The 121896-nt window shown below is 44.8% G+C and overlaps 3 protein-coding genes and 1 pseudogene across 11 annotated transcripts; 2 read left to right on the top strand and 2 right to left on the bottom strand.

Annotated features, from left to right (window-relative positions):
- Positions 1-16122: 16122 nt before the first annotated feature.
- On the top strand, positions 16123-56038 carry NAXD (NAD(P)HX dehydratase). Of its 3 annotated transcripts, XM_081084480.1 has the most exons (11): positions 16130-16323; positions 20281-20431; positions 24080-24125; positions 24761-24849; positions 28299-28407; positions 43307-43357; positions 43441-43545; positions 44316-44436; positions 45713-45833; positions 46824-46995; positions 55118-56038. In XM_081084480.1, the coding sequence occupies exons 1-10, from the start codon at positions 16224-16226 to the stop codon at positions 46972-46974; spliced, it is 1044 nt and encodes a 347-aa protein (XP_080940606.1). In that variant the 5' UTR covers positions 16130-16223; the 3' UTR covers positions 46975-46995; positions 55118-56038. The 3 variants fall into 3 exon arrangements, with proteins under 3 accessions (XP_080940607.1, XP_080940606.1, XP_080940605.1); XM_081084481.1 differs by lacking the exon at positions 55118-56038 and having other exon boundaries at positions 16123-16196; positions 46824-48384; XM_081084479.1 differs by lacking the exon at positions 55118-56038 and having other exon boundaries at positions 46824-48384.
- CARS2 (cysteinyl-tRNA synthetase 2, mitochondrial) lies at positions 49534-84214 on the bottom strand (the record flags this gene model as incomplete). Of its 4 annotated transcripts, none has more annotated exons than XM_081084476.1 (15): positions 49536-49733; positions 50021-50227; positions 51505-51603; positions 52337-52460; positions 53567-53705; positions 55096-55162; positions 59907-59974; positions 62073-62206; positions 65719-65848; positions 67276-67359; positions 70212-70317; positions 70441-70512; positions 75220-75337; positions 83377-83427; positions 83991-84062. In XM_081084476.1, 13 exons carry the CDS (start codon positions 75271-75273, stop codon positions 49665-49667), a joined length of 1353 nt encoding a protein of 450 aa, XP_080940602.1. In that variant the 3' UTR covers positions 49536-49664. The 4 variants fall into 4 exon arrangements, with proteins under 4 accessions (XP_080940603.1, XP_080940604.1, XP_080940602.1 ...); XM_081084475.1 differs by having other exon boundaries at positions 49546-49728; positions 83991-84214; XM_081084477.1 differs by lacking the exon at positions 83991-84062 and having other exon boundaries at positions 49534-49733; positions 67276-67336.
- A 5685-nt stretch (positions 84215-89899) lies between these two features.
- On the top strand, positions 89900-95676 carry ING1 (inhibitor of growth family member 1). Of its 3 annotated transcripts, XM_081084472.1 has the most exons (3): positions 91654-91815; positions 92552-92766; positions 94725-95676. In XM_081084472.1, exons 2-3 carry the CDS (start codon positions 92625-92627, stop codon positions 95426-95428), a joined length of 846 nt encoding a protein of 281 aa, XP_080940598.1. In that variant the 5' UTR covers positions 91654-91815; positions 92552-92624; the 3' UTR covers positions 95429-95676. The 3 variants fall into 3 exon arrangements, with proteins under 3 accessions (XP_080940599.1, XP_080940600.1, XP_080940598.1); XM_081084473.1 differs by lacking the exons at positions 91654-91815; positions 92552-92766 and adding an exon at positions 89900-90195; XM_081084474.1 differs by lacking the exon at positions 92552-92766 and having other exon boundaries at positions 91653-91815.
- A 17919-nt stretch (positions 95677-113595) lies between these two features.
- On the bottom strand, positions 113596-114123 carry LOC308513682 (ferritin light chain-like; annotated as a pseudogene). Its single transcript has one exon. The product of its transcript is annotated as a ferritin light chain-like (transcript).
- Between the last annotated feature and the right edge of the window lie 7773 nt (positions 114124-121896).

The following is a 121896-nucleotide window of genomic DNA, read 5'->3' as shown; positions in this document are numbered from 1 at the left end:
TAAAAATATTCTTCTTCTCATCCTGTACATTTCTCATTTTCTTATTCCTCACTAATTCTTAGCTCACATTTTCAGGGATGATATGTAGGTTAGGAAAAGAGGCAACATTCCTCCTCTGGGCAACTGTCATTTCTCCATCTCTCTCCCCACAATGCTCATTAACACCCACTGCACCACTTCCTCCAAGAACCTGCTCCCCCACACACCCACCCGGAAACTGCTCTCACCCACGTCACCCGTGACCAATCCAAGTCATTCCAGGTTTTCAACCCATTTGTGGCCTTTGATCCGGTTTCCAACTTCCTTCTTGAAAATCTGTAACCCTGGCCTCTCCCACCTCCTATCACATGTCCCTTTGCTTCCCTAGGTATCTACCCTCCATCACATGTGTTTGCTTTTTATTTATTTTTTAAATATATTTATTGATTTCAGAGAGGAAGGGAGGAGAGAGAGAGAGAAACATCAATGATGAGAGAGAATCATTGATTGGCCGCCTCCTGCACACCCCCTACTGGGGATTGAGCCCACAACTCAGGCATATGCCCTTGGCCGGGATCAAACCTGGGACCCTTCAGTCCACAGGGTGACGCTCTATCCACTGAGCCGAATGGGCTAGGGCTGTGTTTGCTTTTTAAATAAACTCACCACCCATGTGCAAAGTATTCTATAAATCTTTATATGTGCATTGAAACTTCTATTACATATCATGTTGGCTAGATGTCCTTGGACTAGAACTTTGGCCCCACTGGAATCAAACCTAAATCTTGCCAAGAGCGGACTTGTAAAACCAGACCTTCTTATAGACCCAGAATTCCTGAAAAATAAACAAGACACAATGAATGTTTTCCTGCTCCAAGAGATCGTGACACTCATCTCAGGATGTTAAGCCAGTGCTATAACTCAGGAGCTTAAGCAACCGTTCAATCTCAAGATTTCATAGTTCTGGTAAATTTCTCCAAATTGCATCATTATGAATTGGGGACCTTAAAGGGAAGAGACAATCAGAACACCCCACATGTGGGCAGAAATGGGGAAGCAGACAACTGTTGCCCACCCCACAACGGCCTCCTCCCCATTTGAAGTTTGGACTGTTGGGAAGAAAAACGTCCTCTACCAACTTAGATCTCAGGTTGGGGGCCTGAAAGTTAACAATAGACAGATTAACGGATTAATGGGAGAAACTAAAACATGTTTTATTCACAGGGATATGAGTGCACTCGGGTAAACAGCTGGATATATAGGGGTTTTTATATCAACTTAAGGGGGGTGGGGGGCAGCAAGGGATCCTATGGGGAGACAGATGAACTTTTAGGGGAGCAAATGGGAGGTGTGACGGTTGTGAAAATGTTCGCTTACACAATGTCTCAGCCTGTGTGAGCGGGAGAGGGGATTTGTGGCTGCGTCACTCTTGGAAGGCCCTGCTTTCAGTCAGATAAAGGCAGCTCCTTTTGCAAAAGCTGCTTCTCAGATGTCTTCAGTTTAAACTAATCTTTTTAAAAAATATATTTTTATTGATTTCAGAGATGAAGGGGGAGAGAGAGAAACCTCAGTGATGAGAGAGAATCATTGATCAGCTGCCTCCTGCAAGCCCCACATTGGGGATTGAGCCCACAACCATGACCTCCTGTTCATAGGTTGACGCTCAACCACTGAGCCACACTGATTGGGCTAAAATAATCTCATACCAGGTGCGTGAGTCTGAGTGGGTTTCTATGGACCCACCTTGTTTAGTGTTTGACCAGAAGGATCATTCTTCAGGGCTGAATGGTGCACAGAGCTAAGCTCATTATAGGTGTTTGCTCAAGGCTCATTGGGTTGTGCTAAGGCCAGCACTTAGTCTCACGGTTTCCCTAGTAGGAGATATGCAAAGATTCCTGCACTTTATTGTGTAATCTAGTTTTCATTTCCAAGATGTAAAGATACAAACTTGTTATGGTCTGAATATTTGTGTCATCCCAAAATTCATAATGTTGAAATCCTAACCTCAAGGGGATGGTATTAGGAGGTGGGGAGGAGATTGGGTCATACAGGCAGAGCCCTCATGGATGGGATGAGTGCCCTTATAACAGAGACCCAGGAGGTCCTTGCCCCTTTCCTCCTGTGAGGGCAGGGAGAGGAAGGCCACCTATGAACTAGGAAGCGGGCTCTCAACAGACACTGATGATTCTGCCAGTACCTTGAGCTTGGACTTCCAGCCTCCAGAACCGTGAGAAAGAGATTTATGTTGTTTAATAAGCTAGCCAGTCTGTGGTATTCTGTTATAGTCACCTGAGCAGACTAATATAATTCTTTTTTTGGACTACCCAAAGGGAATAAATGTGTTCCCAGATGCTTCCTATAGTTTTTAACCACATGAAGACAGTACTGCATTCCCTGTGTAAGAGCCAGGAGGCGTGCCTAAGGCATGTTCCTTGTCGCCTATCACCCAGGATTGGCCCATCTTTAAAGAAAGGCAATGTGCCACTAAAACTCCATTTTGAAATTTTCAACATTTATGTTCAGTAATTCATCTACAGTGTGGCTCTGCAATATTTTCAGAAATTAGCTTATCAGATTTTTAGTCACCCACTGTCTTATCTTTCTTATTTCATTCAATTCTCCATTTCTCTAGCTCTCATGAACCACTGGTAACTGTTCTGTATGTTAGAGAACAAAACCAGAAAACCTCCATTTTCTATCTGAGAGCCAGTGAATAGAGATGCTCAGATCTGCATTCAAATTGCTTTTTTTTCTCTTTTTTTCTCATATTTTTATTGATTTCAGAGAGGAAGGGAGAGGGAGAGAGATAGAAACATCAATGATGAGGGAGAATCATTCATTGGCTGTCTTCCGCACGCCCCTGACTGGGTATCGAGCCCATAACCTGGCCATGTGCCCTGACCAGGAATTGAACCATGACCTCCTGGTTCATACGTTGACACTTAACTACCGAGCCACACAGGCTGGGCTAAATTGCTTTTTCTTCTTTACACTAGCCAGCTAGCTTTATTGTACCACTGGATTAACCCTTCTATAAGAGATCCAGTTCTGATGATTAAGGAACTAATTCATACTTCAACCTACTTGAATAAATATTAACAAGGGCCTCAAGTAATTTAGAGGAACTACAAAGAACTGTTTATAACCTGAAGTTTATTTTTAAAAATGACTAACCCTCGAGCTAGTCCTAGCTTTTTTGAAGTGGGCAAGCTATATAGTGGAGTTATGCTTAATTTTTAAAGTCTTATTTGTGTTTTTCTGTATTTTTTTCATTTTCTACAATGAATACACATTACTTTTGAAAAAAGAACATGCAGATCTAAAGTTAAACTTAAATTTGAACCTGGAAAAATGGGACAAAAGTCTATGGGGAGGGCTGAATAAATTCATTGTGTTTATTTTCAATTGAAATGATATATTTTCTTGTGCCATTCAGAGTATTTACTGGCTGGAGTGGGTGGGGGGAGATGGAGAGGAGTATGGTTAGTGAAATACGTTTAAGTTGCTATATTACAGTTCTAATATTCTGAAGCGACATAGTATGACTTAGTGCAGCACTTATATGATAATTCTTAACAACTATTGTTTGATAAGGGTGAAAATATTAAAAATATAGGTTGAACCTTATGGAATTGCCAGCACTTGAGCTTTTATGACCTACCACAGTGATTTTATATGGTCTGACCTACAACTTAGTAAACTCAACTATTTTCCTTGGTGATGTCCATTGGGTTAGTTTAAATACATTATTTTCCCTCAGCTACCAAAATTAAAAACCAACACTTAGACTTAGCCTATATTCAAACATCTTACCCAAAATTACAAGGGTTGCACTTTAGGGGCAGATTCTTAAAAATATCAACCCTATTGTTCTTCTCAGCCCAAAAATGTCAGAATCTCTGGGGACTGGAACTTAGGTAGCAGTTTTTTTTGTTTTTCTTGCAATCCTCACCCAAGGATATGTTTTCACTCATTTTAGAGAGAGAGGAAGGAAGAGGGAGAGGGAGAGAGAGGGGGAGAGGGACAGGGACAGGGACAGGGACAGGGACAGGGACAGGGAGAGAAACATGGATGTGAGAAAGAAACATCAGTCGGTTGCCACCTGTACACCCTGACAGGGGATTGAACCCGAAACCTGGGTATGTGACCTGAATGGAAATTGAACCCTCAACCCTTTGTACTCTACTGAGCCATACTGGCCAGGGCAGCAGTTTTTTTTAAAACAACTTTATTGAGGTCTAATTGATAAACAACAAACTATACATATTTAAGTGACCAATTGGAGAAGTTTGACAAATGTGTTTACTTGTGTAATCTTCACCACAGTTAAGAGAATGAACATGTCCATCACCCAAAACGTCTCCCTGTGCCCCTTTGCTATCTGTGCTCTGCTCCTCCCACCCTCTCTATACCCAAGGAACCACTGAACTTGTATCCCTGTAGATTAGTCTGCATTTTCCAAAATTTTATCTGCATGGAATAATACAGTATCATACATTTTTGTCTGGCTTCTTTGTCTGGGTAACTACCTAGAAATTGAATGGCTGGGTCATATAGTAGGAATATGTTTAACTTTTTAAGAAACAGTCAAAAAATGAAAGAAACTGTCAGGCTGCCTCTCCAAAGTGCTTGTTCCTTGTGACTTCCTTCTTAATAAAATAGTAATAAAATGTAAAAAGACACACCCAGCTAAACAAACAAAACACCAAAGTGCTTGTTCTATTTTACGTTCCCACCAGCCGCGTGTAAGAGTTCTGATGTTTCCACATCCTTGCCAATATTTGGTATTTCAGTCTTTTTAATTTTAGTCATTCCAGTAGGTATACAGGGGTATCTCACTCTGGTTTTTATTTGCATTTCCCTAAAGACTCATGATATTGAACATCTTTTCATGTGCTCCTTTGCATCTATAAATATTTTTTTAAGAAATGATGTCAGCCCTAACCAGTTTGGCTCAAGGGATAGAGCGTCGGCCTGCAGACTGAAGGGTCCCAGGTTTGATTCCGGTCAAGGGCATGTACCTTGGTTGCGGGCACATCCCCAGTAGGGGGTGTACAGGAGGCAGCTGATCCATGTTTCTCTCTCATGGATATTTCTAACTCTCTATCCCTCTCCCTTCCACTCTGTAAAATATCAATAAAATATATTTTTTTAAAAATGACTTCATATCTTTGCACAAGTAGTATTTTTAAGAAGCCCCCTCCCATGATTCTAATATGTAGAGATAGTTGAGAGCCACAAGACTAGCCAAAACTCCAGGAAAGCTGTACCTCTCACGTCAGCTTCTTGTGCCCCCTACTGGTAGGAGACAGTAGCCTCCCCCATCCAGATTTACGGAAAGGGTGAAGCATCATTCCAGAGTCCTGAGGGCCTGCCCTTCTGGGGCCAACCTCAGCAAGAATCCTTTGAGGGATTTAAGTTAAGAGAAGAAATGACCATCTCCTCTTCTTCCTGCAAGCCCTCCTGTAACAACGATTCTGAAGTTCACAGAGGTGATTCCATCAAATTCCATTTAGGCAACTCTGAAACTCAGATGGGTGTTGGGGGTGGGGGGGCAGGGCAGTGTACTCAGGGTCACCTCTGGGCTTGAATTAGGGAGGGCCACAGCCTGCTGTCAGAGACTTGCCACAATAACAGACACTGATGTCTGCAGCACATTGAAGCAGGGCCCGTGGGTAGAAGGAAGGGACTGTGGGTCAGCTTCTCATCCCTGTCTCCCTGGAAACAAGGAACTGGACATGGAGCTAAGCTGCCAGTTGTGGTTTGAACTGTTCCCCCGAAAAGATATATTGAAGTCCTAGCCCCTAGTACCTCAGAATGTGACCGTATTTGGAAATAAGATCATTGCAGATGTAATTATTTAAGATGAGGTCTTCCTGGAGTAGCGTGGGCCCCTGATCCAATACTGAGGTCTTTATAAAAGGGGGGAATTTGGACATCAAGACAAAAATTGAGAGAAGATCAGGTGACCGTGGAGGCAGAGATTAGAGTGATACAACCACAAGCCAGGAGTGCCAAGGAGTGCTGGCAACACCAGAAGCCGGAAGAGGCAAGGAGTGATTCTCCTTTGCAGGTTCCAGAGGGAGCACAGCCCTGTCCACACCTTGGTTTTAGACTTCCTCCAGATCTGGGAGAAAATGAATTTCTGTTGTTTCAAATCACTAGTTTGTGGTGCTTGGTTATAGCAGCCGGAGGCAACCAGCTCACTGCCCAAGGACACGCGGCCGGCATCCCTGGTGACTGCTCTCGGGGACTCACCTCCTCCAGTCCTGGGTGCGGGTTTCCAGTCAGTGAGACTCCCGAGTCCATGCAGGCAAGGCTTAGACCCAGGAGAGTTTGGGTAAAGTGATTCCCTTCAGGTGCAGCTCCTTCATTTCCCTTCTATTTATAATAGCCTCCTTGTTTTTAAAACTGGTTTAAATACATGGTTATGGTCACTTTGGACAGCTAATTTTGAATAAAAATCTGATCAAAGAGGCAAAAATACATATATGCATACATGATTGTAGTTGAAAAGATCAACTGTTATTTAAAACACTACAAAGCAAAACACCAATGGGTGTGGGTCTGCATTTGGTTAAATGACAAGTGCTGTCTTCTTACTCAAAAATAGATTGTTGCTTCTAAATATTAGTAAAAGTGAGGTTTACAGAAAAATGAGCTCAATAGGGGGGTGGGAGGGGGTGGGGAATGACATTTTTTAAAAGAGTTCCAATTTGCCCGGCCGCGTGGCTCAGTGGTTGAGCGTCGACCTATAAACCAGGAAGTCACGGTTCGATTCCTGGTCGGGGCACATGCCAGGGTTTCGGGCTGGATGCCCAGTGTGGGTCGTGCAGGAGGCAGCCCATCAGTGATTCTCTCTCATCATTGATGTTTCTATCTCTCTCCCCCTCTGCCTTCCTCTCTGAAATCAATAAAAAAAATATGTTTTTTAAAGGGAGTTCCAATTTAGCCCAGGGTTAATAGAGCTTTTAACTGCAGAAGATGCATCACACACTGCAGAAAGCAATGTTTTGTAGAAAATCCAGAGAGAAGTAGGCCAGGGCGGGAAAGACAGATTAGGCTGCAGTAAGAACACAAGCAGTCAACAACATGTTTCTGGGCCTGAGCAGAGTCTTCTCGGAGATTCAGACAATAATGGAAAGACCAGAAAAGGAAAACTTCAATACGTAGTCAATTAAGTTCTGGAAGCCTAAAGGTGAGCCCTGAGCTAAAATTAGAGGAGTGTGAGCCTGAGCAAGAGCCTGATGTCTGGGGGGGAAGTGTCAGATCCAAGCTGTCTTTTTGTGGACACATCAGACCTGTTCCTCTCTTCATTACCTAGGAAAAGAAGCCTCTGTTCACAAATATCTAAGTCCCTGGTGTGTTTTTCCAATTACACGAGTATTAGTAATAGGGCGGTATTCATCACACTTTCCATAAGACCAGCCAGCCCTGTACCACATCTCTGTCTGACTGATTTCTAAGCCTGTTCTCAGACTCCCTCGAATACTGTAGAAAGCAGCTAATTAGTAAGTGAAACACTTACCCTAGTCCAGTGGTTCTCAACCTTCTGGCCCTTTAAATACAGTTCCTCATGTTGTGACCCAACCATAAAATTATTTTCGTTGCTACTTCATAACTGTAATGTTGCTACTGTTATGAATCGTAATGTAAATATCTGATATGCAGGATGGTCTTAGGCGACCCCTGTGAAAGGGTCATTCGACCACCAAAGGGGTCGCGACCCACAGGTTGAGAACCGCTGCCCTAGTCAATCCCGTGGACTAACTCTTTGAAAGCAGGCGCAGAGCAAGTTCGGACTCTGAGTACAAAAGTGAAGTCAGGTTCCCAGAGGGAAGGGGTGGAGAGGGGGAGGTAGAGGATGGTAAAGGAAGTCAAATATATGATGACAGAAGGAGACAACTTCGGGCGGTGAACACACAATGCAATATACAGATGATGTATCACAGAATTGTATACTTGCACCTATATAATCTTATTAAGCGTTGTTACCCCAATAAATTTAATTTAAAAATTTTAGCCCTACCTGCTTTTGCTCAGTGGCTAGAGCATCACCCTGCAGAAGGAAGTGTCCCAGGTTTGATTCCAGTCAAGGGCACATGCCCAGGCTATGGGCTCGATCCCCAGTAGGGGACATGCAGAAGGCAGCTGATCAATGATTCTCTCTCATCATTGATGTTTCTATCGCTCTCTCCCTCGCCCTTCCTCTCTGAAATCAATAAAAACATTTTTTAAAAAAATTTTTAAACTTTTTAAAGAGAATGTAAATGTCACTTATTAGATCCTCTGGCCTCCCTCTTCCTCTTTCTCTGGGATCATTGTTGGAAAGTTTAGGACATGAATTGTTTCCTCACAAAACACATACGTGGATTTCCTAACCCCAGAATTTCAGAATGTGGCCTTACTTGGAAATAAGGTGGTTGCAGACATAATTAGTTAAGATGAGGTCACACTGGAGTAGGGTGGGCCCCTAACTGAATATGACTAGTGTTCTTACAAGAAGAGGAAATTTGGACACGCAGGCACATACAGGAAATACCATATGAAGATAAGGACCGAGATCGGGGTGATCCAATAAGTTAAGGAAATGCCAAAGACTGCCAGCAAACCACCAGAACCGGGGGAGGGGGGGGGGCACGGGGGGGGGGGGCACGGGACAGATTCTCCCTCACAGCCTTCAGAAGGAACCAGCTCTGCTGACACCTTTAGCTCAGGTTTCTGGTCTTCAGAACTGTGAAACAATACATTTCTGTTTTTAAACAACAAAAAAGGGAAGTCAACCAAGGAAAGACAATTCGACCTGTAATATTTATCCATTGGCATAGCTTCTAAGACTTCCTTTTCTTATGAATGAATATTCTTTTAAAATTTGTCTGAAATAGGTAAGCCCCATAGAGGTTAAGGGGTATAAAGTAACCAGAGTGAGACAAGGTAGATCATACTCAGATCTCAGCTCTGCCACTCTTTACTGTCTGGGTCTGGTTTTCTTCAGCAGTAACATGGTGTTATATTCTCCTCTGCTCCCCCCCCCCCCCCAAAAAATGATAGGTTAAAGTCCTAACCCCTAGCACCTCATGTGAACTTATTTGGAAATAGGGTCATTGCGACATAATTCGAGAGGTTAAGATGAGGCCATAATGGAGTAGGACGTGCTCCTAACTGAGTAAGCTGTTGCCCTTATAAGAATAGGCCGTCTGAAGACACAGACACACAGGGAGAATGCCACGTGACTATGAAGGCAGAGATGGGAGTGATGCTGACGCAAGCTGAGGAACGCCAAAGACTGCCAGCAACCATGAGAAGCTAGGGAGATGCAAGGAAGGATCTCTATCTCTAAGGTTCCAGAGAGGGGGGGGGGGGGGCCTGCTGACACCTTGATTTCAGACTTCCAGCCTCCAGAGGTAAGAACTGGGAGACAATGATCTCTGTTGCTTTAAGCCACACACTGTGGTACTTTGTTACGGCAGCCCTGGGAAATGGAGGTACATGGGGATACTGTCTCTCAAAAAATAACCGTGGCAGAAGATGGAGGGCTACTTCTAGGTACAGCTAAACCACTTAGGTATTCCATTCAAAAAAAAAACACCAAAAAACAACACAAAACAAAAAACCATAAGAAAACTGAAAGATAAGAGTAAGCAAACTGGGTAGCATAGACACTTTGGAAAAGGTTGGCAGTTTCATTAAAACAAACAAACAAGCCTGACTGGCGTGGCTCAGTGGTTGAGCGTCAAACTAGGAACCAGGATGTCCTGGTTGGATTCCTGGTCAGGGCACATGCCCAGGCTGTGGGCTCCATCCCCATGTGGGGCGTGTAGGAGGCAGCCAATCAATGATTCTCTCTCATCATTGATGCTTCTATCTCTCTCTCCCTCTCCCTTCCTCTCTGAAATCAATAAAAGAATATTAAAAATAAACAAACAGAAAATCCACCTAAATATGCAACTGTCATATGACCCAGCAACTGCACTCTTGGTCATTTATCCCAGAGAAGTGAAAACTAATGTTCACATGATAACCTGCATATGAATGTTCATATCAGCTTTAGTCCTAATAGCCAAAAAGTAGAAACGACCCAGGTGTCCCTCAATGACTGAATGGTTAAACAAATTCTGGTGTGCCCACACCATGGAATACTACTCAGCCATAAAAAAGAAACAAACTACTGATACAGGCGACAACTTGGAAGAATCTCCAGAGAATTATACTGAGTGGAACAAAGTTATCCCAAAGGTTACATACTGCAGGTTCCATTTGTATAAGGTTCTTGAAGTGACAATATCATAGCAATGGAGAACAGCTCACTGGTTGCCAAGGGTTAAGAATGAGGTGTGGGTGAAAGAGAGACGGGTATATCCATAAAAGGGCAACACGGGGATCCTTGTGGTGATGGAATGTTCTATATTTGACTGTGTTGCTGTCAATATACAGGTTGTGATATTGTACTGTAGTCTTGCAAGATGTTACCATTGGGAGAAACTGAGTAAAGAGTTTATGGAATCTCTCTGTATTTATTCTCACAACTACATGTGAATCTACAATTATCTTAAAATAAACAGTTTAAGAAAAAAAACCATTGTGAGGAGGAAAGAAAAGAATACATATAAAATCCTCAGCACAATGCCCCATGTACAGTAGGGAATTTTAGTGCTATAACTGAGAAAAGTCCTGGGCAAACCAGGCAGTTGATCATCTCACAAGGCGGGTCCAGCATTGGCTAACTCTGCCTCATCGAAAACTCGGATGCCTTCAGGGTCCCAAGATAGTTTCCCCAGCCCTAGGTATCATGGACAGGCTGGACTGCATCTGCTTATGTCTAAGAGCTGAGAACCCATTCCCGGAAACCTCCCTCACAATTTAGTGATGAGAATTGCATCACTCATGCATAAACATCACCAAGGGAGTGCCCTAACCAGTTTGGCTCAGTGGATAGAGCTTTGGCCTGCGGACTCAAGGGTCCCAGGTTCAATTCCAGTCAAGGGCATGTACCTTGGTTGAGGGCCCATACCCAGTAGGGAGTGTACAGGAGGCAGCTGATTGATGTTTCTCTCTCATTGATGTTTCTAACTCTCTATCCCTCTCCCTTCCTCTCTGTAAAATATCAATAAAATATATTTTTAAAAAATCACCAAGAGAAATGTGAGCACAGTGCTTAGGCTGGATCAGCCTGCATTCACCTCCAGACCTGGGGAGAGAGCCTGTCTTCCTGAGTCAAGTGTGTAATCACGTATGTGCCAATCAGAAAGGAGGAAGAGGTTGTTCTGGGGCAGTTTGCTAACCGTCTGTTCTCCCTCCTTTGCCAGCACTCTCACAGACTACCACCCACAGCCCTGGGCATCCTGCAGTGTTTTGTGGGCCCACAGCTCTACCACAGTCAAGGCCAGGAACTTTGTCAGTACCTCACCCATATAAAGAATTAATATAGCCTGGCCGGCATGGCTCAGTGGTTGAGCGTCAACCTAGGAAACAGGAGGTCACAGTTCGATTCTCGGTCAGGGCATATGCAAAGATTGTGGGCTCGATCCCCAGTGGTGTATGCAGGAGGCAGCCAATCAATAATTCTCTCTCATCACTGATTTTCTCTCTCTCTCTCTCTCCCTCTTCCTTCCTCTCTGAAATCAATAAAAATATATTTTAAAAAAGAATTAATACATATTTGTTAAAGTGAATGAAGCAGTCTCTAACATAGTTATTCTGCCAACAAAACATCTAATGAAATCTGCACCCATAACCATATCGTAATGGCCCAGGTCAGAAACTTAATCAGGCACCAAGCCTACAACCTAGATGGTCTCAGTGTCCACAGAAGCAAAGCTACAAATGTTTCTTGCTCTTCTGAATACTCCTTCTCTAGACTCATTCCTTCAGCCTTTGAGTTGAAGGCAAACCATGTTTCTGAAGTGTTCATTCATGACCTAAGCCCACATGCCATATCCTCATTACTCATGCTTTCTAAGTGTTCTTCTCCATATCTCATGGGCGGGGGGGGGGGGGGGGGGGTGTCACAAAACTGTGACGCTCAGATCTTTACCCAGTGATTCATGTTGCCTGCCCAGTAAGCAAATGACTTTCCTCCACAATCTCTGCTGCATCATTTTTCTCCCCAAGTAAGTTTGTTAGCTATGCCAAATTCTGTTTTGAATGTAATTGTATCATATCCACTAAACAAAATTAGCCTAGCTCCTCTCTCTCTCTCTCTCTCTCTCTCTCTCTCTCTCTCTCTCTCTCTCTCTCTCTCTTCCTCCCTCCCTCCCTCCCTCCCCTCTCCACCCCCTCCTCCTCCTCCTCAATGATAAGAAAGAATTCAGACCCATAAAATTGTTATGTTCACAAACCAAACAGAGGTTCTAATCCTCTCCTTAAGATTCTTTGTTAGGTTTCCTCATTTCCTGGGGTGGACTTAAGTTCCTTGCTCTCATTTTGCCACAGACCTGCCACAAGTCTAGTCCTGGCTCACCTGACTATTTTCACTGTAACACAGAATATAAATGTGAATGTTAGACATCAGCTCTCAGCAATGCCTAAAGATAGTACCTCTGCAAGGAAGAAGAGATTTAGCAGAAACAATGGTGAATCAAGAATCCAGAGCGGTTTCTGTTCTTCTTATTACCAAGCTATAATTCCATAATTGTCTTCTAGGTTACTTTCTAACTTAGCTTCAGCAGAAGTTTTGCTTAAATAAAATTTTAAGGAACTCTTGCCTTTTGCAACAGCATGGATGGAACTGGAGAGCATTATGCTAAGTGAAATAAGCCAGTCAGAGAAAGATAAATACCACATGATCTCACTCATTTGTGGATTATAGAGAACAACATAGACTGATGAAAAGGGACAGACCCAAAGACTGAGAAACAGCGATCAGGCTATCAATCCCCAGAAGGAAAGTAGGGGAGGGCGGGGGTAAGGGGAAGAGATCAACCGAAGGACTGATCTCTGGGATCAGCGTGACAGGGGGCAGCGCCCAAACCCCCTGATCGCCCTGCGGCTCTGTGTGTGACAGGGGGCGGGGCCACAACCTCCCTATCGGCCCTGCTCTGTTCCTGACAGGGGAAAGCGCCCCAACCCCCTGATGGGCCCTGCTCTGTGCGTGACAGGGGGTGGTGCCACAACCTCCCCATTGACCCTGCCTTGAGTGTGACAGGGGGCAGTGCCCCAACCCCACAATCGGCCCTACCCTGAGCGTGACTGAGGGTGCCATCGCAACCTCCCAATCCGCCCTGCTCTGTGCATGACAGGGGGCGGCGCCCCAACTCCCCAATCGGCCCTGCTCTGAGCCCGACCAGGGGCTGCACCTAGGGATTAGGCCTGCCCTCTGCCACCCGGGAGCAGGACTAAGCCAGCAGGTCGTTATCTCCCGAGGGGTCCCAGACTGCGAGAGGGCACAGGCTGAGCTGAGGGACCCCCCTCTCCCTCCCAGTGCACAAATTTTTGTGCACCGGGCCTCTAGTCCTATCTAATAAAAGAGAAACATGGTAATTGGCGTACGACCGCTACCCTTCCCATTGGCTAATCAGGGCGATATGCAAATTAACTGCCAGTCAAGATGGCAGCCGGCAGCCAGGCAGCTTAAACTGAACATGAGGCTTGCTTGCTTCAGTGACGGAGGAAACCAACGTTTCCCGCCTGCCTTGCCAGCCTCTGAGCCTGCAGTTTGAAACACTGTTACAAATATAGAAGCTAAACAAAACCCCAGAAACCAGCTTTCAGTGAGCTGGGAACTCAGAGCTGGAGTTGATACAGAGTTTCAATTATAGAACCTAAACAAACCAGATACCTGCTTTCAGCAGCTGAGGCCTCAGAGCTGGAGCCAGGCTAAAGCTGGCCCAGAATAAAAAAAATAAATAAATAAAAGAAAAAAAGGAGCAGTTGGGAGCTTCAGTCCCAGCCTGAAAACAGCCCTCAGCTCCTCACCCAGACTGGCCAGGCACCCCAGTGGGGACCCCCACCCTGAAGGGTGTGTGACCAGCTGCAAACAGCCATCATCCCCTCATCCAGGCTGGCCAGGCACACCAGTGGGGACCCCCACCCTGAAGGGTGTGTGACCAGCTGCAAACAGCCATCATCGCCTCATCCAGGCTGGCCAGGCACCCCAGTGGGGACCCCCACCCTGATCCGGGACACCCTTCAGGGCAAATCAGCCAGCCCCCACCCATGTGCCAGGCCTCTATTCTATATAGTAAAAGGGTAATATGCTTCCCAGCACCGGGATCAGCGGAGCCGCAAGGCCTCCCGGCACTGGGATCAGCGTGATGGGGGCAGCGCCCAAACCCCCTGATGGCCCTGCGGCTCTGTGTGTGACAGGGGGCAGGGCCACAACCTCCCTATCGGCCCTGCTCTGTTCCTGACAGGGGAAGGCGCCCCAACCCCCTGATCGGCCCTGCTCTGTGCCTGATAGGGGGGAGCTCCCCAACCCCCTGATCACCCTGCGGCTCTGTGTGTGACAGGGTGTGGTGCCCCAACCCCACACCCCCACCCCACAGGCCCTGCTCTGTGTGTGACGGTGTAGAGCCATAACCTCCCCATCGGCCCTGCCCTGAGTGTGAGAGTGGCGGCACCCCAACCCCCTGATCCGCCCTGCTCTGTGTGTGACAGGGGGCAGTGCCCCAACTCCCCTATCGGCCCTACTCTGTGAGTGACAGGGGGAGCTCCCCAACCCCCTGATGGGCCCTGCTCTGTGCATGACAGGGGGGAGCTCCCCAACCCCCTGATGGGCCCTGCTCTGTGCGTGACAGGGGGTGGCGCCGCAACCTCCCCATCGACCCTGCCTTGAGTGTGACAGGGGGTGGTGTCCCAACCCCCCAATTGGCTCTACCCTGAGCGTGACTAGGGGTGGCATCGCAACCTCCAGATCCACCCTGCTCTGTGCATGACAGGGGGCGGCGCCCCAACTCCCCAATCGGCCCTGCTCTGAACCCGACCAGGGGCTGCACCTAGGGATTGGGCCTACCCTCTGCCACCCGGGAGCAGGCCTAAGCCAGCAGGTCGTTATGCCCCGAGGGGTCCCAGACTGCGAGAGGGCACAGGCCAGGCTGAGGGACGCCCCCCTCCCCCGACCCCCCAGTGCACAAATTTTTGTGCACCGGGCCTCTATTCAATAATAAAAAGTATGTTAAAAAAGAAATGTAAATATTTCAACATGTTTCATTTAAAATATTAAAAAGGGTAATGTAATATATAAATTAAGATAAATCCATACAACAAAATTAAAATGAATTTATTCTAGCAATAAATAACCTAGTGGATAATAAATAAATAATTCTGAATAAATAAAAATTCATGAATTTGTACTGAATAAAATAAAAATTCAGTTCATAATGGTAATAAACAACCTGGTGGATACCACCTTGCCAAGTGATTGAAGTTGAAGTTATTGCTGCAAAAAAAATGGGGCAAACTGACATTGCTTACATAGAAAATCCCAAGTAATTTCAAAACTATCTTCTAGAACTGATCAATGAATTTAGCAAGGTCAAAGGATATAAACTAATATCTTCAAAAATATCTTCTAGAACTAATAAAGGAATTTAGCAAGGTCAATATATAAAAATCAATTGCGTTTCCATGTATGAGCAATCAACAATTAAAAATTTAAAAATAACATAATAGTGTCAAAAGCATGATTAGGGTGTATTGATAGAAAAGTTCTAAATCAAGATTGTGGTGGTGATTACATGATTATGCACATTTGCTAAAACTCATAGACTTGTACGGCTAAAATCTGTGAATTTTATCGTTATGTTAATCACACCTCAAGAAAGAGAGAGTGAACACCTACCCTGTGTCATGTTCAGGATGCTGAGCATACAACAGAGAAAAAGATAACGCTTTTCCATCGGAGCTAACTTTCTACACACCTGTAAGTATGTAGCTGAAGTGGCCAAATGGGCAGCTTTCTGCCTCAATTACTTTCTATAATGCCCCTTGCCCATAAAAGAAACGATAAAAACAACTTAAGCCCTAACCATTAAGGCGCGTCTGGACACCGCAATCTACCCTCCAGCAAACCTGCAGCGTACCCAGCGGGAGGGAGGGGAAGTCGAACCCCGGCTACAGCGAGCTGGAACCGACTTCCGGCGGCGGCGCAGTGGCCGCCCGGATCCCGGAAGTTCTCCCGGCGACTTTGGTTCCGGCGGCGGCGCGGGGCGGGCGGAAGGCCGGAAGTTCGCCCATGGCTGTGGGTCCTGGCTGGCTTGCAGCCCAGGCCTGCCGGCGAGGTAAGATCGATACGGACCTTCGTAGGCATGGCCTCGCCGGCGGGGGTCGGGGCTGCGGTCGCCGGCGCAGCCGTTGTCACGCTGCTCTCGGCCGCGCTCGCGTTCTACGGGCCGCCGCTGGACGCAGGTACCCGGCCGCTGGCCGCTCGTCCGGACGGGGGCGCCGGTGGGGCCGGGGCCGCGGAAGCAGGGTGGTGCGCGCGGCCTGTGCGCGGCGCGGGCGTCGAGGGGCCGGGGCCGCGCCGCGCGGGTCCGAGCTTTCAGGCCGGACGTGGCGAGAGTAACTGTCAAGGAGTTTGGCCCTTTGTTAGGCCTGGCGGGTCCGAGTGCTCTGAGAATTGAGGGGTTCCTCAGCTAACGCGCCTCAGTCCTGCCAGCAGCAGAGGGGCTGCTGGGCCCAACTTATGGAGACTTTTTATTGGTAGCTGTTTGTCTCAAATTCACACACTGTGACTAGTTAGATTTCCTTTGAGTTTGAGGTTTCATTGTTAGACTGACTTGCTGAACTTGACTAAAAACAGGTGGTTTTGCGCCCTGACTTTTATCCTCACTTTATTTTTTTTAAATATATTTTATTGATTTTTTACAGAGAGGAAGGGAGAGGGAGAGAGAGAGTTAGAAACATGGATGAGAGAGAAACATGGATCAGCTGCCTCCTGCACACCCTTTACTGGGGGTGTGCCCGCATCCAAGGTACATGCCCTTGGCCGGAATCGAACCCGGGACCCTTCAGTCCGCTTCAGCCGCAGGCCGACGCTCCATCCACTGAGCCAAACGGGTCAGGCTTATCCTCGCGTTAAGGCCCATCTCCGTTGACTTGAGCGCGGCTGTCGTGCGCTGCGACTTGGTTATGGTCCATGTTAGTTTAAAGCGCGCTTCGCACAGAAAAACAGCGGTCGCACGGAAAGCTGTGAGTGCAGAGTTGTGTTTGTGAGGAATTCCTTGTTCACTTTTGAGTGGGCCTGAGTTACCTCACTGTGTAAATAAAATTAGGTGGTTTATTTTCTTCCCTGCCCTACCGCCTGTGTTTGAAGACTGTCTGTACCACATAGTGCCTCCTCCCACCTCTCCAGGTGCAATTCTAGAGAACAGCCCAGGCTTAAGAAATCTGTGTGATTCCGCAGACTGCCTTAGCCACACGTCTCCCAAGCAGATAAAAACCAGGCCGGTTTTTCCTGTTCTCCCAGACTCAGAATTGTTAGCAAAACAAAGTTGCATAATAGGATAAATTTTAAGTCGCCTCTTGTCCAGGCCTTTTTGTCCTTCAAGACTATGATATTTATATTTAAACTAGAGGCCCAGTGCACGGATGCGTGCACCAGGTGGGTCCCTCGGCCTGTCCTGTGGGGATCTCTCCTGCAGGGATGGGCCGAAACTGGCTGACATCCTCCCAGGGGTCCCGGATTGCGGGAGAGTGGTTCTCGGGTGATGCGCCCCAGATTCGGGCTCCCTCCTCTCTGGTTTCGGGTGCATCACCTGAGAACCGTGGTGGCAACTCCTGCTTTGAGCATATGCCCCCTGGTGGTCAGTGCGTGTCATAGCTACCAGTTGGATGGTCGCTTAGGCTTTTATATATACAGTGGGGCTTTGACTTACGAGTGTCCCGACTAACGAGTTTTTTGAGATACCAGCTGCCTCTCGGCCAATTTTTTGCATTGAGTTGATAGAGTAATTTGAGTTAACGAGCTCCTTAACGAGCTCGGTCTCGGAACGAATTAAACTCGTAAGTCAAGGCCCCACTGTATAGATATTTCTGTGGATAATTCCTAATGGGGAATATCAGTAAGCCAGCTGAAACAGATCCACTATGAAGTTTAGGGGAAATTTAACTGGCCTTTTCTTTGCCCCTTCCACTAACAGGAGCTCATCTCAGGTGAGTGGGACAGAACGCTAGCAAACAGTGTGGATTTTACTTTACATTCATACAGTTTCAGTTAAAAATTGAAAATACTACACTTCTCAACAGTGATTTTTTCCTCCTCTCCCAAATGGTTTCAGAAGGCATTTGAGGAGGAATTGACTCGACTTTTGGTTGGTGGAGTGAATATTTGGTTAAAGAAAAATTATTTCTTTTGCCTCAAAATGGCAACATTTTGGTGAAATGGTGTCTTCTGCCCTAGCTTATCCATTACTAGCAGGCATCTTCAAAGGTTTGTCTCTCTGGGCCTCAGTTTCCTCATTTGTAAAAGAAGGATAAACCTAATGAGGAGAGGAAATCAAGATGCCTTTAATTCCTTAAGCATTTATTGAATTTCTTATTCTGTGCCAGACTCTGTTTGAGGCAATGGAGGGTTGGGGTCCAACATGGAAACATGTAGACCCTCCCTTTAAGCCACAGGAGGGAGGGATGCTGTACCACAGTCTGTGCAGGCAGAAGGTGCTGGGTGGTCTTAGGGATATTTTGTGGGAGTTAAAGTGATGGTCTCTAATAAACCCAAAACATAGGGAACTCAGAACAACCCTTGAGTGACTGGTAAGTTTAGATTCTATCTTTAACATTTCTAGCCTTTTTTTTTTTTTTTTTTTTTTTTACGCAGTTGTGTTTATTGTTCTGGGGAATTGGAGGGAGTGGCATTCTCTAGTGTTCTTGTATTAACCAGTCATATTTATTATTAAGCTACATATGTTCAAGTTTGAAACATGCATGGCAAACATTTTCCTGACTGCATAAACTGCTCATCGGCAGTCAGAGATGCCGTCATTAAATCTGATTATAACAGCTCTGGATTCTTTCATGCAGCTCGTCAGGGAGCACCAGGAAAGAGCATTTCACAGTAACTGCATGGCAAAGGCTGCAGGCTGGGAATTCCGAGTGTGGATGGGTGTTCAGAAAGCTGGACATTTTGGTGGTGGGGGTGGAGTGAGAGTGGGCTCACTCCCTTAGCTCAGTGTCTCTGCCAAGCACTACGGACACCCCATCGGAGCAGAATGTGGCACGTGAGGAAAGACACTGGGAGTAGAGGATCAGCCAGTTGTGCTGATCCTTGCCTGAGCCTCGTTTACAGTGATTCTGTTTTGAGTTTTAATCCTGTGTTGGTTTAAAGGTGTTTGGGTTGAAGGTAATTAATATCCTCTTTGCATCTTGGGGTCTGAACATCTGATATATCAGCTAAAGAGGCATTTACATCTACTCATTAAAGAAAGTTACTTGAATAATTTTGTTGAATAAAAAGTAAAACTCTGAGAGTGTTATTAACCCCTAGAGTGCTGGGGAGCGCGATGGCACTCCTCCTGCAGTGTCCAGTTCTAAGTCTGCTTTTATTAGTGATGATGATATTGCTAAATATGTAAATGTAGTAAAGGTTTCCTTAAGTTTTTGGATATGTAACTTCATTTACTTGTGATTCATAATTTTTTTTCCTAAACTGCTGTAAAATCAGCAAAAATGCCTTGGCAATTTTAGCATAGTTCCTAGAATATTGGTAAAGCTGTTTGACCACGTGGAACTGAGCCTGCTTCTGATCTTCATTTGAACTTGTGATCTGTGTCTAGTTTTTCTCAGCTGCTGAAATAATTGGAAGGATAAAAATATTGAGTGCCTTGTTTTCAAGAAAGGCCAATTAAAATTAGCTATTTAGAGGCAATTAAATTGCCTATGAACCCAGTGTAAGATTTGTTCTATATTTAGAATACCATTTCTAGGTTATGTAATTAGTATCTAATTCAGTGTTGGAAAGATGACTGGGAAACTAAATAGGGAAATAATATGGGTCTGGAAGGTAACAAATGGGAGATTGCTTTTCCAGTTTGGGAGAAGAGATGTAATAATCTTAAGCTATGGTTGAAATGAAATATATGTAGTTTACTAATTAATATATTTTTTAAAAACTTTGAGATTAAGTAGACTTCCTGAATGTCTGATACATTTAAAAAATAAACTTGACATATACAACATGTGTTAGTGTTGTAATTTCTGAACATCATTTGCTTACAGAAATAAAATAATGGAACCAGTGGGTAAAAATCTGTTGAGTCGACTTGGGGAAGTATTTTGGTTAATGGACTATTTTGTTTAACTCTCTGTTCTTTATATATACCAATAGATATTTACCATTCTAAGGAATTTTATTTTCCTGTTTTTCAGTTTTAAAAAGAGCATTCTCGCTGCATAAAGCACATTCAATAAAGGATATGGAAAATACTTTTCAGTTGGTGAAAAATATTATACCTCCTCTAACTACCAAGAAGCACAAAGGGCAAGATGGAAGGATAGGCATAGTTGGAGGCTCTCAAGAGTAAGTGACTTGGAAAATGTTAGTTTTTAAACAATTAATCTTTATTATCTGTCTGTCTACCTGCCTATCAGCCACCCAGTCAACTGCCCATTTGTCTAGTTGAACCCTCAGTAATTATTTCCAAATGTAGTCTGATGTTATGACATTTGGTATTTTTCAGTAATGAACTTTAAGGTTGAATAGGAGAAAACTCTAAGGGGCCCTGATTGAGCTGTTCATTGGTGTGTGTTAGTGTAAAGATTTTTTGCCTGTGGTTGGGAGATGGGACTTTTTTTTCTTATCTTATACTTTTCTCTATTGATCAGACTTATACCATGTATAAGCATGTATTACATTTGTAATGAGGATAAAAACACTCAGCATCTGCCTGGTTTACCTTGTTAATTTAAAAATATTCCTGGAAGTCATTTATTAAATTGGACAGATCCTAGCTTTTTTTAAGGCCTGTTCGCCTGGTTTTATATATTCTGCTGCTATGTTGTTTGACACATAAAGATTTATAATTTGTCCATGCTCGCAAATGATACCTACTGCCTTTGACTTAAATTCGACCTTGGTTAGTATTTCTGTTTCTGCTTACATTCTGTGTGCTCTTTACCTAGCCCTGTATTTTTAATGGTTTAGGTAGTTTGCTATACTTATTTTAAATAATATATAGCTAGATTTTGTTTTCTTACCCGATATGACTGACTGACAGTGACTACTCTTTTGTTTTTTAATCCTCACCTGAGGAAATTTTTCCATTGATTTTTATTTGTTTGTTTGTTTGTTTTTTGTTTATTAGTTTCAGAGAGGAAGGTAGAAGGAAAAGAAGTCTGCTTAATCTTCTGCACGCCCCCTGTTGGGGATTGAGCCCGCAACTTGGGCATGTGCCCTTGACTGGGATCGAACCTGGGACCTTTCAGTCCTCAGGCCTACACTCTGTCCACTGAGCCAAACCAGCTAGGGCTCCATTGATTTTTAGAGAGAGTGGAATGGAGTGGGGGAGACAGAGAGAAACATTGATGTGGGAGAGACACATTGATTGGTTGCCTCCTTTATACGCCACAACCCGGTTGGGGATTGAGCCTGCAACCCATGTACGTGCCCTTGACCGGTGCCCTAGTCAGGAACCAGTCTGAGGACTGGCTCTCTATCCATTGAACCAAACCGGCTAGGGCTAGACTGATTCTTTATGAGTGGGTAAGTGAATATATGGTATTCATTGTACAGATGGGCCATAATTTATTTAACCAAGTCCCTGTTGATAGGCAGTTGGTTAACTCTATCCTTTTTTTCAATTAATCTGTCTGTAGACATCCCTTTACATATCTCCTTGTATGCCCATCTGGTTATAATCAAGGGAACAATTCCTAGAAGAATTTTTACTGGAGCAGAGTACATAGACATTTTAATGTCGATAAATATTGAAAATTTTTCTCCCAAAATTGCACTAGTGTGTGCTTCCATCAACAAGCACCTGTTCTCCCTAGCCAGTTTGGCTCAGTGGGATAGACATTGGCCTACAGACCGAAGGGTCCCGGGTTTGATTCTGGTCAAGGGCACATGCCCAGGTTGCATGCTTGATTCCCAGTAGGATTCTCTCTCATCATTGATGCTTTCTCTCTCTCTCTTTCTCTCTTTCTCTCTCTCTCTCTCTCTCTCTCTCTCTCTCTCTCTCTCTCTCTCTCCCCCCTCTCTCTCTCCCTCTCTCCCTCCTCCTCTCCCTCTCTCCCTCCCTCCCTCCTTCCCTCCTTCCCTCCTTCTTTCTCTCTGAAATCAATAAAAATATATTTAAAAAACAAAAAAACAAGCACCTGTTCCCCTCACTCCCTATGGGTATTGGCAGCCTTTGCTCTCAAGTAGAAAAGCTATATTTTGTTGGTTCAACAAAATATTTTTTTTTGGTATTGAGGCTTGCATTCGTGTTTTGTTGTGAACGAGTGTGAGCGAGTGTGTGTGTGTGGCGTGCCCTGTCCTTTGGTGTTTCTGGCACATTGGCCCTGCTCTGCAGGATAGTGCCATGGGTATAGAGTGCACCCTGCATTTCCCCAGTGTGTTTTTCCTGGGATAGCAAAACTTTTCACTGCTTGGAATTGACATAAAAGTTACAGTCACCATCTAATGCTAAGTTCAAGGGTTTTCTTTCTGTGCTTGAAGTGACCTTAAAAGTGGAGTTACAAGCATTCCAAAGCAGTAAGGATGGAAGCCAGAGGGAGGTGTGAGAGTCTCTTCTTGTTTGGCCTGGGTGCCCCGTGTGGCCCTCCATCAAGATGGCCATTGCCTGTGCTTACTGTTGATCTCGAAGACTGGTCCTGCTCCCTGGGTACTGTCCAGTGTGGGGTGCTCTGGCCTGTGATCACCTCAGGCACACTCTCTTCTGGCAGATGCCTTCAGTAAGCACTCACTGTCTTAAGTCTTCAGTGCTGGAAGCTAATTCCAGCATGTCATAAATGCAAAAAGTTTCATCAAAAGGTTGATGGAACTTGGGGATTCAGCAGGGCTGAATACATATTACCTGCCGTTGGAATATCTAAGGGCATTTCCCCACACCTAAAGATTCACATATATTATTACCTGCTACCAGACAGCTGAGGGCATTTTAATCTACATGTTATTGCCTCCTGCTGGCCAAACACCTGAACAGCCAGTAGGCAGTTCCCCCAAACTGAAAATGCCTACTGTGTACCAAACTAACCTTTGATATGTATATCTACTTTGCTGTAGGGCAAGATGTGGGAATAAAAAGAGCCCTGGGTCCGGAGATAGGGAGAAAATGGTTACTGAAGCTAGATCTCCTCTGGTTCCCCCGTGGATTACAAATTTAGATTATATTTCTAGTCTCTTTATTAATTTACATGCAGCGCCTTCTCCAGATTCCTGAACCTTTCTAGATGCTTGGAAAGACCCCCAGCATTATTGGGGGTGTTTTTCCCCCCTAATGTAATATTCCTACCCATCTTCCTTGCTAACAAAGCTTGTTTTGTTCAGATGCTGTTATAATTTCTTTGACTTGCAGCTCTGTGCATTTCTGATAAATCAAGTACTTTTATATCTATGTTTATATTAATCCAGAAAGAAGGGTCATCATTATAATATTAAGTCACCTTAGCCAGTGTACATCTAATGTATTCTTTAACAGATTTTAAAAATTTCCCCACGGTTATTACTTGTTTATATAAAGTTAATTCCTAGATGCTTTATGGTTTTTGCTGATATTGTAGATGCTATCATATTTTCTAATTTATTATTCCTAGTATAGAAAAATGCTATCTTTATCCTTTTTTTGGTTGATAGAAATCGGGCAACTTTGCTGAACTATTTTATATTAGGAGATTTATTCTTTAACAACTTTATTGAGTTCTAGTTGATATACGATTGCATAAGTTTGACATATGTATAAACCCCTAAAACCATCAGTTTGCACATAGCCATTACAGGGAGACCGTAGTCACAGGAAGCCGGAATTTGCCCCTCCTGACATAGTATAAAGGTCTCAGGTGAAAGACTGACTTCTCTGGTTCTGATCCATGTTTATTGAACATTTACTGAGCACCTGCTAGGGGTTCGGCCCTGTGCTAGGTGCTTGACTGCTGTATGGTTTTTGTTGATAAACCTGGTGTGCTTGCCTCATTCTCAAGTTTTAGACTGTAAATATCTTCTTTTTAGGTACACCGGAGCCCCTTACTTTGCGGCAATCTCAGCTCTCAAAGTGGTATGTTTATTTATATCTTCTTTATTAGGAAGAGTTGGATTATTTAAATATGATTAAAGCAATGTTTTCCAATAAAAATCTACATAACATCTCCAGGTAATTATGGGTAAGAGAAACATCTTTAAATGTACTCTGACCTCTTGTGTAGTGATAAAATAACTTCAAACTCATTTTTTTTTTTTAAATAAAGTTTTATTAGAATTGTACTTCACCAAAATAATCTTGGGACGCCTTTCAGTCCTAGGATAAGACATCTTTGGATTTTGGCAGTTACTCATGCCTTTTGACCAAGTCCTAACCACCCAGTCAGCACAGTTACTGTGAATTGTGCTCAGCTCCATGACTGCATTGCTTCCCGTGAGCCTCAAGCTCAGTGAGGCAGCTTGAGCTGGTCCGGGTTGACCTGTCTCTTAGGCAGCAGTAAAAGTCTGCCTTTATTTCCGGCCTTTTCTTACGTTATACCTTCTCAGCCTCCTCCCTGTAGTTTAACTGCTACAGTTGGTATGTTATTGTTGTTTACGGATAGTGCAATGTTATTTTCGATGATGAAAACGTTGAATAGCTGTTGTAGAAACCACTTTGGGTATCTTTTGAGTGATTCTCACATTAAGTCAGCCTCTGTGCTCCTTTCTCAGGGTGCAGATTTATCCCACGTGTTCTGTACCCGGGAGGCCGCACCTGTGATCAAGTCATACAGCCCGGAGCTGATTGTTCACCCGGTTCTGTGAGTGGGGCTGCACATGGGGGCTTCATTTGCAACAACTCTCCTTGGTCATTTGGTGTCTTTACAGACTCTAAGAGTTTCAGTTAAATAGCTTCCATACTGAGAGTTGGTAGGTAGACTGTTTCAGAAGAAAGGAGGAAACTATAATGAGCCCATTGTCTATGGTCAGAAGAAGACAGTCATGTGGGACAACATGGGATAAGGTCTGAAGGGTGATGTGCCCAGAGCTGGCCCCTGTGTCCTGTCAAAAATGAGAGTCTGTGGGCCTGCCTGTGGACAGTGCACGTATGGCAGGAATGAGGGGCCTATCGGGCAGTAACAAAACTGTTCATCATTCAGCAGATCTTTCATGTAGACCCTGTCCTGGGTTCTACAGGGACAGCATTGCACCGAGCAGACAAAAACACCTGCTCCCATGCCCTAGAACTTCCTTCAATGATGAACATGTTCTCCCTTGGTGCTGTCCAGCACTGTGGCTGCTGACCACATGGCTACTTAGCACTTAAAATGTGGCCAGTAGGACTTAGGCACTGAGTTTTTACTTTAATTTTAATTAAATTTAAAAGCCATGTGTGGTTAGTATCTACTATATTGGACAACACAGCTCTGGAGATGGACAAACAAGAGAAGAGTGTCAGAGGGTGATAAGCACCATGGGGAGATGGGAGCAGGGAAGGGGACACTGTGACTGCGTGTGGCGCATGTGCTATGTGTGCAGTTTTTAATAGGGTGGTCATGGGTACAGCAAGGGGCAGTCAAGTAAAGGCTTGAAGATGGTGAGGGAGCAAGTTCTACAGACATGGGGAATGGGGGGAGGCCCTTACATACACAGGAAGAGCTGCTGCAAGAGCTCAAGCTGCAGCTGTGTTGGGGAGCGCTCGGGTACTTGGTGACCAGAGGTTCAGAGCCAAGCTTAGCAGGTTATGGGGGTCATTGTAAGGTTTTTGGTTTTTGTATAAATGAGAAGGAGGCTGCTGGAGCATTTGAGCAGGGGAGGGACAGGACGGTTTACGTTTTAAAAGGCTTATCTGGCTGCTGTATTGAGTATAAGCTTTGGAGCCCAGGGTGGAAGCAAGAGTCCCACTAGGAAGCTGTTGTGAGGATCCTGGTGATGGTTACATGATGAGGTAGAAACTGGACAATGCGTCAGGTTCTGGGTACATTTGAAAAGTACAGCACCAGGATCTGCTGGGGGTGGGACATGGGATACAAGGAAAAGGAGACAGTCATGAATGCCACCCAGGGTTTGGGCTAAGCGAGTTCTCATTTAATGCGGTTGGGAAACTGGGGGAGCAGGTTTGGGCGGGGGTGATGGTCAGGAGTTGGGGGTTTTGGACATGTTTTTAGTTGCCTGTTAGATAGCCAAACAAGTATGGCTGGTAAGCATGGGATAGGAGTGGGGCAGTCAGGGAAGGTGTACATCTGGGAGTTGTTAATGTGTGGATGGTGTTTAAAGCCCAGAGACAAAAATGAGCCACAAAAGAGTGCATGTAGGCAGGGAGGACCCGTTTGGGAACACCTGTGTGGGAGCAGATCTGTGGGGAGCTGCAAGAGGCCAGGGAGGGGTGTCCTCAAGTCGAGTGAAGAACTGTTTGCAAACTATTCTAGAAGGGCCTTCTAGTCACTGATAAGGACTAAGAATGGGGGGTTGGATCTCACAGTATAGGGGTCATTGGTGACTTTGACAAGGGCAGCTTATGAGGAGCAAAGCCTTATACAGTGGGTTCTAAGAGTCTAAGAAACAAGATGATGAACAGGAAGGTGTTGTGAAAAAAAACCAACAACAAAATTCTGTGCAGCTGTCAGGTCTTGTTCTAAAGGAGGGCCCTTTTAATGTTGTAAAGGAATCAGTCATACAACCCTTTTAGATTGACTTCCCCAGTGCCTGATGTAGGGGATAGTCTCTAAGTGTAAAGTCTACACTGTTATCTGAACTCCTTTGTGATGGAAACAGACTGGCCAAGATAATTTTGAAATTAGCCATAATGTCTTATTCTGATGTGTTTAAATTTTTATTTCATGAGCCTTTTTTTTTTTAAACAAGGAGAAAAAAGGTGTTATGTTTATAGCTATATACCCTGTACTACTGACTCTGTTTCTTATGGGAAGGAAGTTCTGTTTTGGCTCAGCTTTGATGAGACCTATATCCTCTGCTAACCTTTGCAGATTTTATAAAACCATATGGACCACTTGAATAAATTGCTAAGGACCCTCCCAGGGCCTTGCAAGGGGCCCAGCAAATGAGAGGCTCTGATGCTTGAGTTTCATTACAGTGAAATGCCTCTACTTTTCTCATGTCATTCACTTACTGTGTTCAGCCAGACTGGTCTTTGCCATTTCCCATAAGTGAGCACTTTCTCACCGTATTTCCTGCTAATGCCATTCCCTCCTTTACCTTGTCTGCTTACTCCCAGAGCGTATGGCTTCCTCTTCAAGCCTTTCAAGTGGAGGTGGCTTTTCCTTTGACCCCTCATGTACCACTGGGACTAGAGGTGGGATGTGCTTCGTCCTTGTTCCTCATTGCTCCTCCCAGACCATTGCCCTGCTCTCATTCCTGAAACCTTCAGCTCCTTTGAACTCACACCGTCAGACTCTGCTACCCACTACTCATGGCAGCTATGTCAAATCCCTGGATCATTCCTTGAATATTTAATGTCTGGCCCAGTGTCTCTCTTCACTATTGCTCTTACAAATTAGCTATTTTTAATGTGTGTAACTACTTTATTGTGCCATAGCTTACTATAAAATTCACTCATTTTAGTTGTATAATGATCTTTGATGTATTTACCGAAGTGTTGCTGTCACCACAATCTAATTTTAGAACACTTCCATCACTCCAACAAGAAAACCTCTGCCCATTACCACCCCTAGCTTGAGGTAACTTTATCTTTCTGTCCCTATAGATTTGCCTTTTCTGAACATTTCATATGAATGAAATCATGCAATATGTGGTCTTTTGTGTCTGCCTTTTTTCACTTAGCATGTTTTTGAGTTTCATTGTAGCATATATCCATACTCCATTCCTTTTTTTGTTTGTTTGTTTTTTAAATAAATTTATATCTCCTATACCCATTGCGCCCATCCTCACCCTCCACTTTCCCCTCTTCTGGTAACCACAAATATGTTCTTTGTATTTATGAGCTTGTTTTTTTAAATTTTAAATCTTACATATAAATATATTTGTCTTTCTCTGTCTGACTTATTCACTTATTTTCCCTGGAAGGCATTTAAATATTGAAAGCTAGACGTCTATGTTGGGGTGTTAAAAGATGAACCAGTTTCTATGGAGACGACTAGGAGATTTGCTGGCTAAGTGCAGGGTAGGGTCCTAGAACAGGAAAAGGACATTGGGGTGGGGACTGGGAAAATCTGGAAAAATCTGTAGTTTCATACTAAACAAATAGATGAAATCTTAAGTAAAACGTTCTGCCCTTCTTTTCCTTATTTAGTGACAGTCCCGATGCCGTTCATGAAGTGGAAAAGTGGTTGCCCCGACTGCATGCCTTGGTTGTAGGACCTGGCTTAGGCAGAGAAGATGCTCTTCTCAAAAACGTCAAGGTAAGTATAGAATTACGAAACAAACTTCCGCTGATAGAGTGGATGCTTAGAGCCCAGGAAGTCAGGACAGAAACATTTTTCTTCAATTTCTGTTGTTTAGTGGTCTGTGTGCCTTGTCATAGATTAAGAAGGATAAAATTTGGTTTGAAAGATAGAGGAGGAACTAGGCATAAAGATGGTAATGAACTTAAAAATAAAAACCAGACTGAAAGAAACTTTTTATTCTTGGGGCACTGGCTTTTTCATACTGTAGCAGGTGGAAATCACTGTGGAATCATTCAGATGTTTTGCTTCATGGGTGTTTATGTGGTTTACACTTGAGGTGTTGGGAAAGCCCAGCATCCAGACTGAGCCGTGTTAGCAGTGGGCAGGGTTTGGGGTCAGGCTCGGGTTCATCTTCCAGCACGATTCCTGTCCGACTGGGGACCCTGGCAGCTTGATCAGTCAGCCTCCTAGGCCTTGTGCTTTCCCTCTCAAGGGGTGATGTGCCCCAGGAGTTACTGAGAGCCACATTTTATGAAGTGCTTCAGGCTCTTGGTGTTGCAGAGTGGGCACAAGACCCTAGTTACACACACATACATATATGTTCATTTACTTTTTCATTTATGCTGTTACTTATTACAGAAAATTTTACTTTGTGTCTGCCTTACTCTAAAAAGATGAAAATTTTTTATCCTAAAAAAAGTTAAAATAGCCCTAACCGGTTTGGCTCAGTGAATAGAGCATCGGCCTGCGGACTAAACGGTCCCAGGTTCGATTCTGGTCAAGGGCATGTACCTTGGTTGCGGGCACATCCCCAGTAAGGGGGTGTGCAGGAGGCAGCTGATCGATGTTTCTGTCTCATCGATGTTTCTAACTCTACATCCCTCTCTCTACCTTCCTCTCTGTAAAAAAAAATCAATAAAATATATATTAAAAATAAAAGTTAAAATATATACCAGCCAGAACCGGGGAATGGGTAATGAGCATGCCAGTCCCATGTTCTGTGTGTTCTTGCTGCTCGGCAGCCTTTGACACTTCCAGGGCTTTGCTCTCGGGTGGACACATGTTGGGGACTGCCCAGCACCAGCCCCAGAGAAGGCAGTGCAGTGCACCCTATGTGAGGTGGTACTGTAGCCTCAGGAGGTTGGGAGTGAGCTCCAAATCAGAGAATGTGCCTGGTGCCCTCAGATTGTGCTTGTCCTTGTGCCCATTAAAGGATTCGAAGTCATACGAAACATGATTTAGCATCCTCATCGTCATTAACTAAGAGGGCTCTTTTCAGCTCAGCTTTTGCCTATTGAATTAAATTCAACAACGGAGTTAAAGGAAGGTGTAGGTAGCTGTGTGTTGGTTGTACACTCTTAGCAGTCTGATTAGTAAAGAACATTTTTAAAAGGACGTGTGTTTGCTTTGTTTTTTTTTTTGTTTTTTTTTTTTTTTATTGCTTAAAGTATTACAAAGGGTATTACATATGTGTCCATTTTATCACCCCGCCCTAGACAGTCCCCTAGCCTCCCCTATCCCCCAGTGTCTTATGTCCATTGGTTATGCTTATATGCATGCATACAAGTCCTTTAGTTGATCTCTTACCCCCCTACCTCCTGCCCCCCAACCCTCCCCTGCCTTCCTGCTGCAGTTTGACAATCTGTTTGAGGCTGCTCTGCCTCTGTATCTATTATTGTTCAAAAGTTTATAATGGTCTCTATTATCCATGAATGAGTGAGATCATGTGGTATTTTTCCTTCATTGACTGGCTTATTTCACTTAGCATAATGCTCTCCAGTTCCATCCATGACGTTGCAAATGGTAAGAGTTCCTTCCTTTTTACAGCAGCATAGTATTCCATCGTGTAGATGTACCACAGTTTTCTAATCCATTCATCTACTGATGGGCACGTAGGCTGTTTCCAGATCTTAGCTATGGTGAATTGTGCTGCTATGAACATAGGGGTGCATATATCCTTTCTGATTGGTGTTTCTGGTTTCTTGGGATATATTCCTAGAAGTGGGATCACAGGGTCAAATGGGAGTTCCATTTTCAGTTTTTTAAGGAAACTCCATACTGTCTTCCATAGTGGCTGCACCAGTCTGCATTCCCACCAGCAGTGCACAAGTGATCCTTTTTCTCCACATCCTCTCCAGCACTTGTCGTTTGTTGATTTGTTGATGATAGCCAGTCTGACAGGTGTGAGATGATACCTCATTGTTGTTTTGATTTGCATCTCTCGGATGATTAGTGACTTTGAGCATGTTTTCATATGTCTCTTGGCTTTCTGAATGTCCTCTTTTGAAAGGTGTCTATTTAGGTCCTTTGCCCACTTTTTGATTGGATTGTTTATCTTCCTTTTGTTGAGTTGTATGAGTTCCCTATAAATTTTGGAGATTAGGCCCTTATCAGATATGACATTGGCAAATATGTTTTCCCACACAGTGGGTTTTCTTGTTGTTTTGTTGATGGTTTCTTTTGCTGTGCAGAAGCTTTTTATTTTGATGAAGTCCCATTTGTTTATTTTCTCTTTAGTTTCAAGTGCCCTAGGAGCTGTGTCAGTGAAGAAATTGCTTCGGCATATGTCTGAGATTTTGTTGCCTTTGGATTCTTCTAGAATTTTTATGGTTTCCTGTCGTACATTTAAGTCCTTTATCCATTTTGAGTTTATTTTTGTGTATGGTGTAAGTTGGTGGTCTAGTTTCATTTTCTTGCATATATCTGTCCAATTTTCCCAACACCATTTATTGAAGAGACTATCTTGGCTCCATTGTATGTTCTTGCCTCCTTTGTCAAATATTAATTGAGCATACTGGTTCGGGCCGATTTCTGGGCTCTCTATTCTATTCCATTGATCTATATGCCTATTCTTGTGCCAGTACCAGGCAGTTTTGAGAACAGTGGCTTTGTAATACAACTTGATATCTGGTATTGAGATCCCACCTACTTTGTTCTTTTTCAGGATTGCTGCAGCTATTCGGGGTCTTTTTTTATTCCAGATGAATTTTTGGAGAGTTCGTTCTAGATCTCTGAAGTATGCCGTTGGTATTTTAATGGGAAGTGCGTTGAATTTATAGATTGCTTTGGGTAGTATGGACATTTTAATGATGTTGATTCTACCAATCCAGGAACACGGTATGTTCTTCCATCTGTTTATGTCTTCCTCTATATCTTTTTTCAACGTCCTGTAGTTTTCTGAGTAGAGGTCTTTTACCTCTTTAGTTAAGTTGATTCCTAGGTAGCTTAATTTTTTTGGTGCAATGGTAAACGGGATTGCTTTTATAATCTCTCTTTCTGAAAGTTCACTACTGGTGTATAGAAATGCCTCAGATTTCTTGGGGTTAATTTTGTATCCTGCTACATTGCCAAATTCATGTATTAAGTCTAGTAGCTTTTGGATGGAGTCTCTGGGGTTTTGTATGTATAATATCATGTCGTCTGCAAATAAGGACAGTTTTACTTCCTCTTTTCCAATTTGGATGCCTTTTATTTCTTCTTCTTGCCGAATTGCAATGGCTAACACTTCCAGTACTATGTTGAACAGGAGTGGTGAGAGGGGGCATCCCTGTCTTGTTCCTGTTCTTAGGGGAAATGGTGTTAGTTTTTGCCCATTGAGTATGATGTTGGCTGTGGGCCTGTCATATATGGCTTTTATTATGTTGAGGTATGATCCTTCTACTCCCACCTTGCTGAGAGTTTTTATCAAAAATGGGTGTTGAATTTTGTCAAATGCTTTTTCTGCATCAATTGATATGACCATGTGGTTTTTTTCTTTCAGTTTGTTTATGTGATGTATCACGTTTATTGATTTGCGGATATTGTACCATCCTTGCATCCCTGGGATAAATCCTACTTGGTCATGGTGTATGATCTTTCTGATGTACTGCTGGATCCGATTTGCTAAGATTTTGTTGAGGATTTTGGCATCTATGTTCATGAGGGATATTGGCCTGTAGTTCTCTTTCATTGTGTTGTCTTTACCTGGTTTTGGTATTAGGGTGATGCTGGCTTCATAGAATGAGCTTGGAAGTGTTCCTTCCTCTTGAATTTTTTGTAGTAGTCTGAGGAGGATAGGTTTTAGTTCTTCCTTGAATGTTTGGTAAAACTCCCCTGTGAAGCCGTCTGGTCCTGGGCTTTTGTTTGATGGAAGCTTTTTGATGACTGCTTCAATTTCTTCCATAGTTATTGGCCTGTTGAGATTTTTAGATTCTTCCTGATTGAGTTTTGGAATGTTGTATTTTTCTAGGAATTTGTCCATTTCCTCCAGGTTGTCTAGTTTGTTGGAGTAGAGCAGTCCATAGTATTTTTTAATGATCATTTGTATTTCTGTGGGGTCTGTTGTTATTTCGCCTCTATCGTTTCTGATTTTGTTTATTTGGGTCCTCTCTCTTTGCTTCTTGGTGAGTCTGGCTAGAGGTTTGTCAATCTTGTTTATCCTTTCAAAGAACCAGCTCTTGGTTTCATTGATTTTCTGTATTGTTTTTTTGGTCTCTATGTCATTTATTTCTGCTCTAATCTTTATTATTTCCTTCCTTCTGCTCACTCTGGGGTTTTCTTGTTGCTCTCTTTCTAATTCTTTGAGTTGTAGAGTTAGATGATTTACTACCATGTTTTCTTGTTTTTTGAGATAGGCCTGTAGAGCTATAAACTTCCCTCTCAAGACTGCTTTCATTGTGTCCCATAGGTTTTGGATTGTTGTGTTTTCATTGTCATTAGTTTCCAGAATGTTTTTAATTTCTTCTTTGATCTCATTGGTAACCCAATCAATATTTAATAGCATGCTATTCAGCTTCCAGGTGTTTGAGTATTTTTGGTTGTTTTTATTGTAGTTTATTTCTAATATTATGCCATCGTGGTCTGTGAAGATGCTTTTTATGATTTCAATCTTCTTGAATTTGGGGATACTTTGCTTGTGACCCAATATATGGTCTATTTTTGAATATGTCTTATGAGCATTTGAGTAGAATGTATATTCCCTGGCTTTGGGGTGGAGTGTTCTGAAGATGTCTATTAAGTCCATCTGATCTAGTGAGTCATTTAGGATTGCTGTATCTTTGCTGATTGTTTGTCTAGAGGGCTTATCCAGTGCTGTCAGTGGTGTATTAAAGTCCCCTACTATGATTGTATTGTTGTCGATCTCTCCTTTGATATCTTCCAGGAGTTTTTTTATGAATTTGGGTGCTCCTGCATTGGGTGCATATATGTTTACCAGAGTTATATCTTCTTGTTGTATTGATCCCTTTAGTATTATGAAGTGGCCTTCCTTATCTCTTGTTATGGCCTTCACTTTGAGGTCTATTTTGTCCGATATAAGTATTGCTACCCCAGCTTTCTTTTCCTTTCCATTTGCCTGAAAGATATTTTTCCATCCTTTCACTTTCAGTCTGTGTGAGTCCCTTCTAATGAGGTGGGTTTCTTGTAGACAGCAGATGTATGGGTCATGTTTTTATATCCATTCAGCCACTCGATGTCTTTTGTTTGGAGCATTTAGTCCGTTTACGTTTAAAGTTATTATTGAAAGGTACTTGTTTGTAGCCATTTCTGTTTTTGTGTGGCTGTTTTCTTTCTGAGCTTTTTATTTCTTATTTTTATACCAGTCCCTTTAGCATTCCTTGCATTGCTGGCTTGGTGGTGATAAACTCCCTTAGCCTTTTTTTGTCTGTGAAGCTTCTTATTTCCCCTTCAAGTTTGAATGATAGCCTTGCTGGATAGAGTATTCTTGGATTCAGTCCTTTGCTTTGCATCACTTTGTAAATTTCAGTCCATTCTTTTCTGGCCTGATGTGTTTCTGTTGAGAAATCATTTGACAATCTAATGGGAGAGCCCTTGTATGTAACTTTCCGTCTCTCTCTTGCAGCCTGTAAGATTCTCTCTTTGTCCTGAACATTTGCCATGGTAATTATGATGTGTCTTGGTGTGGGTCTTTTCGGGTTCACCTTGTTTGGGACTCTCTGGGCATGTGTGACTTTTTTCTTCCCCACCTCAGGGAAGTTTTCTGATATTATTTCTTCTAATAGGTTTTCTAATCCTTGTTCATCCTTTTGTTGTTCTGGTACTCCTATTATTCGTATGTTGTTTCGTTTCATGTTGTCCCAAAGCTCCCTTAGGCTCTCCTCCTGTCTTTTAATTTTTTTCTCCAATTGCAGTACATTTTGGGTGTGTTTTGCTTCCTTGTCTTCTAATTCACTAATTCGGTCCTCCGCTTCTCCTAGTCTACTGTTGATACTTTCAATGGAGTTTTTCATTGCAGCTATATCACTCTTCATTTCTTCTTGGGTCTTACTTAAGTTGTTGATTTTTTCATCTGTTTCTTCTAGCTTCTTCCATATGTTATCGATTTTTTCATCTGTTTCGTCTTGCTTCTTGCAGAGGTTGTCGATTTTTTCCTCCATCCGGTTTATGCACTCTAGGACCCTTATTCTGAATTCTTTTTCTGTCATGTTGCATGCCTCTGTATTACTTAGCTGCTTTTCTGGAGAGTCCTCCTTCTCTTTCCTTTGGGGGTTTCTTTGTCTACCCATGTTTGATCTCACTGACATATCTAGACGTTGAGTCGTTCAGTGGTTGCTCCCTTGGTGGCAGTGACTCCTTGATCTGTGGTTGCTCTTCGGGCGGTTGCGGTAGCAGCTGCTCTTCAGTTGGCAGCAGCTCCTCTGGTGGGTTCTGTTCACAGCTGTGGTGGCTCTTCTGGCTGGTGGGCGAGGTTTCACGTACAGCTGCTGTTCCTCGGCAGAGGGTGTGTTGCTCAGGAGGTTGCTGTTGCTTGGACCTGCTGCGTTGATTTAAAGGCACAAAATACAACACAACAAGGCACCACGTACCAGGCACTATACACAAATATATTCACGATATTAATAACCCCAAATAAAGGTGATCACCCGAATTAAGAGAATTAGGGAACAAGGAAGAAGAAAGAGAAAAAGATAAAAGAGAAAAAGAAAAGAAAAGTAGGGACCAAAAAAAAAAGGAGTGCAAAAATGAAATTTGGAAAAAGAAGGGGGGAAAATAAAAGCGAGAAAAGAAAAGAAAAAAAAAAAAAAGAGCGAAAAGAGAGAATGAAGTGGAAGAGGGGAAGAGACTTTTTATATGAGGAGAATACTCCTATAGAACAGCCATTAATCCCAACAAATTCCAGCAACAGCTCCCTGGAGATGAATGCAAACTAGAAACAACCAATAATATAACGATGAAAATAGAATGGAGAACACTAATCCCAAAATAAAATAAAGAGAAAATAAAATGGCACTTTAAAAAATGGTAAAATGGTAGCAGTAGTAATACTGGTTAAAAATAAGAAGGTAGTAATTAAAAGGGTAAAATCAGGTGATGGAAAAAGAAGAAAAAAAAAAAGAAAAGAAAAAAAAAAAGAAGAAAAAAAAAAAAAGAAAAAAAATTGGTTTCTTAGTTAAAAGGTGGAAAAAAAAAATTGCAGTAGTGAAGGTCCCTTGGTTCTTCTATTCTTCAGTGTGGCTCGCCTTAGACCTGCCAGGTATCCAGGAGAGTGTTGAATTTCCCTGCGATACACTGTTCCTCTGTGTTGTAAACCACAGTCCTTATTTTAAAGCAGACCGCTTTTGTTTCCCAGACTGCCTTATTTTGTGTTTAGCAAAGAGTCAGTTTTTGGGTCAGCCTCTGGGCGGCAGTGTTTTGGGGTTGGCCTCTGAGGCTGTAGGGCCTTTCTGTCCAGTGGAAGTTCACTGCCCAGAGCTGGCTGCGTAATAGTTAGTTACCAGCGCTGTGTTGTTGCTGGGATTGAAAATCCCTCTATAGGCCAGACCCTGTTAACTGGCAGGGACTGATCAGGTTATTTTAATCCTTGATCTCCTACAAGGTGGAATCTGGGTGTGGCTGTGCTCCTTGCCTGGGGGCTGGGGGGAGGAGTCTCACTCTCCGGAGAGAATGGCTGCCCCAGTCCTGTGCTCGGGGGTGTCTCAGCACTCAATTCGCTGCCACCTCTCCCGGCTCCCCCTCTCTCCTCAGTCTCTCCCCAGATTCCACTCCTCCGCACACTCTCCCTCTCTTCAGCACAGGTGAGTGTCTGTATCCGAAATGTCCCATGAACAGGATTCAGTGAAAACAATCAAACAAACGCCGGCCGCGGAAACGGGGAAGGCTTGGTTTCTGTAAGCTTCTTCTCTTACCGGGACTGCATGGTCTGGTCAGCTCTTCAGGCTGCCCCCTTTAGGCTCAGTCCTCTGTGATCACAGCACTGAGCTCTCAATTCCCCCGGCGGCGCCAGGAATCCCGCGGTTCTCCTTTCCCCCGTCAGGGGCTGTGCCTGTCCCAAGGGACGCGGCTGCCGCGCGGTCTCCCTCCGACTCTCTGGGTTCAGAGGTCTGGCAAACTTTCCTGCCCAAATCCCTGGTTTTTTTTTTACCTTTCCTGGGGAGTTCTGCTCTTCTCGGCTGCAAACCGTCTCACCAGCTGAGCAATTTCGCCAATTCGGTGTGGGTGTTACTAGTTTCAGCTGCTGACTCCATTTGCTCCGGGACACGACCTGGGACGCGTCTGCCTATATCGCCGCCATCTTCCGTCTCCCCTGCTTTGCTAGAATTTAGTGAGAACCTGATATCTTCCATGACAGATCTTCCAGTTCCAGCCTTTGAGGTAAAAGTTGGGGTTTGAAATTGTACTTTCCTCAAACCTGAGAAAATCACTTAGAAGAAATGGAGCTATGACAAGTGACAGGTGACTGGATTTGAGCAATAAATTTGTTTTTGACTTATAATTGAAAGTAGATACATTTATTATTGCCTCTGTCAAAGGGGTTGATTAAAACGTGTGTATCCTCTAGAGTACATTATGCTGAGTGAAATAAGCCAGCTGCAGAAAGACATACTGCATGATCTCATTTCTGTGTGGAGTCACAATAGTTGAACTCATAGAGGCAGAGAGTAGAAGGGTGACAGCCAGGGACTGAGAGGTGTTGGTCAGGGTGTCCAAATTTTCAGTTAGGCAAGATGAGTAAGTTCTGATGTAGAATGTGGTGACTAGAGTCAACAGTGCTATATTGTATATTGAAATTTGCCAAGAGACAGGGAGATCTTAAGTGTTAGCTTAATTAGCTTGATTGTGGTGATTATGTCATAATGTATCAAAACATCAGGTGTACACCTTGAATTTATACAAATTTTTGTCAACTACACTTAAGTAAAGCTGGAAAAAACCTACGTATTCTGAGTTATGCCTGAGAATGGGTTTTGGGGTGCCTGCTTATATTTCTCTTCTATGTCTCATACTACTTTGCATTTAAAAGTTGTTCATTTGCCAAAACCGGTTTGGCTCAGTGGATAGAGCGTCGGCCTGCGGACTGAAGGGTCCCGGGTTCGATTCCGGTCAAGGGCATGTACCTGGGTTGCGGGCATATCCCCAGTGGGAGATATGCAGGAGGCAGCTGATCGATGTTTCTCGCTCATCGATGTTTCTAACTCTCTATCTCTCTCACTTCCTCTCTGTAAAAAATCAATAAAATATATTTAAAAAAAAAAAAAAAAGTTGTTCATTTAATGAAAATGCTCCAAACAAAGAAAAGAATCCAGCTGCCTAGAACTGGAAGTCTGTGGGGTGCTGGGCTATTGAGGAGTTCTGAACAGAATGCCCTGTGCTTCACTGGGCTCTGAAATGAGAAGCTGTGATAATAGACGCCTGGGGGAGGGCTGGGCAGCTACTCACTCCTGTCATAAAGAGCTTGCCTAGAGAGAGAGATGCACGAGACAGCAGTTGTACATTCAGGGTAAATAATCTGAGAGGCTGTCAAATACAATTTAAAAGTAGCTCTAGATGACACATTGTGCAAAGTAGAGGATTTAATTTAGGATTCTCCTGGCCTTAAGCCACCTGCAAGTTTGTCAGGCCGCACCATTCAGATATTTGAAAGTCTTAAACTCTTACTGAGAAGTAGAAGTTAATCATGGTTGAGAAGTGCTAGGGCCTTCGGTTTCTCCAAGGTGAGACCCTCCTGGGGAATTCCCCTGCGTAAACCTCTGAGATGCACTTGGTGTCCTGAGTCAGTGTGCTCTGCACAGGTCACAGGAGGTCTGGCAGTGCCTCTTCGCTGGGTGATTGTCTTTGCAAAGAGGCAAATGAGGGTTCCTGTAGGTCCTATCAGCGATGGAATTTATAGATATTTTCTCTCATTCTGTGGGTTGTGTTTTCATTTCCTTGATGGCATTGTTTGCAGCACAAATTTTTAATTTTGATAAAGTCCACTTTATCTGTCTTTTCTTTTGTTACTTATGCTTTTGGTGTCTTACCTAAGAAGTTTTTTACCTGACCCAAGATTTACTTTCATATTTTCTTATAGAGCTTTATTGCTTTAGCTCTTATAGTTAGGCCTGTGGTCCATTCTGAGTTAATTTTTGTTTATGGTCTAAGGAAGGGGACCAGCTTTTTTTCTTTTGCAAGGGGATATCCAGTTGTTGCAGCACCATTTGTTGAAAAGGCTCCTCTTTCCTCCAGTGACTTATCTGGGCATCCTTGTTGAAAATCAGTTGACATAAATGTAAGGGTTTATTTCTGGGCTCTTGTTTCTGTTTCATCGGCCTATATGGCTGCACTGGGGCCAGCACCACACTCTTCATTACTACAGCTGTGCTGTGAGTTTTGAAGTGGCAAAGTATGGAGCACTCAAACGTTTTTCTTTTTAAGCCTTTCTTTTTCTTCTTAACCCAGAATAGCCAATTTGGCTATTCTGGGTCCTGTGCATTTCCATGTGAGTTGTTTTTTATATTATGTATTTTATATTTATGTTATATTTTTTATATTTATTATGTCATACCATATATTATGTTAATCGTAATATTTTTTAAATAATTTAGTAGCTACATCTTAATATACAATATGTATTTAGCTAGTCCATTTAGGCTGTTTACAACTTTTCCTATTCATAATGTCTTGAATACACACACACACACACACACACACACACACAGTGGCCAGATTATTATGACCACCTGACATTTGTAGGCAAATTAGCTATAATTTCGCGCTGAAGTTGCTAGAGGGCCAGACCATTATAAATAGGGAAGCAGGTTGTTTACCACGACAGTAGAAGTGATTTTTTTCTGAAGATATGGGTAAACAATGCGATTTAACAGCCTTTGAACGTGGGATATATATTATTATGAGTGGCCAGATTATTATGACAACCTGTCGATTGTAGGCAAATTAGCTGTACACTGCATCGTATGGGATATGGAAGCCGAAGGCCTGTTGGAACACCTTTTCTTTCTGCAGTTACCAAGATAAAATGTCTCCAATTCGCACAGGAACACAAGGATTGGACAGCCGAGCATTGGAAAAAAGGCATGTGGTCCAATGAATCACGTTTCCAGTTGCATCATGCAGATGGCAGAGTGAGAATTTGGCAGAAACAGCATGAAAGCATGCACCCCACATGCATGAGTACAACCCTTCAAGCTGGTGGGGGCAGTGTTATGGTTTGGGGCATGTTTTCCTGGCATGATTTGGGTCCTTTAATTCGTGTGGAACAACGTCTGAATAGCACAACATACCTAAGTATCGTTGCTGATCAAGTTCATCCTATCATGTTGATGGTGTACCCCAATGGAGATGGCTTCTTCCAACAAGACAATGCGCCATGCCACGGTGCTCGTATTGTGCAAGAGTGGTTTCAAGAACATGAGGGAGACTTTACCTTGCTTAGGTGGCCCCCACAATCACCAGATCTCAATCCAATTGGGCATTTGTGGGACGAAGTTAAAAGAGCCATCTGGCAGCTGGTTCCACAACCATCAAATCTCACAGAACTGGACAGTGCTATTCATCAGGCATGGTGTCAGATTCCTCGCATACCTTTCAACATCTCATGGAGTCAATGCCAAGAAGAATCGCCACAGTATTGAAGGCAAAAGGTGCCCAACGGAGTACTGATGGGGTGGTCATAATAATTTGGCCACTCCCATTCAAATATATCCCATGTTCAAAGGCTGTTAAATTGCGTTGTTTACCCATATCTTCAGAAAAAAATCACTTCTGTCGTGGTAAACCTGCTTCCCTATTTATAATGGTCTGGTCCTCTAGCAACTTCAGTGCAAAATTACAGCTAATTTGCCTACAAACATCAGGTGGTCATAATAATCTGGCCACTCAGTGTATGTGTGTGTGTGTGTGTGTGTGTGTGTGTGTGTGTGTGTACACACACACGTCTATTTCTGTTAGGTATTTTTTCTTTAGGGTAAATTCTGCAAGTTCTGTTGCTGAATAAAGTGCTGTTAGCAATCTTCTGTTCTACCAACAGGCTGTCCTTGCCAGGACTCTGCTCTGGGGTGCTGTTGTCATTCTTTCCCACTTCCACCTGGTCTTTTCCATGAGAATGCTTGTTGTTGTTTTTTTGTTGTTGTTTAAAGGTAGTTGAGGTTGAGACCTTTGAATTTTCTTGACTGCTTTATTTTATTATTATTTTTGTTATTAATCCTCACCCAAGGATATTTTTTTCCATTGCTTTTTAGAAAGAGTGGGAGGGAGAGGGGGGAGGGGAGAGGGAGAGAAAGACAGACATTGATGTGAGAGAGACATAGATTGGTTGCCTCCCTCACCCCTCACCCCTCCGCCTCCAGAGCCAGGATTGAACCTGCAACCCAGGTATGTGCCCTTTACCAGGAATCGAACCCGTGATCCCTTGGTGCACTCTAATCACTGAGAAACACCGGCCAGGGTGCTCCTTGTCTTATTTTAACTGTGTCCTATTGGAGATGTCACACTGCTTCTCAACCTTCCTCCAGTCTTTTTTGATCTGGGTGTGGCTTGTTCATTCCTGTGCCATTCTTCTTTTAAATTATTAACTAGATGGTGGGTGAAGCTGCGGTTTTGGAGAGTGATAGTAATGTCATCAGCCAGCCTCACTTGGAACTGTGGCCTTGTTATAAGTGTGTACTCGTGGCTTTGACTGATGCTAACTATTATCAGCCATTGTTGCAAATGCAGTAAATGCTGACAGGTTTAAATGCACAGTGCCTTCATACAAATCTGAGTGTTGGAAGCAAGTCAGTCCTTAAATGGGTGACTTTGATGCCTGATTCTGTGTGGTGCTCTTAAACTGTGCCAGGAGACCTGGGTGGTTCGTGATGTTACATTTTCCCTGTACATTTCCCAACGTTTGAATATTCACTTTAGTCTACTGTGGCTTTTGGATTTGTTTTTGTTTTTGTTTTTTGAGAACTTTAATAGGAAAAATACAAAGAGGCGAACATTTTAGTGTTGTGGTCAAACACTGAACAGAGATTCAAACATGACACCAGAGATTCAGAAATCGGAATCAGCAAAAGCCAAATCAGTTGTAACAGTCAAGCCAAACTAAAGGCAAGCAGAGTATTTTCATTGTTAAAGAAGGAAATAGGCTTCTGTGAGGCTCCCATACCCTGATACCTCTTTGAAGGGGCTTTTGAAAACGCTCCCAACTCTAACCAGTGTTAGCAAAGTCCGATGAGACTGTTGGGCAGAGCAGCTCATGCTTTGTGGGCTTTCACATTTCATTTTCAGGACTATCACTTTTAATTAAACATATATGGATTTATCTTTCAATGTTTTAAGTTATTTCTGCTTACTATATATTTTGTTTTATTCTCTCATGTTTTCTATCAGATGTATAAGGTAGAGATTTTTACATGCTAATGCAGTAGGTAATCCTCTACTGGTTAATAATAATAAGCAACCATATGCTGATCATATATACAGGATGGAGCAAATGTAGGTTTACAGTTGTTCATATAGAAGATAATACAATCCTATGTAATAAAGAACTAACATGCAAATGGTCATCACGCCTTCACACCATCACGCCATAACGGCTCAGACATTCAACACTGGGGAGAGAGGGATGGGGACCAGCCAGTTTGCGGCCCAGGAGAGGGACAAGCTGCCTACCCCACAGTCCCGGGCGCCAGTGGCCGCACCTGTGCCTGCAGCCTGGGAGAGGGACAAGCCACCCACCCCACGGTCCCAGATGCCTGTGGCTGCAGCCTGGGCGAAGCCGCCCGCCCATAGTCCCCTGCAGCTGTGGCCGGCCCGGGTCCTGGGTGCCTACAACCGGTCAGAGGAGGGAATCTTGGGTCCCGGGTGCGGGGCGAGGCAGAGGTGGTTAGAGGCGATCAGGCCAGCAGGGGAGCAGTTAGGGGCAATCAGGCCGGTAGGGGAGTAGTTAGGGGCGATCAGGCAGGCAGGCAGAGGTGGTTAGGGGTGATCAGGCAGGCAGGCAGGTGAGCAGTTAGGAGCCAGCGGTCCCAGATTGTGAGAGGCAGTTGGACATCCCCTGAGAGGTCCCAGATTGGAGAGTGCAGGCTGGGCTGAGGGACCTCCCCCCCCCACCCCCCCACCCCCCGCACGAATTTCGTGCACCAGGCCTCTAGTTAATAATAATACAAGAATAAATTGCTTTGCGTACTCACAACTGTAAATCTGCTTTTGCCACACTCTATATATTTTTTAAATGTTCTTTTTTTAGCAAAAAACCTCTGGAACTTTGAGTATAACCTTTTCAGAGAGAAATTATTTTCTTTTTATTATTATGATTACTCATTATTGTAAAACACATGACGTGAAAAATACATAAAGCACATGAATATGAAAAGCTGGTAATTTGGGGAATTCCCAAGACTTCAGATTTCTCATTTCTGAATCCTGAGGATTAATATCTATTAGAAATCTGGAGACACTAGCTTGGAGTTGGCCTTCATGGGCTAGCCTGGGACCCAGCACTGTGTATAATGTTGCCCGTGGGCTTATGTTTTGAGAGTTGCCTATGCTCTATCAGTTCATTTGAGTCTTTTCTGTTTATTTAGGCAATTACCTTATTATTTCCTTTCTATTTGTTGATAAGTTAATGTTGAAATTCATCAAGGAACTGCTTGGTTTTCTTTTAATTCCTCGGAGAGATAATGGCCTTGTTGCTCAGCATAGCTCTCTTTTCTCACAGGGCATTTTAGAAGCATCAAAGGCCAGAGCCATCCCTGTCGTCATTGATGCAGTGAGTGTGGCCTCTCCTCTCCTGTCCCCTCATAGCCGGGTGCCCAAGGCCATGCAGTAAATGGGAGTCCTTGTTCTGTGTAGGACGGGCTGTGGCTGATAGCTCAGCAGCCGACCCTCATCCAAGGCTACCAGAAGGCTGTTCTCACTCCCAACCATGTGGAGTTCATCAGGCTGTCTGAAGCTGTGGTGAGTTTGTTGACCACTGGAAAGACAGAGTGCAAGCCCTCCTCATCCTGAGGAGGGGCAAGGGACACGCTCTGTGGTTCTGCACCCATTGGGCCCCTCAGGTGCGTCTGCAGGGACAGACTTGCAGATGTGGGGTGGATGCGTGCATATTCTACAATGCATTTCTCATGTGCTAACAGTGTTGTGGTTTTTTCCTGGTGGTGGGTGTAATGATGGGACATCTTCCAATCAATGCATCTTTGATGAGATGAAAGGCAGGGTGGTGTGCTCTGGGCAGTCAGTTGCCCCTCCTGCTTTGTACTCTGGGCAGATAACTCCATCCCTATCCTGTATTACCTCACCTGTGGAATGTGGATAATGAGAGCCTCTGCCTCATACTGTATGTGAGGATGAAATGAAATAATACATTAAATTCACGAGTCCTTACATATCAAGTGCTTCATAAATATTAGTGCATTATCATTCGATGTTGAATCCCTTCTGCAGACCTTTAAAATCCCAGCCAGGAGCAGTGTTCTTTACCTTTGATCTGACGAGATACGGGGCAGCCACCAGGGCAATATTTCTATCTCGAGCCTCTGTGCTGGCATCCACCGAGGCCTCTCCAGCTGGTGGATGGAACGTGTGGCTTTGTATGGAGGGCCGTCTTGTGCTGGGGGATTCCTTAGATGTGAGAGTCTGAGGATCAGGATGCTGTTCACTGTATCCACATTTGTGGGCTCCTGTCAAATGTCTGATGACAGCTCTGCCTGTGGTGTCCTGCATTGTAGCTGAGAGACCCCGTGGATAGCAGTGATCGCCGTGGAGCTGTGCTGAGACTCAGCCAGGCCCTGGGGAATGTGACTGTGGTCCAGAAAGGGGAGCAGGACGTGATCTCCGACGGCGAACAGGGTGAGTGGCCTCGCGCTTCCCCGAGTGTGGCCGTGCGGGTACAGCCCTAGGAAAGCCTCGTTCACACGTTCGCACGTCACATGCGGTCCCTCCCGTCTTACGTGCTCACACATCACATGCATCACATGTTCCACAGACAGAGGGACTTCCTGATGAGCTTGTTAACCACAACTTCCTCAAAGTCCATTTTCATTTTTCACTATTTTGCAAAGGGAAGTAATACCAGGATCAGTGGCTAAAGTTCTGTTAATGATTGATAAGCAGCAGCCCAGTGGGAAGGTGGCTGTAACAGCAGGTGGCTCCAGAGTTCACACCCTGCCACCTCTGTTTTGCCTGCAACATACATGAAGTTACTTGAATATTTTACTGCATTTGTCCTATTTTATAAAAATGACAGGAAAGTGAAGAAACCCCAGGAGCTGACACTAGTGGAAATCTCCAGGTGATGAATGTGACAAATCTTCCGGTCACATTCTTTCCATAGGAGTTTGTGGACCGTTTAGTGAGAGCAAGATGGGCTGTCACACTTGCTCATATCTACACAGTGATGTTCATAACCAGAGACTGTATAACATCTCTAGCTCCCTGAAAACATAAAAATCTGATCCACAGGCAAAAAATTCACCAGTTATTTTAACAGAATTTAATACAAAGAACAGTCGCCTAAGTATAGAGTTGCTGACTAGATCACAGAAATCAGGGCCAACAGAGAACAGAAGGCATCCTTACTCACCTGTGTCTCACTTTGTCTCTCTCACATGCTGGGCAGGAGACAGAGTGAGTGTTCTCTGAGGGATCCTGAAACCTTTGTGTTCTTTTATGCTGGATGGTGCTCTCACACATTCAGAACATATAATAACCTGTTTCCAAGATATTTTCCAAAGAAATAGAAATTTCTTATTACACAACAGAAATGAAGTCATGAGGATTAGCCCATTCAGGAGGCACCAGCTTTGTGTGCATGTTATTTAAAGTGGATTCTCTGGAGTGTGAGGTGTCCTGCAGGACTGAGGGCCCACACGTGCTGTGCATGTTCTTCTCTGATCTCTATCAGCAGATCCCTCAGTGGTTGAGTCATGTGGCCACTCACCACGATACTAAACAGGTGGTTCTGGGGCAGCCAGACCCCTGCTTGCCTCAGTTTCCTCTCCTGTAAAATACAGGCTTTCTTGTTAAGAGCAATCAGGGTTAGGGTTAGGGTAGATGACCTGGAACACACCGTGAGCAGAGACAAGCCACTCACTCTAACACCCAGCTTCTCACTTTTGCTCTGCAGTTCTCGAGTGCAATCTACAGGGCAGTAACCGCAGGTGTGGTGGGCAAGGTGACCTCCTGTCGGGATTCCTGGGTGTTCTAGTGCAGTGGGCACTCCATGCCGGACCTGAGAAAACAAATGGGTATGCCACATCTTCATCTCTCCCACTTTGAAATTTTTGAACTATGTAAGCTATTTTAGTAGCTCATACGTTTCATAAATAGCTACCTGGAATGTTCCAAATGAAATACTGGTGTTACTGTCAAGGCAGGGTTTGATCCCCGAATTTTCACCTGGGGAGTTTTTACTTAAATCTGGGCCCCTTTCCTGATAATTCTAATGTGCAGCCAAGTTTGAGGACACTGTTCTAGAAGGTTCGTTGCATACCTACTATAAAACAAAATAAAAAATACGCAGGTGAACGTAGAGCTTACCTTGATGCTGTCTTAAGAGACGAGTTTTCTTTAAGAGGCAGCAGAATTCTAGGATCTGGGCTTTGACCCACTTCTGCTCTTAACTTATGAGTGAACTCTGGCAGTTCCTACCCCTCTGTGAGCCTCAGTTTCTCTTCTCTGCACCCTTCATGATGATAGATGGCCACACATGCCAGGATGGGACGTCCTGGGTCTGGAGGGCCCTGCCTGACACCTGGAAAAGCAGTGTCGGGCCTGTGAGGTTTCAGCACACCTGGCAGGCAGGGAGCAGTCCCCAAACAGGTCCATGTGTGCACATGGGAAGGAGCGACAGCGGAAGTCTAACAATGTTAGGAAGAACCTGCATTCTCAGATTTGGAATATTCCCTACTTCTGAACGCTAATCAACAAGTCCTGGTCTGGTTTTCACCAGGGAAAATGCTTCGTTCTAACCTTCCTCCAGTTGGATAGGTATTTTTGATATGGCTTTTGTCAGGGAATATCAGTATCAGAGGATTAATGGTTATTTTAACTGTAGTATAGCTGCCTTATGCCTCAGTGGCATATCAGACGAGAAATTGCCAATTTAGGGTCTCAGAGTGGAAATGGGAAGGAAATCAGTGCCTTGGTGGGTGGATTCAGGTCCCTAATGTCTGACAAAGCCGTGGAGGGAGGACTTCCACCTCCCACAGCGCCTTGCTAATGTGTCTGCCCTGCAGTTTCAGCCCCCTCCTCGTGGCTGCCTTTGGTGCGTGCTCCCTCACAAGGCAGTGCAACCACCAAGCCTTCCAGAAGTATGGCCGCTCCACCACTACCTCGGACATGATCGCAGAAATCAGACCTGCATTCAGCAGACTCTTTGAAACCTGAGCCGATGCAAACGAGAAGAAAGTGAGCACCATGGTGGGAGAAATAGCATTTGTAATGGGAAAGGCCACGTCCAGTGTGTCTGAATCTTCTGGGTACCAGAGCAGCACAGGCTGCTTAGGAGGCTTGGAGTCTAGGCTACATGGGTGGATGTAGAGAATGTAAGAATTGGGAATGAGTAATTTTTGGCTAAATTAATATGCAATTTGAGACATTATGACACTAAACAAAGTACTCCCAGCAATAACAAAAACATGGAGAATCATTTGAAAATGAGAAAGTCTTTAACCAATTCAACTGAATTTATAGGCATTTGTGCAAGAAGTTCCCCTTATTAGATAGTTCTCTCAAAGGGATCCAGCCATTCGTTTCCAAATAGCTTTGAGAATAATGAGATTTTCTTTTTTTAAATTGAGATCCACCAAAGGATGTGGCATTTACTTTAGCTAATTTTTATTTTTCAAACTGTGATTATGTTGAAAAGGCCTGGGCAGAAATACTAAGTACTGGCTGTTTGGGTTAATTGGTTAAAGTATTCAGAATAATCAGTAATCAGTTTGACCTTGGAAATTTTTTTGGAGGCACCATGGGAAAATCCAAGAAGGAAACTTAATGGGACACTGATACTTGAATGCCCTGGTGGGAGCTCTGGAATACCTTGTATCTTACACTTGCCCTTTTTCATGCCTGTGCATACAAGTATGTGTGGTGGCTGGCGGGGCCCAGCAGAGTGTGCATGAGTGGGTGGGATGCCATGTTCCTGATGTGGCCACTGGTGTGTTCTCTTTGGAGGACGGCTTCAGGATGATGGGGCTCTGGGGGGGACTGAACAGAGCATAACAGTAGGCTTTCTGGGTTGAAAATGGGGGAAATGGGTGGGTATGTCCTCAGGAAGATTTAGATTCCATTAAATAAGTTGATATATCTGAAATCATTGTAAATGAGATGTTTTGTTGTCTTGTTAGCCTCTGGTTCACTTTTGTTTGGTTGTGTGGGTTGTTTTCTTAGTGGCCTGAGAGACTTGTTTCTGTCGCCATTTCTCCGTGGGGGTTTTGGTTCCTAACACATGCATTTGAGTGTTCTCTTACTGTTTAGTGATGCTGGTTCCTTTAAAAGTCTGTCTGCCCTGATGATTACACATGGGTGAAGCTCTGTGGTTCAGATATGTCACCCCAAACAGATCTTACTTTCTTTAAACCAGCCATGAACTTTTATTTATTAAAAGTGAGACCTGGTTTATTTCAATGTAGAGTTTTACTTATTTTTTTCTTAAGTAGCCAAAACCCATCTTTCAGCTTCCTAAGTTGAGGACATTGTTAGGTATTAGGGACATAAACATATATAAGCTTATCTATCTAATGTGTTTTTCACCAGTGCTTTACCAATATTACTAAAGTAAATAATTTGAAGCATAAGCCTGAAATGTCACCATTTCTTTACATATAAATGAAATTTAGCAGTCATAGGAACTATTCCTGTGTATTTGTTACTTAAGTTTTTGCTCTAAGTACAAAATATCTGCTTAAAAGGGAGATAGGATGTACCCAAGTAGCCAGGGACTGATACTTTTAAATGAAGTTACTAATTGCTTTCTTGTTCTTCTGTCAACCCGAGCATCCTCACAAGCCCAGCTGAGGACACTTACTGGCAGCTTCCCTGAGACCAGGAAAGCAGCACCGAACTGCTGGTGGGCAAGTTAGGCATCTGGCCAACGGGACAGTCTGCTTCCCCAGTACTGATTCGACCTGTTCGGATGTCTCTCTGTAAAGGGCCTGCCTGCCACCTGGGTCTGCACTCTGTCATGCACTAAGCACTACTTGAGTCACTTTAAGCGTGTCAGCTTCCAAACAGGTTTCCTTATCTATAGAAGAGAAATGCCTTTGAGGGTCATGAATGTCAATGACAAAGTAAACATGGCTGCAGAGCCACACCAAGCTATCCACAGCTCTGCCTAGCGTGTGCTTACCTGCTGCCTGAGGCTGCACCCCACTCAGGACCTGAAAGTTGGGGGAATTGGCAAGAGGATCACCCTCTTTCCTATGGTTAACCAAACAGCTATAGCTCCCCACCTGTGCAGAAAGGTGAGGGGACTGAGATCAGGCCAGTAAGCTCAGTCCCAGGTAGTCTGCCGTGTGCTTGAATTCTTGGCGTTGGTCTCCTCTGTCACACCTCTATGTCCTGCTCGCACCCCTGCTGTCCCACTCCTCCAGAGTGACCATCCCCTGGTTCATCACTGCCCAGCACTTGAAGTACAGGCTGTTTCCTCCTGCTTCGGAGCAGGCAGCATGGCCAAATCCCCACAAGATCCTCTTGGGATAAGGGCTGTCCTGGAAGCTGTTGCCCTGTTGGCCCCACTCACAGGACCCACCTACCTTCCTATGGCGTCTTCTGGGACCCCCATTTACGACTTACATTCCTGGGCTCTGGCTCAGGGACACAGGCTGGTTGGGTTATATCACAGATGATAATGTTGGCTGATTTAACTAAATTGCACTTGAGTCTGTGGCTGTTGGTACTATAAAGAAATTCATTTTTAAGCATAGTTACTAACACACCAATGGAATGATATCAGTTTGACTTATTTTAATGTTGACTAAATAGTCACAATGGAAAACTTTAATGTAAAGCTTCTATAGGGACTTAAGCAAGCACAGAGCCGCACTGTGAGCCTGTGGTTCCCGCTTCACGCATCCTCAGCTCCCAGGTTTGTGTTCTTCTGACCTCTGACCCAGCAGTTCCCATGTGGATGTGCTGCTTCTGTCCTGGGGGTGGGGGAGGAAAAAGGTCCTGGGTGCTTGAGTACACATGTCCCGGGGCCGCAGTCTCCCTCCAGTTTCTGACTCTGACCCTCTCCCAGGTCCCTCCACCTCAGTGTCCTCTTGGCTCTGGCCCCATCCCCTTCCTTTTCGTCACAGGATGGGTATCTGTGCTCACAAGCAGCATCAGCACAGGGGATGTCTGAGCTTGGACCCTCCCCCATGTTTGCGTGATGCCAGCATCTCAGGGTGGTCATCCCCATTGTCACTGGGCCTCGGTGGCAGTGGCTCACCTTAATACTGATGCCGTGGGCGGCAAGGTCCTGGCGTAGGGTGTCACATGCCTCCAGCAGGGGCTGCCTCTCTAGGAGCTGCTGCCGCCGGGCTTCCTTGGTAGCCTCTCCCGTAGCCAGGGCGAACTGCCGGACCTTGAGCCGGAATCGGACCAACTCCTCTACCACGCTGTGCAGCGTGGCTGAGCTGCTGTCCCCCGAAACAAACTGCACCAGGCAGAGTAGTATAACCAGTGAGATTCTGCTAGCAGTGAGCAGCTGTCCCATGCCCCCGCCCAGCGGCAGCAGCAGAACCTGGCGGAGCTGTAAAGGAACCTGGGAGGAGGGGTGATTCCAGTGCCGGTGATGGTCACTCCCACCTGCAGTCCGACCATTCCCCGTTAACCACCTGTTCACATGCAGTGTTGTCTAAAATGGCTCTTTTAGCCTTTAACTTTCCCCATCCTCAACAGTCCTAAAGCCATTATGCGAAGCAGAGCAAGATGGGCTCTGTGGAGAGGTGGAGGGCCGCAGAGCCCTGTGGAGTGTCCATGCAGAGGGCAGCCTTCTGAGGGGACAGCCTCGGGTGCAAAGGGTGTCCAGGCAGGGATGGGAGTCAGCTCCAGTGAGTGAGGGGGGCATCCCACAGTGGGAGGCTGACTCTGTACTGGGAGAATACCTAAGGAAATACGATTAGGGTACTGGAAAGCAGGCTTCTCACTGTCACTTTTGTATGGAAAGTGAGGAAAGTAGAATGAACCCTTTGCTGGGAACCAGAATTGAAGTGTTGGTGGTAACCCCTGGGTTTTAGTCAAGGTAGAGCGATACAGAAATGAACTTAGATATCGTGCACACAGTATGCCCACACTCATCTCCCTCTCTGCCCACCAAGGGCCCGGAGCAGCTGAGGCCCGAGCACAATGAGCACGCCTGGCACTTAGGCCCGCCTTCTGACCACCTTTCTCTAAGAGCAACCAGGCCCCTCGGAGACACGGCCGATGCCTGGCTTGGTGCAGAGAAAGTACCAGACAAGACCAACAGCTGAAAGCACCCCAAGTCCTGAATAGACTCTGCCTCCAAAGGGCAAATGGGGAGAATGGGGAGCCCAAGGGGCTGGGGCTGGACAGCTCCTGTTTGTAGGAGACACACTGAGGGCAGCTTGGCTGGCAGCTTACTCTCAGGTGGCTCAGGAAAAATGTTCTTACGGTACAGCTGTCTGTACATTTTGAGATTCTTTCTAAACAAAAAACATAATAAAAATAAATAAATACGAGTGTGTACAGAACTGATGACACACCACTCTAGCTAAAATGTGCTGTTGCTTCTCAGAATTGTTGCAGTTTCAGTTAAGATATTAGCTCTGAGTGTTGACTTTTTAAGGAATGTAATGTGCTTTTGAGCACATAAATTGGCATTTACAAGTATCCATTAAAGGGGAAAAATGGTTCTTATTGGATTGGCTTGTAAATATCCCACCACTGAGGACTGAAAAGAGAAGGGTGTACCTGTTGTTCTGCCAGAGAAATTCCAACCGTCTCAAAAAATTGCTCAACGTAGGAGATGATGGAGCCGAACACAGCAGGGCTCCTGGGACCGCCAGGCTCCTGTGACAGATGACCCAGAGAAGGTTCTTTAAAGGCAACGGTGTAACAGGTCACTTCTGCCTGCTGTGCCTCCATGCGGACAAGCTGGCAGGGGGCCCTGGACTAACTGCTGGAGCTGCCACTCTGCAAGCCAGACGACCCGGGTAACTTAATCCTGCACCTGAGCCCGCCCACCTAGAATATGGGGATGTTGTGGTCTGAACGCTTGCGTTCCGCCCGAATGCATACATGGAAACCTAGCCCCCAGCATGATGGTGGTCTCAAGAGATGGGGTCTTCGGGAGGTCACTGGGTCATGAGGGTAGAGCCTCTGGAGTGACACCAAGGCCCAGAAAAGGGACAGGTCGGGTGGGCACAGAGTGAGTCAAAGTCCCAACATAGGGCTTCCTCCCTCATTTCACGTTTTAGCAGTGAACTCAGCTTCTCCGAGCAAACAGGAGGGCTGTGTGCTCCTGCATTAGCCAGCATGCAATGCCGGCTCAGTGTGCTGGGACCTCCGTGCCCACATAAGCCGCACCTACTGCTTGGGGCTCTGGGGGGCGGTGCCTCCTGCAGGGCCAGCAGGGCAGGCCCCATTCGGCTGAAGCAGCCTCAGGAACTTAGGGAAGGTCAGGAGAGGCCTGGAAGCCACCGGCGGTGGGAGATGGTTACCTGAGAGAGTTGGGAAGTGGCATCTTTTCTTTATGAGGGAAAACCAACCAAACAGGAACCCTACTTGTGGCCACTGGAGTTACCTTAGTGACCACCTTCAGCTGTCTGTTCGCCTGGCGAATGAGATCGCAGACGGCATCCACCGCCCCGGGCGTGTCAAAGTCGTCTGCCAAGGCGGCCTTCACAGCAGCCTGGGTGTGGCTGAGCCTTAGATGAGAAGCACGTGTCACTCACAGCCGACAGCAGGCGGCCTCCCTCAGGCGGAGCAGGCTTGTGTCCCACTCCCACCCAGCAGCCCTCTCTTCTTTCCTCCCGTCAGCCCCTCCAGCGCAGTCTCCATGGTGGTCATCCTCCCCCTTTCCTCCCCAGCCCACAAGGACACTCAGGCCCCCTGCCTTCCTCTCTCATCTGTGTGGTCTCACCTACACACCCACTACCTGTCACAAGGCTTTACCTCGTCTAACTCGCCGCTGCCCCTCTTTACTGGAGGTAAAGGCCCCACTTGCTTTGGATCCCCCCATCTCCGGGCCTGGGGCAGGCCTGGGTCTGGGCCACCCTGCAGCTGGGCAGGCCCTGGGACCAGTTCTGGCCATTGTGAGAAGCAGCGTCCACATCTGGGCCAGAGCATTGAATTGTGGAGGCAAAGCCCTGGGGCCCCTCTTCCCTCCTACCTGGCACCTGCCCCCACCCAAAGCCCTGGGGCCCCTCTTCCCTCCTGCCTGGCACCTGCCCTCACCCAAAGCCCTGGGGCCCTCTTCCCTCCTGCCTGGCACCTGCCCTCACCCAAAGCCCTGGGGCCCTCTTCCCTCCTGCCTGGCACCTGCCCTCACCCAAAGCCCTGGGGCCCTCTTCCCTCCTGCCTGGCACCTGCCCTCACCCAAAGCCCTGGGGCCCTCTTCCCTCCTGCCTGGCACCTGCCCTCACCCAAAGCCCTGGGGCCCTCTTCCCTCCTGCCTGGCACCTGCCCTCACCCAAAGCCCTGGGGCCCTCTTCCCTCCTGCCTGGCACCTGCCCTCACCCAAAGCCCTGGGGCCCTCTTCCCTCCTGCCTGGCACCTGCCCTCACCCTCGTAGTGACAAGGGCCTCTGTTCAGTTCACACTAATAAACACCAGCGGGAAAACCCATCCTGGCAAGTTATTTACAACCTTCGCAGCCACCCACAGGCGGACCACAGACATGCCCGAGGCCACAGAGCCTCAGGGACCTTCCCACCAGCACTCAAGCAGCCTTAGTCTCCAAAAGCCTCGCTTCCCTCCAGGCAGCCCCGCGCTGGCACCCAGGGCCCTCTGGGCAGATCTGGGAGAGCACCCACCTCTCCCACAGCACGTCTTCCCTGATGGGGCCGCACGCCAGCTGCCCCTTCATGTAGGCCCGAGCATCCTGGGCGAACGCGGCCACGGCCCGGAGGAGGTGCTGAGCTTCCTGCATGGTGTTGTTGCTGTAGTCCACGGCTGAGGAAGGGGGAAGGATTAGCTGGGGGTGCCCATCGAGCGTGCCCACACCTGCAGATTCAGTTTCTTAGCCAGGCCATCCTCACGCTACTCCAGAAACCCAGCAGTGGAGTGGGGACAGCTGCCCCTATCCTGCACCTCCCTGAGGCCTGAGCCACGCAGACCAGTCTGTCCTCACTCGGGTATCTCATCACCTCAGAAGAAACATGAAAAACCTCTCCCTCTACATTTTGGCTGAGGAGGCCCATTCTCGCTGACAGATGGACAGACAGCTGACTCTGGAAACTGAGAGACATCCACTTGGGTACCTGACGCAGATCAAAGACCACCTGGTGCCATGAGGGCTTTGGGCTCAGTATTTCGGGAGAGGGAGAGGATTAGACCTCGAACTCAGCGTGGTAGAGTATGTGAAGACAGATTTAAGAGCTCCCACCTGGGCCAGCCCACCCGAGCCACTGGACACCACGTCCAGGCCCCCACAAATGGCACAGCCAGAGGGATAGACGTGTCAGCTGCTCCCCAAGTGGTGGGGGCCAGTGTCCTGGGTATCGTGCCTCAGTACCACAGATCTGGGGGCAAAAAACAGCAATTTCTTCTCTTGCAGCTCTGGGGGTAAAAACAACTGAAGTCAAGGGGTCAGCCGGGCTACCCTTTCCAAAGGTCCTAGGGGAGGGTCCTGCCTTGTCTCTTGCAGCTTCTGGTGGCCCAGACGTTCTTGGATTGTGGCTGCATCACCCCAATCTCTGCTTCCCTGGTCACATGGTTGTGCCCAGTGCACAGGATGAGGAGCCCACCTACCCCCAAAGGGCACCTGTTGCTGCAGGGCCATAGACACCTGTCTTACTGTCACAGTGGTCAAGTCAGGCAGGGCAGTGCCGGGTGTCCCCAGACCTGGCCTTCCAGGGAGAAGAGACCTCTGGCCCTAGGGACATAGTGCTAGACATCCCCATCCCCCTCACCCCACCCCCACCCCCGAGCAGCACAGCAGGGCCTGCCTGTCCTGAGTGGGACGCATTTGAGGGCTCCTGGTTCCGTCCCTGTGTGAGCGCGGCCAGTCCAATTGTTGTGTTCATGGAGCAGGAAGTGGAGGGCACTCCGGGGCCCAGACCCCACAGAGGGGGAGAGGAGGGGAGTGGATGGGGAGGGCTGACTGGAAACCCATGGCCTCCATAAGCTTCTGGAACCTTCTGGCCCAGTGCTGGTATTATGCAATAGTGCATCCTCGGGCTTACTTTCTGAGCCCAAGCCTTAGGGGATGAACAACCACACTAACAAGACGGTGCTTATTACTCAGCCAGTACTTCGGTATTCCCCACACTGTCAGAGTGGTCCCTCCCCAGCTGCACACAGCAGACGCTGTGACCATCCCCCAAAGGCCCTGTCGGCTCACCTGACCGGTACCTGCTCCGCAGGCAGAAGAGCCGGAAGACGTCGGGGGAAAATGTCTTCAGAAAGTCCTGAGAGAGAGAGAGATGCGGGAGAGATGTACAGTGCTTGTCCTTCCCATTTGCATCACTCGGAGGTGAGCTCTCCACGTCCAGCAATCAGGAATGAAAAGCTTTGTTTTGCCTTCAAACTCTTAGCACTTTCCCTGCAATTTCCCTGCTGACTGTCCACATTCAGTCCCAGCGTCTGTGGGAAAGGCCGAGAGGAGAGGCCTGTCTGCCAGGAGAACCGCTCCACCAGGCGCTTCGGGAGTCTGCTCTGCTGATGGCCTGGGAGCCTTCACCACGGCATGAGAGGACGGCCACCACCAGAGGCCACCCAGCAGCCTGGGAACCACAGAGAGACTGTGCTCAGGAAGGGACACGGAGGAGGAGGCACGCACAGCTCCTGGCTGAGTGAGAGGGACAGGCTCCCAGGAGCAGGAAGGAGACAGTCCAGAAAGCTTGGCTGTGGTAACGTCAGAACAAGCAACATCCATGCCCAGGCTGGACTGAGGGGAGAGGCCCAGGTCATTCTCTCCGGTGACACTGAACTTGAAGCAGGTATGTTTCTCAAAGAATAAACCATCCTGCCTCGATAAAAGTGAACGTAAAATAGCTCTAGCTGGTTTGGCTCAATGGCTAGAGCATTGGCCTGCAGACCAAAGGGTCCGGGTTTCGATTCTGGTCAAGGGCACATACCTCGGTTGCAGGCTCCTCCCCGGCCCAGGGCCTGGTCAGGGTGCATGCAGGAGGCAACCAATCAATGTTTCTTTCACATTGATGTTTTTCTTTCTCTCTGTCTTTCCCTCTCTCTTCCACTCTCTCTAAAAATCAATGGAAAAATATCATTGGGTGAGGATTAAAAGAAAAAAGTAAACATAAAATAAAAGCCCAATTGGTATCATCCTCTCGGTTATTTCCACAATGTCTGCATAAAGAAGTGAAAAGTTCCATATCAGGAAGGATAACATGGGGAAACGTATCAGAAATCATTAAGACAGCACCATGTTCAACAAAACCTCTCTCTCTGGTGGTCAGTGGAAAGTTCTGCATGATTTTAAAGGGACAGACAGGGTGAGGGAGGAAGCAGGGAAAGGGCTCAACCTCACGACGGGTTCCAGTGTGGCCCCAGGAAAGACACTAGGGCTCTGCTTGCCCAGCTAGGCCACCCACAGTGGCCGTGCCACCGACTGACCAATGCTGGGCACCGAGGGAGACGGGCTCCGAGAGGAGTGTTTGTTTGAATCCTCAGAGAGTTAAAGGAGACGTTCTCAGCCCTTCTGTACACCTGTCCACCCCTTTCTGTCCAATGGTATCTCTGGCCTCCCCTCGGCAACAGCAACCAGCATGCAACAGCTGGGAGGAAACACCTGGCCTGGACGCCGTGCCAGGCTTGTGGGGGCGGGGGGCTCTCGGGGGTTTAAGACGCTGTTTAGAAAGTAGCCCAGGATGGAGCATCTGCTCTGGCGACGTGCTGGCTTTGGTGCAGGGACTTACACTAAGGGGCCACCTGGGCACACGAGTAGACAAGGTCTCACCTGCTAGAAACACTGTCAAGAATAAAAAAATAAAGATTTAGTTCAGTAGTTGCATACACAAAAACATAATTCTCAAAAAAACCCACTAAAACTTGATCTACCATATAATCCAGCAATTCCGCTTCTGGATATAAATCCAAAGGAAGCAAAAGCAGTATCTCAAAGAGATATTTGCACTCCAGCAACAATGAACACACTAGGTGCTCAGATCTCGGTTCAAAGTTCCGTTTCCCCACAAAGGCAGCGAGGCCCCTCGGAGAAATGGCCGGTCTGGGAGGATGCAAAGGTGAACAGGGCCGAAAGGAAGGACGCAGGCGAGACACGAGCCCAGGACACAGGAGCCCTCCCTGTCCAAATGAGGGGTAATTTCAGCACAGAAAGGATACAAACTGAGTTGATAATACACAAAGTAAATCCTTAGGTCTGTAGTGACACTGAAAAGAAACAGAGAAAGACGGACAAAAACCCTTTCTTTAAAGGGGAATGCTAACTAGTAAATGTAAAGAAGCAACAGAATGAGACCAGCACCACTGCAAGAATCAATGAAAGGAGCACCAAGGTGGAGGCACCAAGGATGCCAAACCTGCAGGGCAGAAGGCTGTCGGGAACAAGAAACTGACATGACATTATCTCGCAGGTTCTCGATATTCACACAAAGGAAACAAACATCTCCACAGCAGACACTGTGGCCATCCCCTAGCCAAGCAGTCAAATGTATCATCACTGGGTCCCACAGTCTGACGCTGTGGCCCCAGAGGAAGTCCACAGCACCCCTGATGGAGTGTTTCCGCCAAGCAGGTCTGACCTAAATGGAATCAGCCTTGAGACCTCACTTCCAGTTACAGGAAATACGGGAGCTAGAAGAACAAGTTAAATGACACCACAAAGCAATAGGCAAATTCCAGATGTGGGGTGTTCAGAAAAAATGGCCTGGTTTCTTCAAAAAGTCGATGCCATGGGGAAAATAAAAGTAGAGAGGCAGTTGTAGAGTAGAAGCCTAAACGGAACAGTGGACTATTATTCAGCCTTAAAAAATAAGCAAGTCCTGTCACACTCTACAACACAGATGAACCTTGAGGACACTATGCTAAGTGAAATCAGCCAGTCACAAATGACAAACACTGTATGAGCCCACTTACATGAGGTGCCCAGAGTGGTCAGTCATGGAAACAAAGTAGAATGGTGGTTGCAGGGGAGGGGGGAAGGGGTATATGTTCAATGGGTGCAGAATTTCAGTTTCGCAAGATGGAAAAGTTGTGGAGATCTGTCACACAACCATGTGAGCATAATACACTCCTGAACTGTACACATAAACACGGTTAACATGTAGATTTTACGTAATGTGTTTTTTACCACTATTAAAAACAATTTTTTTAAAGCCTAAGATAACAACATTCAAATGCAGCGCATAAACCTTGATTGGATCCTGGTTAAAAAATAAAGCTGTAAAAGGCATATTGGGATAAATGCAGAAATCAAAATATGGGTTACAATTGGTATTGTTATGAAACTATTGCTTAGGAAGAAGGGGGATGGGTAGAGGTGGAAGAGTATATGGGGGGATAAATGGTGAAATAAAAAAAACCCAGATAATAAATTATTGCTAACTTTTTAGGTGTTTAGGTTACATAGGAAAGCATCCTTATTTTTAAGAGTTGCATGCAGAAAAGAATTCTCATGATGTCTAAATGTATTTTCTAATGGTTCAGCAACAATAACACACACACAAATACTAAATTATTGAATCTACATGGTGAGTATATAAGTATTTCTTTTAACTTTTCTGTATGTTTGAAAATTTGTATAAGATAATATTAGACATTTCTATTTATGTAAAGTACATAAAGACTATTTTTGAGGAGCACACCCCTTTTGGTTTATTATAAATCTGCTGTGAATAGCTTCAGTGGTTGGTATTTCGGTGATGAAGGGCTGTTTACTATCCTTGTCAACTAAATTGGGCATTATGGACCCCAAGGCAAGGGAGGATCAAGCTGTGTTTAAGTATTCTATTGGTGCCCTCGATCGCCATTCATACAGAAATTCACATTTCAGTCTGCATTTACACAACACAATGAGATTCTCCAGGTAGGGTAAGAAGCCAGCAAAAAGCAAAAATCAGTCAATCAAACAAACAAACCCAAAGCTACACTAGATAGGAGGGGGCTGGTGATGGAACAAAGGGACAAAAACGGGGGAAGGAATCCAGCAAATGTAATTCAAAAGATAAAATCATTAAAAACAAAAAAAGGAGGAAGAAGTCCACCACTAAAGCCGACAGAGCCCTGGCCCGTGCGACGCGGTTGGGCATCCACCCGTGCACTGAAGGGTTGCTGGTATGATTCCTGGTTAGGGCACATGCCCAGGTTGCAGGCTCAATCCCCTCCCCCCACCCCCACCCCCGTAGAGGGCGTGCAAGAGGCTGCTGATTGATGTTTCTCTCTCTCCCTCTCCCTTTCTCCCTAAAAATCGATAAAAGTAGTATTTTTTTTTAAGTCAACAGAAGCCCTGGCTGGTATGGTTCAGTGGATAGAGCGTTGGCCTGCGGACTGAAGGGTCCCAGGTTCGATTCCCAGTCAGGGCACATGCCCGGGTTGCAGGCTCGATCCCCAGTGTGGGACGTGCAGGAGGCGGCTGATCCATGATTCTCTCTCATCATGGATGTTTCTCTCTCTCCCTCTCCTTTCCTCTCTCTGAAATCAATAAAAATATTAAAAAAAAAAATAAAAAATAAAAAGCCAACAGAAAACAGTGGAGAGCCGCACAAGGAGAGACAACAGAAAATAGAGAAATACCACTGTGCACTTTTCAGACAAAAAAAAAAAGAGTATTTAGCCCCAGCTGGTTTGGCTTAGTGGATAGAGCATCAGACTGTGGAACAAAGGGTCCCAGGTTCGATTCTGGTCAGGGGCACATGCCCAGGTTGCGGGCTCGGTCCCCAGTTGAGGGCGTGCAGGAGGCAGCTGGTCAGTGATTCTCATCATTGATGTTTCTCTCTCTCTCTCCCTCCCTCCCACATTCCCTCCCTCCCTCCCACTTTCCCTCCCTCCCTCTCTGAAATCAATAAAAAGAAAAGAAGAAAAAAAGAGTATTTAGACCCGGAAATAGGAGAAGCCCCTGAGGCCATGGGGAAAGGGCAGCCAGAGAAACTGGGACTCAGAGATGTGGGGTCTCATATACGCATCAGCCTTTAACAAGGTTCAGCAAGCAGGCAGCAACGCAGGAGAGCACATTACCTTAACAGTGATGTAGTTTTTCAGTGATTTGGACATTTTTTCTTCTTTGCCTTTTACATGCAAGTGTCCTGAGGAGAAAAAACACAGTCATTCACTCTGCACTGGGGGGAAGAGAGGGACTGCTCCGTCCCATCTGTACAGGGGAAGGAGGTAAAGTGGGCGCTTCTCCAGCAGGTGCCTGAGCACAGGGCTCCGACTGCAGCTGCCTGGGGAACTGGAAGGAAACCGTAAGTGCTGCTCTCTCCAATATGCAAACACCTGTGTACATGTGGGTGGAAGATTTCCCCAAATCACCCACCGTCAACCCTCCAGGAAGATGGAGCCCACAGCTGTGCCGGTTCAGGGCATCAGGTACACCCAGCCCACAGTGGGCAATGGACAGGAACCTCTGCTGAGTCAGAACTCAGACAGGAACAGATGGACTGTGACGCTCAGAAACAGTGCACACTCTACACCTTTCCTGTAACTTAGAAAGGATGCTTTAACCGACTCAACACCTGAAGAAATGACAAATCTCTGGTTTGGCAAACCAGGCACCCACCCGGCAATAAAAGCTGCTTACAGATGTTCAGAATTGCAACGTGGGGCTTGCAGGTCTCTGAGAGCATTTAGATTTTCTGTTGCAACTGAATTTCACAGACTTATTAAGACTTTGGTATTACTTCACCCCCAGTATGTGAAAGGCCAGATTCATTCTCCCATGTGTCAGGAGGCACTGCTGTTTCCTTCTCCAGGACAGGTGTGAATGTGATGGAGAAGCGTAGAGTGCCTTAACAGATGGTAAAAGTCACAACAAAACACAGCAACAAAACCCCTTTCTTTCCCATTCCCACACTTACTAGTAAAGGTAAACAAGACCTGCTGTTTTATGGCCACCAAACACCTGTCATTAGCTGAGAGGCTGAAGAAGTGTTAGTACTGACCCCCGGATCCATGGTTCACCGAAGGGCACCTGCACTTCACAGTGTCCAGAGCAAACCGTAACTCCTCAGGAGCATTAACTGGCGCAGTGTCCGTGGCGGGATCACGCTCTGACTCCTCAGACAGTTAACACAGTGGAAGGAAAACATGGAACCAGGATCATCAGGCCTTTGCCCTTCTATTTAGGGAATCTGCCCAGCAAGGCCCATTGCTGGCAGAAATAAAGTAGATTTGGCTACTGCTGAGTTCTATGCAGGGACATGAAGTGGGAGACTAGAGGGCAAACAGCTCGTATGCCGTCCACAGCTGTTCGGCCAGTTCTGTTTCTTTTCGGACGACTGTGAGGCAGTCAGAAACGAGCTGGTCACTGCAGAGAATAGAGATGCTGGTTCCCGGGCACCTGGACACAGCGAGGGTGGGAGTGCCACCCAGGACAGCTCGAGAACAAAGGAGACACTGCGGTGCGTGCAGCCTCATCAGTTCACTGCCATGAAGAAAACCCAAGTGAACCCTTACTCCAGACTTTACGCAGCCGACGGCACATTATAACATGAGCACCTCTAAATATTTCACTGGAATAACCTAGTTTCCTTCATTCAAGGACTTAAAGAAATGGTATTTGTTAATGCACTGTGTTTCAGAGGCTGATTATCTGCAGCTCCCAACCCTATCACTACCAAACACCAAATACGTAAGCTGTCCATTCCAAAAAGCAATGGACCAATTTGACATTGCCCCACAACCTTTGTCAAAATTTGGACATAGGAATCTTCCCAGGCATCAAAGGGAATTCCAACGCTGCTATGCTCAAGGATGCAGCTTGTTTCACACTCTGAGAACAGATGGCTGGTGTTAGCCAACCGTGGTTTTGAACAGTGAAATGAGAGGCAGTGGTATTAGAGAATGGCGACAATATTATAGCTCAAAGTTGGCATAATCCTAATAATGATTACATCATACTATTTAAAACCCTCAATAGTTTTATTAGAAGGAAACTTATATAGAACAGCACTGTAAAGCCTTTTCCATATTCTTGTCATTCATATTTTAGTTCCCAAAAGGCAGACTCATTCCCATCCGAGGAAGTTCATGTCCAACTGACTGAAATTCAAAAACAACTTAGGACACAGCTCCACTTCTTGACCTATTTTAGCTGATCTATGTATTTCCAAATGTAACTTTTGTCAATAAAAGATAAAACTGGCAGGACAGAAATAGAACAATTCCTCTGAGGTCATTACTTACCAGAATGCAGGAAGTAATTTCCCCACTGCTGGCACTGATGGAAGACCTCACACTGTGCGATTTCATTCTCATGATGTGGGAAAGCTAGGTCTATGCCACCCGAGTGGATGTCCAGTTGACTTCCAAACACCAAACTGCAAGACACAGCACAGAGCCGTGAATTAATTCAATCAAACAGCATATTTCTCCAACCCTCATCTTATATCTAACCCTTCCAGCCTTTGTGCAGTGCAAGGAATAAAATAAATGGATCTCAATTTTAAATCAATACCTGTGAAAGCTTAACTGATGCAAATGGAAACCATAATTTTGTTTTTACTTCATAAAATCCCTCATCCACAGCTTTTCCTCGTACTAAAGACAATTCATAAAAATCCCTAATAGCTTTTCCTCCTAGGGAAAAAATGTAATTCTCTTTGCTCCAGAGGTATGGTTTTTTGAAAAAACTTACAAAATTACCTTTTCTTACTTTCAATAGGTAAAATTTAATGGTTTTCCACCTTTAACAAGAGATAGAACTATAAAATCAAGAGAATTTTTAATTTGGTTTTTGAAAATTTAACTACTTAGCGGTTATATTTGATAAACAAGGTTATAGAATTCAAATCAGTGCACGTCAGCTATTGGCACTTCCGCTTTAGCGCTGTGCCGTACATCCTGGAAAGCCTCCTGTCCTACAAACTGCACACCAAAGCTGTGCGGCTGATGGGACAGTGCAGCAGCTGGCCCGGCCACTCGGCCTGGCAACTCTCACCAGACCCCCTGCGAAACCTGTACCAGTGTGAACAATCCAGGTTCACTAGCGCTGCTTCAGAAGACACTGAAAATGCAAAAATCGATGAAAAACTCAACAGTCAGCACAGTGGAAATGCTGGTTTGTGGGGTCTGAGTGGCGAGGCCACCTGCCCCAGCACACAGCGAGGCTGGAATGCAGACCATCGTGAATTTTCCTAAAAATGGTTCAAAATAGACATTTTCAAAGATGCCACAGCCTCGCTGAGTCCTTTCCTGCTGAAGGTTGACCTTCTCCCACTGGCTCCTGGGCTCCAGAAGAACCCGCAATGTACCGTCACATTTAGCTAAGTGGTGCTGGCTGAGTGGGTTATCTGTTACTGTACATTCTCAGTGATGGATTTTAGAGAATCTATTACAGTCCTTGAAATTTCAAATGCTCTGAAGAAGAGTGTGCGGTGGGAGGGCGAAGATTGGGTAGGAGAACATAAGGGGCCTCATTTGTAATGAGTGATTCAGTTTAAGATCTGAAGCAAATATGACGATGTTAAGATTTAATAAAGCTAAACTGTGGATCCGAGGTATTCATTATATTAGTCTCTATTCATGTCTGTACTTTAGGCCTATTTTAAAATAAGAGACAGCTAAAAAGGAATACAATGTCTATTTTCATTATTTAGATTTCAACAAAATGAAATATTTAATGGTAACATTAGATTTGAAATTTATTAAATGCTTTCTACCTGCTTTACAGCAACTAATTAAATCTAAAACTAAATACTTCTTTACAATCCAATGTATACTCCACATTGCTATTAAACCAACAAGTATTTATAAATACATAAGTGGTTCTGTACTAATGTATGACTGTGAGATGGACATAATTGTTTTTAATGAAAAGTTGGGCCCATGCTTCATAATAACATGAGAGTTTGATGTCTCAGGAATGCCTGGATGTGTTTCTAGATGGGCCATGTAGAAGTCATCAAAGGTCAGGGCTACAGGGGGATGTGGTGGAAAGGGAGATTGCCTGCTGAGTCTTAACTAGAATGAACAAAATGTGGATGTACGGGTCTTGGAGGACAAGGCTTTTCCATTTGGTAGGATGGGGTAAACCTACGTGGGGCTCAAAAGGAAACTAGCGTGGGGTCAGTGCATGGGGCACAGCGCTCTATTACAGGAGACTAGAGGCCCAGTGCACAGATTCATGCACTGGGTGGGGGGGGTCCCTCAGCCTGGCCTGCAGGGATCGGGCCGAAACCAGCTCTCTGACATCCCCCAAGGGGTTCCGGATTGCAAGAGGGTGGTTCTCGGGTGACACACCCCAGAATCGAGCTCCCTCCTCTCTGGTTCCGGGTGTGTCACCCGAGAACCGCAGCTGCCAAGTCACCGCAGTTCGGCAGCTCCTGCGTTGAGTGTCTGCCCCTGTTGGTCAGTGTGCATCACAGCTTCCGGTCAGGCAGTCAAACGGTCAGATGGTCACTTAGGCTTTTATATATATAGATAAGGTAGTTACCACTGCTATACCCAGCCAGAAAACAGTACCATATACAACAACCAAGTGAGGGTGACTGGGTTGGCTGATCTGAAAATTTTTGGTGTAGCTAGTAGTTTGAAATGCTCACCTTAAGCATACTTTATGTTTCTAATTTTAAAAACTTATAACTCCACTGCAAAAAAATTATTATAATAAATATCTGCAATGAACTGAAACACATCAAATATAAAATCTGAGTTAATATGATACTTGAAAACCCCTCACCTCCACAAACAGGAAATACATACACCAGGTTATTCACTGCAGGTATTTGTAAGAGCAAAGTATTGGAACACCTAAATGCTCCTCCATAGGGTACTAGCTAAATGAATAATGGATAAGCCACACAATACAGCAGCACTTAGGAGCCGAGAGACAAATGACGAAGAGCTCAGCAAACTGACACAAGGGAATTCCCAGGACAGACTGCTAAGTGAAAAGAGACAGAAGAGGACAGCACATGTGGTATGCCACCTTCTCTCTCTCTCTCTCTCTCTCACACACACACACACACACACACACACACACACATGAAAAGGGGCATGTGGCCATGGGCAGAAGCGTGGGGAGTGCCGAAGGAACAGTCTGCAGAGGTGATCAAGCAGAAGGAGGAGGAGGCCCCAGCAGAGATGCCAAAACCAGCAGAGAGTTGTTTCCCAGGGGCCAAGGGAAAAGGAGGGCATCAGGCTGCCTGTCAATGACCTGGTCACTGGTGCCCTCAGGAGACCAGAGTCAGTGGGACGCTGGGATGAAAGCCAGGCAGGAGCAGGTCACATGTAGATGGTGATAGAAGCAAACAAAAAGGAGGCTGCTGGGGGGGTCAGGGTCACGGAGGACCTGTGTTTATGGAGATCCCAGGACAGAAGCGTCCTGAGAAAGGGCTGATGGAAGACTGAGGAGACAGACACACAGAACCTGGGGATAACGCTCGATGGGTTCTGATCCAGCTTTGGGGTGAGGGCCTGTGGACTGAGAGAGCGGCAGGAGAAAGGTGGTTCGGTCCCCCGTCCCTGAGGGGCTCTGACCTCCTCCAGGCCCTCAGTGGAGGGTTGGTGTTCCCTAGACCCACCTCGGCAGAGAGATGAAGGCAACCTGGAGCGGGCTTGTAGGAGATGGGAAATCAAAACCTGAACCGTAAAGCAGGCTTTCCTACTGAAAAGAAAAGTGCTGATGCAAAGATGAGTAAGCCATGTTTTTGTTTTGTTTCCCTTCTTACAGCCAGTCCCCTCTGAGTGTTAAGCTTTCCTCAAAACTCCTTGCTTTGTCTGCATTGGGGCCGAGACCAAACCTGCCCTGTCTGCGCCCTCTACTGGCCAACTCAGGCATTGCTAGAGCTTTCACATCAACACCGACGGGAAGAGGCCAGGGAAACCTTACCTTGAGATGGTAGAACATTCAATATGCCAGCCAGGTCTTCCGTTTCCCCAAGGAGAGGGCCAGAATATCTCCTGGGGCTTGGCTGCCTTCCACAGGGCAAAGTCGCTGGCATGCCGCTTGTCCGAATCACCTGCCAATTAAAAGTGTTTGATCAACAGGATTGAGAACTTAGAATGAACAAACCAACCCAAAGTGACAAAACTAAAGCACTTTCCAAAGAGTCTGTTCCTTCTTATAAGTAACCTCACATTCCTCATTCATGTTTTTCTCTTCCCCCCACCTGACGGCTGGAAAGAATACTAAACACTTTCACCTAAAATATGCCAGTAGCATGAGGTCTGTCAGCATGAGGCCAGTTTCAGTAAGTTGAATAATGAATGAGTTGAGATTTCAAACACGCACGGTGATGCTGCTTTCTGAGGGGCGTCCTGAACTGAGTATGCTCATTCTTCTGCAGTCTGTCTCCTAAGACAGCTGTGCTATCAGTAACTGAGTTTGAGTAACTTTCCCCCAAAAAAATCATATAGAGCGAAAAGGAGAATTACCAGAATGCCAATCACATTCAAAGAGTAAAGAGACTCAAAAGAGAAAGGTTACGTTATTGTTGAAGTCTGTACAATGAGCCAGGTTTGGGCTCTCTTTACATTCCAAAACTTGGAAGCAACCAAGATCTCCTTGAGGAGGTGAGTGGATAAGTAAACTGTGGTACATCAGATAACGGGATATTATTCACTGCTAAAAAGAAATGAGCTATTGAGCCATGAAAAGACATGAAGAAAGCTTACATGCATGTTTCACATGCGGGGACCATCTCTGAAAGGAGCCGTGAGAATGGGCGAAGGTGCCTTCTCCAGGGAGAGCTGGAGGCCCAGGCAGGAGAGGGGAGGGACGTGTCATATGCTGTGTGACCTTTATACTCTACAAGTTCTCTCTATTTAAAAAAACAATCAAGTTTATTTATTTTTAATATATATTTTTATTGATTTCAGAGAGGAAGGGAGAGGGAGAGATAGAAACATCAATGATGAGAGAATCATTGATTGGCTGCCTCCTGCATGATCCCCACTGGGGATCAAGCCCACAACCCGAGCATGTGCCCTTGACCGGAATCAAACCCAGGACCTTTCAGTCCGCAGGCCGACGCTCTATCCACTGAGCCAAACCAGCTAGAACCAGAATCAAATTTAAAACACAGCCGTGATGCCTGGCCAGCATGGCTCAATGGTTAAGCATTGACCTATGAACAAGGAGGTCATGGTTTGATTCCTGGTCAGGGCACATGCCCGGTTTGCGGGCTCAATCCCCAGTGTGGGGCATGCAGGAGGCAGCCGATTGATGACTCTCTCTCATCATTGGCATTTCTATCTCTCTCTTCCTTTCTCTTCCTCTCTGAAATCAATAAAAATATATTTTAAAAAATAAAATAAAACACAGCTGTGATCAGCTGTCTGGCACCACCTCTAAGAGAGTGGGGGTCTCAACCGAGCACTGGGAAAGAGAAGCTGAGTCTGTGCTTCAGCCCCCGGAACCCGGGACAGGACGCCGGGGTCCACCCACCTGGCTCTGCAACAGGACCAGGAGCCACACCGACGAGCTTGCCGTACTTGTCGCCTCTCGACTGCAGATCAAAGTAGACATTGCCTGTTTTATAAAGGTAATGATTTCATTTCTCAGTCTTAAATGTCAGCATCTACATGAGCTTAACAGCTAACAAGTGATTAGAACTTAAACATAGAATATGGCATCTGGCCCTCATTTGGCCTCCTGTTGTATATTTTAAAATCAAAATTAACACCACCAGCACTGTATTTTAAAAACATGCATTTGGACACATCATGAATGTCTGGATGTAAAAGTGAAAACAAAGGAGTAAGTTCTGTGTCAAATGCTGACACGATTCTTTTTAACAAGAAAAAGGAAAAGTGAATGTTACCATTGGCCTGCGTTCAGCTCTGGGCTTCATGTTACACAGCCATCAGCAAAGAAACCCTTTCCTAACCAGATACCCTCCCCGGCTGTCTTTTTACTTAGGTTACAAACATCGCTGCACTCAAGCCTCCCCGTAGCTGTCCTTCCACCGAAGTGCATCCGGTCCACGTTTTTAGACTGAGGGGGCAAGGTGACCTTCGCCACAAAGTCACTGCAGAGCCAGGGCCACCCTTTCATGTCCAGCCGCGCAGGGAAGCGGTTATCGGAGCTGGAGCTCTCGCCAGGAGTCAGTCCTGACCTGAGCACGCGGGGGCCGCCAGGAAACAGAGACCCCAGACGACGCAGAGTCCCTGACCTTCACTCCGAGCTTGTTCCCGAGCCCCAACTACGAGCTGGGATAAACTGGTGGAAATGGGAGAAGTACTGTGGGGTAAGTTAGACTGTAAACGGCACTTGAAAATGCTTTAAAACAGAAAGAAAGTGTTCCCTTTAATGGATGAAACATTTTCCTCGGACCTCTATTTATGGCATCCATTTGCTGAACAAATTCTTTCTTCACAAATAGTGCAAAGATCAAATTACAGCCAAGCTTTGTGAAACTGTCACAAAGTCCAAATGAATGGAGTTTCAGTAAGTGAAATTTATTTTAAATTAATTATGTTTATCATAATTAAAATTTACAATAAAGCATAGTAATAAAACAAATAGCATTTACTCCTAAAGCATGCTTGGATGGGAATCTCTGAGCAGCGCATGAACATTAATCAGTTTAGCTGGCTTATGTGTCTTATTTCACGTTAAATGACAGCAGGAAAACAATTTCTGTATTTCTGGGAACAATTCCAGTTCAGTCACCTAAGCCCTTTAAAACAAGTTTTTCTTGGAAATAAAATCTAAACATAGCAAACAAGATAAAGTAGAAGACTGCAAGCCTGTATGCACAGGCTATTGAGAAAGGCAACAACATTTCCAGGGACCAGGGGCCCCTGCCATGTAGCTTATGCCCTCAGGTAGGACCACGAAAGAAAGGTGCTCACAGGCCAATAATTCCTATGAATCATGCCCATGATCATGCTTTCCACTTTCTTACTGACTTGCAACAAGTATTGCAGTACCTGAATGCTGCCAACCCCCGGCTAGGTTCTCTAATGGGTTATTTGCGAAAAGCAAAAGGTTTTCCTGGTCCAAGAACTGACAAAATGTGAATACGTGAACAGCAAGCGGAGGCAGCATATGATTGGCTACCAAATGGTACAGTGCAGATATCACAGCTGAGAAGGTGCGTTTCGGCTACGGGCAGTAAAGAAAGCTTCCTGGGAGAGAGAAAGGAGGATTCAGATCTGGGAAGAATGACTGGAAAGGAAGAGATATGGCTGAAAACAATGCTGAATCGTAGAAGCAGCAAAACGCCAGGCTGCCAGTCTTTCCCTGAAACCACCAACCGAAAAGCAGCAGCTCCTAAACCAATGAAACGCTACCACAGGAAGTGGTCACACACACCCAGAAGACGGGTGTTCCGAAGACAGCTGGCCTGGTCAGTCTCTTCAACGAGCCCGTAATGAGGGGGACAAAGTGGGGACTGTCTTAAAGGGACCGGACACAACCATGTGCATAGGCTACTGAGAAAGGCAACACACGTTTCCAGGGGCCAGGGGCCCCTGCCACGTAGCTTATGTCCTCAGGGAGGACCACGAAAGAACCTGAGTTAGATGAGGCTGTGCGAGGTGGGAGACAGCAGGGTAAGTGTGAATATGCAGAGGACAGGGCATGCCACTAGGGAACTGTCCAGCAGCTCAGCTCTGAGCATGACACTGGGGTTCCATAGGGTGACGTCTTTTATTCAGAGGCGTGTGTTGAAGTGTGCGGGGCCTAAAGTGTCAGGATGTTCACTGGTCCATCAAAAAGACAATGCCCATCCAAGGAGATGAGTCTGAGGGCCAGTCTTCCACAAGGGGGTGGACCTTTTGAGGTGCTGCCATTGTGCTCAACTGTTTGCTATGAAAAATGTGAACAAAGTTGAAAGAAGACTCAAAGGACACCTGCACACCTACATCTAGTACAACACTGTTAGCATCATGCCATACTTGCCTTGTCTAGACTAGCTCTCCAGATGGTCATCTCTTCCTGTAACCGTGGAAACACTTTTTAAAAGAATTGATGCGTCCTAGCTGGTTTGGCTCAGTGAATAGAGTGACTGAAGGGTCCCGGGTTCGATTCTGGTCAAGGGCACGTACCTCGGTTGCAGACTCAGTTGCATGTGGAAGGCAACCAATCTGTGTGTGTGTGTGTGTGTATGTGTGTGTGTGTCTCCCCCTCCTTTCCACTCTGTCTAAAAATCAATGGAAAAAATATCCTCGGGTGAGGATTAGCAACAACAAAAAGAATTGATGCAGCCATTTATGCAAAGACAATAACCATAAGAAAACCTCACATTTTCACTGTAGGAATCATATTGAGAGAGACAGTAAAACATCCGGCACGCTCCAACAACTCACAAGAATGTATCCAGTTTCTCAAAGTCCCATCAATGTTACCAACAATTAGTGTTTATAAAATAGCCCCACCTCTTGCTGTTGAGTAAGCATGCCCATTAGCAATTATTCCTTCAATGAAAGAAATGATCTGAGGAATATTTTCAGTTACTCTCAAGTATACTGTGGGTGGGAGAACCTGAAAGAAAGCAAAGGAGAGATAACTGTTTCCATAGTTCAAAAGCAAGTCAGCCAAAACCGGCTTTCACTGTTCAAGCTTCTTATCTTTATGGCAGAAAGAATAAGCAACACCCTACTTTACCTTCAAGGCTGCCATATCTTGTTTAAAATCTTCTTCATAAAGGTTGGCAAGAGAAGCAGGTGATATCTTCATCTGCAAGAAGATTAGGTGAGCCTATTAGGCAATCTGGAGTATTCACAACAGAGCCACACAGGGGCTCTACCGGCTCCCACAGCTGGGGGGGCTGGGCCGCATGGCCCGTCGTGGCTTGGCCTCAGTTTGACATGCCTGCTCACAAAAAGGGCATTTAATTTTAGGTATCAAACTTATTCTAGTATCTTAGCTAATCAAAAAGGTGTGTTGACCCTGTATTCAGGTTAGAGAGAAAAAAGAAATAAACAATGTGATGATTTTCGTTATATAATTTTCAAAACAAAAACTAAGCCTGTTTTTTAAAACATATTTTTATTTTTATTGATTTTTAGAGAGAGAGGGAGGAAGGGTGAGAGAAAGAGAAACATCAATCAGCCGCCTCCCGCATGCCCGCGACGGGGATCCCCACAACCCAGGTATGTGCCCTGACTGGGAACTGAATCAGCAACCTGTTGGTGCACAGGACAACGCCCAACCAACTAAGCCACACCAGCCAGGGTGCCTCTGTTTTTCTAGAACAAGGACAAGCCAGATCAATCTACTGTACATAATAGCCAGAAACTTGAGTTCCTATCTTATACCTTACCCCTCAGGAGGCAAAAGTAAACAGGCTAAAAATATATCGCAGAGGAATTCTCTAAGAAATATTTGAAAGCAATACAGCATATGAAAATAGGGATTGTGTTGGGTGTTCAATCCCACAGGGCCATAGCTGGGCTCCTGCGGATGGGCAATCCCCCACCACAAATGGGCATCGAATTCTGAATGTAGGGCATATGGGGGCAGGTACCTGCAGCCCCAGATCTAGGGGGGGGCTGGTACACAAAACTAGGTTTACAAAAGTATTCCTTACTTTCCAGCAGAAAAACACTCCCAGGACAGAAGCACAACACACTGTGAAGTTATGAAACTAAACGCAGCTTCATAACTGTTGAGCCTATGAAGTGACCCGGGAGCCACTGGAACTCACCCAGCATCTGTGGCATCTGTTCCAGGCCGGGTCCTCCTCTCCCCTGCTCCTCCCCATCCCTGAGAACTAGAGCTCCCATTTTATGGGGGAGAGATTTCAGCTCTGGAGTATTAAGAAACTTTCTCAAGTGAAACAACACCCTGAACCCACGTTCTTACCAGCCCAGGACCCTAAAGTAGCAATCACCCTGGAAACTGCAACCAATGAACATTTACTGAAGAAAGGAATCTGGTGGACAAAGTGTTGCTGCCCAAGTGTCTTCTGTGTTGAAGACAATAAACCTCGGTGCCTTCGGCGATCTTTGCAACACGAAGAAAATCCCAGCTAATAGTCTTTAGATTGCTATGAGGATGCAATGAGAAAGTCACCACTGTGAATGGAAAAAACTACATTAATATCACGATTAAAGAGACAAAACACCTAGCACCCAGACACAGCTAGTGATCAGTACATATTAGTCCTTTTCCTATGCTACAGCTTTGTGGCAAAGCTGACCTCCTAAAAAAAAAAGTTAATTTATTTATATCCAGAAGACAAAAGGCCAAACAAATAAAAAAGCTAAAACTTCAGTGTTAGCTTTCACTTTAGAAGCTTTTAATACTATGCAATTTTGGACCTAATGGTCAGCAAATTGCTTGTATTTATTCATCTGTAATTTTTTAAATATATATATTTTTAAATTGATTTTTGGAGACAGAGGAATGGAGAGGGAGAGAAAGAAACGACGACGTGAGAGTGCAACATCAATTGGCTGCCTCCTGCACGCCCCCTACCAGGGATTGAGCCCGCAACCCAGGCATGTGCCCTGCCCTGGAATTGAGCTAGCAACCTTTTCGTGTACAGGATGACACACAACCAAGGGGCCACACCGGCCAGGGCTATTCATCTGTAATTTCTGTTTTCTGCACAGGAAACCCACTCCCAGGGAACTCGGATGACATAAGGGTGCCCAGGACGAGCCTCCCTCCAGACGGCCAACACCATCACCAGTTATCTCAGGAGCAGGGCCATGGTCACACATGTATTTGCATCCTCTTCTTGAAATGTAGCACCTTCCACACTTGGCCTACACCTGGCTTCCTTCTCTAACAACAAAGTTCCAGAACTGTCCGCGCAGAGCACGATGAGCCACTACCTTCCTTTCTAAGGCCCATTCCAGACTTTTCATGAACTATTCAGCAGTCCTCTCCAACTACTTTCCCATCTTTTTACTGACACACACGACAGCACATGTCATTCCTAAGCTACAGACCTAGATGTAAAGCCACTGGTCAGAAATGTTTGCTAGCTCCTGCCAGGTGCTTCCAAGGAAGGTGTACTGATTTGAACCCGACCTGCAATGCACGCAGGTGCCTACGCTGCAAAGTGCTAGCAAACTCCCCGATTGTCGACATGACAGCTAAAAAAATGTTTTTTCACTGTAATTTTAATTTATGCTTCTCTTATTTTGAGTGAGCTTGAACATCTCACATGTTTACAAACGATTTGTATTAAATGATTTATAATTATCCATACCCCCCATGTTTCTATTGAGTTGTAGGTCTTTTCTTACTGATTTGTAGAAAGTACTTTTATATAATAGAAATTAACATTTTATCTCTGATATGAATTTCAAATTTTTTTTTTTCCAGTTTTTAAACTTTATGGTAGGCTTGGCTGGATAGCTCAGTTGGTTACAGCATTATCCTGATACATCAAAGTTGTGGGTTTGATCCCCAGTTAGAGCACATAATTTATAAGAGTCAACCGATGAATGCATAAAAAAGTGGAACAACAAATTGATGTCTCTGTCTCTCTTCTCTCTTCTCTCTTCCCTTTCCTCTCCCTCTCTAAAACCAATCAATCAATCAATCAATCAAATAAATAAATAAACATTATGGCCATGTAGAAAATTTTATTTTAATATTTAGCAATCTTTTATATTTCTCAATCTTTTCCTACAAATAGCTTCTGGGTTTGAAAACAAACAGAAAAGCCTTCTCCAACATGAGGCTATAAAAAGTGCCCCAAGGTTCTGTCAGTAATTTGTGGTTTCATTTCTTTTATATTAAATCTCTGATCTGCCTTGAATTTGGTTGTGAAGCATATATCCAACTTTGGTTTATTTTTTTCCTCCAGATGGTTACTCAACTGTCAACACTTTTTACTGAATAATTCATCTGTTCCCTATTGATCCCCTCACTATATCAAAGGCCACTAATTTCGTTCTGTCATTTCCATCCCAAATGCAGCCAGTGAGGTCAACTTCAATCTCAAACCCTGCCTCCTCCTGTGTGGAGGGTGATAATGTGCCACACCTGGCAGGATGCTGCAGGGTTGGCCGTTGCAGACACAGAGCAGCCTCTCTTGCTTCCCACCGCCATCTCCTCTCCCCGATCTGCCCTTCGCTCATCCCCTGGCCACTTTGGTATGTCACAGCCTCCAAGGACTAAGTGGCTGGACCTAAGTGGACACATGACCCCAGGGACACATAACATAGGCGGGAATTTGGACATGGGGCAGAGGCACAACTGAATGTTGACGGAGGCTTAAACCAAACTGTCATAGGGATGGGGTGCTGACCCCTAAATGCTAGCACTGCCCAATCTTCACTTCTGGCCCAGCAACATTTTCTTTCCAAACACCAACCACTTCTCTAATTCTCCAACTCTACAGGGTACCCTCCAACTTCTGGAGTTAGCACAGACCCCACAAGTTAGGGGATCAGTCACATAAGACCACTCCCACTTCAGACACCAGCTGCAAATGGTGGTTCCCAGGCCACTTGTATTTCTACCCACAGACTACAATTTGGGGGCTTGACAGAATGAGTCACATAACTCAGAAAGGCAGTCTACTTACTACCAGTTTATTTAAAAGGACACAACTCAGGATACCAGATGGATGAGATACATAGGGCAAGGTATGGGAAAGGGGCGGAGCTCCCATACCTTCTGAGTTCTCACCTCCCGCCCACCAGCACCTCCCTGGGTTCACCAGCCCTGCAGTTGCGGAGCCCTGTCCTTTGGGGTTATATGGGGACTTCATTACTTAGGAGGGTTGATTAAATCATTGGCTCCTGATGATCAGCTCCACCTCAGGCCACCCTTCCCTCCCAGGAGGTGGGGGTAGAGGAATGAGTGTGGAGTAATTTTGTAAAATCACAGGAATGTAAAGTACTCAATGTAGTTTTTTCTGAAAATTAGATAATTTAACAATTGTTTATAGCCCTTTAGAGATAATTAAGCTGCTAATTATAAAAAGCAGAAGAGGTGAAAGTAGACTTGACTATTCCTATAACTATTAATTTAATTCTTCATTAGAATGCTCACACCCAAAAATTCCTTTAACTGTCATGTGAGATATAAGAGAAATAACCTGTTCACTCTTAACACATGATAACATTAAACCTCACACGAGCTTAATTTCACTAGCCTAAAAGTAGCCTTTTAATTTCCCTCTGTAAAGAGGGAGTAAGGTATTTACCATGGAGGCTGAGGGGCCAGGAAAGAGATTACAGATTCAAGTCAGGAGGCCCCTTTAATAAGGCAATTCATTAAAGACTTCAGGGACCAGAATCAAATGGACCTGAACTTCCTTCACCAGGACAAAAAGATCCCTCTGATTACCTGTCAGAGTACACATACCTGGATAGTCAGATGGGAAAAGTACTTGTGAAACACAAATAAGAAAAACTGCTACATAGAGGTAAAAACACTCATCAATCAAGTTATCAATCCATAGTCTTCAACACTTACTTCATTGGCCCTTTTAATTATCTTATCATCCACATCTGTAATTCCCATCACCATGATGATGTTGCATCCAAAAACCCTGGTTAGGATCCTTCGAATTATATCAAATCTAACATATGAGCTGAAAAAAAAGAAATGTTAGGGTGTCTTTAATACATTGAGTCATCATTGTGGTCTTTAAAAAAGAGTGCATTACATGTTAACACACTGCTACCTAACTCCAAGTGTGGGATATAATCATCTCTATATATAAAAGCCTAATATGCAAGTAGACCAAACAGCGGAACAACCGAACAACCGGTTGCTATGATGTGTGCTGACCACCAGGGGGCATGCGTGGAATATGGAAGGCGTCGGCAGCAGGTGACAGAGCATGGAAGATGGAGGCCGTCGGCCGTGGCGGGATGGTGGAGCAGGTGAGTGGAGGCGCCAGACCAAGGCGGGGTGCCTGTCGCTGTCATCGGAGTGAGCCTCCGGTGGTTACTGAAAATTCTTTGCTCCGTGCGCCACAGTCCCGCCCGGCACTGGCACCTGCTGCCGGCACCAAAGCCACTGCTCGCACCCACTGCCGGCACCCGGTGCCGGCCCTGATCGCTCGGCACCATCAGCAGGTGCAAGCGGCAGTTGCTAGCCCTGATGACCCCTCAGGGCTTCTCCACCTCCCCCTGCTCCTGAGGGGCCATCACTGGGGCGGGTCTCAGCCCATCCTCCGCCACTCGCACCTGCTGCCAACAATGGCCCTGCTTGCTCCCGCTGCCAGCACCTGGCCTCAGCCCCGATTGCTTCTGAGGGCTTCTCCACCTTCCCCTGTTCCTGAGGGGCAATCAGGGCAGCAGCCATGGCTAGCACCCCCTGATGGTGCTGGCCCCGCTCATGCCTGCTGCTGGCGCCAACCCCAATCTCTCAATGCCGTCAGCAGGTACAAGTAGGGCCGGTGCCATCAGCATGTGGGAGCTGCGGCGGCAGGAGCAGGGCTGCCAGCAGACAGGGGACCAGAGGGCCATGGCAGGAGGGGCTGGGCGGGGACGCAGAGGATGGGCCGAGACCCGCCCCAATGCCCACCACAGCCTCGTAGCCCACAGTTCCTTTCAAGGTACACAAATTCGTGCACTGGGCTCCTAGTATAATCAATAGTTCAAGTACAGCTAGAAAAAGATTTTTACTGACTGGGTCACATTGGTCCTCATAAGAAATCAACACAGGTACTGCCTCAATTTCAGGATACATGTTAGCATTTTTAATTTTAGAGCTATCGTTCAAGTGAATTTACATCTATTTAATTGTACAAAACTTTACCCGTAATACAATCTCACTGAAAGCATTTACCATTCTTCATTTTCTTCAATAACTATAATGCTTGATTATGACAAACTAGAAGCAAATAACTACAAATAAAAACAAACACAATCCTATTAAAGCTGTAAAAGATTACTCCTAAATGTGCACACCATTACAGATCACCAGCTTATTGGTAGACTACATTGGGGAAACTGACTTGTAAAATTGAACTGTTCTAAATTCCATTAAGATAATTCAAAAATATCAAGAATCTGGTTTCCCATAAAAGCAACATTATAATCTAAGGCCAGCTAATCTCATGCTCATTTCTGTTGTCCATGTGGCCTCTCTAAAATTGAGTTCACAAAATCATTTTCCCTTGAAAATGAGCCTCATAATTGCATCCCTTGAACCTACCTCCCTCACTCACCCCAAATACAGCTGAGGCCAAAGCCCTCCTTTCTAGCACCAAAACTATCTCCGAAACCCTTGCCAAGATATTTAACCTTTTGAAGCCTCAGGCTGCTTATTTATAAATTGGGCAAAATTCCACTACCCCATCGGATGTTACACATAATTTTAGTGCATGGATTCCAACAAGCATGAGCTGTTATTACCACTGTCATCACTATGCCTTTCATTCATTTATATATGTAAAAGGCTAAGTGACCAACCGAACAACCGTCCACCGGTACATATGACACACACTAGCAATTTAAAAATAAACATTGACTTGTGCATGAGCAATATTTGTCCCCATCTGACACTGGCATCCCATTTAAATTAATTCAAAGACAGTTTCCCGTGATATCAGCATTTGCGATGACTATTAATAAGTCACAAAACAAATTCTAGACAGAGTAGAAATATTCCTACCTGAACCTGTTTTTGGACATGTCAGTTATATGTTGCTGTCTCTTGAGTTCAAAGAGCATGTGAATTTAAAGTTAAAGTTGTAAATACTTCATCACAAGGGAAATCAGTCAAGCACTCTGAAAATGTTTTTATTATTAATGTGGTATACAGGGAAATATTAGAATAAGTTTAATCAATTTATCCGTCATTGTTTGTATCAATGTTGTTTTTATATCATGTTTTTGTTGTTTTTATATGTCTTTGTTGTTGTTATATCATGTTGTTATTGTTTATTTATTAATCAATTTATACACTATTTTCATATACATTTTACTAATTTTCTTTCATCTCTGACACTTCTATTATAGAGAAGGGACAAATAGCGATATTAAAATAGTTCTTCTGCCGAAACCGGTTTGGCTCAGTGGATAGAGCGTCGGCTTGCGGACTGAAAGGTCCCAGATTCGATTCTGGTCAAGGGCATGTACCTAGGTTGCGGGCACATCCCCAGTAGGAGATGTGCAGGAGGCAGCTGATCGATGTTTCTCTCTCATCAATGTTTCCAACTCTCTATCTCTCTCCCTTCCTCTCTGTAAAATATCAATAAAATATATTTTTTAAAAAAATAAAATAGTTCTTCTAATTAATTTCCTTTCAATGTGCACGAATCCGTGCACCAGACCACTAGTCTTGAATAAGAAAAGACTTTATAGGACATGAGATTTAAGAGAAAAAGTTAACATGCACCTAAGACAGTGAAAACAAAAAGTTAAGTCACACGCTGGTGCCAGAGGAGCTCAAGGGCTGTAATGTCCTGAGATACTGCAGGTGGGCTGCTCCCCCAGGGGCCACCTCCACATGAATCACAGGAGGCTGCATGGTGGAGGGGGCGGAGAATGTGAGCTCAGCCATCTGCCTGGCTCCCCACTTTCCTGCTGTGGGACCTGATAACCCTCTGCACTGCAGTATCCCCGTTTGTAATTCGGGGACAATAACAGCACTGCCATGAAGAACAGACACACAGACCAACAGAACAGAACTGAAAGCCCAGAAATAAACCCACATTTATATGAGGAAATAAGTTTTCACAAAGAAACCAAAAACATACAATGGAGGAAAGAAAGCCTCTTCAATAAATGGTGCTGGGAAAATTGGAAAGCCACATGCAAAGAATGAAACTTGACTGCTATTTGTCACCATACACAAAAATTAACTCGAAATGAATTACAGACCAAAATATAAGACCTGAAACAATAAAATACATAGAAGAAAACATTGGTACCAAACTTATGGACCTTGGACTGAAGAGATGTTTTTATGAATTTAATCTTCAAGGCAAGGGAAAAGCAAAATTAAATGAATGGAACTATATCAAACTAAAAAGCTTCTGCACAGCAAAGGAAACCACCATCAAAACAAAAAAGGCAACTAACTGAATGGGAGAAGATATTTGCAAACACCTCTGATAAGGGGTTAATATCCAAAATATATGAAGAACTCGTACAACAACAAAAGAAAACAAACAACCCAATTAAAGAATGGACAGAGGACCTGAACAGACACTTCTCCCAAGAAGACATAGACAGGGCCAGCAGATATATGAAAAGATGCTCAACTTCACTTGCTATTAGGGAAATGCACATCAAACCCACAGTGAGATACTACCTCACGTCTATTAAAATAGCTATTATCAACAAGGCAAGTAATAATAAGTGTTGTAGAGGTTGTGGAGAAAAAGGAACCCTCATATACTCTGCTAGTAGGAATGTAAATTGGTACAACCTCCTTGGAAAACAGTATGGAAGTTCTTCAAAAAACTAAGAATAGAGTCACCATATGACCCAGGAATCCCTCTTCTGGGTATCTAACTGAAAAATTTGAAAGCATTTATTCATAAAGATATATGTTCATTGTAGCATTATTCACGGTGACAAAGACATGGAAACAACCTAAAACTGAAGTGTCCGTCGATAAATAATTGGATAAAGATGTGGTACGTATGTATATACAATGAAATGCTACGCAGCCATCAGAAAGATAAAATACTGCCATTTGCAACAACGTGGACGGATCCTGAAAATATGCTAAGCAAAATAAGTCAGATAGAAAGTCAAAAACCTGATTTCACCTCTATGTGGGATATAAAACTGAAAGCAACAAATGAACAAATAAGACAAACAAAAACTCATAGACACAGACAAGAGTAGGGTGTTGCCAGAGGGAAGTGGGGTGGGGGAAGGTGGAAAAGGACAAAGGGGATGACAGAAGAAGACTTGATCTTGAGTGACCGAGCACACAATGCAGTATACAGATGATGGATTGTAGAACTGTACACCTGAAACTTATATCATTTTATTAACCAATGTCACCCCAATAAATGTAATAAAATTAAAAATAACAGCACTGCCACCTGGTGTCATTAGGAGAATTACATCGGCTAGTGTTTCTAAAGCATTAGAACAGTGGTGGCACATAAAGAGTGCTATCTGTGCCTGTTAAGTATACGTTTTGTTTTTTAATCTTTTTTTAAAATATATTTTTATTGATTTCAGAGAGGAAGGGAGAGGGAGAGAGAGATAGAAACATCAATGATGAGAGAGAATCATTGATTGGCTGCCTCCTGCTCGCCCCCTGCTGGGGATCGAGCCCGCGACCCCGGGCATGTGCCCTTGACCAGAATCGAATCCAGGACCTTTGGGTTGGCAGGCCAACACTCTATCCACTGAGCCAAACCAGCTAGGGTCGATTGCTTTTTTTTAAAATAGAGGTTGGTGTAGCTACCTGGGGAGTTAAGTAGGGACAAACCTGTAGAACCACAAGAGATGTCTTTAGGATTCTGAACTTTACCCTAAGAGCAGTGGAGCCATGCCTACCATCTCTGACCCCCAAATCTCCCAACTTTTTCAGAAATCTTATAGTACTAACACATTCTGTACCGCATAGAAATCTCTAAGACATACGCCAGGGACCGCACGTTTTTGGGCAAACTGCACATTATTTAAATCATCATAATGCACTTTAGGTGTTGTTTTTCAATAATTATAACATTTTTATTTACAAAAACAAACTTCCCAGTACTTTTTTAACATATGGTACCGCATAAAACATTTTCCTCTATGAAGAGGGACCAAACAAAATTTACATAAGTATCTAGATTCGCTCCTTTTTCCATGGGCGTGAAAAACGAGAACACTCGTGAGCGGTCCTTGACAGATGGCACGCGAAACACGAGAAAACTCCTGAGCGGTACGAAATGTGTTAAGATCTTCTGCCTCGAAGGGGCATCTTGAATGGAATAACTCTTCTTGAGGAATGGGTTTTATTTTATTAGCAAAACTTCCACAGTGGGTATCCTTGAGTGGGGGTGGGGAAAAGGAGAGACGAAGGAGGACATAGAGGAGGCTTGTATGTTGGTAATGTGTTTCTCCATCTAACAGCCATGAACATTCATTCAGCTGTACACTTAAGATTTGTACTCTTTTGCCGAAACCGGTTTGGCTCAGTGGATAGAGCGTCGGCCTGAGGACTGAAAGGTCCCAGGTTCGATTCCGGTCAAGGGCATGTACCTGGGTTGCGGGCACATCCCCAGTGGGGGGTGTGTAGGAGGCAGCTGGTCGATGTTTCTCTCTCATCGATGTTTCTAGCTCTCTATCTCTCTCCCTTCCTCTCTGTAAAAAATCAATAAAAATATATTAAAAAAAAAAAGATTTGTACTCTTTTCTCTTTTTTTCTTAAATATGTTTTATTGATTTTTTACAGAGAGGAAGAGAGAGGGATGAGAGTTAGAAACATCGATCAGCTGCCTCCTGCACACCTCCTACTGGGGATGTGCCCTTAAACAAGGTACATGCCCTTGACCAGAATCGAACCTGGGACCCTTCAGTCCGCAGGCCGATGCTCTATCCACTGAGCCAAACCGGTTAGGGCAAGATTTGTATTCTTTTCTGCATTTGTAAGGGCAAATACAAATTATAAGTTCGAGGCTTGATTCTCTAGTTGAAAATAAGAGACTCTCCCCCTCCTTCTTCCTTTCAGAATTCCCTGTCCTTTTAAAATGTATGTAAATTTTTCTAATCCTATATAATAAAAGCCTAATATGCAAATTGTCCCCTTGGGCGGTTGTTTGACTGGGAGTTTGACCACTCGCTATGACGTGCACTGACCACCACAGGGCAGCGTGGAACATGGCAGGCATCTGCGACGTGGCCCTGGCAGCAGGCAGCAGGGAAGGCACTGCCAGCCCGATGGGCCCTGGTGAGAGAACGGGACTGCAGCAGGATGGTGGAGCAGGTGAGCGGGCGGCACCAGGCCAAGGCAGGCGCGAGTGGGGGCCTGATCGCCCTGCTGATTGCCCTGCAGACGGCGACCAGTGGTGGCTCCCAGGTGCTGAGGGAGCCAGGAAGGGGGCCCACCTTGATCGATCACCCCGCAGGTGGGATGGTGGAGCAGGTGAGGTGCCAGGTGGGGCTGTGGGGCTGTGAGATTGGGAGCACGAGCTGGGGCCCAATTCCTGCAGGCCACCCCAAGGTACCTCACCTGTGCACGAATTTGTGCACTGGGCCTCTAGTAACTAAATAAGCCTCTGTCAGTGTGGACAACTCAGGAAAGTTTCAAGGACCTGAAAGCCATCCCTTAAAAATGAAGTCAATGAAAATAATGTTCTATCACCCAAGTCAACACAGCAAGCCCTGCCTAACTAGTGAATGGTATCCACTTAGCTCTACAGAGAGTACAATTTCTTTCTATCTTTGCAATCATTTTAGTGGGCTGCCTATCATGTTGGTTTAATGCTTATTCAATAATAAAACTGTTTTCTTTCTCTTCTGCCTTTATGGAGAGGTTTTTCAAGTTGGGAGATTATTCATTTTCATATTTCCCCAATATGTTTCATGCTTCAATGAAGAGGTCAAAATATGCTTTTTTTATAATTAAGTTAGCCCCAAGTGAAGGGGAAAAAGAATGATTTCTAGACCATTTATTTTGTTATAAAAAAAAACACAAAAAAGTTCAAGATTTTGCTGGCAGATATATAATTTTGTATATGTATACTAAAGAAAGGTAACTTTTTACTTTTAGTCTCTAGCTGAAGAATAACAAGTTTAAGTGATGTATAAGAGAACATACAAAATATTAGGGAACGTGGCAATTTTAACAAATGAGAGAGCAAATGGGAGAACACAGGGGTCAGATATATACCAGGCTCCACCCCAGCTCCAACACATCCCATGTGCGTGACCACTGGTAGGTTACTTGTCCTCAATAATTGTTGAACCCTCACCACACATCACACTTCAGGTACTGTGTTAAGCAACAATCTCATAAAATTGTGAAGATTCAAAAAGATGAATACTATTGCCCTGGCAGGGGGCTCATTTGGTTGGAGCGTTGTCTCAACACCAAAAGGTTGCAGGTTCGATTCCAAGTCAGGGCACATACCTAGGTTGTGGGTTTGATCCCCAGTTGGGGCAGGAAGGTAGGCAGCCAATGATGTTCTCACATCAATGTCTGTCTGTCTGTCTGTCTGTCTGTCTCTCTCTCCCTCCCTCCTTTCTCTCTCTAAAGAGCAATGAATATAGCTTCGAGTGAGGATTTAAAAAAACAAAACAATGGATACTGTTATCACCCTCCCATCTCAAGATGAAAAAAAACAGAACTGAAAGTATTAAAGTGGCTTGTCCAAAGTTGGAAAGTAAATAAATATGGTAGTGGGAGCAAGACATAAGAACTGACCAGCCGATTCCAGGGCCACTGGAAGGCCTCACCTCACTAAGCCCATCAGGAAACATCTAATTCCAAAATGGGTCCTTTCACTGCTCTCATCGCCTCCGGGGTTGCCTCGCCTGTGAAATCCATGTAAGTGTTTAGAACTGTGACAAGAGCCAAATGAGACTGTAACACCTGTGCTGCCCACACTGCCTGGAATATAGCAATTATTCAGTATTCTTACGCAGACACTTGAGAGATGAAAAAACCGGCAAAAGGCTTTTCTTTCCCAAATACATGAAAATTCCCATTGAGGACACTCACCAAGCATGGCCAAGGTGTGCGTGATCATAAACAGTTGGTCCACAGCTATACCTAGGAACAAAGTTAAAATACGTCATGTGAAACATATTTGCAAGAGAAGATATCACTTTCTCAACTAGGATCATCATATAACTATGTCTTTTAAAAAATATATATTTTATTGATTTTTTACAAGGGAGAGGGATAGAGAGTTAGAAACATCAATGAGAAACATGGATCAGCTGTCTCCTGCACACCCGCTACTGGGGACGTGCCTGCAACCAAGGCACATGCCCTTGACCGGAATCGAACCCGGGACCAATCAGTCCCCAGGCCGACGCTCTATCCACTGAGCCAAACCGGTTCGGGCAACCATGTCTTTTTTTATTTTCTTTTTTCAAGTAACCACTTTTGTGGAATGTACAGCTGGGAATATAGTATTACTTGACTTGCTAGCTTCATACCAACATCCTGTCATTTCACTGTGACTATACCATGGTGCCATGTATTTTATTATTTACTAAATGGTTTCCACCTGAGAGCCCGACCCCGCTCTCCACACAAAACGCTCAGCCCACAGTCCTCCCCGCCCCGCCTCCCCGCGAACCTCGCTCCCCACAGTCCCCGGGAGCTACCAGGAGGCGGCGTCCGCGCTGCCCACGATTAAAGGGTCCTTTCTCAGGGTGAGGCTGTTGTACACCTTGACGCCCGTATCGTGGCCTTCAGGCTGCAGCCAGCCCCGCCCGCGCGCCCCGGACACCGCCCGCTCCGGCCCCGGCCCCGGCCCCGGCCCCGGCCGCGGGCCCAGTGAGGCCGGGAGCAGCCGAGCGCCCAGACTGGCCACGCGCACTCGCAGCATGACAGGCCCGCGAGCCACCCGGAACCAGAGGACCAGGGCAGCTTGGGAGCGCGCCACGCCCACCCCAAGGCCCCGCCCACTCGGGAGGGACCGCCCCGCCCACGCCCCGCCCACCCCCGAAGGCGGCCGACACGGCCCCGCCCAGCCCGGAAGGTCCCCGGTCGGGCCCCGCCCTCCCCGAAAGGGGACGGACGCGGCCACCTCCACCCCGGAATGGGCCCGCCCAGCTCCCGCCCACCCCGGAAGAGGACCAGGCACCGCCGCGCCCATCCCGGAAAGGACTGGGTCCGGCTCCCCCCACCCCGGGTTAGCCGCCGGGAAGCGCCGGCTCCGCCTCCGCCTGGCCAGTCGGCGCCCGCCGGAGCGCTGGGGGAGGGGAGGGGCGCCGGGGGGACGGCGTCGGTGCCGGGGCCGCGGGGAGGGGTGTTCTCTCCCGCCCCGGGGAGGGACGCCCCCTTATCTGAGCAGATCGCGGACGTGGTATGAACCCGGGCGCGGGAAGGCTCTGGGAGCCGGAGTTCACGGTACGGGACCGGCCGCCGGTTCTCGCGTGTTCGCGAAGCACGTTTGCACCCCAACGTGGACACAGGTTTGCCCCTCGATAGACGCGCTCACCCGGAGCATGTTTGCATCCCCAACACACCCTGTCTCAGTCTCCGCGTGGAAGACCAAAGCTAGGAAAGCACCCGTTCACCAAGTACCAGTACACGTGGTAGGAAACGTCTGCTTGGGATTCATTTTAAGGTTAAAAGATCATCTAGTCTCTCAAGAACAAAAACATTCTGAATTGCGGTTTCAGTGGGACTTTTTAAAGGCGGATTCACTTGAAGTTACTTTCAAATTATCTCGACAAACGTGCCCCTGTTAATATCTTGCAAAACAGTGTTACAAAAATAAACACACAGAAATCTTTGCTCTTGCGGTCCTTAAAGAGCACGGCGACTTCTCAGTTCTTTGGGGGCGGTTGTTTTGTTAATTCTATTGAAAGACAAATCAGTATGTTCCTAAAGCATTAAAATAAATTTTTTTTTTGATCCCTGGAGTCTAACTGTTTCAAGCTGAACTGTACCCTAATGTAAATTATGTTCTATGCATAACACTAAAATGTTAGAACCTGTTGCTGTGAATTAGGAGACCACGACATCAAAGCTAAGCGGTGCTCCCTGACTACTCGGAGTTCTCCTGGAGTACTGTCCTCTCCTCACTGCCTGTGTCCTTACCTCGGTGTTATTTTGCAGTGACTCTTGTTTCTAGTACAATGTGCATATTTCTCTCCCTGAGTACTTTATAGATTGTAAAGTCTTTTGAATCTTGAACTGTACCAGCACTAAATTCAGAAAAGGGTTGCTGAATTAATCTGATGAAATCCGTTGTGCATCTGGGAAGAAATTTGGGTGGTAAAATACCTGGTAGAGCCCGGCCTGCACGGCTCAATGGTTGAGCATCGACCTATGAACCAGGAGGTCACGGTTCGATTCCCGGTCAGGGCCCGGATTTCGGACTTGTTCCCCAGTGTGGGGCATGCTGGAAGCAACCGATCAATAATTCTCTGTCATCATTAATGTTTCTCTCTCTCCCTTCCTCTCTGAAATCAGTAACTTAAAAAAAAAAAAAGTATGAAACATGCCAGGTGCATTTAAAAAAAAATACCTGTTAGAGGAAGCTCTAATCCAATTATTAGGTGTGCCAGTAAAATAAGAAAATGAACAAAAGGCTTGATTGCAATCTGTGAGAACACAGAATTCAAGGGAAAAACTGGAGGTTTTGAAAACAGATTTAATAACATTGTAGACCAAATCCTGCACACAATCTGGATAGCTGCAGTGTTTGAACTGGTCATAGAAGTCATGACTTTTAAATTAACAATGTATCTTCTGTCTTAAGAAAACTGGTCATGCAATGGGTTCAGCCTTTGACTTGCAGCAATTCTACCTTTTAATTTGGGAGGGAAGCAAAACAATTACAAGCATAATTCATTATTTAACGATTGTTAAAAATATGACTTCTTTTGCAGGTTGAATATTAAGGTAAAGTAAAAGTGACTGGGAAGATTATATACCAAAAAGGAGGATCTTGTTCATTTGAAATGACCCCCTCCCTAATCTAGGTCAGAACAAGGAAGTGTATTAAAAGAAATCATTCCAAAATATCATAAATGCCATTTCTTAGTCCTTAAATGACAACAAAAAATGTAGTTCTCAGTATTACATTTTCTTGCAAGGCAAAATCTTGTAAATCCAAAGTAGAAAAGACAATGGGCATTTCAAGTTTGAAATGAATGTGTTGATTTATTTTTTAAGCAGCTCAAAACATAATTATATATTTATCTCTTATCTTTTACTCCCTTAGGTATGAGCATCTTCAGTTAAACTAGAAATATCATTTTAGAAAAATATATTACTCTCTATCTACACTCCAAAGAGCAACTGAAACAACCAAGATTCTTCAATGTATCTTCAAAATTAAACACTTTTCCTTAGTGGTATATGTATTGCAAATGCATGATCACAGTTCATTCTTTTAGCTATTGGTCTTCTAACCTTGTTAAGAAAACAGTGAAGTCATTCACTGTTTTCTAAAGCAGCGGTTCTCAACCTGTGGGTCGCGACCCCTTTGGCGGTCAAAAGACCCTTTCACAGGGGTCGCCTAAGACCATCCTACATCGCAGATATTTACATTACGATTCATAACAGTAGCAACATTACAGTTAAGTAGCAACGAAAATAATTTTATGGTTGGGTCACAACATGAGGAACTGTATTTAAAGGGCCAGAAGGTTGAGAACCACTGTAAATCTAAAGGAATATCTTTTTATAATTTTATAAAGTTAATAAATATTTTCTGACTTCTTACCCAAAGGGGTAAATTACATGTCTTATGGAATGTAAGCTCCTTATTTGCTACTGTATCCCCAGGGCATAGAACAGTAGCTAGATAGAACATGGTAGGCATCACTCATTAAATATTTCTTATGGAATGAGTAAGATGTTTTTGTTTTAAGTGTCTGTAAAGTCCATGAAATATGAGAGCAATCATTATTCAGATAGTATCCTGACTTTTAGAAAAGATAACCATGTCCAAATTCCAGCTTGACTGTCGTTAGAAGGAATAAATGATTTCTAACCTTAAGTTCATATAAACACTACTCGGTCAAGAGCCAATGAATGCAAGAGAGAGAACCTATCTCTCTCTCTTGCTGTTGTACTTTAAAACTGCTTGCATGGCCCTAGCTGGTTTGGCTCAGTGGATAGAGCCTCGACCTGAGGACTAAAGGGTCCCGGGTTCGATTCTGGTCAAGGGCACCCATACCTTGTTTGCAGGTTCCGAGGTAACCAATCGTTGTTTCTCTCACATGGATCTTTCCCTCTCCCACTCCCTCTAAAAGAGGAAGAAAAAAAAAGCAATGGAAAAATATCCTCTGTGAGAACAAAACAAAAATAAGACAATAAAACTGCTTGCACGCTTAGAGGAAAATTTATAGTTGTTCTTATTCAACTTTGTACTCTCTTTATTCCGTGCAAAACATCCATTTCCACATAATGTCATAATATTAGTCCTTGTGCAGACCAATAAATTTTGTTGTATGAAATGAAACTTTCCTTGTGATGTGCTTTTAACTGGGCCAAGACTGGAAAACGTGTGAATCTTTAAGTAAAATAACAGTCATTTCCCCAAATATCAAAGTGAACGTCCTCCAGATGTGGGGCTTGGATGAGGGAATGTAAATAAGAGTGAAGAACAAACCCATTTACTTCAAAGTGTAAATATTATCCGTCGTTTGTCGCCGTAGTAACAAACGTTCCAATGTAAACAATCCATTTCGAGTGACAGAACAGCTCCATTTAGCCTCATTTGTTGTACTGGTATCATATCACAAGATGCCCTTCGGGTCGCTGGAAAGAGCACCACTGCGGATAATACCCAATCCAACTTCACAAAAATTGGATTGGCCGGAAATATTCCTGGATTGCATGTAGGAATTTTAAGTAAACTCCCAAAGGCCTTGATTGCCACATTGTTGGGTCACGAACACCCCGAATCTCAATCCTAGAACTGCGTCCGATAGACCTGCAATGTAATTATTTTATGTCTACACGGTGCACCCTACACATATGGCAACAGGGCAGCCCCGGAGTAATGGGTGAAACCTTCTGAATTAATAAATGGGAGGAAACGCGGAGCCCTGCCCTGGCCCGGCGTCGGCAGAGACGTCACGAGGCTGAGGCTAATTTACAGAGACGACGACCAGACAACCGCGCACCTTGGGGAAGACGGGGCGCGCGGACTGCAGAGGAGGACGGGCGGGAAGCGCGGGCCACCGCGTCGGGCGGCCGCGGCCAGGAAGGACGCGCAGCGGCGCAGGCCGGGAACGGCGGACAAAGGCGGGGTGGCCACGCCCACCAGGCGGAATCTCTGACGTAAGGGGCGGGCCTGTGCGCCGGCCCGTCGTCCAGGCAACGGGATAGTCTGTGCCTCGGCTTTTTAAAAAGACCCAAATCTGGGAGTTCGGGGTGCGGAGAGGAGCCACTGGGGAGGGGAGGCCGAGACAGCACAGAAAGAGACCCCAGGACCCCGGAGACGCCTGTCCGGCTTAGGTCTAGGTGTCTTTCCCGAAGTGAAGGAGCGGAGTTTGAGAGCAGATTGCAGAGCTCAGGCTGCAAGGGGTCGAGGTCACCCGCCCTCTGCGACGGCCCGGCCGGAAGCAGTTCCCCTCGCGGGCCCCTTTGTCTCCAGACCGCTCGGTGCTGGGCTCTGGCCGGTGACACAAAGGGAGCGCGGTGAGGACCGCGCAGGCGCGCGAGCCGCCGAGATTGCTGGGAGTGGTGGTCCGGCCATGAAAGGGTAGGTGTCCCGCGCGGGCCAGCGGCCGCCCTGGCCATCCAAGTGCGCATGAGCCACCACTTCCGCCCCGCTCGGGCCGCCCAGTCTCCACCCCTCCGCAGGACGCGGGTTTCTAGTACTGTACTGTGTAGTAAAGAGCCCTGGAGGAGCTCTCCGACCTCGTCCCGCCTTCTCTTCATGTTGATTGGGCCACTGACATAAAGGCGGCAGTGGACTGGCTCACGGAGTTGTCAGTCTGTTCCGAGACGTATATATACCCCTGCTGCGCGGTGGGCACTAGAGATTGAGGGGCTGAGTGGGAGAAGCTGGAGACTGCCTAGGCGTGCGATGATCTCGAGGCGGCGGTCCTGCGGCTGGGCCGGTTCCGTCTGGGTCTTGGGTGGGTCTGGCTGCCACCCCGCGTCACCCGGCAGGCATGCAGCGGTGCCGAACAGGCTCTGCGTCCACGTACGAAACTCATAGTAAAGTTTGCGCCTCCTCTGCCGCCTCTTGCCCCCGCGACCCCCGCCCCGGCAAAGGTGACAGACAAAGCCACACCCCCGCGAGGCAGGGCCGGTGAGGGGCGTGAATGCGGCGGGGGCGGGGCCCGCGGGGAGGGGGCAGCGGGGGGTGACGGAGCGCATGCGCTGTGCGGGGGGCCGAATGTTTCCCAAGTGTTTGAAACTGGTATTTGGGTTTTCCACGTTGGACAAGTGCGGCGCGGCGGGCAGCGCGCTCCCCTTCCCGCGCTCGCTCGGCCCGGCCCCGGCCCCTGCGCCGGGGTGCGCGCCCGCACGCCCGCCCGCGCCCGCCCCGCGCCCGAGGCCGCGGAGCGCTGGCCCGGCCCGCCCGCGCCGGGTCCCCGGGCCCAGGCGGCGCGGCTCGCAGATGTAGCGGCGCGGGGCCGGCAGGAGGGGGGACGCCGGCGGGCGGGAGGTTTGCATTTTGCAGGGCTGGGCTCCGAGGGGGCGGGGGCTGGAGGAAGCGGAAAGCCGCGCCGAGTCGCCGGGGATCTCGGTGAACCATGTTGAGCCCTGCCAACGGGGAGCAGATCCACCTGGTGAACTATGTGGAGGACTACCTGGACTCCATCGAGTCTCTGCCTTTCGACCTGCAGAGAAACGTATCGCTGATGCGGGAGATCGACGCGAAATACCAAGGTACGGCGGGATGGATGGGCGGGGGCGGCCGCTCCATCCCCGCGGGTCGCGGCTCGCCGCGGGGCCGCGGGTCGTCCTGTTCCCTTCCCGGGGAGCCCTGGGCCCCTGGCGGCGGCTCTGCCCCGGCAGGAACAAAAGGTCTGGAGCGTCTTTGATTCTCCAAGGTCCTTGTGCGCAAAGCCGGGACACGGAGGAGGAAGGAGAAATGAGAGGTCTCAATGCCAGGCTGCGCGAGCAAAGCGCTCTTTGTAGTGAAGTGACGAGGCGGGGTGCTGCGGGGGAGGGGGCTCAGGGGCGCAGGCTACGGCGCAGGAGGAGGGATGTGCCGCGTTCGCTGGGGCCGAGGGGCGCAGGGATGGGGCTACGCGCAGGGCTGCTGGGAGGGCGCTGCGGACGAGGGGTCCCTGGCCCTGCTCGCCATCTCCGGAGCCGCCTCCACCCGGTCCCGAATCTGTTATATAAAGTCTAGGGTCGGTACTATGCGCGGTGTGGCCCCGGTCGCCCCCACCCAGTCCCCCCCGACTCTCCCGCGGCGCTGGACACCGAGTGAGGGACGACACGGCCGGGTGTAGTTAGCAGAGGGCCAGGGCTTTCTTCCGTGCGTACAGCCGGGAAGGGAGGGGAGGATGAGGCAGGTCGACCATCTGTGCTGTGCTCAGGGGGCGTGCGCTTAGACCAGGGGCTTGGAGAGGAACCTGGCACGGGAGAGGACCTGTGGGTCGTCGTCTGCAGCCCCGGCCGCCCAGAGTGCCAGGGAGAAGCGGAGGGCTCATGTCCGCTGGGAATTGTTGGCTGTTGGGGAAACTTTCCTGCCAGGTCAGGCATGGCATGGGGGCTCTGTTTGGAACGTAGGTCGTCACTCGGAGTTTACTCCTGTTTACAAGGCTGCGCAGCAGGGAAACGGAAGAGTGGGGGGAGGTGGGGAGCCTTCGGCAGCCGCGAAACGCACAGAAGTCTCCTCTCCGCGAGGCGCCCCTGCGCGCTCTACCAGAAACTCGGTTTCGCAGCGACATTTATAAGAGGCCTATTAGCATATTGGGAACGTCCCGCTTCAACATTCTTTTGATTGGCTGTGGCGTCCCCATGGAATGTCCTTATCAGTCCGCTCCTGAGCCATTGGTCGCCGGGCCGGATGGGGGCGGGCCTTGCGCTGTGACTGGCACCGATCCGTGTTTCCGCGGCCTTCTTTTTTCTCTTTCGTGGAGGGGCTGGGAGGAGGGAGGAGGTTGAATTGATTTGAATGTCTTCGGGTCGCCCGGCTTCCGGCCTTGGATTGGCTATCAGCGCTGCGGGGTGGGCCGTGTTCCCCAGTTCTGCTCCGTGATTTGCTCCCCGTCTGGCCTCCGCCTGCGGCCCGATGACCCCCCATAGGCGGTGGTTCCCGGGGCGGGGTGCGTCGCCCGCTGGACGCCTCCCCATTGGCCTGGTGATGGCCCCGCCCTGACCCTAGGGGGACCGGAGCCAGGCAACTTCCGGCCGCGGAGCAATGGCGGTGCCCCGGTGCCGGGGGCAAGGTTTGTCAGCTGTGTTCCTGGCTCCACCGAGGACGAAGCATATGCCTCCCACCCCGGCCCCAGGGACCCGCGGGACAGGCCAGCGGCCGCGAGGAACGGGGGAAACGTGAGTGACCCGGGAGCTGTCGGTGCCCGGGATGGCTCGGGTAGTGCAGTGATTGAAGAACCGGGGTATTTGTGTTTGGCGGCCTTTGCAGAATTCGTGGTCACTGGCACTGTCAATCAGCACTTTCCTAGATGACGAAAAAAAAAAAGCGTCTTCTAAAAATGTCCTGACATCCACGTCGTACCCCTTAAAGATACTTCCTTCTTTACTCCTATGAAGAAACCTGTCGCTGTTCAGTGAATACATGCTGCGGCCCTTATTTGACTCCGGAGAGAATGAATCCCACCCCACCCGGCACCTCTGAAGCAGCGCTGTTGAGTGAGCTGTAAAGCCTAACCCGTCATGATAATAGTCAGAACACATTGGGTTGGCACTTACTATAAATGCAGCATAGTTCTAAAAAATTAATAAAGACCTGTGTTGCAAGTCAAAGTTGCTTAACAGTCTTTTGCTTAGTGTGCATCAGTTGGAGATTAATTCCTAAGGATGGATTATAATCTGCCAATTTTAAATGGCCTTTGAGGTTATTCTTGAATTATTGGATTCAAAATTATGTTTGAATTATTTTTCAAGTGTTATTTTTTAAGTCCTGCCTAACCACCCACCATGGGAAGTCAGCTTCATAAAGGACTTAAGTGCAAACCTTATGTAAAAATTAAAATACATTTCTGATCATTGGAAAGGTCAGATTAAATTTTGCTGAATTCTTATTTAAACCTTAACATTTCTTTCGTAGTGCCATTGCTTTCCCACAGTAATGTTGCTGTGGAGCATTTCTAGATGAGAGGGGTCAGCAGCCGTTTGCGCTGATGGGGCTGAAGAAACGGGTTTCCTGGCCAGATGCCTCCCTGGTTGGCACTGGTGTTCCTCCTGACAGACATGTGAACTTGCACGGCTCTGTTAATAGAGTACTTTGCTTGGGGCATCCAAGAGATACATACCATTATGAAGGTAACAATTACTTATTGCTAATGTGATGTTTGTTTCTTTCCTGCAAGAGAGGCTTCACATGAATGTAAGCTTGCTTGTGATATAAAAGAAGCTGTATTTATTAAAATTTTAAATTAGCCATATGGTAGAATTGTCCTCTTTTCTATGAAATGTTAAAACTGTCTCTAGAAATTTGGCTACTTATTAAGCCAAATGATAGTTTTGTAATGTGCAGTTTGTTTAAAAATAAATGGCAGAAACTCATTTTAAGATGAAATAGAACTTGGGTTAAGTGGGGCATAGCTATTTATTTTCAGAATTAATTACTGTAAGAGACTGTAAGGCTGTGGCATTCCTCCTTCCTGGTGAGAGACTGTCTTCGAACAGCCCTTTCACAAGGGGCACCTCAGACCATCGGAAAACATATATAATTACATGTTGTTTTTGTGATTGATCACTATGCCTTAATTATGTTCAATTTGTAACAATGAAATTGGGGGTCACCACAACATGAGGAACTGTATCAAAGGGTCGTGGCATTAGGAAGGTTGAGAACCACTGGTCTACATTGTTTCTCTAAAATATCTTCAGTGCTATTTTGTTTAAGAATATAGCCTGGAAAATAATACTTACAGTTTAGGTAAACTTCAGTGTTTGCCTAAGTTCATATGTTTACCCTAATTTTAGATTTATCCCTTATAACTATTTGGAAATTAAACCTGGGCGATAGCCACATTTTATACATTTTCTCCCCACATCCCCACATCTCCACATGCACACTTCATAATGGAGAGTAGGATTCCCTGGTTTTGAGAGCCTGAAAAAGGTTTTCAGGAGAAAAGTCTGATACTATCTAACTGTACTATTTGGGGAAATAACTGGAAATTTCTACCTGTGTATTTAGGCTTTTGGCAAGAATGTTTATTTTCCTTATTTCAGTCAGATTTTTTAACAGCTTTTATTTCTTGAGAAATTGCCTAGTTACATTTTAAGTTCACATATACTGTCTTCCTACCTGTCTGAGAAGATTTACATTTATTTTTAATTTATTTTAGTTATGTTTTACAATCTGTAGCTATAAATGTATTATTATTTAAGCAGTAAATGCAAAAGCAAAATCAGCAAGGCCAGATTGTCAAACCTTTCTTGTTTTCAGTAATACATGCTAGGATGAAAGTGATGCGACTGATAAATTGAAGCTCTGGATTATAAGTAACATTTATTTTTATTTATTATATAAATCCTCACCTGAGGATATTTTTCTGTTGCTTTTTAGAGAGTGGAAGGGAGGAGGGAGTAGGAGAGAGAGATAGAAATATTGATATGAGAGAGACACATTGATTGGTTGCCTCTGGCCTGAGCCCCAACCTGGGCCAGGGATGGAACCTGCCACCCAGGTACATGCCCTTGACCAGGAATTGAACCCAAGACCTTTCAGTATTTTGGCCGACACTCTTAACTACTGAACACCAGCAAGGGCATAAGTAATATTATATACATGCTGTAATCTCATAGGGTATTGTGGACATTAGTACATAAAATAAAAGGAATAAAGGCCTTTAATTATTAGAAAATATTTGAATAAAAACAATGGAAATATAGAACATAGTCACAAATTTTATTGAAAATAAAAATTTGGACCCCAGCGCTTCATCTAAATGTGAACTTTCCCCCTAATTGCCCATCCCAGGAGTATTTGTTACTTACGCTTCTGCACACACACAGAATCCCTTGGAGAACTTTGGCACTATGCTAAATGAGAACTGTGTTGACATTTGTATTTAGTTCCAGGGATTTTTTTCAACAGGAAAAAGAAAAGATCTGCTGAGAGGGTATACAAGTTATCAGATTTTTCATACTAAGAAGCCTTGCATTGATTATTTCTGTGCTTTGCAATTACATTTTCATAGACTAGAGAATTAAATAAAAAGCTTGATAATGTTATAGTGTGGGTGTAATGCTTACTTTTTCCTTTGCAGAAATCCTGAAGGAGCTAGATGAGTATTACGAGAAGTTTAAGCGGGAGACGGACAGCAACCAGAAGAGGAGAGCGTTGCACTGCATTCAGAGAGCCCTGATCCGCAGCCAGGAGCTGGGCGACGAGAAGATCCAGATTGTGAGTCAGATGGTGGAGCTGGTGGAGAACAGGACCAGGCAGGTGGACAGTCACGTGGAACTCTTTGAGGCACACCAAGAGGTCAACGACACCACTGGCCACAGTGGCAAAGCCGGCCAGGATAAGTCCAAGAACGAGACAATCACACAGGCAGAAAAGCCCAATAACAAGAGGTCTCGGAGACAGCGCAATAATGAAAATCGGGAGAATGCAGCCAATAATCACGATCATGATGACATCACCTCAGGAACGCCTAAGGAGAAGAAAGCAAAGGCCTCCAAGAAGAAGAAACGCTCCAAGGCCAAAGCAGAGAGGGAAGCATCCCCTGCAGACCTTCCCATCGACCCGAACGAGCCCACGTACTGTCTGTGCAATCAGGTCTCCTATGGAGAAATGATCGGCTGTGACAATGACGAGTGCCCCATCGAGTGGTTCCACTTCTCCTGTGTAGGACTGAATCATAAACCAAAGGGCAAGTGGTACTGTCCCAAGTGTCGAGGGGAGAACGAGAAAACAATGGACAAAGCCCTGGAGAAATCCAAAAAGGAGAGGGCTTATAACAGGTAGTTGGTGGACCTTGCTGAACAGGGAGGAGAACTAAGCCAGTGTATTTATTACATTGCCACCTTTGGTGAGGCGCAAAGACTGTACAATGTATATTTTTAAAGAATGTTAGAAAAGGAGCCATTCCTTTTGTAGGGATGGCAGTGATTCTCTGCCTTTTGTTTTCGTTGGTACACGTGTAACGAAAGTGGTCTGTGGATCAACATTTTAGAAACTTACAAATATAGGTTTGAATTAAACACTCAAGTGAGTCTCAGACTGTTGTTTCTTTTTTTTTGGCTGGGAAGTTGATTTGGAAGCAACCTAACACATTAAATGTAAAAAGAAAAGATTCATTTAGCTACTGTTTTATTTTAACAAGAATAATGTTACTTCAGGAACAAATTTTTAAAAAATTAGCCAAGTTGCTAAATCTTCTTGCTATCATAATATATATCCATATAACAATTCAATAAAAAGGTTTCAAGTTTAAAGATTATTTTATCAAAAGGTAAATTGCCATTTTACATGATAAACATTTTATATTCTGTCATGTTACCCCAAATGGCCAGATTTAAATGATTGGGTACATTTTTTATTAAGCCAAGTAGAAGTGGTCTAGTCATGGAATTTCAAAATCATGCTTTTGCTATTACACATCCTAGTGTAGCGTATTTAATTTTTATAGGGTATATAAATGTGCATTTCCAAGTGAACTTGCACTTGCTGTATTATAATCAGAAGTGCAGCCAGATGCCATTGTGAAATGAAGGTGTGTTCCCTGCTATGTGCATGAGAGCTGTATAGAAGTGACATCAAGAAATAAATGAAATTTAGCTAGTTCCTCTAGCAGTATATTTAATTTTGACATAAGTGATTTTTAAATTTTTATCTTAAAAATTGGTACACCAGCAGTTTAGACAAAGCCTTAAGCAAAATTTTGTATTATTGTTCTCACTTATTAATGAAGTAGAAGTTACATAATTGCTGGCAAATAAATGTCAAAAGAGTATATATCAAGACCAGGAGTTGGAAAAGTATTGCCCACAGGCCAAATCCAGCCCTCCCCCCGTTTTTGTATGTCTGTGAGCCAAGAATGATCTTTACATTGTTAAATGGTTAAAAAAAAAAAAAATCAAAAGAATTCTATTTTGTGACACATGAAAATTATATGAAATTCAAATTTTAGTGTCCATAAATAAAGTTTTATTGGCACACAGCCATGCTCATTCACTTACACATTGTCTGTGGCTGTTTTTGTACAATGGCAGAGTTGAGTGGCTGTGACAGAAAGATCATATGACCACAAAGCTGAAAATACTTTTATTTTCTGGCCCTGAGTTTGCTGACTTGGTTTAGACTAACTTTTTGCATGATAATCTGTGTCCTTATCTGCCCGTTTATTGAAAGGGGATTTCCATATCTAAGTGAGACATGAGTCACTTTACCCATATATTGCAGAGAATTAGTATCTCTCCATAGTTGTTCTACATCCTCTATGAAGCTGCCATAAGGAAGCTTTGAGTAACCACTGCAGCATCTAAGAATATATGTGGCATTTGTTGTAAGTAAAACAAGTTGTTTTTTTATTATTTGATAAACTATTGAGAACTTTGTGTCAAACTTAAAGTGTTCTTACAGTGAATTGCCATTGTAAGGGGCTGTTTGTTAGAGCAATGCAGATTGTACATGATCATACATGAAAATGAACTTTTTGCATATTAGTGCCTACAAATAGGCATTTACTTTCCAGCAAAACTCCAAAACATTTAAAAACCTTGAGTGCTAAAATTTGGTAAGATTTATTTAGACAAACAATAAACAAAAAATACACTATATGAAATAATTTTAAAGTACTTGATAATAATTCAATGATAATAAAAGTAGTTTAAAAGAATCTTTGCTTACATAAAACTACTAATTTTTTATTTCTGTTTTAATTAATTAAAGCTAATAATGAAAATTAAGTTATGGGAGTGAAGATTGAATAGAACATAGTTGCTAATACCAGATTTCTTTGTATTTATTTAGTTTTCGTGTGAACAGTTGTATTAGAGAGAAGCACAGAGAGGCCAAACCTTGCTGTATCTGAATGCATCTTTGTCCCTTAGGGGTTTGATCTTCAATACTTTTGCCTAACTATTGACCCATGGTTTTTCACTTTCAAAAGACCTATTTCACATAGTATGGTTCTGAGAAATAAATGAAGGTAAGTGAATGACACTTGGATGATGTTAATCAAATGCTGGATATTTTTTTCTGCCTTTAATGATGTTTCAATAAGGACAAATGGAGAGGCATTTTTTTTTTTCTTTGAAAAATATGGAACATTATAGAGGCAGGGGTTGGATTTGGCAGTCTTAAATCACTTTTAATTCCCTTGGAAGGAAAAGTTTAAAAATCACAGAAATAGGGGAAGAAAGGGGACATATGTAATACTTTCAACAATAATTATTTTTTAAAAAACCACAGGTAAGTACTTAGTACATCAAGATTTAGACTTTAATTTTTAAATTTATTGATTGATTTTAGAAAGAAAGAGAGAAAGAGAAACATTGATTTGTTGCTCCACTCATTTAAGCATTAATTGCTTGATTCGTGTGTGTGCCCTGACTGGAGATCAAACCCCACAACCTTGGATTATCAGGACTATACTCTAACCAATTGAGCTACCTAGCCAGGGCAAGATTTAGGCTTTAGATATTGATTAAATACAATAAATAGAAAGATCCACGTAACTCTGGGGCAGTGCTAAAAATGGGATTGAATTTTTTTTGAAAATAGATTAGTGAAAAGCTATTGTAGAACACTTGCTTATTTTTTATTAAAACTTTTTAATTGAAGTGTAATTGACAGCATTATTTCCAGGTGTACAACATGATGATTTGATATTGTATGTGTTTTGAAATGATCACAAGTCTAGTTAACATTTGTCATTATATATAGTTAACAATTTTTTTAAAAAACATACATTTTTATTGATTTCAGAGAGGAAGGGAGAGAATTATCAATCAGCTGCCTCCTGCATGCCCCCTACTTGAAATTGAGCCATGATCTCCTGGTTCATAGGTTGGCATTCAATCACTGAGCCACACTGGCTGAGCAACAAAAATTTTTTTAAATCTTGTGATAAGGACTTTAAAAATTTGCTCTCATACACTTTCAAATATGCAACAAAGCATTATTAACTATAGCCACCATGCTATACATTACATCTCCATGACTGATTTTATAACTGGAAGCATGTACTTACCTTGTGACCTTCACCCATTTTACCCACTCCCACCCCTCCCTGCCTTTGGCAACCACCAGTTTCTTATATTTAACTAGAGACCCTATACATGGATTCATGCACTGGTGGGGTCCCACAGCCTGGCCTGTGTCCTCTCACAATCCGGGACCCCTCAGGGGATCTCAGAGAGCCAGTTTCAGCCAAATACCTGCAGGCCAGGCTGAGGGACCCCACCAGTGCACAAATCCATGCACCAGGCCTCTAATATGCATATAAGATCTTTGGTTATTCTCTTTCCACCCTCGCCACTCCCCCTCCCCACTTCCCTCTGAGATTCATCAGTCTGTTCCATGTTTCCAGGCCGGTGGTTTCTGCTCTTGGCGTTGAGCGTCTGCCCCCTGGTGGTCAGTACGCGACATAGCTACCTGCCAGTTGGCCGGTCGCTTAGGCTTTTTATATGTATAGATAACCAAATTATTACAGTTCAGATAGGTTCTAAAATGTTTCCATTAGAATGGAATACTTCATTTAAAACTGAACTAAGGAAATTTGGTTCATTCATTTAACTAGTGTGCATTGAGTAGTCATGGCTGGCATTCCTGGGGCAGGGGGCACAGAGAGGGCTGTACTCCAGGTCCTGAGAAAGAATACTGACTACAGTGACAGGACCCATGGCCACCCACAGAGATATATCCCAGTGACTCAGGCATTGTGGTGTTGTGTTGGTACCCTCGACTATCAGTGGTTACAAGTTCTGAAGTAATAAAGCATTTACCAAAGTAAAAGCCATTTTATTATTACTATATACGTATTTGAGAAAGACTGAGTATTTGAAATAACCTTTTGTGTCATTCATACAGTGTTCTGGGTAAAATGTATCAAGATATTAAACCCTTTCATTAGGCAAAATATGTTAACTTTTCATTAATTTTTTGGCTATGCACTTTTAAAGACTGCTTTTGCAGATCTAGCTTTTCTAGAAGTAATTTATGAATCGTAATCACTGGCATGTATAGAACAAGGTTTTAGGAAAAATCGTCTCCCTCTAGTTTTAGCTTGTAATCCAGTCCTCTTTAATATTTTTGTTGTTTGTGAATCCTGATACGATTTTTTTCCATTGATTTTTAGAGAGGGAGGGAGGGAGGGAGGGAGGGAAGAGAAGATGGAGAGAAAGAGAGAAACGTTGATGTGAAAGAAACACATCAATCAGTTGCTTCCTGCACACACCCTGACAGAGGCCAGGACCTGAACCTGTGACCCTTTGGTGCGTGGGCTGATGCTGACAGTGGTTCTCAACCCTTTAACACAGTTCCTCATGTTGTGGTGACCTGCAACCATAAAATTATTTTCGTTGCTACTTCATAACTGTAATTTTGCTACTGTTATGAATCGTAATGTAAATATCTGATATGCTGCCCTGGCTGGTTTGGCTCAGTGGATAGAGTGTCAGCCTGCGGACTGAAGGGTCCCGGGTTCGATTCCGGTCAAGGGCATGTACCTTGGTTGCAGGCACATCCCCAGTAGGGGGTGTGCAGGAGGCAGCTGATCGATGTTTCTCTCTCATCGATGTTTCTAACTCTCTATCCCTCTCCCTCTCTGTAAAAAATCAATAAAATATATTTAAAAATAAATATCTGATATGCTATATGTGTTTTCCGATGGTCGCGACCCACAGGTTGAGAACCGCTGCACTATGACATCCCAGCCAGGGCCATTCCTCTTTCATTTTGGGGTCCAGGTGGTTTTAGGCGGTTTGGGAAGGTAGACTTTTGGGTTTGTTTAATCTGGAGAAATTGCTAGTTAATTACTGCTTGAGACACTTATGTTCTCATCACCCTCTCAGGCTACATGTATGGAGGGCTCAGAAAGATAACTGAAAAGAGGTGAATCAAGATAGTCCCTTGAGGTTTTTATGAGGGTCTTTGTTTTAAATATTTTAACTATTCGGTTGCTTTCCTCACAAACCAGTGTGCTGTGTCCCCTCCCCCCCAAAAAGGATGACAACAAATACATAGTTTTAACTGGAATAAAGAAGAAGATTAGGTCACTTCCCTTGCCTCAGAACTTTGTATTTTTTAAAATATGTTTTTATTGATTTCCAAGAGAGGATGGGAGAGGGAGAGCTAGAAACATCAATGCGCCCTGACCAGTAATCTAACTGGGACATCCCTTCTCCCCTCTTGTTCATGGGTTGATGCTCCACCATTGAGCCACACCAGCCAGGCAGAACTTTGTATTACCTGATTTTGTTCATAAAGATGGGGTTGATACCGTCTCGTTTAAAATCCCTACTTTAAAAAGAAGTCACAGCAAACAGTAACAGTTTAAATCATGATTTGGACCATTCGATGCTTTGTTAAACCAGAGTTTTCCTATTAAAATGCTTTTGTTTAGGCAACTCCTCTTGAAGTTTCTCAGCATCGCTGACATATAGAAATGACAGCCACCATTAATTGTCTGCTGGGTGCTAGTACTGTGCTAGGTTCTTTGGAGACTTTATGTAAACTCTTTAAAACAGCCACACCATGAAGATGTTAGTGTTTCTGGTGAGGATGCTAAGACCCAGGTGAGGGGGCCTGATTCACACCAGGTCACCCATTCCATACTTGGCTGCACACTGTTCTCTCACCACCATCATACACCGAAAGGCCCGCCTAGCGGTCAGAACCTGGCACTGTTACCCCCTATTAATGGATGCCAGGAGCAAGCTAAATGTTTACAGCGCTCTTGTCTCTGTCCTCACTGCCCTGTGTGGTAGGGAATTACTCTCAATTTATGACAAAATCTGAAGATGAACTTGTAGAGCAGCGCTGGAATAGGAGCCCAGGGCAGTCAGCCTCATTGCTGGACTTCTTACTTGACCGAAAGGCCTGTGCTCCCCAGCACAGCATGTGCACCTGCCTTTCCTCCAGGGAACCCGTGCGCCGGCATAGCAGGCTTCTTGTCTTGCCCTGTAGCAACTTCTAGGATTGTATTTATACCCAGAAGGTTTTAAGCAGTCTACCAGGAACAGGGTGCTGTGCTAGAATTACCATGAGATTTGAAGTCAGAAGGCTTGAATCGAGATTAGTTTACCCCAGTCTAACCTGGGGGAAGTCACGCCTCAGCCTGTGTCCTCAGGTCAAATAAGGCCAGTGATAATGAGTATTTCAAGGAGAACCAACCTAGCTAATGTGTGACAGTACTGTATTAATGTTAAACACCACGCAAATAATGGTTTGAGTAATATTTTTGGTCAATTGACTAGTCTAGTTAGCAGGTATCTTCTGCAAAATGAAATTGAGGTTCCTTACAGCTAGAGTCAAGTCTGGCCTTAGAAGAAAGTGGTCACTTCCTCTTTCATCCTGCCTGAGGAGTAAGCCTGCAGCTGCTTTTCTGTAAATGACCTTTGTAGAACACAGAAGTAAAGAAGTAGAGCTTTTATTTGCAGCAGCAAAGTATTACACTTCTTTTTTCCCCCTAGAAATGCAATATTTTTAAATGGTTAATACTTGAGAATTTGGTTAGATTTTGGTCATCCAATAATTCAATATATTCTGTTATTAAATTTTATAAAACCAATTGTAAATAATTGTTCAGAGGGTTTATTAACCATTTATTCATTTACAATGATGCTTAGGAATTGTTTGCTGTCTCAAGTTTGTTTACTTTGCATGAGAAATTGCTTGATAAATATTTGTTTCCTCTATCATTATATCTAAGCATCAATTTTTTGTTGTTACTCCTCACCCGAGGATATATTTTTCCCTTGCTTTTTTTAGAGAGAGTGGAAGGGAGAGAACGGGGGAGGGGGGAGAGAGAGAAAAAAAAGAGAGAAACTTCAATGTGAGAAAGACACATCCATTGGTTGCCTCCTGCATGGCCAGGCATCGAACCTGCAACCTAAGTACATGCTGTGGACTGGATCTGAACCTGCAACCCTTCGGTACTCTGGCCGACATCTAAGCATCAATTCTGGTTGCAAGTAACAGTAATTAACTGATTATGCCTTAAGGACAGATGGAAAAGATGAAAGTCCAGAACCAGAGCAGCTACGAGGACAGGCAGCATGGCTTTCTCTCTGTAGCACAGATGTGACTTGAGAAATAGTTTGGCCCAGGGGGAAGCAGACCCACTTGGCATCAACTGTGGCCAAGGGGGCAGATAGCATGCTAGACGCTGAGTTACTGCAAGTCTGTTTTGGACAGTCAGGTGCTATGTTTAGAGTAAGTCTTTCTGTTTTTAAAATCCTTGCCCTGATAGATGTCATGTTTTAAATGGATAGTTATACTGCCACCATGGCAACCAGATTAGATCTGGCCTCATTCTTTCCCCACCAGTTGGGATGTAAAGTGAGTAAAAAGTAGGTGGTGGTGACGATTTTAATTATTCCATGGTCAGTATACATGATTTAAAAAAATTTTTTATTCTTTGCATCATTGATCTCCATAAACATGCAAAATTGAAAGGTGACTAATAGTGAAATACATAAAGATCTACCCATAAAAAAGCAGTTAATTGAAGGTACTAATACATGAGGATGAAAAAGGGGATTTCACTTTGCAAATTTTGAAACCTTATTTCGGGACTGAAGCAGGTTAACAAAAATGAAAACTGGATTGAGCTGCCAGAGGAAAGGAGGAGAATAGAATGTACGAGGACAATCATGAAGCAGTTTGTAGGGTTTATTCATAGTACTCTATTTAAAAAATGATCTGAAAGTTCAATGTAAAGTAAGTAGAGTATTATCATTTATTAAGTTCTGACAGGACATACTGGGGTGGTACAAATCTTAGATAAAGCTATAATCCTGCCACTGAGCTTGCAGAGCAAACTAATTTTTGAAAAATATATGATAACTAAATACAGCATAGGAGATCATACCAGAAAAAACTCAAAGTGGCAGGTTCACTATAATTACATGGATGAATTTACTAATTTTACTTCCTGTTGATCCTATAAAATTACTTTGCAGTATGACTTATGACAACTTTATTCATATGTAATTTTAGTATTTGGCATAGGAAAGAAGCTAATGAATGACATTTCTGGCGTCCCAACAAAGTCATAACATTGGAGCATGCATGGGATAAAAGATTATTCCATCTCCAAGAGCATATGTTCCCGCATCTGTGATGGGGCAACTTGGAATGGTGATAGTTGGCAGGGCCAGGCAAACATTCCTTGAGTGCAGAAAAAGCAGGTCAATCCTAGAAATAAAGATGTGACCATAAAATAAAAATGATATCATTGAAAGAACATGCCAATCTGTGGAAGCCATGAAGAATTTCTGATCAATATGGTGCATTGAGATAGCCCCCAAACACTAAAAATGCTGGATGAAATGTGAGGGAGGGAAAAAGTTTTAAATACATAGGAGCAAACACAAGAAAGGAAATTTCCTCATGTGCTAACAAAGGAAATCAGAGTAAGAATAGAAAGCATCTGCTGACGAGATAGGCAGGTGATAGGTTCCCAATCAAAACTCATCCCCCTCCCCACCGCGAGCCATAGTGTTGAGTATAAGAATGGGCGGGTACCCCAAGTCCACCACTGTGTATCTTGCCTGGAACTTTGTTTCTGGAGCCACCAGCATGATTACTTTTTCTCTTTCCATTGGAGCTGTCAACCAGTGATGATTTTGAGCCAGGGTTTATGGGGGTTGCCTTACCCACCACGTGGAGAAAGTCCTCCCTGGAAAAATGGAGAGAAATAGAGCTACCTGATGGCATCTTTTGAATACCTGAAGCAACGTGAACCCCTGGAACCATCCAGTTATGTGAGTCAATAAATTATTTTGTTCTTAAGCTAGTTCCACTTGGGTTTATATACTGAACAAATCAACGACCACGTCCCAATCCTGCTAACTTCCCCCAAGATAACAGATATCAGCAGTTGGTGAGTATAAGTAGCTTCAGATCTTTTTTAAATAAAATAACATACACTCCTCTCCGGTGGTTTCATACTCCCCCCATCACAGGCGGGGCCTGATTTCCCCTCCCCTGGCCCCTGTGAGCCTTCCTACCTATCCTCACGAGGAGTGTGCAGCAGGCAGGACACCTGACTGACTGATCCCTCTTCTCCACAGATGCTCACCCTTGGGACACAGCCACCTGTGAAGGCCAGACAGGTATTCCTGCTACATCTTCAGCTGAGTCGCCATTTGGAGCCAGTGCCAGCCACCAGACACGAGAGTGAGTGAGCCTGCAGATGACTCCAGCATCAGGTGGTTGCCAAGTGAGTACAGACAGCTGCACCATCCAGCCTACACAAAGCACAGATTCCTAGCAAGTTAATGCTGGGGTGGCTTGCTATATAGCAACAGATAACCAGAATAATACCTATGCAAAGACACACTTTTGCTTTGCTTTTCATACCCTGTGTATCAATCTTCAACTAGCTAAAGTGTGTCTTTGCCCTGGAGATCTTTCTATGTCACTACATTAAGATTAATTAACATTTAATTAACTACTGCAAATAATTTTTTCCTAAACACTTTTTTCCTAAGCGTTTATTTAAACACTCCTCCAATTGAAGTATATCTATATACTTGCTATTTGAATCTTCTCATGCAGATATATGGTGTATGTATTTCCATTTACTCATGGTATTGATTATATTTTTTAGTGAAATTTTATAGATTTCTTCATATTTCTTACTGATACTTTATATTTTAGTTGCCACCATACAGGGACCAATTTTCTCATGATTTTGCTTTATTGGCTATTATTGGCATGTAAAACAGCTAATTGTTGTATGTCAATTCTTTTTTATATTAAGTTTCTGTTTTTTTGTAATATATTTTTATTTATTTCAGAGAGGAAGAGAGAGAGAGAGAGAGAGAGAGAGAAACATCAATGATGAGAGAGAATCATTGATCACTGGGGATGGAGCCCAAAACCCAGGCATGTGTCCTGACCAGGAATCAAACCCTGTGACCTTCTGGTTTATAGGTCAATGTTCAACCACTGAGCCATCCCAGCCAGGCTGTCAATTCTTTTTTTCTTTTTTTAATATACTTTATTGATTTTTTTACAGAGAGGAAGGGAGAGCGATAGAGAGTTAGAAACATTGATGAGAGAGAAACATCGATCAGCTGCCTCCTGCACACCTCCTACTGGGGATGTGCCAGCAAACAAGGTACATGCCCTTGACTGGAATCGAACCTGGGACCTTTCAGTCTGCAGGCCAACGCTCTATCCACTGAGCCAAACCAGCCAGGGCAAGGCTGTCAATTCTTGATCTGGCCATCTTGCTTGCTGAAATTTCTCATTAATTTTAGAATTTTGTCAGTTGACTTGGCAATTTACTAGGTATAAGATCATCACTACAGAAGAACCAGTGCATTTCCAAGGCTGATGGTGGGCATTCCCACCTAGAACCCATCTCTCTCTACCTTTCTTCATCAGAGTCTTGTTCTGATTCTAATGGAAATGCTTTGAATAGTTCACATTATTCTAATGTTGACAGAGATTTCTAGTAAATCCTGTTTGTCAGGTACAGAAAGTTCTTCCTGTGGTTTCTGGTATTTCCAGAAATTGTTGAATTTTATCAGTTACCTGTTTTGTTGTTGTTGTTGTTGTTTTTCATTTGTGTAATTGAAGAGTTACTTGTTTTTGAGTGAGGGTGAGGGTGGGGGTGGGAGCAGCAACAGACACGTGGATCTTTTTTTTAACATTTAGTAAATCTTCTAATTTTGAAAAATCTTGGCTTTGCTGGAATAAGCTCTTCCTAGACATGCTATTCTTTTAATGCACTTCTGTATTCGATTTGATAATATTTTAGTATTTTTATGTCTGTGAGATAGGCTTTTTATTTAAACATAGTTATTCTATGATGTTTGTGTGATTGTTTTGATATCTGAAGTCTTTGAGGATTTCATTTTGCTCAGTTGTAGCACCTTGTTTCTTTTGTTTGTGTGGTTGTTTGTTTACTTCTTTTTATTGTGAAACAACTCATCTCTTTGGAATCTTACCTGCAGGCATTCTTGCAGCCTCCATTAAAGGTGAGTGAGTTCCTCCATTAGAGACTTTCTTTTTCTTTTGCAAACTTACTAGCAATCTGGAAACCAAGTTAAATGAAAATCCCAGCTGGGGGGGAGGGGGGTCTTTTTCTTCCTTCCTTCCTTCCTTCCTTCCTTCCTTCCTTCCTTCCTTCCTTCTTTCCTTTCTTTCTTTTCTTCTTTTCTTTTTAAATTAGGTTGTTGTGGGGTTTTTTTTTAACCCTCACTTGAGGAAATTTTTTAATTTATTATTACAGAGAGTGGAAGAGAGAAATATCAATGTCAGAGAAACATTGATTGGTTACCTCCTGCATGAGCCCTGAGCAGGGCCTGGGCCTGGGAGAAGCCTGCAACTGAGGTATGTGCCCTTGACCAGAACTGAACCCAGAACCCTATGGTCCACAGGCCAACACTCTATCCCCTTGAGCCAAACCGGCTAGGGCAAAAGATTGTGTTTTTTATATATAATATTCAGTTGGAAACAAGAGTCCTGTTTTGCTTATTTATTTATTTATTTGTTTGTTTGTTTGTTAATCCTCACCCGAGGATATTTTTCCATTGATTTTGAGAGAGAGTGGAAGGAAGAGGGACAGACGCCAAGAGAAAAACATGGATCCACAGGCCAGTGCTCTATCCACTGAGCCGAACCAGCTAGGACCCAGATGGGAGTTTTCAAACCATCCAACAACTAGTATACTCTCGCACCACAAACACGAAGGCTGGCTTGTGTTTTCAAATTTCCCTCCTCAGACAGGGCCAAGGGCCAGAAAGGCAACTTTCTTTGCTGTGCTGTTCTGCATGGCAACTTTATTTTTCATTCTAGCTTTATGAGAATGGACTATGCTGGACTTTCCAGCCTGGGTGGGCTCTGGGCCAGAGCCTCCACGCCATGGTCCTCAGTCTTTGTGTGGCCTGAGAAAGGCCAGGAAGCTCTGCCCAGACTGTGTCTCCTCCCCACCCACTCTTGAAGATGCAGCATGGGCCCCACACAACCCTAGAGGAAGGAGTCCGAGACTCCAGGTTTGGCCTCAGGGGAGAAAGACTTTGTTGGCACTAACAAGGATTTCTGCTTTCACTTAGGTTTTGGCTTCTGTGGATCTTTTTAAAAAAACCTCATGCCATCTCAGCAATGCATTTAAAAATATGTTTAACATATTAATTATTTTAATTTGAGGGTGGTTCAGAATACCTAGCCTGCCATATTGCTGGAAATAGAAGTCTTTGATCAACTCCATTCTGCCCATGGAGTTCCTAGACATCAGGAACCACACTTGATTTATTTTTACATTCTGAGACCTGGCACATATTAGTGTATACACAGGAAGTATTGTTTGAATGAATGCCAAAAACAAACATTTCAAGTTCAAGTAATTGGTTTGAAATTCTATGTACAATCAAAGTGACTTCCTTTCTGAAAATTCTGAAGGCTATAATTAAGCATCACAATATGGATTAGAGAGTTCCTTGGGAAGCTGGTTATCCACATGAACTTTCTGCTGTAGTCCAATTAATTGGGAAGGTGACTGATTGTAGTGTGTGTGTGTATGTGTGTGTGTGTGTGTGTGTGTGTTAATCCTCACCGAGGAGATTTTTCCCATTGTTTTTTAGAGAGAGTGGAAGGGAAGGAAGAAGAGGGAGAGAGAGAGAGAGGAGAGGAGAGGAGAGGAGAGGAAAAGAAACATCGATGTGAGAGAGACACATCAGTTGGTTGCCTCCCACATGTACCCTGACCAGGGTCAGGTATTGAAACTGAAACCCAGGATGTGCCCTTGACCGGGAATCGAACCCATGCTCCTTCAGTGCATGGGGCCCATGCTTCAACCACTGAGAAACACTGGCCAGGGTGATTGATTGTACTTTAATTTGAATCACATGGATTCGATCCAATAGGACAGTTTCTGTTGTAGATGCATTGCACAATTCTAGGAATCAGATTGCAAAGATTTAGGAAAAATATTCTCAGCACAAAAATTTTGCAACTTCTGCTACTTCCCAATGATATTTCACATTCCCCCATTGGTATTGGCATTTGCCATGATTATTAGATTATCTCATCTATCCACTTCTTCTAATTCAGCATTTATCTCTTCAGTCAGCTTTTAGAGGGTATTATATGCCCTGTGATAAGCATAGGTTCCGAAGAAGGCATATTCCTGCCTGTTTTCTCCCAGAGGCCGATGTTGATCATTGTAACACGGTAAAAAAATAACAATAGAAGTACATACGGTAGCACAGAGGAGAAAATGAACCGCTGTGCTTTAGAGCAGCCCGGAAGGGTTCGCTGGCGAAGAGGCTACTGGGTTGAGGCTGGAATGGAGTCGTTTTTTACCGGATAAAGGGTGTGAGGCCATGGAGGCGAGTGTGGGTCCAGGGCGCAGGAAGCAATATCTGGCCCAGCCTCCCCATTCAGTGTCATAGGCTGCCCTCCCGTCGCAGATAAGGCTTCTTATTGCTCATGGAGAGTCAGATTTGAATGCCCCCAACAAGGACTCTCAATTTCCCCTGACCATTCTCCAGGACTAAGTCCACTGAGCCTTCCAAGGTGGCCCTTAACCAGATGACGTGCCTCCTGTCCTCACTCTCCCTCAGGAGTTGGGCCTGTTTAAGGGCCACGGGCCTCAATGTCCTTCCCGCCTTCTCTTTTTAAATACTCCAAAGGATTTTAATTTGTTCCTTGCCATGGTTCTCTTCTTATGAGAACTAAGTTGAAATTTAACACTTTAAATAAATGCAAACTCGAAGTGCCATTTTTGATTTCTGTTTAGAAATGTGAGTGATAAAATGTAATACAAACCAAGAGACAACACAACCAGAACATCCAGGACACATTCCCTTTCCCTCACGAGCATGTGTCTTCTGTTTCCATGCATCCATCCTCTTTCTGCAACTTGCATTTGTTGTTCTGAATTGAAATCCAGGCCGCATATATTTTTCATGAACTCCTTTAGTATTTCAGTAGACTCCAAAGTGCAGTGTGAGTCCCATGAGCTGCCCCAAATTATACATTAGGGTGCAGAAAGAAAATATTAGGCTACTTATCATTTTTAAAAAATATATATATTTTTATTGATTTCAAAGAGGAAGGGGGAGGGGAGTAGAGAGATGGAAACATCAACGATGAGAGAGAATCATTGATTGGCTGCCTCCTGCACACCCCACACTGGGGATCAAGCCCATAACCCGGGCATGTGCCCTTATAGAAATTTGAACCTTGACCTCCTGGTTCATAGGTTAATGCTCAACCACTGAGCCACGCAAGTTAGGGCTACTTATCATTTATTTGTAATTTATTTTAAGGTGACTATTTTTTTTTAAATATGTCTTTATTAATTTCAGAGAGGAAGGGAGAGGAAAAGAGAGATAGAAACATCAATGATGAGAGAGAATCATTGATTGGCTGCCTCCTGCATATCCCCCACTGAGGATAAAGCCTGCAACCCAGGCATGTGCCCTTGGCTGGAATCGAACCTGGGACCCTTCAGTCTGCAGGCTGACGCTCTATCCACTGAGTCAAACCAGTAGGGCAAAGGTGACTATTTTTTAATGTTTTAAAATATATATCCATTTCATGCATCCTAATATATAAAAAGCCAGGGGCCATAATGACCAAAACAACCAGATAGATGACTGAACAGCAGGCTAGGGAGCTGAGGGAGCGGGAAGAATGGTCACCATGAGGGGACCCCCCGCCTGGATTGGGGGCATGGCTGGCCTTCAAACTGCAGGTGTCCCCTCGCCCAGGCTGGCCAGCGCCCCAGAGGGGACCCCTGCCACAATCGGGGTTGTGCCCGGCCTTCAAACTGCTGGCGGCCCTTAGCCCTGGGAGGCCTCCTAGCTGAGGACGCCCAAGTCTGTTCTGGACTAGGGCAGCGCTCTCCCCGCGAGTGACTCGGAAGCCGCCAGTGTCTAACTGCAAGTCTCCGGGAGGTGGGAGTGCACCAAAAAGTAGGACCATCGAACTGTTCACAGTCTCAGCGAAGGCACAAGTCTGTGGCTGACGGGGTGGAGGCCAGACCAAAACAAAACAGCAGAAACACCCTGCCCACCTCAGTGGGTGCAGCTGCAGTCCACATGGGCCTGGGCAGTGTAGAAAGCGCTGCCTTCTCCCAGGTCTTGTGCTGGCACTGCTGCCTCACTCACCCTCAAGCCCCCCCGAGTCCTGACAGCGAGTGTATAGGGCAGTGATGGCGAACCTTTTGAGCTCGGCATGTCAGCATTTTGAAAAACCCTAACTTAACTCCGGTGCCGTGTCACATATAGAAATTTTTTGATATTTGCAACCATAGTAAAACAAAGACTTATATTTTTGATATTCATTTTACATATTTAAATGCCATTTAACAAAGAAAAATCAACCAAGAAAATGAGTTCGCGTGTCACCTCTGACACACGTGTCCGAGGTTCGCCATCACTGGCCTAGGACATCCCGCAGGAGCTGTGCCGTTCTGGGTGCTTTTGCCCAAAGACACCCTTTGGGATGAATTCAGAGCCACATCTCACTTCCCATGAGGCTGGAAGAAACATATAAAAGGAATTCAACAAAAGCTTCCCACATCTCTGTTTATTCTTTTGAATCCATAAAACGACCTTAGAAAAAGCATTTGGGCCACCTAAGAGAGAATGCACTTTCTGGCCAGAGCATGCAGGATTCTTTTGCCCATCAGGTTAAAGGAAGCAGAGAGCTGGCACAGTGGAAATGGAAATCCTGGGGGGGGCCTCTGAAAACATCTACAATTGATTATAAGACTGGTCTTTATTTAAAAAGAAATAAAAGAACAGCTTTGTTGAGATATAATTCATATACTGTACATGTCACCTAAAGTGTACAATGAACTGGTTTTTTAAAGTAAATTCAGAGTGGTACAACCATCACCATGCTCAATTTTTAAATATTTTCATGACCCCATCCCCTCCAAAAAAAACTTCTACCTACTAGAATCACTTTCCTGATCATCTTCCCCAAAATAGATTGCATTTTAAGGGTGGGTAAAGGAAAGTTGAGGGAAGTTAAAATACTGCACAAAGGATATTGTAAAATGACAAAGCCCAAAGTGAAGATCATGTGTTTTCTTTTTTTTTTAATATTTTTTTTATTGATTTCAGAGAGAAAGGGAGAGGGAGAGGGAGATAGAAACATCAATGATAAGAATCACTGATCAGCTGCCTCCCGCAGGCCCTCTACTGGGGATCGAGCCCGCACCCCAGGCATGTGCCCCTGACCAGAAGCAAATCTGAAACCCTTCAGTCCACAGGCGGACGCTCTCTCCATTAAGCCAAACCGGCCAGGGCCGTGTGTTTTCTTTAAGTTCTGCGTGGCTGTAATGGTCCCCAAATCAATACTAATGAAAGGGTAATATGCTAATTAGAGGGCGTCTTTCAGAAGTCCTTCCAGATAAAGCTGCAGCGGCTGCGAGGGCCGAGGCTCAGGCCGGCAGTGGCAGCAGCAGCAGGGTAATGGGGGCGGTGCCTTCTCCTGATCCGCCAGGTCACCTCCCGCAGAGGGAGGCGAGACTGGGAGCTGAGGCAGAGGCAGTTAGGGGTGATCAGGCTGGCAGGGGGGCAAGTTAGGGTTAATCAGTCCAGCAGGGTGGCAAGTTAGGGTTAATCAGGCCAGCAGGGGGGCAAGTTAGGGTTAATCAGGCCAGCAGGGGGGCAAGGTAGGGGCGATCAGGCTGGCAGGGGCCTAGGTAGGGGCGATCAGGCTGGCAGACAGAGGGGTTAGGGCAGCTGTGGGCAAACTACAGCCCGCGGGCCGGATCCGGCCCGTTTGAAATGAATAAAACTGAAGAAAAAAAAAGACCGTACCCTTTTATGTAATGATGTTTACTTTGAATTTATATTAGTTCACACAAACACTCCATCCATGCTTTTGTTCCAGCCCTCTGGTCCAGTTTAAGACCCCATTGTGGCCCTCGAGTCAAAAAGTTTGCCCACCCCTGGGTTAGGGGCAATCAGGCAGGCAGGCAGGCAGGCGAGCCGTTAAGAGCCAGCGGTCCCGGATTGCGAGAGGGATGTCCAACTGCCAGTTTAGGCCCGATCCCTGTAGGCCAGCAGTCGGACACCCCCTGAGAGGTCCCAGATTGGAGAGGGTACAGGTCAGGCTGAGGAATGCCCCCTGCACAAATTTCATGCACCGGGCCTCTAGTGTAATTTATAACTATGCACAGACTAGGGGTGCATGCTCAAACATTATTTGCTGATGAGATGAACAATGAAGACAGTTAGGAGAACACTGATTTATGTACTTCTTTTCTCAAGCAAAAATGCTTCTGGTTTTAAAGAGTATTCTACCAGGCAGCTCTCCTGTTTCCTAATCTGCTGTTAGTTCTGCTAACTTAAGATTTAAAGGGAAGCAACTCTGAATCATAAGCACAGTCTTATCTTGCTCATGTTTTGTTCAGTGATAAGAGTCCTGCCAAGAATTTCTGAGCGGCTTTGTAAAGATGGAAGTTCCTGGCAGGTGGTGAGGGAGAAATTTTGAGAAAAAGCATGAATTAGCAGCTCCTCCCTCAAATCATATAATAGAAGCACAGACTGAGGTGGACAGTCTTTCCTGACTACCAGACCTTAGGGGCGAGGCCTTTCTGTTTCACCTAACCACGTGCTCATTTGAGAACCTCAGAAATGCCTACACTATTGTTTCTTATATCCAGAGATTTTTTTAAAAAAAATTAAGATATCTGGAGAAGGGGAAAAAATAAAATAAATAAAATAAAACGCCACTTCTACTAAAAATAAAATTTAAAGGATTTTAAAACCCAGTTCTATTCTTTGCCAATTCAGTGAAAAATGTACTACAGCATTTTTAGGATAAATTTTTAAGTTTGATTTCTTTCTTTCTTTCTTTTTTCTTTTTCTGCAAAAAGCTTTATTGTTTCATTTGGTCCAAGGCATGGCTAGTAGCTTCGGGGAGAGGCTCAGGTAAAAGCCAGAGACACCAGGGCGACGCAGAGGGGCCTGTGAAAGGCCTCTGGGCTCCTAAGGCTCCTGGTCGTGCTCAAGGGTGAGCCTTTCGAAGAGACACCCGCCCACCCCGGGGGCGGCAGCCTGCGGAGGTGAGTCAGGTGTCGCCCATCTTCTTGATCGGTTTCACCTCCGCATCCAGGAAGTGGCTCTCCAGGAAGTCACAGAGCCAAGGGTCTGCACAGATGGAACCCAGGGCCTGCAGCTCCACCAGGGCCTGGTTCCGGTTCCTCTCCAAGGCCAGGGCGGCCTCCATGGCGTCCTGAGTTTTGGCCCACTCATCTTGGGAAGGTTTCAGCACGTCCTGGAAGAGAATGTGGCCGCCACGCTTGTTTTGCAACTTTAAGAGATGCTCAGCGCCCTCGTGCGTCTTCTCTGACAACTCGCAGAAGAAGTGGCCCCCGCCCTCGAGAGCCACATCGTCAGGGTCAAAATAGAAGCCCAGAGAGAGGTAGGTGTGGAGGCCCGCAGGTGCAGGTTGGCCAGGCGGTCGACCGCAGCCTCCACCTCGGTGGAATAATTCTGGCGAATTTGGAAGCTCATGGCTGTTCAGCATAAGGAGTTAAGGTAGAAAAAAACCCAAAACCGGTGTGCTGGCTGGTCCTGGAGGTGGTTCTGAGGGTGGTGACTGGATGAGACGCAGGAGAGTGGCCAGAGGCTGGAAGAAGGGGCGGCCCTGGGTCTGTTCTGACCAAACACTGTTAAAGCAAGAGACCGATGCGGGACTGCCGAGGGCGCTGCCTAAGTTTGATTTCTTTATTATGTATACTTACTTCATAATTCAAAATTAATTTCATGGCCCCTTCTAGTATATATGCTAGTGTGATCTAAGTTTCTCCCTTTATTTGAAGAGTAGTGTGATTGTGGGTGTGATCAAGTGTCTTTTGAAGTTCTGAAAAGGATTAATGAAACTCAATTTAAGAAAAATTTTTCTTTATTGATTTGAGAGGGAGGGGAAAAGAGAGAGAGAGATCAATTTGTTTCCCACTTATTTTACATTCATTGTATTATTGTAAAAAACCATTGAAACCTGTAAAGAATTTTTGTGAGTTTATTTGAGCAAAACTGTCGACATATTCCTGGAAGCAGAACCTCAACGAATTGAGATAATGTTCCGGAGCTTAGCGGGTTACATTTATATTTATACATTGCAATCAAAGGAAAGGGACGTAGGTGGGTTACGTGAAATCCATTGGTGATAGACTAGAGCAGCGGTTCTCAACCTGTGGGTCACGACCCCTTTGGCATCGAACAACCCTTTCACAGGGGTCGCCTAAGACCATCCTGCATATCAGATATTTACATTATGATTCAAAACAGTAGCAAAATTACAGTATGAAGTAGCAACGAAAATAATTTTATGGTTGGGGTCACAACATGAGAAACTATTTAAAGGGCCAGAAGGTTGGGAACCACTGGACTAGAGAGAGGGGAGAAAGCAAAGTAGGGAAACCCCTGGGACTGGATAAAACATAAAATGATGGACACATACTTAGGTGGGTGCAGGAACAGTTAACATGACAATGAAGGAATTTGTGGTATCTGTTCTGGTGCCCAGCACATTAGATTGTGCCCCATGGGGTCCGGAAAAAGGGAAGTTACAAGTTACCTAGACATTTCAAAGGGTATGTTATCATAGTTGCAAAAAGACAGACAGGCTCAGTTAAGGTAAAGGTTGGCCTTGTCAGGGAAGATACTAGGAGGTGACTACCCACCATAACTGCTTCTGGTTAAAGTTTAATTTCAGACCGTCCTTTGTGGTTACTTCAGGTTTCTGAGTCTGCAAGACCACCATGCAGGCCTCCCCTGAGCTTGTCAGGTTAGCACGAGGCCCCTTTCGTCCACAGTTGGTTGATATTTGTATGTGCCCTGACCAGAGATTGAACCCATAACTTTGGCGTATCAGGACGATGGTCAACGGAGCTACCTGGTCAGGGCATAATTTTTTAAATGTTCTTAAAACTGAGCTGCCTGCTTAAAGTCTTCACCTTGCTGTTTCTTGGAAAAAGACATCTTGGAATTTTTGCCCTTTGATAAGTTATGGTTTGTAATTTGTGTTAAATTAAGAAAATTTAGCTCCTTAGTCCAGGTACCTTTCTAACACAAGTCATTCCTAAACATGTTTTTTTTGATCCTCCCAACATTGTTTGTTTGTTTGTTTTAATCCTCACTCAAGGATATTTTTTTCCCATTGATTTTTAGAGAGAGTGGAAAGGAGAGGGAGAAACAAACACAGATGTGAGAGAGACACATCGATTGGCTGCCTCCGCACTGCCCCCAACCAGGGCTGGGAGCCTGTAACCGAAGTACATGCCCTTGACCAGAATCGAACCAGGGACCCTTCAGTCCACAGGCCGATGCTCTATCCACTGAGCCAAACGGCTAGGGCCCAACATAGTTTGAATGTTGCCAAGTTTTATTTGAGAAGAAGTGCAGCCACCCAAGGCACTACACATGGACCTGGCAACCTCTAAGGCATACATGACCCCTAGGGGTCCTAGCTCCCCTGCCCCTTCCTCTCATCTCCATCCCCACCCTTTACAGACATCTATGTACCAACATGCCTCTGGGAATCTCTGTTCTCCTCTTACCATTTTGCTAGGTCCTTCTTTAGTGAAGTCGGTGCAGTTTTCAGTCAACCAGTAGATGTTTATCAGGACCCAACCAAAAGGGCATCTCACAGGGTTCAGCTCTCGGGAAAGCTGGCTCAGCAGACACTGTGACCAGTCAGGCTGTGAGTCCTCCATCAGAGCCGCTCCCATCAGGTCTGCTTAGGTGGTGGTTTTTCCTGCAGTGTCCTTTCTGCACAGAATTGCAACGTGGTGTCCAAAATCACCAACGGAGCTGCATCTCCCTCACTTCCCAGCTGATTTCCTTACCAAAGACTTGGTGTTTTAATCTACTAGTAAATGTGGGAAAAATGAATACTAACTCCTGCCATGCTTAATCTAATGGGGTTATTGTGAAAACCAAATGGGGGAAAAAATGTGAACAAAGGCACTTTGTAAGTTATAAAGCTTATCATCTCAAGTTGTTACACATCGAAGTAGACTCCTCCAGCCACTTTGTCAAATTCTAATGCTGGGCTGGTTGGGTGGCCTCTGGTCTTGGGCAGCTTTCTGAAGGGCTCCCACTTCCTTACTCTCGCCTACATCTTCCAGGCTCCCAGTGTTGTAGGTGTAGGGAACGGAACCAGGTGTCTGATCAGTGGGGTCAGACCAAACCTGGGTTCAGCAATCTTGGTACTTGGGCTCTGGCTAGGAAAGAATTCAGAGCCAAGACCCAAACTGTAAGAGAATGTTTATTTGGTAAATCACAGAGGTAGAAGTAATTTCTAGAAGAAATGGGCTTAGGAAACAAGTTATAGATATAGAGAGAGGTAAAGGAAGGGCCCTTGGAGCTTAGGAGTGAGGAAGCTAGTGGTACCATGCCTGGGGGAGGGAGGGGGAGAGGGAAAGGAAAAGGTGTGGGTGTGCTCCCAGGAGGGAGTGCTAGCTGGGTCCTCCGTCCTAAGGGTTTTAAGGGCAGCGATTTTTGGGGTGGTCCCAGGAGCTGATCTTAATAGAATATTCAGCAGTTTTCCAGGTGTGTCCTTTCAGGGTTGAGGATTCCACTGATTGATTGGCCCACACAGCTGATTGATTGGCAGCTGATCGATGTTTCTCTCTCATCAATGCTTCTAACTCTCTATCCTTTCCCTTCCTCTCTGTAAAAAATTCAATAAAATATATATTTAAAAAAAATAAAAATAAATAGTAACATAAATTATAACTTAAACTGAAATGCATATCTTTATATAAAAATCTTTCCAAATACCTCTGATTATTTCCTTCAGAAGACTTTTTGAAAGTGAGGTTATGGGACAATCAATAAGCACATCTTCAAGGTTTGAAAGACAATGGCAAATTGCTCTCTCTTACCACTTTCTCATTCACTTACCATTCCCATCAGAGGAGGGTGCCTTCTGGGAAGTAACGGGGGTTTCCCTGAGCTTGTTAAAATGGAATTCTAGCAAAAGATTTTGCTAACTAGGATTTAGCTAACTAACTCCTGAATAGGATTCTAGCTAAATAGAGTTTAGCTAACTATGGATCCAGTAGGCCCTGAGCTGCTTGAAACCCAAGGGCTGAAGAAGCTGATGCAGTGACATTTGAAAGCCAATGAAAGGTCATATCCTCCCTCCATATGCAAAAATACCTCTTCCCTGATCTAGAAATTCATTGCATTTAAACAAGCTCTTTGGGTAAAAGGTCTGAAAGTAAGACCATAAGGAAAAGATTGAGAATGGTAAGTTTTTCTGAAGGAGGGGCTTGTTGGGAGGAAAATGAGGGGTGGTAGAATGCATTGGTGCCCCTCAGGGAGGGCAGATTTGAGTGGATGCAACCATGGTAACCATGACCCTGTAATTCCCTGTTCTGGTGTGGTTAGGCAGGTAGACAGACAGGAGCAGAGCAAGGAGGATGGGCCAGGTACAGAAGGTCACCAGGGTGGCCAGCAAGGGACAATCACTTGTAGGGTGACTTTTCCTCCCCTAGCGTATCAATAGTCATTTGGTTTGGACCCCTGACCTTTCCTCCCTAGAGATAACATCACTACCTCAGTTGTATTTCAGCTCCAGGCCCAGATAAGCATTAAACCAGCCACGGCTGACATCAGGACCAGCTGCATTGAATAATGACCTCTTGCCCTGGTGCCAGCCAATCAATCAGTGGAGACCTCAACCCTGAAAAGACACACCTGGAAAACTGCTGAATATTCTATTATTCCAATTAATGCTTACCTGGATAATGGGAATACTGTAAAGCCACTGAGAATCTCTCTTTGGAGAACAATGAAATGAAGATGTATACCTACTCTAGAATTTTTTTAATGACAAAACAGTATGTAAACATTTTTATTTCAAGATGAAATTTTCAGTTTGTATGTCTGTCCCTGAAGACCAGTTTAAATGACCAAAGAAACATGAAAATAAAAATTTGAACTTTCATATGTAAAGGTCACCCTACAATGAAAAATGACTAGATGTGCAAGATGAATTATTAGAGTTCATGACCCCTGAGAAAAGAATGCATATGGCAGAGATTATTATTATCCTCAGGGAAATTCGAGAAGATCGTTTTCAAGCTAAAATGGGACCAAGTAGCTATAAAAAATAGCCACCGCAAATTTTCAAATGAAATATGACCCAGCAAGTCTACCTCCAAGAATTTATCCTATAGATGCACACATTGCAATAACTTTGCAATGGCTATTTGAATTTGAATTGCATTTGAAATGGCAAATTGAACGGATTTTGAATGGCTATGCCAATAGCATATTTGCAACAACAAAAGATTTAATGCAGCAAGCATAAGTATTCATACATTGAAATAATACACAGTCACAATAACAAAAAGAATATGGAAGGTATTTATTTACTGACAAGGCAAGACCTCTAAGATATATTGCTAAATGAAAAAAGAAAAGCACATGTAAAACATTGTGTATTTTTCCAGATGTGCTAAAATGAATCTGTGATGGTTGCATGTGTGTGTCGCCATTGTAATATGTGTGTGCAGAGGAAAGACTGCAAGTCTCGATATCAATGTGTAATTGTTATTATTTTTTAAAATATGTTTTTATTGAAAAAAAAATGTTTTTATTGATTTTAGAGAGAGAGGGAGGGACAAAGAGAAACATTGATGTGAGAGAAACATTGATCGTTACCTCCTGTATGTATCCCGACTAGGGATCGAACCCACAACCTAGGTATGTGCCTTGGCTGAGAATCAAACCTACAACATTTACAGTGGAAAAACCTGGCAGACGCCATCTTAACAAAGTGATAAAAGTTAACTCCACTAGCAATGAGACAAATTGGCCTTGTGTACCTCCTGACATGATGCTCTGAGAACACAAGGCCACCCTTTTGGTATTCTTTTCAAAAATGCAGAAGCTAAATATAATGAGAAAAACATCAGAAACCCAAACTTAGGAGCATTCTACAAGGAACTGGGCTGTATTCGCTAAGATTACCAAGGTCAAAAAAGACAAGTATTAGTAAAGACTGAGGAGCTGGTCTGGACTGAAGGAGACTGAAAAGACATCTGCACTAATAAAAGAGAAACATGCAAATTGGTGTCACTCCGCTATGCCCACCAGCCAATCAGGATGGGTATGCAAATTAACCCAACAAACATGGCAGTTAATTTGCATATGCAGGCACAGAGCGAAGACTGAAGACTGAAGGGGCTTGGCTTCTCCGCTGCGGCTTGAGCGAAGGCCTGGGTCCTGGGTGCCAGAGAAAAAGTGGTGCCGGCAGCCAGAGGAAGGAAGGCCTATTGCACGAATCTCTTCGTGCAACAGGCCTCTAGTCCTAGATAATAAAAGTCTAATATGCAAATTGTCCCCTCAGGCAGTTGATTGACCAGGAGTTTGGGAGACCAGGAGTTTGACCGCTTGCTATGATGTGCACTGACCACCAGGGGGCGGCGTGGAACATGTCAGGTGTCAGTGATGCGGTGCTGGCAGCGGGAGGCAGCAGAGGCACTGCCAGCCCCAATGGGCTCCAACAAGAGTGGAACCGTGGCAGGATGGTGGAGCAGTTGAACGGGTGGCGCCAGGTATGAGCCGGGGCCCAATCGCTCCACAGACAGCAAGCAGTGGCCCCGACTGATCGCCCCACAGGTGGGATGGTAGAGCAGGTGAGGGGGCAGCACCAGGCCAAGGCGGGGTGCCAGGCAGGGCTGTGGAGCTCAAGCTGGGGCCCAATCTCCACAGGCCACCCAGGGGACCCTACCCATGGATGAATTTGTGCACCAGGCCTCTAGTAACAAATAAATGCAATGTGTGGTCCAGGTGGATCCTGCCTCTACCAAGGACATTGTTGAAATAACCAGGCAATTTTAATGGAGTCTGGGAATTGGATGGTACTATTGCTTCAATACTAATTTCCAGATTTAGCTGGTTGTACTGTGGTTATGTAGAAGAATGACCTTATTTTTAGGAAATACATCTTAAGAATTTAGGCTGGCATGGCTCCATGGTTGAGCATCAACCTATAAACCAGGAGGTCACGGTTGATTACCGCTCAGGGCACATGCCCAGGTTTCAGGCTCAATTCCCAGTGTGGGGTGTGCAGGAGGCAGCCAATCAATGATTCTCTCTCATCATTGATGTTTCTATCTGTCTCTTCCTCTTTCTTCCTTTCTGAAATCAATAAAAAATACATTTTAAAAGAAGAATTTAGGAGTAACAGGACATCATATCTGCAAGTGGTTCAGAAAATAATAACAATACAAGATAAATAGAAAGGCAAATATGGTAAAATATTGATAATCGGGAAATTGAGATGCAGGGTTATGGGGATTTTTTTGTTTTTTTCTTACAACTTTACTATTATTTTATAATCAATCAAAATAAAAAGTTAAAATGGATAAAAAGTTAAATAATAAAATATGACCCAATAATTCTACCTCTAGGAATTTATCACAAACTATTAAAATAGTTAAAGAATAAAAAATTGAGGGGAAAAAAAACAAAGGAGACATCTGTAATACTTTCAACAGCAAAAATTATTAAAAATATAATAATAAATAAAAATTCTGAAAAATAAAATTGAGGAAAAAAACCAAAGGGGACATCTGTAATACTTTCAATAATAAAGATAAAAATTTTCAAAAAGAATAAACAATTGAAAAATAAAATAGTTAGGTAAAAAATAAATAGTTAAAAATAAGTTAAATAAAAATTATAGATAAAAACTTAAAATTTTTAAAAACATCAAATTTTTATGGTAAATTTAAGAGATACAGGAGAAATTGAAATACAACAGGAGTCTTAAATGGACAGAAAAGTAAATTATGCTAATCAGTGGCGATCCTGATTAGCATAATTAATGAAGTAACTCTAGTCTTTATATGTCAAACTTTATACCTTGAAACAAAATATACCTTCTCTTCTAGTGTCTATTGATGACTCACAAAATTTGATTGTATTACTAATTAGTCCACAAAGAAAACCTCAATAGAGTAAATCTAGTTGAGGGTTATTTCAGTGAGCAGATGTGGTTTTGAATACACAGCCTTTAAGATCAGCTCTACCAATCAATTTGGGTTACTTTTGCTTTTAGGGTGTTTTGTCTCTGAAATAATGCAAATATAGATAGCCACACTTTTATCCAAAAGTAAATTTTATTTCAAGCTGCTGTTACAGTTTTCGCCAGTACAATGTGTTGGGTTGCTCTCAGAGGGAGTTCCATATTAAGTTCTATGCCATTGTGCTGGCAATTGGAATTGTTATTAGTCTTCATTTTCATCTGTGTGTTGGTGTTTCTAT

This window comes from Myotis nattereri (genome assembly GCF_964212035.1).
Source record: "Myotis nattereri genome assembly, chromosome: 2".
In the NCBI taxonomy this organism is placed as follows: domain Eukaryota; kingdom Metazoa; phylum Chordata; class Mammalia; order Chiroptera; family Vespertilionidae; genus Myotis; species Myotis nattereri.
This window is presented reverse-complemented; position numbering and strand designations above follow the sequence as displayed.

Bases quoted from the DNA above. Each gene is read 5' to 3' on its own strand.
- NAXD (XM_081084480.1), top strand. From the start codon at position 16,224: ATGGCCTCGCCGGCGGGGGTCGGGGCTGCGGTCGCCGGCGCAGCCGTT. The intron at 28,408-43,306 runs GTAAGTATAGAA...CTTTTCTCACAG, and splicing joins CTCTTCTCAAAAACGTCAAG to GGCATTTTAGAAGCATCAAA. The intron at 43,546-44,315 runs GTGAGTTTGTTG...CCTGCATTGTAG, and splicing joins TCAGGCTGTCTGAAGCTGTG to CTGAGAGACCCCGTGGATAG.
- ING1 (XM_081084472.1), top strand. From the start codon at position 92,625: ATGGGGCTGAAGAAACGGGTTTCCTGGCCAGATGCCTCCCTGGTTGGC. The intron at 92,767-94,724 runs GTAACAATTACT...TTTCCTTTGCAG, and splicing joins AGATACATACCATTATGAAG to AAATCCTGAAGGAGCTAGAT.